Consider the following 117,985-nt stretch of genomic DNA (forward strand, 5'->3'; position numbering starts at 1 on the left):
GCAGAAATCCAAAGCTTTCCCAAAGATTTCTGCAAATTCCCAAGACTTGTATCCTTATGATCACTTCTGCTCAGTTAGTATCATGTCAGTTTGGAAATCAAATTCAGCCTCCTTATTAATTCCCATAGAAAAGTCTCTAATTCACACATGTAGACTTTTCTGAATAGGTATAGAGAGGCAGCATAGCCTTCATGACAGAGCAAACATCTTTAAACTGCATAGCAACCATTCCTTTTCTCCAGAGACTTTTCTGGCCACTCACTACCAGGAATGCTACTGTTGTCCCTTGCTACACTCAGCACCCAACTCCCTGTCTTTCCATAAACCCCCTCTATTCTTACTTTTTTCCCTTTTCTTACCCAGACCCTTAGGATTCACTATCTCCATGTTACTTTTCCAGACATACCCTGTTTCTTTCATAAGAAGGATACTGATGCAAGCTGTTAAACTTAAATTAGAATTCATGTTAATTTCCAGAGATAATTTAATTCTAGTCTTGCTTTCCTTTGTTTTTTTCAAATGAGGAAACTGAGGCTCAGAGATCTCAAGTGTCTTGTTTACTTGTGCTCCTAGAATAGTGTTTACACAGACCTCTTGATTCAGAATCACATGGCTGGTGTGTTTTTTTTTTTGTTGTTGTTGTTTTCAGTACTGGATTAGACTTCACCTTTGATCTACTGGACCAGGATTTACTGAACAAGCTCCCCAACTAATTTTTAGGCACACATAACCCCTACCTTAGACTTATGACTTAAGGATTAAGGACTCAGAAAGAAACAAAACAAAACAAAACAAAAAAACAGAAAACCCTAAAAGCCATTACACATTTAATTTAAATCCAAGCTGTAAGAACGATAGTTTGGATTCATGCAGCACCTGAAAAGACTTTGGACAACTTTGACACCGGACAAAGTAAATATTAGTGTCGTTTGGGTGGAAAGAATGCCAGACTAGCAGTCAAGGCTAATTGTGTGACCTTGAGCAAGTTACTTAACATCTCTGGACCTCAAGTTCCTAGGGGAAAATACTGCTTTCCCTACTTAACTCCAAGGACTATTTGAAGTATAAAATGAGATCATATGTGTGAAAACACTTGTGGGAGGAGGGGAAAATAAATAGCTCTCTACAAGCGCTAGGTATTATTTCAAAGTCCTGCTTAAGCCTGGAAAATATCAATCTTCTGCATGTTACCAGCATGCTAGTAAGGCAGCCCGTGGAGTTTTTCAAGAAGCCCGTAGGATCCAAGTTAGGCAGCTCATTGCTCAGGCTGAGTAGCCAGAGCGGGGAATTCTTGATTCAGAGCAGCATCTGTTAGTGATTAAGGTTTCAGAGGCATGTGCTTGAACTGAAGGCAAAGCTACAGAATTGGTCATAGCAGCAGTCCCAATTGTAAAACAGACTCTGTCCTTAAAGTGGATATGAAAGGTAAACACAAAAGCATTATTCTGTCATGACATGAACAAAACAATGCTTGTTTCACATCCCCCATGAGCACACTCAAGCACACATAAAGGAAAACAACAAGCCGAGTTTTACGTGAAAGCAGCAGATCCCCCAAGCAACAGCTACCACCGTCAGACTCAGGAGAGACCACTTGTTCTCTGTTAATTGCACAATATAGTTGCAAAGTGGGCCTCTTTGGCATCTGCTCCCTAACATGTTCTTCCTTCAAAACTCTGGTCAATTTGGATCCTTAGCCAAAAAAGAAAAAGAAAATTCCCTTATCCCAAAATCAGCATGAACTTTGTCTGTGTCTGAGATCGGATTATAGTTAAAGTAAGCATTTTTATTATAACTCAGAAGACATGATGGACTTTGAACAAAAACTGAGGTCTGGACCTGATGTGGGAAAGAATGGGTCGAGAACATCCAGGTGTCCAGGTAAGTGAGACATTCTGAGAGAGGTTGGGGTAGAAGAAAGTTAGAGACAGAATGACACACCAAGGTTTTGGGGTTTTTTTTTAAAGATTTATTTATACATCCAAGAACCGGGGTACAGGCCAGATGTGTGGGAGGGCGAGAGGATTCACCAGAGACAGAGCAGGGAACAGAACAGGCAGACTGACTGAAATACTCTGCTGAGGGGAGCAGCGGGCAAGACAGGAGAGGTCTGCTGTGCCATGTGGATATCTCCGCAGTCGACAGGGATCAAACCCGCACTGCAGAGGCTGCGGACAGCTTCACAGAGCAGCACTCAACCGCCTGTGCCACCAGGGAGCCCCGATACTCCAAGGTTTTTACTAGAGTTGTTTTCATGAAAGATAAACTTTCTGTCTATGAAAGGGGATGTGTATGCATGCATGTGTGTTCTCAAGTTGAACTAGAAAGGGCACTGTTGAAAAGTTTAAAGTAAAAGACAAGATTAGACATTTAAGGCAGGTCAGAAATAACTGATTAATCTATAGATTTGCATTGGGAATACATGAGCCAAAAACATGATGTCCCGCATCAAGGGAGAGTGCTGGTTCTTATGGGGAACACTGAATAGACACCCAGAATAGTAGCATCTCAAATGGTCTAACTAGTTTGCTCATCATCTTTCTAGGAAAACTTGAAGAGAAAGCAGGGGGAGCTGTGCCTGCGCCCATAGTCAGTGACCCATGTGAGAACAGACTAAGAGGCAGAAGGTGACAACGTGCTGCAGGTACTGACCACCATCTTAGCCCAGGAAAGCTGCTCCCGGAAGCCGAGGGCGAGGCCATGGCCCACAGTCACTGCAGCCAAGGAGTAAAGAGTAGATGAGCGATAGTCATCTCTCTTTGGTTAGAAGTCTGTTGTCTGTTTGCTTGTTTTCTATCAGAAAGCAAATAGTCAGCTGGTGACCTAAATCTAGTCATATACCACTTATATCCATCTCACAGAAACTACTTCGTTAGGACAGGAAACAGATGAAGAAAACATAATTGTGGAATGCCATGGAAAAGTCTTTTATCTAGCAGTGAAGAGACCTGGGTTCTAATCCCTGTTACATCAGTTATGGCCCTAATGGCATTTCAGATAGGACATTTTGTCTGTGTATCTTCTGGAAGTCTGCCATGCAGGGACAGCAAGAGAGGGTGGGAAAAGGTGGAAAGATGATCTGCAAGTTTCCTTCCAGGGAAAATAGTCTATGATTCCAGTTAGCATATAAAATAATTGAAGAAGTCTGTAAGGCTATATATCAAAACATTACTGGAGGCTGTCCTGAGGGGACAGAATTATGGCAGGGGCAGAGAGACAAAAGAAAACAATTGGAGAACACTTTCAGTGGGGAAAAAATGGAAAGGCAGAAGGGATTTTTAAATGAAATATTAAACAAGAAAATTTCCAGTTAGCATATAAAATAATAAAGTTTGGAAGGCCATATATCAAAACATTAGTAGTAGTCAGAGTCTCAGCACAAAGCAGGAGAGAAGGGACTTGGGAGAGCCAACAGTGTGTTATTTTATTTCCCCACCCTTGGAAAAGCCCATGACAAAGACCCTCAAGGCCACTCTGTTCCATCCATCTCCTATTTGTCCTCTGGGGTCCAGTGCTCCAGGCCTAGAGAGGGGAAAAAGAAAAAGGCTGTTGGAAGGTTTTGCTGGAAACCTGTCTGCAGCCTCCTATGAAACATGCCATCTGATTTCCTGCCACAATGTGGAGAAAGCTGAGTTTATCATTTAGCCCACACTGATAGAGCTACCATCCTTGGCAATGTCAGCGTCATCACCATGGCTTCTTATGATACCCCAGCTCTCCTCTTTGTCACTATCTGCTTCAGCATCTACAAGTCCTTCATTCAAACTGTACAGAAGTCAAAAGAAGGCCACATAATCAAATTCTTTTCAGAAGTTTCCACAATTATGAGAGTGACCCTGTCAACTAGGTCCCAAAACTCATCATATGTCTATTTCTGTTGGAAGATCTGACTGTTTTCATGTGGCTGATGACCTATCTTGGTACAGTTCCAATGGAATTGCCCTTCTGGTCTTTGCCAAACTGTATGATTCCAGTGTTCCAATAAAAAGTGCATACCCCAGATTGATTACTACATTGCATCATGGGGATCAGACCAAGTCAGCTGTTAAAGGACCCAAGCAAAACTGTCCAGCATTCCAAAGAAAAAAGCAGAATAAGGACAGAGAAATTAAAAAAAAAAAAAATCCAGGTTACTAAATCCCCATTCTAGAATTATGACACTGTGCTTGCACCATGAAGGAATATGCTCACTGTCTACTTTCAAATATTCTTAGTCACAGGTTTTCTTACTTTTCCCCTCTTTATTCTCAGTATCAAGTTTTGGAACGTGGTAGGTTGACAGGGAATTGCTATCTTTGAAACTAAAAGAATAAGGAAACTGATTAGTAGGTTCTGGTTAGACTCTCTGAAGGGTTTGTCTATACCTTGAAAAGGTAAAGGGTAAAGGTAATGAAATATAATTAATATAAAACACATCTCGCCAATTCTTCCAATACTCAAGTACTGATGTCAGACCAATTTCCCAGCAAAGTTTTGTTCTTATTTAAGAACTTATGATTGTTCTACAAGGCAATTATTTGGGCTTCAGAGTAGGGTAATGGCCATCGAGCTCACTTTTGCACACCCCTTCTGTTTTCATTCTCCTCTGGTCCCATCTCCCTGTCCTATAACACAAACAGTTGCTCCTCTTATCTCTCTTGGTTTCCCTCACTGGTCGAAATAACTCTTAATTCCAGAAATAACTCATAGATGATACTGATAATCCCTGACTCCTAAAATACCATCTAATAAATGAAATTGGAAACAGCATTGGCTGACTGAGGTGACCCCTCTCCCTTCCTGCTTCCTCTTAAGAAATGAAAATCACTGCCATTTGAGAAGGTGGTTTCTGTCTTAGTTCCTCTGGACATGAATTCTCTGTCTACCTTAAGCTTAACAGACATCTGTTTTCTTATGAAATGAAAGGTATAATTTTATGTCAAAATTATACACAAAGTCATATTTGTGCCTGCCTCTGGACAGGCTAATGGTTCACTGAAGGTTATCTGTGTTGGTATATATTAAAAAGTCATTATAGTGAGGTAGTGTGGTGACTCACAACTTCAAAAAAAAAGGCCTACATATTATTAGTAAAGAAGAATTTCTGATGCTTTGTCCCTGATAAAAGAAAAATACCTAATAAGTGAGGTTTATACTCTGCTATGTTTTAAAACCACTTTAAAATTGGTGTGAACAACTATCCTGATGAGCTTCAAAAGTGGGCTTATTACCTTCTGATATCAAAACTCACTTAATAGGGTTAGTGCCTCAGTAATGGAATTGAAGTATCTCTCTAGTAACACAAATCTCCAAAGTTTTTTTCAAAAGAGAGAAAAATACCATTAAAAGATGTAAAAAGATAGTGGAGTGAAATTAATAAAATAAGCAAATACCTCATTCACAGTGTCTTTGAGCTAATGATGCTCGTATGCCTAGTTTGAATTTTGCCTTGGAAGCCCAAAGGTTGAGAATAAATAAAGGAGACAAGGTTAGTTTTCTGATCCACACCAACACTAATTCTGAGTCCAAGATATCATACGTGGTTGATTAAAAGGAGATTGAATATAAGCATATTCATCCTTAAGCTTATCAAGTCCAGAACAACACAATTAAATAAACATTCTGATAAAACTAAAAGGAAAAATATCTTAAGTCCATTGCAGCAGAGCACTGTCCTTATCTAACTTTGTCTTCCTTTTCACAGGGTCACAGAACCCACAGAGGCAAAAACGAATTGGTTTTGTATAACCCTGGCCTTCTCCTAGAGCCTAATTATTTGTTCTCAGAAACTTAAACCACTTTGCTCTACCCGAGCAGGCCAGAAAGTTTTCAGGTAGTACTGAGCCAAAGAGTCTGGTTTGGTTGTATGAGCCAAAACACGAGTCGACCCATTTGAGCTGACTAGACACATAGGCAAAAGAAAATACAGAAATTCATATACTTGTGTGTACGTGTTGGTCTGTGTCATGTTTGTGCAAATGGCCACTGGGGCTGTTAGGGAGTCATGACAGAGTATTTTCTCTGGCTTGTCTTTCCCTTGGCTCATCTTTGCTGTCGAAGGCAGAGCAGCAGTATGAGGTCCTGACTTTAAAGTGCCTACCTCATTTCTTGACAAGGGGAATAGAAATCACCGTGCTCTTTCTTTCTGCAACTGATCACTCTTTCAGAGCTTTCCTATGCCCACTGAAAGCTCCCTGCTTCTAAACCCAAACATGCTTCCAAGATTCTGTGTAAGATTGGAGGTAAAGAGAGAAAGCTAGTTTGCATTTATTAAATAAATGTTTGACTTCCCACTAATGCTGAACTCTCCTAGGCACTATGAAAAATAAAATAAGCAAATAAGAAAGCAAAGCATAACATAAAGTTTTAAAACCTAACTATAAGTTAAGAAACTGTTAATAATTTGATTTTCCCTTCTAAAAGGCACAGTACAAATCTGTCAATATAGACTAAATATGGGTATAATAATAGATATAGACAGATATAGGTGATATATAGATATATGTAACTCTCCCACTATGTAAGAATTTTTTCCACATACCATTTAGAAATTTTTGCACATGTAGGAAAGACCCTGGACAAAATAGTGAAGTGGGTAGCCTTCACCTTAGGGCTTTTTTCCCTATCTCCCGGTAGCTTCTCTGTCCTTTTAGGATCCACCTTGCTCATGATTGCCCTAGATGCCAAGGACTCTCTACTGTGCCCCTGATGTACAGTCCACTTTGGTCCTTGCAAATTCCCTTTCTTTGCAACTCTACTTTCCATCTAGGGTGGATTTTCGGATAGACTAATTTTGCTAGTAGGCAAACGTGGTGTGCTGATTATTTACATTGATTCTGGATTTAGTTAAACTATAGTGTAGAATCCTGACACAAACACATACCAATTGTGTGATCTTGAACACCTTACTTCATCTCATATGTCAGTTTCCTTTCAGGTTAGACTGGATAAGGGGGAATGGAGGCTCATGTCGTAGTTCATCCCATCTACGAAGCCTCCTATTTTCAGTCTCACCATGATCTTAACTGCACCCAGGAAAAAGAGAATACTCTCAATTCTGCTTGTTACCCACCATGGATTGTAAGATATAACTCAATTTTAGAGTGTTAAAATGTGGAGGGAAATTGCATCTTAAAAGTGATCAAATATAATAATACCAACTTCATAAGATTATTCTAAGTTTTAAATATGAAAAGCAATATAGTGCTCAGCATAATGCCAGACACAAATTAAGCACTTGAATGTTAGCTAATATTATTGTGTTACTCCTGCCCAATAATATACTTTAACAATGAATTTATAAACACAATGTCTTAAAATACAATACAAAGAGACAATGGGGGCAGAATATGGGGGCTTAGAGCCAATGGCAACATCACTTGCAGGTGGCTTAGACATTCAATGACCTCATTCAGGTTACACACCCTGAAAGTTATTTGTGGGATAGCTCCTGCTCAAAACCTCGTGACACAAATCTGGGATCAGAACTTTTATCACAGTTTAGACAGATGTACCCCTACATTCAACAATCAAACTTTTCAAGGTTTTTCATAACCCACTGAAGTTTAAAACCAACCTTGTTGCGCCACAAAAAAAGTTACTTTCCTGGTTTGCTAGCTTTGTGACACCCTTTAAAACTGAAAGTTTCTTCAAAGCATCTATGGTTATTTATCCTAGTATTCTGATTTCTGACATTTGATGTGTTAAGTTAAAGAAATGCACAGAGACAAAACAGGGGAGGAAGCACCTTTTCACTACCAGAAAACATAGCTATTTTTCAAATAAGAGACACCATAGTACAAGAATATTTTATCAAGCAATTTGAAGGACATAAATGCCTCATACTTAGAAATCTAATCTTGTCACCTTTATATTAAATTAAACATAGATAATCTCAAGATGATACTTATCCAGAAGTCGGATATGATGCACGTAACAAATGTAATACCCATAGAATGTGCTGTAAAGCATCGTTCCTTCATAGGTCTTCAGTTTAGTCTACAGCTTGATAACTTGTTTATGCCAGCATGCCTGTCTGCTAAGTAGTATACTGACAATGTTGATGTGATTGTCTAATGACTTCACTACTAGTGCAACAGTTGACAATATGTTGCCACAATTGCATAACTTCATAAAAGCTTTCATCTTGATCTTGCCAAAAATGTAGACAGTCTATTTATAACCAATCAACAATTTTCAGTGAGTCAGTCCTCTTTGCATTTCTTGCATGAATAGTATGCTATGATCTAAAGTGGTTGATGAAAAGTCAGTAGCCTTCCTATACACAAACAATAAATCTGAAGAAGAAGAAATTAAAAAAACCATCCCTTTTATTATCGAAACAAAAAAAATCAAATATTTTGGAATAAATCTAACAAAAGAGTTAAAGCACCTATACAAAGAAAACTATAAAACACTGTTAAAAGAAATAGAAGAAGACACAAAGAAATGGAAAGACATCCCCTGCTCATGCATTGGAAGAATAAACATTATTAAAATGGCCATCCTACCAAAAGCAATATACAGATTCAATGCTATTCCAATCAAAATTTCAATGTCATTCTTCAAAGAAATAGAACAATTATTGATGAAATTCATATGGAATCACAAAAAACCCCGAATAGCCAAAGCTCTCCTGAAAAAAAAAAGAAGGGAATGGAGGCATCACACTCCCAGACTTCAAACTATACTACAAAGCCATAATCATCAAAACTGCATGGTATTGGAACAAGAACAGACATACAGACCAATGGAATCGAATAGAAAATCCAGAAATAAACCCACAGATTTATGGTCAACTAATCTTTGACGAGGGAGCAAAGACTACACATTGGAGCAAAGAAAGTTTGTTCAATAAATGGTGCTGGGAAAACTGGGTCGCTACATGCAAAAGAATGAAGCTTGACCACTACCTCACACCATACACAAAAATCAACTCAAAATGAATTAAAGAACTAGACATAAGACCTGAAACCATAAAATACATAGAAGGAAATATAGGCGAAACACTACGTGATATGCACATCAAAGACATCTTTACAGACACATCACCCAAAGCAGTGATAGTGAAGGCAAAGATAAACAGCTGGGACTACATCAAATTAAAGAGCTTCTGCACAGCAAAAGAGACAATAACAAAAACAAAGAGAAACCCCATCAACTGGGAGAACATTTTTGCACCCAACACTAATGATAAAGGACTGATCACAAAAATCTGCAAAGAGCTGATGAGACTCAACAACAACAAAGAAAATAATACAGTCAAAAATGGGCAGAAGAGCTAAAAAGAAACTTCTCTGAAGAGGAAATGCAAATGGCCAACAGACATATGAAAAAATATTCTACATCGCTTGTAATCAGGGAAATGCAAATCAAAACTACCATGAGATACCATCTTACACCAGTGAGAATGGCACATATTAAAAAAACTAGCAACAACAAATGTTGGCGAGGGTGTGGAGAAAAAGGAACTCTACTGCACTGTTGGTGGGAATGCAAACTGGTCCAACCACTATGGAGAGCTGTGTGGAGATTTCTGGACCTACTAAACATAGAGCTTCCATAGGATCCAGCAATTCCACTCCTAGGTATTTACCCAAAGGACACAGAAACATCAATTCCAAAGAACACATGCACCCCTATGTTTATAGCAGCACTATTTACAATAGCTAAGCTTTGGAAACAGCCCAGATGCCCAAAAATAGATGACTGGATCAAGAAGATGTGGTATATATATACCATGGAATATTACTCAGCATTCAAAAAAGATAAACACATGCAATTTGCAGCAACATGGATGGCGCTGGAAGGGATCATGCTCAGTGAAATAAGCCAGAAAGAAAAAGAAAAATACCGGATGGTCTCACTCATAGCAGGAATCTAGAAAACTTAAATAAGGGACCAGGAAAATGAATAACTATAAGTGAAAATCAAAATCAACAAAAAACTATGAACCAGAGACACTTTTTGGGGGGTAGGGGCGGGAGGGGAGGGATTGGGGTCAGAATGGGGGTTGCAATTGTATGGGGAATATAAAAATAAAATTTATTATTTAAAAAAAAGAAAAATAAATAAAAAAGAAAAAAAACAAAGTGGTTGATGAGATTGACTAAACCTCTTCGTGTACATTAGCCACAGGCAGGTTGGCTAATTACTTTAAATAAGGTGGTCCCTAATATCCACCTGCTCAAGCAAAATTTAGGTATAGCACAAATAGTCATTCCAGTTTTCAACCCCAGGCCAGAATTGTACAAATCCTACACTCAGCACTTCCCTCTGCCATATCACCCATTTCATGTATCCATGTGGAGTATTTATTTACATTCCAGCTTCTCCTATTAACAATAGACTTTCTTGAAGACAGAAGTTGTACCTTATTCATCTTGATGCATTCCTTTATGCATTCTTCTACCTCTTTGCAAAACTTCAATCCTGGTGGAAGCTTAAAATTTGTTAAATTATATGTCTCTAATAGTCTGCAACTCAGTTATACTTCAAAAAAAAAACACTTATTAGTCTATATGCATTCCTGAAATCAAAGGTCTAGAAAGACTCAAGAGTGAAACTACTTCTCTGGTAGAAAAGAGAATATACCAAGAAGAACTGTAATTTGCTGATGCCAAACAGCTTTCATTAACCCAAAGGTTTTTTTCTTGATATGAATTATTAGAATATTAGAAATTCTTCTAAAAGGATTACAAATATAAGGCGTTTTCCAGGACAAGGTGATTCTAGGAATACTATTCAGAACACCTTCTAGATCATCTCTCCTCTAAGTAGATAGCTATGTCCTCAAAAAAAAACTATGGAGCAGTCTGCTCCCTGCTGGCAAAACTCAAGTTAATCAGTTGAATTAGAGAAATACCCTACAAGTTGAAACTGGGATCAAGGAACTGGAAGGGACTTCAGGGATCATGTAGCCATTCTAATCAACACACTCATTTTACAAATGAGGAATGCAAGCACAGACTAACTATATGGCTTGACCAAGATCGGGAAATTTATCAGAGGCAGAAACACGGAGAACCCAGGGATCTGAATATAAAAATATTTTAAATGTAGTGAAATTTTAATCTAGATTTCAACATGACACAGAAAGATATTAATTTACCTCCAGGACATAGTAGATATGGAAAAAAAATGATACATACTGCAGAGTTTGTTTGATTCACAGAATAACATGCTAATGTTATTCTGTTACAACATACCAATGTGTTCAAGGAGACACATCCTCAAATATCACACTATTTGTGCTGACCCTTCTCTAAAACATGTCTTGGTTTCCTCTTATCTCCAGTGCCATGGCCTTTGTTCAGGCTTCTATCATCTTCTATCACCTTTCTTGGGTCACTGCAGCAGGGTCTAAATTGCTCTCCCTGCTCTAGCCTCTCAAACATTCCAACCCAATTTTTCTCTGCCATAATGTTAGCCAACAAAAGCCTGACTCTTTACATCATCCCTTACCTTAAAACAGTCATAAAATCCAAATGCAATGGGGCTTTCACACCTGCTGCAAACCATAGCCCGTGACATCTGATAATACCCACCCTGGATTTGCCACCTTTTTCTGCACACCTACCTTCCTACCTTAGCACAGGACATTCCAACCTGGAAAGATCTGTCACCCTCACCCCTCAGTCCATGTTAACACTCTTCTCCACCTGTAAATTCTCCTGGCCAGGTCATAGGCCACCTTCCTAGTGAATTTTCCCCTGATTGTTCCATACAGATTAGTCACTTCATCTTAACAATTGTTTGGTTTAAAGGGAAAAAAAGAGACCACCGGAAGGTGTTAAAAAAGAGGGTAAATCAGATTTACCACTTGGAAAGTTATTAAGGTTGCCCGGGTAGTGACATCAGCTACGGTGAATAATGAATATGGAGAGAAGTATGGACACAAGATCTTGTGATTGATTAGATGAGAGGAATGAAGAGATGGGGGGATATCAGTAATGATGCCAAGGTTTCTAGCATGAGCAATTGGGTAATGTATCATGTTATTTACTGAAATAAAGAACCCTGGATCTGGCAGTTGCGTTTATGTTTAGTATAATTTGTTTTGTGGTTGGTGGGAGGAGGGGACAGATAACAATTTTAGTTTTAACTGCTGAAGTTGATGTGACTGTTGATACCCAAGTAGAGTTACTATTATATGGGAGTTAGTGGCCAAATCTAGATTTGAGATCAGATTCCAGATGGTAATGGCAATTCTAAATGAGAGACATTGAATCTGCCTGGGGAGTAGTCATGAGGTGAGCAAAGGAAAGGGTCTGGGACTTGTCTTCCTACTGCCTTTCTTTTTCTTCTTTCTTCCAAGTCAAACTGTTTAAAGGGGTTAAATATACCTCCTGACTTTACTTTCATACTACTGTTCTGACCTTATTCCTCCTACTATTTGGCTGTTCTTCCTATTCCATGAAAATTATTGTTCAATGGCTACAAAAACTTCTATTTGTCAAAATCAGTCATTTTTTCCATTCCCCACTCTTCATAGCTTCTTTGAAGCATGAGACTGCCAGTCATTACCATTATTAAAACTCTTGTTTTGACTCCTATCATTCTGCCATATTCTGAGTCTCTTCTTTGCTCTCTGCTCTTTTTTCTGTCTCTTTTACTGTCTTCTCTCTACCTTTTGCCACCTTAGTGTGAGCGCATCCTACCAAATGTTCAGAGTCAAAACTTTCATATTCCAAGTTATTAAAGAATCTTACACTCTTATAGTTGCACTGTCAACTGTAATCATTATTGCATCATTATTAGTTCAGAAAATAGTTCTAGGAAATATCCAAATTTTGGAAAATAGACTAGATGGACTTATATTCTAAGAAACAGACTTGCTTTCTAGACATAAGGAAGAGAAAGACTTAGTTAGATATTTATGTTATTAAACATAATATGTAAAACAATGTTTTAACAAAAATACAAAAGACTTCAAGTTACAACAAATACCATTAACAACAGTTCATTGGCCTGTGATTCATATCAGATTTCATGTGAATTAGTTCAAAATTCAGGATAATATGATTCCATGTAATGACAGAAATAATCACTTAAAAGAATGATATAAAGGTTTGATATAAACCAATTGTAATCACTGACTATATTCCCTATCAAGATAACCAGTCAGTTTTATAAGAATAAAGATACTCTGGGGGAATATTTATGCTGTTTGTTAACTGGATTCTTGTCTGTTGAATCACTCCTATTATAGGGCAAATAGAAGTCCCTACGTAAACAAGAAAATGTGTAATTTATTAAATCTCGGTATCTCTGTATGCTCTGAGGCCCCAAATCTTTCTAAAATCCTTTAAGAATGTATGTTTCAGAATTCCTTGTCTCTCCAGGCTGTCTCCCACATCTGCAAAATCTAAGATTTGACCTCATTTATCTCCACAGTATTTGATAAGTGAACAACTGTAAATGATATAAGATACTCTATCAAGTATTGTTTAGAAATCGAAGTTTTCCAAATTATTTCAGAATGAATTTTTGTATTTGTTTTTATTTTAAGATGTTTTAGTCTAAGATGTTGATTACCAAATGGTCCATAAGATCTTTGAGAACAATTTTTTTTGGTCTATATTGTATACCCCATTCTGGAATATATTCTTCTGTGCCAGACATAATGAATCCACTCAAGAAATAGTTATTAAATTGAATTCTTATCCCTGGAATAAATAAATGGTATCCAAGTAGGATAGGGTCTAAATTATTGGGCTCTCTTTGAAGTGGAAAATTTGTTTCAGAAGTCAACTAGGTAAAGAACCACATTTGTTCTCCTGGGATGACTTTTGAAATGAAAGCTGACCACGAGGGAGATCACTATGACAGACCTTAGCCCTGTTGGATTTAATCACCTATGAAAGATCTTTCCCTGTTGTGCATGTCAGGAGGCTTATAAATTGGATGCAGGCGACTCAACTGCTTTCAAAAGTCAGCTCTCTCTGAAGGAATTGGAAAGAATGGTTTCATAATTCCTATAGTAAGAGGAGCTGCCACAGTAAAATAGCAGCAATTGGGGTTAGGTAGGCCCCCTTTTCCATGCTGATTCCCCAGTATTTTTGTTTCTTGGTTTTGTTAAAATAAGATCCAAGTTATGGTTTCATAATTTCCCCATCATTGGTCCTGAAATGAAGTTACTACAGTCCTCAAACTGGAAGGTCTCCACTAGCTGCATAGCAAACCTTTGTCCAAGATTCAAACCAAACTGAATGTTTGAGGGTTTGGGTTGTTTTGAGTTTTCTAAATTTCAAGCTTAAATTTTCATGAACCTTATTGCACTTCCTGATCTTTTCTGGGAGAGAGAGTGGAAAAACTGACTTCTTCAGTGCCAGTGTTAGAAGCAGTCCTCCAACTGCTATAACTAACTGCATGGAGAGAAGATAGGCCTACATAGGAAGAGTAACACGGTCAATTCTGGAACTATTTTCTAAAATTCTTTCTGACAGCTTCTTTTACATTCTATTCTCCTAATACCTACCACTTAATTAAAACATGTAGTGGCACAACTAGAGGCAATATTCCTAAAAACCATAGCATAATAAAAAAGAACAAGCCAGCAATTTTAGTTCAGCAATAAAATAGCTATTACCTATTGTAATAATAACTAAGTATTAAGCATGGCAATCTCCTCAATGCCTTCTTAGGGAAAAAAAAAATTGGATACAAGGAAGAGGAATACCCATATTTAAGTCTTTGGATTTGCAAGATTCTTGAATTCTACATGGGGACATGTAGAATAGAGTGGAATTGAATGAAGAAAAGAAGTTACATGAGAAATAAAAGAAGTAGGAGAAACATGACTTCATTGCAGAGCCATTTGGTGTGATGAAGACAATGCAGGCTTTGAATCAGATAGACAGGCATTCTCAGAATGCCTGAAGTCTATTCCTGGCTTGGGTGAATGCCAATTCAGATCCCAATTCTATCAATGAGATCTTCAGAGGTCCATATTGATGGTCATGTCAAGAGGGAGTTTCAATGAAAACTAACCCACTAAAATCAAGAATGAAAAGGTAAACTATGATCACAGTATCACTAGCACTGTCTCATTTTTCATCACTGTGAAGGGTAAGTTACTTACACAGAAATCCACACTGTGGCTAAACACAAAGTCAAATGTATCGAAAGCTGTTGGTATGAGCTTTTGCTTAAAATAGAAACGCTATACTGACCTAGTTACAGTCTCTCTTATAGGAAATGTAAAGGGAATCATATGCAAGCAAGCCAAATTTTGAATGGGGTGCTCCACAAACTATGCTGAACACTCTTACCTTGGAAGTACTTCTCCCAATAGAATCCCCATAACTAAACATAGCCGGACATTTTTCTAAAGAACTTAACTAAGGCAAGACTGGCACATTAAATTCAAATTCCTATCTCCTTCCCACTACCAATATTTGAAGATGAAATATACCTTTATTCAAATCTCTGTAAATATTTTCTTGAGCAGTACTAACTATAACTACTCTCTGAAAAAGAGCATACTCAAACAACACAGAACATAGGGAAATCATCAGATGTGGGGAGTTCTAGGGTCATGACAAAAGGGAAACTGTTAGTCACAGACAAAACAGGAATGTTGAAAATCAAGGAAGTAGATCAAATTATGGGTGAAGGGGGAGAGCAGTCTCAATTTGGAGCTGTAGAATCAGCGAAAATCAGTAACAGGATAACCAAGGATAAAACATTCTATGTGAGTTTATAAATTGCCTTTTTGAAAGCTATTCCTCCATTAAAGGACATTCCCCATATAAATTCCAATATAATTGAAGCAGTAGAAGTGAATTGTTTTGTTCTTAGCCCATTACTTTTCTATAAAACTGCTCAATATGCAAATTCAGAACACAAACATGAAGTGTTTCTACTTCTTATCATCCTATTTCCCAGAAATAACACTGTTGATACTTTAATGTATAATCTTTGAGATATACACACACACATATATACATATACACACAAATGAAAATGTTTAGTGTTTTTAAAAGGTAACCTAAAATGGCTTTGTAGCTTTCTTTCTCTAAGTATTAAAATTATCTTTCCATATACAGAAATATATACCTACATCATCCTTAGTGACCACATAGTATTTCTATGTCAATTCCTTGTTTATGGTCATTTAAACTTTCTAATTTAAAAAAAATTGTATAAACATTCAGAGACGAATTAGTGCCTATCCTTCACAAACTCTTCCAAAAAATTGAGAAGGAAGGGACAATACCAAACACGTTCTATGAAGCCAATATTACACTAATACCAAAACCGAATAAGGACAACACAAAAAAGGAAAACTATAGGCCAATCTCCCTAATGAACACTGACGCAAAAATCCTCAATAAAATTTTAGCTATCAGAATCCAACAATGTATCCATAAGATAATTCACCACGACCAAGTTGGATTCATTCCAGGGGCACAAGGATGGTTTAACATCCGAAAATCAATCAACGTTATCCAACACATCAACAAAAAGAAATATAAAAACCATATGATAATATCAATAGATGCTGAGAAAGCTTTCGACAAAGTGCAACACCCATTCATGATAAAAGCCCTTGAAATTCTTGGGATACAAGGAACATACCTCAACATCATAAAGGCCATCTGTGACAAGCCAACAGCCAGTATCATTCTCAATGGTGAAAAGCTGAAAGCAATTCCATTAAGATCTGGAACAAGACAAGGATGTCCACTCTCACCACTGCTTTTCAATATAATACTGGAAGTCCTAGCCAGAGCAATAAGACAAGAGAAAGACATCCAAGGAATCCAAATAGGAAAAGAAGAAGTCAAACTATCACTATTTGCAGATGATATGATAATATACATAGAGAACCCCAAAATCTCCACAGAAAAACTAATTCAACTCATCAATCAATTCAGTAAAGTGGCAGGATACAAAATCAACACGCAAAAGTCAGTAGCCTTCCTATACACAAACAATAAATACGAAGAAGAAGAAATCAAAAAAACCATCCCTTTTATTATTGAAACAAAAAAAATCAAATATTTGGGAATAAATCTAACAAAAGAGGTAAAGGACCTATACAAAGAAAACTATAAAACACTGTTAAAAGAAATAGAAGAAGACACAAAGAAATGGAAAGACATCCCCTGCTCATGGATTGGAAGAATAAACATTATTAAATGGCCATCCTACCAAAAGCAATATACAGATTCAATGCTATTCCAATCAAAATCTCAATGGCATTCTTCAAAGAAATAGAACAATTATTGATGAAATTCATATGGAATCACAAAAAACCCCGAATAGCCAAAGCTCTCCTGAAAAAAAAAAAGAAGGAAATGGAGGCATCACACTCCCAGACTTCAAACTATACTACAAAGCCATAATCATCAAAACTGCATGGTATTGGAACAAGAACAGACATACAGACCAATGGAATCGAATAGAAAATCCAGAAATAAACCCACAGATTTATGGTCAACTAATCTTTGACAAAGGAGCAAAGACTATGCATTGGAGCAAAGAAAGTTTGTTCAATAAATGGTGCTGGGAAAACTGGGTCGCTACATGCAAAAGAATGAAGCTTGACCACTACCTCACACCATACACAAAAATCAACTCAAAATGGATTAAAGAACTAGACATAAGACCTGAAACCATAAAATACATAGAAGGAAATATAGGTGAAACACTACAGGATTTGCACATCAAAGACATCTTTACAGACACATCACCCAAAGCAGTGATAGTGAAGGCAAAGATAAACAGCTGGGACTACATCAAATTAAAGAGCTTCTGCACAGCAAAAGAGACAATAACAAAAACAAAGAGAAACCCCACCAACTGGGAGAACATTTTTGCACCCAACACTAATGATAAAGGACTGATCACAAAAATCTGCAAAGAGCTGATGAGACTCAGCAACAACAAAGAAAATAATCCAGTCAAAAAATGGGCAGAAGAGCTAAAAAGAAACTTCTCTGAAGAGGAAATGCAAATGGCCAACAGACATATGAAAAAATGTTCAACATCACTTGTAATCAGGGAAATGCAAATCAAAACTACCATGAGATACCATCTCACACCAGTGAGAATGGCACATATTAAAAAAACTAGCAACAACAAATGTTGGCGAGGGTCTGGAGAAAAAGGAACTCTTCTGCACTGTTGGTGGGAGTGCAAACTGGTCCAACCACTATGGAGAGCTGTGTGGAGATTTCTGGACCTACTAAACATAGAGCTTCCATAGGATCCAGCAATTCCACTCCTAGGTATTTACCCAAAGGACACAGAAACATCAATTCCAAAGAGCACCTGCACCCCTATGTTTATAGCAGCACTGTTTACAATAGCTAAGCTTTGGAAACAACCCAAATGCCCAAAAATAGATGACTGGATCAAGAAGATGTGGTACATATACACCATGGAATATGATTCAGCATTCAAAAAAGATAAACACATGCAATTTGCAGCAACATGGATGGCGCTGGAAGGGATCATGCTCAGCAAAATAAGCCAAAAAGAAAAAGAAAAATACCGGATGGTCTCACTCATATCAGGAATCTAGAAAACTTAAATAAGGGACCAGGAAAATGAATATAAGAAAGTGAAAATCAAAATCAACAAAAAACTATGAACCAGAGACACTTTTTGGGGGGTGGGGGGTGGGAGGGGAAGGATTGGGGTCAGAATGGGGTGTTTGCAATTGTATGTGGGAATATAAAAATAAAAATTATTATTTAAAAAAAATAAAAAAAAATTGTATATATCCCTGGCATATTTTTTTGATTATTGCCTTAGAAAAAATTTCTAGAGGCATAATTACTTGGTAAAAAATACATATTTTGGTAAAGATATTTTAGTACAGATTTTTAAATTACCTCCTAGAAAGGTTATATAAAGATATACTTCCAGTAGCAGCATATGAAAGTCATTATTTACCGATATCTTACAGTTGTATGCTTTTTATTATTATTCAAAATCATTGCCAACCTAATAGGAAAACTATAAGAACTTACTGGTGTTTAACTTGTATTTTTTATTAATGGAATGGCATGGTGTTTTCAGTTTTGCCATACAGAAATCAGACTTGAATACTCACAAGTTACAAATATATTCTTTACAGTATATCTTTGGGGCTATATATATGTCTTTTCTGGCCATAAGAGTACCTAACCACCTTCTTGTGTATTTTCCAGTCCTTATACATTTGGTTTTTCATAATTTAAAATATTTACTTACAGCTGGGCTGCATTTTCCTATAAATACTAACAGATTTCTAACTTTTTCCCCCAAAATGGTTAGTCCATTTTCTCAATACCAGTCGTTGAATAATAAAACAATGTTTCCTCACTGATTCGAATGCATTCTTTGGCTTACAATAAATTCTAATCAAATATTTGGGTATATTTCTGAGTAGTCTATTAAATTTATTTATCCATCTATACCTGGTTCTGTATATACCATACTATTCTATTATAGTTTTCATAAAAAATAATATTTATTATCTGGAGGTAAGGCTGTACTCATAACTCTTTTCCTCAAAGGTATAGGTTTTCTCAGATGATCACACATTTTTTAAAATTATTATTTTTAATTAAATTATTAAATTTAATTAAAATTAATTAAAACTATGTTAAGGTTTTCAATATTCTTGAAATAATATTGTTATATCTTCTCACTTGATTTACTCATTGACTCTTAAACTTCTCAGTAAAATTTTTGTTTCTTGTTTAATTCCTTTTAAAGTTGATTAGTCTTTCAAATCTCTTAAAAGTTTTTTCCCCAAGTATTCTATGGGTACAATATATATTCTATGTGCAACACCACACTGATAAAGAAAAGGTAGTCATGGAGCAGGCTACATAATGCAATGCTGCTGAAGAGCAAGATCTTGGCCCTTTTATTGACACACATAATTGGTTGTAAGCGGGAGGAGCAAAAGGAGATTAAGGGGAAGGAGATTAAAGAAAGGGGAAGGGTGTAGAAGATTAGGGATTACGAGTCTGCCCTCCAGGCACTTCTTGTCTACTTGATGACACACCCCAATCCCCAGCCATGGTTCTAATCTTATCAACAAGGCATTCCACTGATCAGCTTCTGGGGTCCCTTGTCATACATCAGTCCTCGGCCCCCTGGGCGTTCCCAGTCATAACTCGTGATGTATGTATAATGCATTGGGAGTATGTGTTATGCATTGGTCCTCAGCCCCCCGGGCATTCCGGACATACCTTGTGATGCATAACCTTCCCAGTGTGATCCAGCTTTGTGCTCTTGTTTGATTTGAAGGGCTGAAGGGTTGGGCTCCTGTTCCTAACTGGCTGGCCATTTTGACCTTGTTTAGGTGACAAAATGGCAGCTGAATAGGCTGCCTAGGAGTAGTAGACCCACATACTCTCTGACATATGTATACCCACATATGTATACTCTCTGACAAATGGGATCTTGTTTTCTGTGGAGCTATTTCCAGTCTGTAGATGTGTCAGGGGTCCGCAAGACTACTTTAAAAACTCAATAATTCACTAGAAGCTCTCAAGATACTCAGAAGTTGGGTGTCCCCTGGTGGCGCAGGCAGTTGAGCACAGCACTGTGAAGCTGTCCTGGCTGCAGCCTCTGCAGTGTGGGTTCAATCCCCGCCAGCCAAGAGAATCCCACATGGCGGGGCAGACCTCTCCTGCCTCACCAACTGCTCCCGTCAGCAGTGTATTTCAGTCAGTCTGCCTATTCTGTTCCCCGCTCTGTCTCTGGTGAATCCTCTCACCCTCCCATGCATTTGGCCTGTACCCCGGTTCTTGTATGCATAAATAAATAAATAAATCTTCAAAAAAAAAAAGATACTCAGAAGTTGTTTATCCATCTATATCTGAATACAACCTCAGGGGTTGTTGTACCCATGGTTATGATTTATTACAGTGAAAGAACTGAGATTAAAAATAACAAAAGAAAAAAGTGTATGGGACACAGTCCAGAGGAAACCAGACTCACACCTTCAGATGTCCTCTCCGAGGACATATGTCATTCCTCCAGTAACAATGTGTAAATACATAATGCAATGAGTTGTCAATCAGAGGAGTGCTCCCAAGCTAGAAGATCCTGAGGTTTTATTGGGGGCCATTTATGTAGGTATACAGCACTTCCATGACAGATCTCATCACTCAAACTCCAAATCCCAGAAAGAAAACAGCTGTTCACCCTAAATCACGTTGTTAGCATAAACTATCTGCACAAACTGGTACAACATGGCTCAAGGCCTCAGCATGAAAAAACATTCTTATTAGACAGAATATTCCAAGAGCTCAACTCCCAGGAGCCAGCCAAAGGCCAGTCCTGAAAAATGGGCCTTTCTTGGGAACATGCTGGAATTGAGCAACCCAGGCCTGCTGAGTTAACTCTTTCTTGTATAATAGGAAGACTAATGATTTTGTATATTGACGTTGGCCCAGCTATCATGAACTTATTTGTTTCTAATTCATTTTTGTTGACTTTTGTAGTCTTCTAGCTAGATATTCATATTACCTGTGAACAGTGACAATTTGTCTCCTCCATTCTGGTGAATACCAGAATATGTTGTTTCTTGTTATTAATATACTTGCTAGAATTTTCACAAAATAATGAATAATACTGATAACAATATGTTTCCAATCTTGGTTCTTGACAATATTGGAAACATTTGAATGTTAACTATTATAATGGTATTGGTTTCTAAAAAAAAATCTTCTTTTCATGTTTTCCAATTTATTGAGTATATTTTTTCCATGAATAGTTGTAGAATTTAATCAAAATGCTTTTGGGGCATCAGTCAAGATAATAGTACTTAAACAACTCATGGAAATAAATTATGAGGTAAGAATTTTATATCCAACAAAATAGTTCTTCAATGATAAAGGGTATCATAGATTAATAAATAATACATAAAAATTCAGGGAATATTGTTCCTAGAGCACTTACTGAGGAACTTATCTAAGAAACAAGCTTCCTACAATCAAAATAATTAGAGAGACATCAACACAACTATAGTAAAGAACATTAAATATATAATTACTTGAAAAACTAATAGTAAATGAATGCTGAAAGGACAGAAATCAGCAAGCAATAGTTACTTGCTTAGATAATAGTCAACTCTTAGATACCTACAAAACACAGGATGAGCATATACAGGAAAGTAATCACATTAGTAGTAGAAGGACCAGTATAATAATATCATGATTGTTAGATTGTTGTTACTTAAGGTGAAATAAATGAGTAATTATGAGGTAGTCTAATAGCAGGTACTAGGATTTTCATGGTGGGTAGAGAAGATATATTACACAAAAGAGATTAAGTTAAAAATCTAGATAGTTGAATCTGAACTGAAAGGATCAGTATGATTCATCAGATATGTTATTTAATATACTGTTATTTAATATACTGTTCTATGTGCCAAAGAGCTTTAGGCAGAAATGATCAATACTGGAACAATGAGATTCTCTGCTACTCACCTGGGTCACTGACTTACAATTCTTGCTTCAAAACTTCTTGAGGAAACGACAAATTCCAGGTCTGGAAAAAGAAATGCAGGACCTAGAACATCATATCTTGTTAGATAGCAAGAAAACTATCAAAGATTCAAGAACAAATGTAAAGAAAGCTCCCATTGGCCAAAGGTGGAACACTCTGAGATTCAAGTTGGGTAAGAATTGCAATTGAGGGTCTCCCTGGTGGCGCAGCGGTTGAGCGCTGGGTTGTGAAGCTGCCCGCAGCCTCTGCAGCGCTGGTTCAATCCCCGGCCACCGGGTGAGGGTCCCACATGGCGCGCAGACCTCTACTGCTGCCTGCTGCTCCCTCAGCAGTGTGTTTCATCAGTCTGTCTGTTCTGCTCCCTGTTCTGGCTCTGGTGAATTCTCTCACCCTCCCATGCTTCTGACTGTACCCAGTGCTTGTATAAATAAATAAATAAATAAATCTTAAAAAAAAATTGCAATTGACTGTAAAACAGCAAATATGTTTAAATTTATCCTTTCTTACTGATACTTAAAGAAAGTAAATGATCACTTTTGAAGATGAGAGGGAAACAATTCATTATTTTGAATACAGCAAATAGAGGAGAATCCTTTATTCTGCATTCTTATACGCACTGCACAACTGGATTATACAATATTAGATAAGGGAAGTATCACTTATGAAAGTATACTAAATAATAAATGATAAGGGCCACCCCTGGTGGCGCAGTGGTTGAGCGCTGGGCTGCGAAGCTGCCTGCAGCCTCTGCAGCACCGGTTCAATCCCTGGCCACCAGCAAGGGTCCCATATAGCTCAACAGACCTCGCCTATCTCACCTGCTGCTCCCCTCCATAGTGTATTTCAGTTAGTCTGCCTGTTCTGTTCCCTGCTCTGTCTCTGGTGAATTCTCTCATCCACCCACGCTTCTGACCTATATCCCGGTTCTTGTATGCATGAATAAATAAATCTTAAAAAAAAAAGTTTTTAAAAAAAAGCTGTTTCTTTACCTGGGTGTTGATATTTTATTTAAAATAACTCATTAAGCTGTATGTTTTGGGGCTTTTGCCTGTATTGAGATCTTATTTTACAATAAAATGGCAAAAAAACCACTTCACTACATATTTGATATTTGCATCGTATTTTATTGGTCAAATATGAAATGCTTTATTATAAAGTGCTTTATAATAAAGTACTTGGAGAATGCTGCTGTCATGTTTTAAAATGAGGAAACAACTATATAAAGGAGTAACTCTGACTTGCATGATGATGTACTTAATAAAATGGCATAAATTTTTCATGCTGGTGTGACAGTCTGAATTAATAAGCCACATGATGAATTTTTACTAAAGGAGGACAGGACCATATGATTCATTTTAATAAGATTCATTGAGTGCCTACTATGTGCTTGATTTTTCTTTCCTGAATGAATGATATTTTGGACCACAGGAAATAGACGACTAGCGAGGGCCAAATAAAGTTTATCAAAATCATTTATCTTAAGCCATTTTTCCTTTGTAAAAGTACAAAATGTATTTGTATAGTTTTCCTTATACCTACAGTTAAGTCACATTCATGAAAGCTGATTCACGAGCAATTTCACAACTTAAAAGTTTTTCCACCTGTCTACCATTCAATAGTAATAGTTATAGACAAGTGGCAAGACTGTAAACTACCAATACAATATCCATGCAACTAATTTCCTCACTAACAGAATTTCAGTGCTCTTTGAGGGCCCTAGTGAATGTAGTTAAAAATTATTTCCTGGTTTCCCTTGCAATGGGGGTAATTATGTAAGGCAGGTAGGCAGATACACCTTGTGGGGCTTTGAATAGACATGTACCCTTTTGCCACTGCCCCCAACCCCCACCCCCACCTCCTTCCAGCCAGGAGTACAGATGTACTGACCACAGTTGCAGCAACTAGCATGGTGACCCTGGGTATGTTATCCAGTAAACAGTGAGGGCAAGATGAAAGAACCTAGTTCTGGAAACATCATGGAACCACCACACTAGCCCTAATCTGATTATTCTGGAGTCCGGTTTACACAGGAAAACTAAATCTCCCAATTTACTTCAGTGTCTCTATTACATATCTTTGTAACTGAGCTAATTATTAAGCAAAACAATAATCTCTTTGATCATTATCAGCATAATTAATGACAGTCCAGCAATAAAAACCAGACATACATACACCACTTTAGAGAACTCTAAGTTGCAAAAAGCAACAAAAAAGAATATAACTGTCATTGGTAAAAATGACACTTCTTACCCCTTTCCACATTAAAAAAAAAGAGTTGCTAGAACTTAGCCTAATAATCAAGATTTGATGATTTGAAGGGAAAATAAAATTAAAATACACAAAGGTATAGCGTCCATCATCATGGTTTGTCTTCTAGAACTGTCTGTGGAATACCACTGGCAACAGCAGCAGCAGGAGAAAAAACATTTATTAGACATCTGTATAACTGCAAATATTACAGAGGTAAGAACTGTTTGAATAAATGTGACAGCATGATTTCTGTTTCTTCGGAACATTCATATATGCAAGTCACAACATACAAAGAGCTTCAAAGACGTGATGATTGCCATCAACAAGAAAAACATACTTTTGGGCAACTACCCGGACACATCATTTCTTTCCATCATTGGCAAGACCTTGGCTAGAATTCTTTTGGATCAGCTACTGCTCAATGATGGCAACTGTGTACTCCCAGAATAACTGTGGCTTTAAACCACAGGGCAACTGACATAATCTTTGCTCTATGTCAGAAGTAAGAAAAATGCATAAAAACAGCCTGAATATTGCTAAATTCATTGACAGCACTGAAACTTTTTATGTTGTCCATAAACCTCAACTATAAATTACTATGGAGTTTTTGTGCCTGTAGTCTGTAAGGACCTATGAAGCAAGTGGGATTGTACATATTAGCTAATTAATCAACAGCCATTTAAATAGTTACTACATACCCAGCACTATGTAGATTATAGTTATTTGTACAATTGTCTATATAATTACTCTCTCCTATAGAATATAAACTTCAGACAGAAAAGTCTATCTTTACTCACCAGTGCCTCACATAGTATCTGCTACATATTAGTAGAAGTGCAATAACCATTAGTTGAATGAATATACAAGAGAATTACAAGACATAATCCTGATATTTGCCCACTGGGTAGTCAAAACATAAAATAATATTTTACTATCTAGCTTAATTTTCAGTTTCCACTGCCTAGTAGTGCTGGCCTATAAAATTTTGGCAATGATGAAAATGCCCTATGTATGCAATATCCAATATCACAGCCACTAGCCTTATATGGCAACTGAGCACCTGGAATGTGGCTAGTGACCCACACTACATTAGCTTATCCTCCTTTTATCCTACACAGCCTGATTTTATTAAAATTTCCATTAAGGATAAAGGACTGATCACAAAAATCTGCAAAGAGCTGATGAGACTCAGCAACAACAAAGAAAATAATCCAGTCAAAAAATGGGCAGAAGAGCTAAAAAGAAACTTCTCTGAAGAGGAAATGCAAATGGCCAACAGACATATGAAAAAATGTTCAACATCACTTGTAATCAGGGAAATGCAAATCAAAACTACCATGAGATACCATCTCACACCAATGAGAATGGCACATATTAAAAAAACTAGCAACAACAAATGTTGGCGAGGATGTGGAGAAAAAGGAACTCTTGTGCACTGATGGTGGGAGTGCAAACTGGTCCAACCACTATGGAGAGCTGTGTGGAGATTTCTGGACCTACTAAACATAGAGCTTCCATATGATCCAGCAATTCCACTCCTAGGTATTTACCCAAAGGACACAGAAACATCAATTCCAAAGAGCACCTGCACTCCTATGTTTATAGCAGCACTGTTTACAATAGCTAAGCTTTGGAAACAGCCCAAATGCCCAAAAATAGATGACTGGATCAAGAAGATGTGGTGCATATACACCATGGAATATGACTCAGCATTCAAAAAAGATAAACACATGCAATTTGCAGCAACATGGATGGCACTGGAAGGGATCATGCTCAGCGAAATAAGCCAAAAAGAAAAAGAAAAATACCGGATGGTCTCACTCATAGCAGGAATCTAGAAAACTTAAATAAGGGACCAGGAAAATGAATATAAGAAAGTGAAAATCAAAATCAACAAAAAACTATGAACCAAAGACACTTTTTGGGGGGTGGGGGGCGGGAGGGGAAGGATTGGGGTCAGAATGGGGCGTTTGCAATTGTATGGGGGAATATAAAAATAAAATTTAATATTTAAAAAAAAAAAAAAATTTCCATTAAGAATTTCTCAGTTTGAAGTACAGAATGTGGAATCCTAATTTATGCTTTTCCATTAAAATACCACCCCCAACAAACACAACCACTAAATACACAATTTTTTAGAAATCTAGAAACACGGTGCCATGACTTTATTTTTTTTTACCTCTGCTGGCTTATGTAGGTATTGAGACTTGTATTTGCAGTTGCTGAATAAGCAGGATGGGTGAGGGGAGGGACATGGAGGGGTCCAATAACTTGTGCAGATATGTTGGGAATGGAAGTGAAGTGTCTGTGATGTGTCTGTTTTGGCACTGCAAATATCCCTACAATCCAAGACTCCAGATCAGAGACTGCAGTCTGTGCACTGTCAATGCACTTCAGAGGTCAGCACCAGAAGGTCTACAGCACCTTCTTTACTGGGGACCTGGTTTGTGGAGCTGGGGACCAGCTCCTCTGTTTCCTCTCATTCAAGAGTATGTATCTCCACACAGTTTCTGCTGTGCCCTCTAGACTGCCTGACTTTGCCAGTAGTCCTGCCCTCTCTGTTCCTTGCTACCCCATCCTGTTCAATGAAGTGTGACTGCCTCTGAGTCTCCTCTGTGCAGGCTGTTGGGATCTGCAGAGAGGGGTATTTCAGTTTCATCCCAAACCACAGGACTCTTGGCATAGTGTCCCTCTGGCTAATTGTTAGATTTCCTTCTTGGGTGCAATAAACCTCCTCTAGCACCATTTTGTGACACTCTCACTGTGTGATGCTGTTTCAAGCCTCTGCATGTATGATATGTTTTAAGATCCCATTAGTTAAAGCAAGTAACCTACACAAGATCAGAGTTAAGGAGTTAGCAGGTCACCTTGCCCACAATGAGTAGCCAAAGTTACATGGCAAAGATACAGGTAGCAATGGATAATTGTGGCCAGAGTTCAGCAGCTATGCCAGCCCTTGATAAAATTAATGAATGTAAGAAACAAGTATTTTCCAAAAAAGGATGTTAACGTATTACAAATGCTGTAAAAACTCAGAAAAGGGAATTTGGTTATAACAGAAAGAGAAAACTGCAAGAACAGGCCTTGAAGGATATTTTAGATTTAGATGACTCAACAGATACAAAGAGAGAATTTTAAGAGCAGAAAAAAACATGAACAAAATTATGAGAGCAGAAAAGATCACCATCCATACACAGTATGAAAAGGCTGACATGCAATACCAAGATCAAGATGCTTCCATCCAACTCTCTCCCACAAACAGAAGAAAATGAAGTAGAACAAATGAATTTCATATTCATCCTACATAGTGGAAACCACTATATTTCCAAATATTTTGAGTCTAGAGTTCTCAATGTGATAATCAGAAATGTCTGCAAACTGAAGACAGCCTTGAGAGTACAAACAAAATTCCTAACATGTGCAACAATGAAGAGTCAACACAATATTTACCATAAAGGTGAAGAAACCTGAAATTATGAATCAATGTATACAATATAACAATCCCTTTTGGTAACCCAATGTTGAGAGTTATCATCAGATTGTTATTTTGGAAACCAGCTATCAGATGACTTCAAAATTGCTAAGAATCAAAACAATATCCAGAAATCATCTTTGCAAGACAAATGAAAAATCCTACCACAGCTTAGTCTCAACAAGTTCATGTAACTCTTGATATTGCTTAAACCTTTATTTGTGGCATTACGGTTTTAAAGCAATTCTCAAAATATTTGTCTAAACTCTAAAAATTGGTGATAATTCACTTGAATGGGTTCTTCATTGGGCTCTGTAAACAATTTTATTAATCCTGATTATATGACACTAAAAACAACACATCATCCAGTAATGAGGCTCAGAAACAGCCAGATCACTAACTTCCATAGACAGAGATGAATTCAAATATTTACACAGTTAACGGAAAAGAGTGAAAATTTCAAGACAGGCCCATTATTCAAATATACATTATAGAAATATAAATATTTCAATCAACCTGCATTTAGCAGTTGCAACAACGGGACACAAAACTCAAGGGTACCAATATTCCTACCTACCTCGCCTCCTTAGTCACTGGACTAATTCCATTAGCCCATGACTAATTCTCCCTGTATCTTCCACCAACCATACCACAAACCCACTGCCCTGTGCATGGTGAGAAGATATCTTATGCATCTCTATTACTGGAGTAAAACTGAAGAACTGTACCACCTCCTCAACTCTGAACGGGGTCCCACATTCATTAAGAATCTCTAAGCACTCCCTACACTTCTGGGTTATATAACCTTGAATCTCTCCTCTGATCCCACAAAGACAGACTCAACTTGATTTTCCCCAGAAAGACTGGAGTCAACTCAACAACCAGATTCAAACTCTTTCAGAAGGATAATCACCCAATTCCACTGCTGAGTTATGAGTCGCCTAAATGTCCACTAGAAGTTCTATTTCCTTACCAACTAATTATACCCCTTTTAAGGAAGTACTAGGACAAACTCTCAGGCCAGTCAACCCATCATGCCATAAGTCCTGTTGTCCTTCTGGCCTACCCAAATATCATCTCTCTCCCAAACTTCCATTTTCAAACAGCTCTGTGCGCCTTCACACCACTCTCCTATCTTTGTATTGCCTTTTGGGTAATAAAATACCTTTATAGGTTTGATATGTCCCAGGAGTCAGAGAATTTACTTGGATCCAGGAGAAGGTAAAGTAGTTGCATGCAAACTTGACAGCTGTCAACCAGATCAGTCAGCAGATAAGCAACATCAATAATGAGCTACAAAATGGCTGCTGCTTCACTTCCACCCTACAAGTCTCACTTAAGAACATCTCTTATGGCCCATTACAATAGAAACACAGATTTATAAAAGGAATTTTTGGAATACACAGTTCAAAATAAGTAAATTTGATAAATTACATTATAGAAACTCTTTTTTAAATATTTTCTGATAGAGTGGTATTATTGTTTGGAAGAATTTATCAATGAAGCTATTTGAGCCTAAGGTTTTCTTTGTAACAAAGATTTTTAATTTGTGGATTTAATTTAATATAGGACTACTGGATTTACTATTTCTTTATATGCTAGTCACATATATATATATATATATATATTTTTTTTTTCCCCCCCCTATAGCATTTGTCTTTCTCAGGGATCAGCTAATTATGACCTTCCAATATATTTATTTCTAAAAAAAAAAGTTTTATTGGGAAACTGTCATATCTAATTATTATATACTGTGCATGACTGCTTTTGTGCCAGAGTTGAGTTAGATGGAATTGTATGGTCCACAAAACCTAAAATACTTACAATATGGCTTTTCATGTGGACCTGAGATAAAAATCAATAATTAGGTCAAGGAGCAAATTAGATAGTCCCAAAATAAATAATGTACTTTCTGCCATTTAATTCTTGACAAAGGTACCAAAGCAACACAAATGGGAGAAGGGAAATCTTTTCAACAGATGGTGCCTAGACAGTGGCATACCCCTGTGAAAAAAAAGGAACTTAAGGCTGACCTCACACTCACGCCATACACAAAACCCAACTCTGAAGTGGCCCATAGACCTAGAAGTGAAAGTTAAAACCATAGGCTTTTTTTAAAGGAAGCATAGAGGGCTATCTTCATGTCTTAGAGGGACGCAAAGGTTTCTTAAAACATAGAAAACAGTAACAAATAATGAAAGAATGATAAATCCTTAAAGCTTTACCAAAATCAAAAAGTTCTGTTCATCAAAACATTAAGTTAGAAAATGAATAGCTTGGAGGTAACTGAGAAATCATTAAAGTTAGAAAAGGGAATGTCCAAAGCAAAGGACATCTCATTAGGAGAAGAGAACTTATGCGTGTCTCCAATGTCTGACCACTGAGTAACTAGAATTTGCAACTTACATAAATCACCCTGAACATACCAGTATCCTGACCCCCCAGAATTGGGAATTTGGAGAGACTGGTACCAAGTCTTCTCAAAAAGACTGACAAATGCTATCTAAATTTGGTCTCAAAGAGGACAATCTATCAGTGCCTTAATATGCAAACATTCTGGCCTCCCTGGTGGTACAGGTTGTTGAGCACCACACTGTGAAGCTTCCCGCAGCCTCTGCAGTGCCAGTTCCATCCCTGCTGGCCTTGGAGCAACCCACATGGCGAGCAGACCTCTCCTGTCTCGCCCACTATTCCCCTCAGCAGTGTATTTCGTCGGTCTGCCTGTTCTGTTCCCCACTCTGTCTCTGGTGGGTCCTCTCACCCTCCCACGCTTATGGCCTGTACCCCAGTTCTTGTATAAATAAAATAAACCTTTTTTTTTTTTTTTGGCCAGCGGCCGGGGAACGAACCGGTGCTGCAGAGGCTGCGGGCAGCCTCACAGCCCAGCGCTCAACAACTGCGCCACCAGGGGAGGCCCTAAATAAAATAAATCTTAAAAAAAAAAAAAAAAAAAATGCAAACATTCTAGGCCTCCCTGGTGGCACAGGGAGTTAAGAGTCAACCTGTGAGGCTATCCACAGCCACTGCAGCATGAGTTCAGTCCCTGGGCAGGGAGCTACCCACATGGCGCAGCAGACCTCTCCTGGCTCACCTGCTGCTCCCCTCAGCAGTATGTTTCAGTCAGTCTGTAAGTTCTGTTGCATGCTCTGGTGGGTCCTCTCACCCCCCACATCTCTGGCCTGTACCCTAGTTCTTGTACGCATTTTGTTTCCCCTATGAAATAATTCTATTAGTTTAGCCATAGGAGGCAGTTCTGCCTATATAAATTTTGTATTTTTCCCCACATTGGAGCATTTACCCTGTCTTGCTAAGGGGTGCTCTCAATTGCAATCCCCTACAGACCTCAAAAAAATCCTTTTATAGGGCCTCCCTGGTGGCACAGGTGGTAGAGCTCAGCACTGTGAAGCTGTCTACAGGCTCTGCAATGTCTGTTCGGTCCCCGCCGGCCGTGGAGATGCCCACATGGCATGGCAAAACTCTCCTGTCTCACCCGCTGCTCCCCTCAGCAGTGTATTTCGGTTGGTCTGCCTGTTCTGTTCCTCGCTCGCTCTCTCATGAATCCTCTCACCCTCCCATACATCTGGCCTGTACCCCGGTTCTTATATAAAAATAAATAAATCTTCAAAAAAAATCCTTTTATATGTGTAGATTTTAAGTTCTGACTCATTGCTGGGTAGTTCTTTAGCAACAGTCATGAGATAGACTGGTAATATATATACACACACATACACACACACACACACAGTATATCAAAGAATTGGTATTCAGGATATATAAATAACTCTTACAATAATAAAAAAAAAAAATCCCTTCCCTGAAAAAGAACAAAAGATTTAAATAGATACTTCATGAAAGGATATAGATGGATAGGTAATAAGCACATGAAAAAGAGTTCAACTTATCAGGGAAGTGAAAATTAAAATTACAATGAGTTTCATCTACCAATATTGCTAAAATTAAAGGAAACTGACTTCCAAATGTTGGTAAGGAAGATGTGGAGCAACAAGGTTCTAACAGTCTTGGTTGAAGTTTAAAATGGTATAACCACTTTGGAAAACAACCTGGCAACTTCTTTAAAAAGTTAAACATATATCTAGCCTATGACCCAGCAATTCCCAAGATAAATAAAAACACCAGTCCACAAAGACTTGTATAAAATGTTCATAGAAGCTTATTCATAACAAAAAAAACCTGGCTACAACTTAAGAGTCCATCAACAGAAGAATGAGAACTAACTGTGGCATTTTCATACAACAGTAATAAATTGCAAGTAGCTACTTAGTCACACAACATGGATGTCAAATCTTGCTAAGTAAAAGAAGTCTTTCATTTGGTGTACCATTGTATGCAATCGTTTGAAATGCATTAAAAGGGTAAAATGGTTAATGGAGGAACTGGAACATAGATTCTAAAACAAGTATATCAAAATATTAATGGTAGAATCTAGGTATAGGTATTTAGGTTGATCACTGTGTAAATTAGTGTGGTGTATAAATTTAACAAGGAATTCTAAGTTTTCTTCTATCTTTTGATAATATAAATGAACAAACTTGGAATTTAGACTCAAAAACTAGCCATTAAGAAACCCAAGGATTTTAGTAAACCAATGACCATTCCCCATTTGATTTGCAATGGATTTACTGGGATTACAAAAGCAAAGATATGTTAACTGATTTGCAAATATATGGTGTTAGTAGTAGCCCTTTAGAAAATGAAGAAATAAACCTTTTGCCTTTCCAAGGTTTTCTGAACCACCCAAGACCTTCTGGCAATAGTTTTTCTTCTTCAAAGTTTCTTTCTACCACTTGGGGACACTTAATTTTCAGCATCAATGGAAAAGAAATCTACTATGCTCCATTGCACATCAGAGTAACCAATGTTTTTTTAAAAAAAAGTTATCATTAAAAATAAATTGGAAACTATCTCCATAATTAAATGGTTATGGGAAACCCTCATAATGTTCAGAGGCAATGACAACTTAAGGAAAATAAAGGAAAACATTAACTTTTCTTAACTGTCAAATGGTTTGAATTTGGTCCCAGTTTGGGGTGAAGATCAGCCAAACTAATTCATCTAGTGGAAATTTAAAACAAAATACATAATTATTAATATTTATTACACTTCCAGAACAGCAGCTAAGGTTAAAAAAAAAAAAAAAAAGATTACTATTCACAAGAACTTACAGATTAAACAGTCACCTCCAACATAGGTTGAAAGCCTGGGAAACAAACCAGGGCACCAGGGCACATCTAACAACATTAAAAAAGATGAAGAAGCTCTAAGAGAAAAGAAGTCAAAGAATTTCAGAGTCATTTATAAATGCACTCTCAAAAAACATCTGCCTAATAAGATTATTTAAATAGTCCCCAAGAGAATCAACTGATAACTATTCCCATCCTTGACAAGATGTATTTATAGAAATCAGAATATTAAATAGTATAAAGAGCTTGAAATATGGTCCCATAACAAGAGAGTTAAAAAGGAAATAATATGTGATACATATAAATTTTAGGTATTGAAGATTCAAATTCCTGACAGTTTTCCAAAGAAGAATTTCCAACAATATGGCAGACTACTTGTATAAAGAACACCTACCTCTCAATAAAAAGTACCTCAAAATACTAGATGAGGACATCTTTTATAAAGTATGTCTGAAATTGAGCTGGTGGTAAATTAAGGGAAACCTTAGGAGGCTATAAAAGAGAAAGTACAGTAATCCACAGGAGTTAACAAGGATTAGAGGCAGCATTTTCTCTGAAAGAGTCTGTGAATTTCTGGTAGCATAGCTCCTGGTTTTAATGATCTATATGTCCTGGGATAGAAGACAAATATATCTCATATCATACACAAAAAACAGATGAATTAAAAATTTAAATATTAAAGTCAAGAAATTTAAACATTAGGAATATATAGAAATATGTTAATGATATCAGGATTGTTAGAGATTTCTAAATAACAATATTCAAAAAGAGAAATAAAAGAAATTTAAACATTAAAATTAAGCAGTCTGAGTCACCAAAACACATCGTAACAGGGTTGAAAGAAAAGTCACAAAGTGAGGGGGAAAATTACAACACATATAACTAAGAAAGAATTAATATCCAGGATATACAGAGAACGCTCATGAAACAGTAAGAAAAAGTCAAACCACCCAATAAGAACAATAGACAAAGATTTTTTTCAAAGGCATTTATATAGGAAGAAAGATAATGGGCTCCTTAATATATGAAAAGACATCCACCCCCCTTGACAGAGAAATACAAATTAAAAGGGCAGTAAGATACTCAAGTGCTAGCTACAATACAGAGCAATGGGAACTCTTATATACTGCTGCGGGGAGCTCAAATTGGTAAATACTATTCTGGAAACACTGTGGTATCAGAGTATGCAAATAATCCATAACCCAGCAATTCCACACCCAGGAATTCACCTAGAAAACTAACGTACATATGTACCATAAGACAAATATTCAAATGCATTTTCACAAAAATACTAATTCAAAGGGAAAACAAGTACTCCTATGTTCATTGCAGCACTATTTATGGTGCCATGGAAACCACCTAGGTACCTAAGAACAGATGAGTGGATTAGGAAGATGTGTGTGTACACACTGGAATACTGCTCAGTGATCAAAAAGATAAAGTTTTGCTATTTGTGGCAACATTATGCTAAGCAAAACAAGTCAGAGGGAGAAAGACAAATACTGGATGGTATCACTTATATGTGGAATATAGAGAAGTCAAACAAAGAGTCAGATAAAGTCAAAATAAGAACCAGCCCTAGAAAGCTATCTATAAAGCCCCAGAGGCCGAGGGAGAGGGACAAGAACAAAGTAGGAAGAGAGCACAATGGACTATGGGTGTACCACTGATGGTAAAGGTGGCTAACAACACCTGAAGGAGAAGATCCTGTACTTCTAAAACACAAGCAATAGTGTAAACCAAGGTTACCTCAGTTAAAAAAAAAAAAATGTATTCTTTTACTTGGTGATTTCACAATGAGAAATAATGTTTAATTAAAAAAATACAACGTACTCATCCAAAATTAATGTTTATGGAGCATATAAATATTCTCATCATGGCCTACTTATTCATTAATAGCTAAATTCATTAATAAATAATATTCTTTTCTAAATCCAAAGATAAAACACACCTGGGAGGCCAATTTTAGATAAAGCACAGAAGACTTTTTGTTAATATTGATAGACACATACTAGAATCATCAAAGACTATGTCAATCATTTATGAAAGAAAATTGAGTTTAAAGATTACTTCAATGTAATCAGGATTAAAAGTAAACAAAACTTTTCTTCTTAATATCCTTGAGTGAAATAACTTTAGCTTCAGTATCTTACTTAATCACAAAATATACAGAAGGAAACAATAAAGATATGGAGAGCCTGACGTCCTGTGGTCTTCCTTAAAAAGAACCCATTTTCAAGAGGCTATAATCTACTCAACAGAAAGCATTCTACCAAGGATCTTAACTCAGATTCTAAGAAAATTCACACTCAAGATAAACAATACACCACTAAAACCAAAACAATGTAGGTATTAGCCGCATACAAAAGATTAGTCATTTCTAAAATGGTAAGACCTTGAAGTACTTTGTATTCAAACTGGAAAGTATATAAAGGCAGGAATCATTTATGAAGCAGCTTGAGAATTTTTCATTTTACACATCCTCGTTTGATTCTATGCCAACATCAAACTAAGAATGGCAAAAATGAGTTTCCCTTTCTATATATTAATACTAACTTTTTCTCTGCTTTCTCAAGGCATTTTACTTTCAGCATCCAAGTCCATAAGAAATTTAGAAGATGACATGGTATTCAATACATTTAGGCTGGGGAAAGCCTTTCAGAAGGTAGATGCTGCAGAAAAATCAGTCATTGCTCCTTCCCTGGAACAATATAGAAATGATGAGACCAGCTTCATGAATGATGAGGAGAACAAAAACTCAAAGGTAAGTGACATTGTGACTTGTCCTTTATTTCAATGGAAATTTAAATGGTTTTAATGAATGTTTTAAAAGTAAAATTAATACTTCACAGAATATGGGCAAATAGTCACAATATACATTAGGATAATTAAATGATTAAATTTCATATATAACAGGCTATTTTTCCATCCTGGACAACATCTCTTTCTCCAAATGGGTTTGTCTCCCCCCAAAATTGTATTCTAAGGTATATTTAGAATAAAAACAGCGCAGAGCATTTTTGAATTGATCAATGAAAGTATTACACAATTGTATCATAGTTCCATTCCCAATAAGACAGTTAAACACAAATCAACCTTTTCTTTACAGAATGCAGGTGCCAAACATAATTTCTTAAATCATGGTCTACCACTGAATCTGGCTATAAAACCTTACCCTGCACTAAAAGGATCTGTAGTTTTTCCAGCTGAAAATGGAGTTCAGAATATTGAATCAACACAAGAAAAGAGAGAAATTGGGGATGAAGAAAACTCAGCTAAATTTCCCATAGGAAGGAGAGATTTTGACAGTGAGTAGTCTTTTAAAATTTAATTCTTCTATCTTAATACCATAAAACAGAACTCTGAGTTTAACTGAATTTGGATCCAATCATAACAAAATCAAATAAGACCATGGTTCAGTTACATTTAATATTAAGTGACCCCTGCCAAAGATGTGGGATTAAAAAGCATTTAATGAGTTATTGCAACTTTAATCACTCAGAATTATATTAAAGCCATCCTTTTATATCTTGCAAATATGTATGATAATAATATTCCTTTAAACAATTTAAACTCTTTTTTCTTATCAGTGCTCAGGTGCATGCTGGGAAGAGTCTATCGACCATGTTGGCAAGTCTGATACCTGCTGGTCCACTACATCTTTCCAGAAGAAAACAAAATCATTTAATTGTCTGTGGGGGAAAAAGCCCTTAATGTTACTATGACTTGTATTATTTTAAAATGTCTGTTCTCAAAAGAAGTAGTATTAAAATATGCCATTAACTTAAATGATATGCTTTACCTGTGCATTAAACTTTGTGAATATTCTGCATAAATACGACTTACTAGTTTTCTTTTTAAACAAAGCCTAACATGCTAACCTTACACATACTCCAGGCCAAAATGATAAAGTATCATAATTTATACTTTGATCTCTTAAAAACTAAGTCTCTTTGGTGAATGGTTTTATTTATATATACATAATATGTATATAAACCTAAAGCACATAAAATGCCAAATTCATAGTCTAAAAAACTGTGTTAACTTTGTCTGGCCAGTTATCAATTTGTTCTTGGCAGAACACTTGTTGCTTTTTGTCACTTTGGCTACTTTGACATCCAATTTATTCTGCAAATTGTTTGATGTCTTAGGTATCGTAGCATTTTTATGTTGAGGTAGTGATTCACATTCATTATCACCCAGAATATTTTCATCATCCAAATCCACCTGTTTCCTTTTTGAGCTTTTATTTCCTGTATGACTACTTGATTTTCTTGCTACTTTTTTATTTTTACTTCTGTCCAGATGAACATTTCCAGAACTTGTTCCAATTGTTGATCTTTCAACAGAGGAATTTACACCATCTGTTACGCAAGATGAAAAAAAGAAAAGGAATTATATAATATATAGTATTACATGTGAGACTTTTACAATAAACTTTTACAATGACTAAAAAAATTCAAAAATTTATGATTTGCACTGAAATGCTATAAATGACATGATTAACAAATACAGCTATAGGGAACTCCCTGGTGGCGCAAGGGGTTAAGATACAACCTTGCTATCCACAGCCACTGCAGCATGAGTTCGATCCCCGGCCAGGAAGATACCCACATGGCACAGCAGACCTCTCCTGACTCGCCCAATGCTCCCCCAGCAGCGTATTTCAGTCAATCTGCCTGTTCTGTTCCCCGTTCTGTCTCTGGTGAATCTGCTCACCCCCCACAGCTGGCCTGTACCCCAGTTCTTACATGCATAAATAAATAAATCTTTTAAAAAACAACAAAAAAAAGACAAATCCAGCTATATTACTACTTTATCACACATTAATGTGCACTTATCACACATGATTTTATAGCTTCTCATCCCTACAAATACTTGCATTACTTGACTGCCTAACATTTAATATTTAAATGCTACAAATTATTTCTTAAATATATTTAGTTAAATCAAATTTATTTCTATACATAAAATTGCATGAAAATATAACTTAAACCCAGGTGAAAAAATAAAAAACACACCCAAGTCTTTAAAAATATAAGCCTTTACATTTCACATTTCACACTCTGTGGAAAAAATTATTTAAGTTAAAATCAATGAGTAGACTAGAATTAAATTGTTATTTAATTGTTCAAATGAAATCACTTACCAGAAAGGTCATTTTCCATGTGAAGAACACGTACACAGTTTGATGTTGAATCAACATAATCCCATTTATCCTTGTTTATCATGAAGTCATCTTTATAGGTACAAGCAAACTGGGATCTAATTAAGGACTGCTTCATCTGGTGATAGGTAGTAAGAAGAAAATAAGCAATTTATTCTCTATTTTTATTTATTTTTTTCATCTAGATAGCAACATACTCTATAGTAATCATGGTATCATAAAAATGTCCCTTAATTAATTGGGAACATCTAACCCTTCAGAGTTTACAAATTCATGTATTGCTATGACTAGTATTTTTGTTCTTTTCAGTTAAGCTTTATGTATACTTTTGATATTTTTGTAACCATTCAGGAAAATCAATTTTAGACTTGTCAGAGGCCTATGCTATTATACATTCTGTGGCTGAGTTACGTTGGAAAATAAGTTTTACTAGAAGCTTAAAAATAATATACATGATATACGTAGCCATAAAAAAACACAAATTTGTCATTCTATGAGTTACATAGTACTTCTGTTAGGGAAAAACAGCATATAGAATTCAAGAAATTGAAGAAGGGAGAAACGCTAAAACAAAAAAGAGAAATAAGGGGTGAAAGATACGAAAATAGAAAAGTAATAGAGAAATAAGCTGAAAGATAAGGTGGTAACTGAAAGACATTTTGTGATTCAAACCTTGAATATTTAGAAAAATAAACATTGTTCAAAGGTTTCATTTTAGGAAGATCTAACCAAATGATTTAATAGTAAAAAATTCAGAATATACTCTTGTCTTTATCTTTAAACATCATAATTAGGAGAAAATCAGAATGCTTTCAATTCTTAACCACTGAATAGGATGACAAGAAGGTAGCTTTGAATATGGATTCTGTAAGCATAGAATCAGTGGCTGTTTTATGTTTTAGGGACAGATATTAATTTCAGAACAAAGTAATTTATATAGATAATACAAATTCAAAAATTACACCTGGTTAGTAATGTATAACTACTTCCCATTCAAGTATAATGGGAAAATTTTGCTAAGTAATTAGAAATCATCCCAAATCTTTTTTAAGAAATGTAAGTTTAAATTTCAAATACATGATTAAGTAAAAAGGACTTTGAAAATTTTAAAATTTAACACTTTAAAGTATACTACATTATAGTGGACATTATTTACAGAGTATATGATATAGATCATAAAGTCTAAGACAGCACAAAGTTATATATAAAGTAGATATATGTCCTGTTATGTATCCAGAGGGCACTACATTAACACACTCAGATAAACATAATGGCTATGGAATAGTAGTGAATCCACTGACTATGGTGAAAAATTAAAATAGTCTCCACACTATCTGCTTCATGAAAGCAAATTTTCTCAAAATGACAAATTCTGTATTTTTCTGACTAGTAGAATCTATAAGAGCCTCCAGTTTCCAGATCTCTAAAACTTACGTTTAATTTGTTAGAATGAAACATTAGACAACTGGAGTTTGCTAACTTCCATTTTAAGCATAAAAATATTAAAATTGAAAAAAGTGAGAATGCAAACATTAAAAACTATTTTTTAAAAAAAGTGAGTAGGCTTGACAATGTCTAGAATCAGAACATATTATCTTTATGTATCTATATGAACACCACTATTATACAGTGAAGTCTTAAGATTTTTAACTAGCTCTTCCAAGACTTTCAGTAATTCCATAAATAGAGTTAAAGCAAATAATAAAGCTATTTCTATACATTTTGTTAACCAAGTGAACTTTACATTGTAGTACATGACATCATTACTATAACATTATCCATGAATTTTTATTTCCATCTGCAAAACTAGTATTAGCTGTTGACATTATCTTTTCACGTGTTTCTTTCACTTCACCAGCTGTAGTTGATAGAGAATTATAGACACATTGCTTATAAAGAGTTTGGTAGGCAAATGGATGCTAAATAGCTAGTTAAGATCACATTTATTATACCCAGAAAGCACTGGCACTTAGGGGACTTCAGCCTCCGAGCACAATCATCAGCACTACCCATAAAATACTCTACGTAAGAATACCATAAATACATTATTTAGTTCAGACAACTGCTGTTTTCTCAAATTTCCTTGGAAAGTTGTACTATCTTAATTTCTAACATACATACAAGTAAAACTCTTCGTTATATAAAGTCACAAAGTAAGTGCCACAGCCTTCTTTTTGAGGACACTTTCTCTCTCTAGGCCTACAGAGAAATTGTTGAGCCCTTAGTGACAGCAGGGAAATTAGAGAAAATTAGAGTCACAGGCCATGGATACTTAAAAACTAAGAATGGGTTCAAGTGTGAAAGGAAAAGAGTTAAAACCATTTATTTACTATAAAAATATTATTATAAACATATAATACATAAGCAAGAACTACACTGTCCTGTGGAGATACTGGATACTGTGGGATACTTATGTCCAAAAGAAGTAAAACTGAGAGTAATTACACTGAGGGTCTTTCTTTCTTTTTATAAGATGTTATACATGAGCTTTCTTTTCCCTGTGCTTTACAAAAATCTCTTTTTAATCACTTACTAAGTCCCAACTATGTTACAGGCACACACCATACCAAGGAAATCAGTAGTGTGGCTTCTCTACTCACAAAAATATTTTATTTATAAAATTTGCTGTTGACACATAGTTGGGAGAAATATTCAATAAACTGGACAACAGAATCAAGAGTGAAAAAATTTCAGAAGGCTAGCCATTCAGTTGAAAATATTAAGATGAAAATGAATGAAGAGTAACAAAGTCCCACAATCAAGTTCAAAATATCAAATACAGATGTACAGGATGAGGAGACCTTACTTAAAAATAACTTTTCGAAAGACCAAGCAAGTTTCACTGATCATGATCTTGATGGGAGCCTACAATGTGATGTTCAGTAAAGAAATCAGCACAAAAAAGCCAAGATGATGTGATGTGAAAGGGACCAAATCTATTGCCAAAATAGTGGCATCAAATACTGGCTCTCTCCCTTACTAATCAGATGATCCTGGATATAAATCTCTCTCTTATCTATGGAGTAATGTCTTCCTCACAGTACTGTCAAGTTTAAATGAAGCTAAAAATATGAAAGGGCCACATAAGCTCTAGAGATCTGTGTTAATTGCATGCAGTGGTTAATGTAACAACATATAAAGAGAGTATTCCTATAGAGTAAGAAACCTGCTGAATTTGATTTCTAAGGACCAGGCCAATTCTAGAAAGACTCTAGTAATATAACTCAAAAAATGAATTTACAATCAGCTCCTTCATTTTAGTTATTAAAACAATGCAAGCTACACTGGTTTGTATTTATAACTTAAAAGAGATGGCTTTTCCTTTGTTCATAAAAGTTGGGACTTTTTGCACAAGATAAGTGCCTACATAGAATTGAGATTACTTCCTGTTGCAAATCTTCCAAATCTCTCTGTGTATTTGATTTGGAATCACAAATAAGCCAAACAATTCCCTCTTGAAAGTGCTTTTGAAGTACTAAACAACTAAGAATAATGTCCAGATTCATACATGGCTGCTAAAATCATTTTAAAAGTTCAAGTCACATGAGAAAAGGATTGAAAGTTTTCCTTTGTAGAGTGATTTCTCCCCCTTTGGAAAGATTTCTATCCACAGTAAAATTGCAATGAACTTCAAACTTGCCAAGAATTGGAAAAGTCCTTTTGCCACAAGCTCTTTTTAAATTAAAATTATTAGTAGATTCCCAGTTTGAGGAAAATAATACTTCACATAGGAAAGCTTGACTCCAGTTAAATTAAGATGAATGAGTCAAAATATTGAAAAGTCACAGACACCATCAGAGTTAGCTGTACTAAAAAGAAAATTAAAGTTCTATACTGATAAATTTATCAACAGTTTGAAAAAGGAAATTATTCTCAACATACCTATTAAATAGGTAACTAAAAATAAATATTCTAAATGCATCTTTTTTTCTTATACCATCACATTTTCAAAAGAACAGAGACTTGCTATCCTAAAGGGCTTATGAATTTAATTTGTAAATATAGTTAATGATCCATTTCTTCATCAGGGACATTTTGTTTACTTTACTGAATAGCAGAAATAAAATATTTCTGACCAGAGCAGTCACATTATGCTTTCAGAACTCATAATTATAATGATTATACACTTATTTATATTTACTCTTTGGAAAGAGCACAAACCTTGAAGTCTCATACCTGAATACAAACCCTGTTATTGACCACTAGGAGTATGGTCTAAAAAATGATGTCCTCCAAAGCTGAACAAGAATTCATCGGGTCGAGGGATATGAATGTCCTCTATAACACTTAACATTTAGTTGGTACTCAATAAATCCCCACCTCATTATTTCAGCCAAAATAAATTTCATTTTAGTGTAGTCTAATACAAGTATCCCATTTTCATTCTAATGAAAAATGCTGCTCACTTCTTTAAAGTCTTTGTTCAATGTCACCTTCTCAAAGATCTCAAAGATCACCTCTACAGATCATCTGATTAAAAAACAAATATGCACAGGCCCTCCCCTGGTGGCGCAAGCGGTTGAGCACCACGCTGTGAAGCTGTCCGCAGCCTCTGCAGCACAGGTTCGATCCCGGCTGGCCAATGAAGGTCCCACATGGTGTGGCAGACCTCTCCTGGCTCGCCCGCTGCTCCCCTCAGCAGTGTATTTTGTCAGTCTGCCTGTTCTGTTCCCCGCTCTGTCTCTGGTGAATCCTCTCACCCTCCCGCGCATCTGGCCTGTACCCCATTCTTGTATAAATAAATAAATCTTTAAAAAAAATATGCAGAGAAAGTTTCCTTATTCCCCTCCCCAACTTTGTTTCACTTGGTAACGCTGATAACCTCCTAACATATCATATAATTTCCCTTTCCTGTTTTGTTTATTGTCTGCCTCTCCAAAAACAAGCTAAGTCCTACAACCAAACTCTTAGTTTGCAAGTGGGTGTGGTCTGGCCCTTCTGTATCCCTCTAGAGGAGCACAGAGTCAATAGGCGATCATGACCTTCCTTTTATATCCTGTTTCAAGTAGCTGGGGCTCCAGCATTCCCTGATCAAACTGCCCTAGGCATTGGGCTATACTGACCTCTTCCTCTAGACTGAAGGCTGTTAATGGCAAAGGTGATGGGAAATAGGCTGTGGGTACCTCTTGGTAGAGTGTCCCTAAAAGTATGGTACAGAACCAAGGCTGCAGAGGGCCTGGGGGTACACCAGGGGCTTCCATTTATATTCTTGCAGCCAGTCCACCAATATTTGAGGAAAACTTGTCCATGAGTAAGGGAGTTTTTGTCTGTGGAAGGTTTGAAGGCATGGAAATTATAAGTAAGCAAAAGCATAGAGACAGGAAAAAATCTACAGAATAGAGCCTATTCTTAATAGAAAGTAAGGAAACCATATGATACAGAAATGAGAGAAGTAGGCTGGGACAGTTCTTTCAAGTTCTTAAATATTCTGCCTTTGTCAGGGTCTCATACACATATTTTTATAATAAGCCTTACTTAAAACCAGAAAAGCCACACTTCCCTTGACCCACATTATTATTTTGCCTAACTACCCCAATACACAGTATCTTTTTACTACTATGACAATCTAATACTTTCAGCAGCTTTTTTCCTCAGCCTGAAATGTTCCCTTCCATTCTCTCTGCTTACTTAAATCCTATTTATTCTAATTTCTCAGTGGTCAGAGGGCCATTTTCTCTATTTATCATGGGTCTTTAGGTATTCCATTTCAGTGTATCTTTAACCCCATAAAACTGCAAATGTTTAATAATCTGCTAGCCATGTGCAGTTAGTTAAAACTAAACAAAATTTAAAATTTCACTGCAGTAGACACATCAATTGTTCAATAGCCACCAGTGGCTAGCACCTATAATACTGGACAGCACAGACACAGGACATTTCCAGAGAAACTTCTGTTGTAGAACACTGCTCTAGAACAAAAGTTTACAATTAAGTCTTGTGGTTGTTTCATATGCTACAGATGGGTTCTCAAAGGACTCTAGGACAGTTTTGTTTCCTGGGTCCATAATATTGGAATCCAAGGCACCTTTATGTAAGTAAAGGAAACTGCATCTGTTCCCCATGTCTTGCAACTACTAATGATGTGAAAGAACAAGTTAAGCTTTCGGGAATAATGACAATTATCTTGTCTCAGCTTTTTAATTCTTTTATTCTCTTTGCTTTAGTTTGGAGGTTTGTTTTTTTTTTTTTTTAATCCATTGATAGTTTACTATTGATCCCATCTAGGAGTTCTTAAAATTTTAGGTGGTTTTCTAGTTCTGGAATGTCTAATTAGTTGTTTCATAGGTTTTAATCACTTTTCTATTGGAATTCCCCAATTTTTCATCTAATTTTCCCATCCTTTCTTCTGATACTTCACATGTTAAAATTTCTTTTAATTCCTTGTCAGCTAGTTCTAATATCTGGATAAATTGTGAGTCTGCCTCTAATGTTATTTTTTTCTCTTGACTTGATTAAAGGACAAATCTTCCTCTCTCTTCTCATGTTCAGTATATTTTATTTCATGCAGGATAATGTGTACAGGGGAACTAGAGGCTCCGGAAGTTTTCTATCAAGAAGAGTTTCTCCTGTCTCTGTTGGGCAGACACAGTGATGGAAAGAGAACCTCAAAGCATTCAGGGGCTGACCTGGATGAGAGCTGAATTATAGTTGTCATTACTCATATATGAATCCTGACTCTTACCTCATTGTCAGGAAATACCCTCCCCAGAACTTGAACTGAGAATCTTATGAATCTCTATAGTCTTTGATCTAAAAATCATGGAGATTTAGTTTATCTTTCACAGATTTTTATAGACCACTCTTTGGTACCCCTACCCCACTGCATTTTGCACTGTAGCAGATATCTTGGAGACAGTCATGTATTTGAAGCAGTTCCCACTCCTCAAGCAGAGCCTTGTTTTCTAAATAATGTGAAACCACAGGGGATCTAAGTCTTCTGGACTGAGGATCCTCAGGCTTCTACTCAGCTCCAAAATGTAGCATGTGTCCTGGGTGAAAAATAGCTATGCAATCACAGCTCCTGAAATTTCCAAATCGTTTTCAGCTCCTCAAGATACACAGAACCTTTGCTGGTTCCTCTTTCCATGAGCAGAGTTTCTTTAAATGGGCCAACACCAGGAGCACTGGTATCTCTACTATTGACTTCTGATGCTTATGAAGATACCAGAGTTACAGCTGGGCTATTTTTTCATGCTTAAGTCCTAATTGTCCAAATACTTCATGTTTTAAAGATCCAGTGTTTTCTTGATCAGTTCACTTAAGTTATTAAATCAATGAATGCTGATGATTATTTTGACATACATAGCTCAGAATGAGGTGCAAAATACTGCTAACCAAGCTAGAAGGAATAAAGCTGAACAATTTACAGGTAGAGGAGGTAAGTATCTTCTTGAAAAATCTTCTAATGAAAAGGTATAAGGGTGCTTATATAAACTGATAACTGGGGCTAAGAAATAGGTAAGAATTTTCTAAAAGTTCCTATCAAAACAATGAAGATTGAGGAAGAATCTTCTGATTTCCTTTGCAGGAGAAATAAATTGACCATCATAGACAAGTTTCCTAAAAAGCTACAGCAGGAAATAAAATTTGAGGACGTAAAATGAATGTTAATGAGCAGTTTCCAAAGTAGCTTCATAGGATTTTTGTGCTCAGAGGATTGTCTATATCTAATTATGAATTAGGAAAAGTTAATTAGTCCCCTAAATAAGGACATGGATACTTCACAATCAACATCATTTACAACATCAAAATTCTAAGTTCCCTAATATTTTCTACCACTGAAGTGCTCTTGCCAAGAGAGTATTTTAAGTGTAGATCATGTACTATTTCCATAACTCAAAAAAAGAATCCTATGCCAAAAGAGTGAAAGTAACAGGAAAATAAGTTAAAAGACTTTTCCATAGTTACTTAGTAGCAAATATTAGTAATAATTTTTCTTATTCCAACAAGTATTCTACTTGGCAGTGATTTAACTATATACCTGGCTAAACTAATTATTTTCACACTTTGTTTTTATAAAGAGCAATGTACTGTAAAATATAAACATCAAATCCTTTCTCTGTTGCCATTTAGTTTTAGAACTATGTAGACTAATGCAGCTCCACTATTAAGTAACGGAAGCAATGTAATTATAATCTCATTAGTACCAAACTAAGACTTTGCACATTGGCATAAGATATTTCATGGTAGTCATGAGATCTCAAATAGTAGCTTTCTCAGGAATTTGACATCCTCCTCTGCAAATAAGATTGATTAGATGCTCTCTCTTCTACTACCCAAAACTTTCTAAACTTGTCTATACATTTTAAGAACCTCCTCCTGCTTCAGACAATTTTTTTCATTATGATATACTTGGACCTAACAAAATACCCCAGTGATCTTTAAATAAAAAAGTTTGTGAGTATGCCTAGCAGGGTAAAAATTACAGAGTTTGTATGTTATAGTAGTGCTTCTAATCAATATCTTTGAGACAGATTCTGGGAAGGCAGACAGGATAGTGGCCCCATGTCAAGTGAGAAAGTTACCAGAGAATGGTAACTGCAAGTAGGAGACAGCCTACAATCTCAATAAGAAGAGAGCAGGAGGCAGAGAAGGTGATGACCCTGTTTTGAGCTGCGTGTATTAATCCCTCATTTCTGGCTGCATGTGTGCTAATCTTCAGGAAGCTACCTCCCTATGTGTGCATTCGACTGATAGAGGCATCTTAGAAAGCTATATTTGGTATAAAAGACCCTGGACCTGAGTATTTTGGGGGTAACCTGCTTCAGGTGCCCCCTCCCTGTCATCACAGGGAGCTTCTGTGCTTTCCTATGGCTGAATAAACTTTGTAAAATTCACTCCTCGCAGTCGGTGTCCTTAATTTTCATGGCGCGAGACAAGAACTCAGCTGACATCATGCTACATCTTGACTATAATTATGTTAATACAAGAGTGACAAAATTTTATTCACAGAAAAACTCAAGGATGCATTAATTACTAACAACTAATAGTAACCAACAGAAAGACAAGGCTTATAAATAAACTCAATGGGTCTGAGCTAATTAGATGAAACAGATAACTAAAAGCTCTTTGCAAATCAAGACTTTCCAAATGGTAGTATAAAACGCATACAAACTAGAACTTTCAGAGTAGTATAAGTATGAATAATTGATAATTTAAGGATAATTATAAATCTTACACAAGAATTTTGTTAAACAGTGAATAAATTACCAATTATAGAAGAATACTCAGTAAGTGAATATTTAATAAGTGAACGAGTTAAGGTCGAGTTTCCTTTTTAAATTAATGCTAAAAAATTTTAAGCACTGTAAAACAAGTTATTGACTACTTATGAGCACAAATATTTCAAATGAGAACAGGAAAACAGTTCAAACCAAATAAAAATATAAAGAACCGCTCAAGCCAATGACAATGTGAAATGTTCTCCTTATCTACACCTATTATTCTATCTCATCACTATGACTCCAGACAAAAACAAGTTCCACAGTCTCTCAAGATTGAGTTCAAGATATCAGAATGTAAATAAGAATGCCATGTCTCATTTATTTTCCCCTTCAATCATTGAACAGACATTTATTAAACTCTTACCATAGCAGGTACTTAATTCTTTCCTTCTTTAAGGTATAGTTTATTGAATAGACCAGAGACTGATAGTCAAGATTGTATAAAAGGAAGTTCTGTATGTCAACCATCATAACTCATTTTCCATTTAATTCTTATTGTTCCATATAAAATGTATACTTACAATATTCAGTTCAGTTTTATATTTTTCTTCTAAAAACAAATAATTTTATCATTTTCATGCCAGTACATTAAATTGTACCTGAATTTTATTCTCCAACAGTGATTTATTGATGCGTTCTCTTAGGGGTTTCACTGGTGAATTTTTCACTTGAATGGGAGATCTAGATATGTCCAAAAAGGCAGAAGTTTATAATTAAAGTAGTTCTTAATTAGTATTCACCCTTCGTCTACCAAATTTTAAATTAGTATTTACCCTTCCTAATGAACCTGGCAAAGATTAAAAAGGGAGAGCTGGATTAAAAAAACCAACAGGTCTATGAAAAAATGTTCAACATCACTTGTAATCAGGGAAATGCAAATCAAAACTACCATGAGATACCATCTTACACCAGTGAGAATGGCACATATTAAAAAAACTAGCAACAAATGTTGGCGAGGATGTGGAGAAAAAGGAACTCTCCTGCACTGCTGGTGGGAGTGCAAACTGCTCCAACCACTATGGAGAGCTGTGTGGAGATTTCTGGACCTACTAAACATAGAGCTTCCATAGGATCCAGCAATTCCACTCCTAGGTATTTACCCAAAGGACACAGAAACATCAATTCCAAAGAGCACCTGCACCCCTATGTTTATAGCAGCACCGTTTACAATAGCTAAGCTTTGGAAACAACCCAAATGCCCAAAAATAGATGACTGGATCAAAAAGATGTGGTACATATACACCATGGAATATTACTCAGCATTCAAAAAAGATAAACACATGCAATTTACAGCAACATGGATGGCGCTGGAAGGGATCATGCTCAGCGAAATAAGCCAGAAAGAAAAAGAAAAATACCGGATGGCCTCACTCATAGCAGGAATCTAGAAAACTTAAATAAGGGACCAGGAAAATGAATAACTATAAGAAAGTGAAAATCAAAATCAACAAAAAACTATGAACCAGGGGGGTGGGGACGGGGAGGGAAGGGATTGGGGTCAAAATAAGGGGGTTGCAATTGTATGGGGAATATAAAAATAAAATTTATTTAAAAAAAAAACCCAACATCATCTAGTTGTTCATGATACTGTATAAAAGTGTCAGTATTCCTACTGTGAGAATGCTGAATATTAACAACGTACTCAGTTAATTAAACACTAAGTATTCAATTTTCTACTGTATGTAAGATACTTTATAAGATACTGTGAAGGACAGAAACTTGATTAGTTCTTAGGCTCTAGATTCAGGCATCCTGAAGTCTAAGTAAGGAAATAAGATATCCACATAACTAAAATTCAAAATAAAAAAGACAAGTGTTATCATAAGGGAATTCGAGAGGAAAATATAGTTTAGAAGTTAGAGGGTCAGAGAAGGCACAAAAAAGAAAGAGACACTGGAATTTGGGAGCCTGAGAAACCTGGACCCCTCAATAAGTCCTTTTTGGCTTAATAGAGCCAAGATCATGACTTCTTTGACTGAAAAGACCATTATTAAGATTAAAGGACAGTCTATTCTAAGAAGGAATAGTTGATGACTATCAACTATCAACTAATAGTTATATTAACTTATATTCATTCATCACATTGTTCTTCATTTTATCTTTCCAATGCAGACAGTTAAAATTTTACTTTACTGTAGACTGGTTAATTGTCTGTATAATGACAACTGGAAAAGCTATGGTAACTGTGAACAACTGAAATGTGTTTGGCCATATGATTAAAGACAGAAAAATATCTTTTTAAAATGAATGTAGGGATTAACTTTCCTTTAAAAAATTCTGTAAACTGAAAATAATATTTCTCTATTCACATGAAGAGAAAATTACAATAAATTTATATTTCTACCTAAAAGCAAACTTTATTAAAGCAGAAGCCAGGCAAAAGGAATTAAACAAAGATTCATTTTCTTTACACTGTTTTTTTTTTGGATTCAAGTAAATCACTGATAAAATAAGTATTAGATTTCTGGAAGTAACTCAAGCAGGAAAAAATAAAGAATCAAACAGTAGGATGATTTAGTAAAAATTTCTACAATGTACTATATATACAATCTTAAAAGGTTGTTATAGTTTTTAAAGGTGTCTATAAATGTTCATTTAATTAAAAATATCATTGACCAATTCAATGCTTAAACTAAGTGCTGTTAAAACTGTAGAGTCTTGCACATAATACCAACATTAATTTAGTAAGCACTTTTCTTCATAATGTGGGGAAGAAGCAATAAATACAAAATTCCAGTGTAAGTCTGGTGTATATGCTCTCTCCTGTTCTCACACAAACATGTGTTACACAATCCTTGGAGAAGAAAGATGTCAGGTTTTGGAGAAAGACACTTTTGCTCCTTGCTAACTAGTTCTCTTAGGAAAATTACTTAAATATTTCTCTCAAGTCTCTAATTCTTCACTGAGAAATGGAGATGCTATTACAAGAGGTTGTTGTTAATAAAACAGTTGAGATAATATAAGCAAAAGTTTTAGCAAGGTTCTTGACATACAAAGCCAAACAAGAAAATATTTCCAAAGCAAAAAATGAAAGGAAACCAAAAAAATCTCTACTTGGCTCATTGTCATATGCTCACAAAATGTTTCCTTTTTATATATAACCTCTTCACATTCTTTTGTCTTCTCTCTTCATACTCTTTGATAGGCTCCAAGTTTCCTACCACAGCATGTATTTCTTTCCCCCAGTCAATGAAGTGATTTTCCAAAAGTTCCCCTATAGACTGGAATTAACATTTACACATCTAACCTACACATTACTTACCTAAAAAGTGTAAGGATAGAAATTCCATGATGATGAATAGTGTTTTCATCACCATATAAAAGCTCTGCTTTGTTACTGGTAGGAGCACTGGCTGCTTCTTCATCCAAAAGAACTAGTAACATTTTCACAGTATCTCTGCCACAGTATGCGGTGCCGTGATTTATGGCATAAGATTTTGGCTAGAACAAAAATAATTTTAAGTAAATATAATGATCACTCCAGCTGGGTCAATCAGCCACTCTTCCATTTAATGTGCCACTGCTTCCCTTCATCCTCTATTGTTTAAGTAATTAAAAAGCAGCCACAAAAAGTGGCTTTAAGCCATACTAAGCCATTTTTCTCCCTTAAGCCATACTGAAAATCAATCTAATCAACTTCCCTAAGCACAAAAGAATACAGAATATTCTCAAAGGAAGACAATAGGTTCTGATAATAACATTAGACTTTACTTTTTTTAACTTTTTTTTAAAGATTTACTTATTTATGCATACAAGAGCTGGGGTACAGGCCAGAGGTGAGAGGGGTATGAGAGGATTCACCAGAGACAGAGTGGGGAACAGAACAGGCCGATTGATCGAAGTACACTGCTGAGGGGAGCAGCGGTCCAGTCAGGAGAGGTCTGCTGCACCATGTGGGTTGCTCCCTGGCCGGCCGGAAATCAAACTCGTGCGGCAGTGGCTGAGGATAGCTTCATAGCTTGAGTCTTAACCCCTTGCACCACCAGGGAGGCCCCAACATTAGACTTTAAATCAGAAAATTTAGCCACTATCTCTCTTTGACCTCAGTATCATGATTTGATTTCTCTGTGTATTTTTTCTCTCTTATCCCAAAGAGAGATGACGTTATGGCAATCTGAATACCAACTCCACAGAAAGCTGAAAATATCTGATCAAATGCAAAAATGAAAAACCATTTGACATTTATTGATCCAATAATCATCATAGTACATACTATGTCCCAAGCACTCTGCTTATTCTTAAGGCTACAAAGGCCAAAACCACCTCCTCAAAGAACCTGGTCACCCAAGATAAAGGAAATAATGTTTTGTAGAAGGATAATGAAACTAACCAATAATTCCATGACAGAGTGCTAAGTGCTGTTTCTAACAGAACTTACACAAAGGGCAGTGGGAGCACACAAAAGGGTATGATCAATTACTTTGCAGTCAAGGATGGCTTCCTGGAGGAAACACATGAAAATAAGAGCGAGCACTAAGAGAGCACATGACACTCTCAGGTACCAGGTAGCATAAAATGGATAAAGAATGGAGTAACCAGGGAGAGAGTTATATGAGATGAACCTGGGAAAGATTAAAAAGGGAGGGTTGGAATAACTTTGCGATTAGAGAAAAGGATACAGAAAAATGTAAAATAATAATACATAGAGATATAAGCTAGTACAAACTCTAGTTGGGTTTGATGCTAACTTACCATGGTGTGTGCTGTATAGTTGGTAAAACTGCATTACTTCACTGTGCTTCACTTACACTCACTGGTGAAATAGGGAGTGATGACAGTGCCTAACCCACAGAGTTGCTGAACATTGTGCCTAAATATCAGAGTTGCCTGCTGTGACATGCGTTCGAGCTGAGTCACTTTCTTCAGCTTTCATCAACACAGTGTTGGCCTCCTTTCTCTACTTGGCTCACTCACGCTACAGGGTGAAGTATAATATATAGCTACTCTGGAATGATAACAAATTACCCATCACGATATGGTGCTGAACATATATATTTCTTCAGTGCCAGAGAAGTCCATGTTGCTTAATATTAACTTCATGGAGAATCATGACAATATTCTGCAGAGTTCTGATTTCGGTTGAAAACGTAAAATTAAGAACTAGGTTCTTTATTTCTTATAACAGGAAATGGGAGAGATTGGAGCTTCTAATTTCCTGAGTAGAGACAGCTCCTGATTTATACTTCTAGTAATAACCTGGTTTTCATTAGCACCGCGTTGGCTACAGGAAGTGTTAACACACATGGGACAAAAACCCAGAATCCCCACCCACTTTCCACCTTCAAATTAATGTAAAAACTTGCATTATTATAGAAAAATAGCAAAAAAGTAGTCTCAGAAGGTTGCAAATAAATAAATGAGTAATAAAAAAAAAAGTAAAGTCTTTCTTCATACATTGGCTCTTACAATCACACCTAATGAAAAGGGGCTTTTGTTACTGGATTAAACTGCAACAAATGGATTATAACACATACTTCCAGATTCTGTTCTAGACCTAAAAGCAAGGTAGTCAAGCTCTCGTGTAATGCTGTAATAGTTGTAACATTTCATTCTCTATGTAAAAGAAAAAAGCCAAATGTTACAGAAATGTATAGCTAAAAGATCTCTGCATATAGGAGAAATTCCTAATAGTTGCAATAGGCTAGCAATGGAGAAAGAAAATAAGATCTTAGAGATAGAAAAGAAATCTACATTTCTGTCACTGTTCTATACAATCCCTTGGTACTGAGGCAGAATCAGAGTAACCAGGCTTTTAAAAATCTGAGTGAATGGTTGTTTATTATAAAAATTAACTATACTGAAAAATATGGCAAAATTCCTTTCTATCCATCAAGAATTATAAATCTCTAGTGCTGCAAGAGATACTGAAGACGATCCAATCCCCTACTTGAATAAATACAAATACTTTGGCCCAAAGATATTATGTTTTATCCAACTCAAACATAATCCTACACAATCCTATTGAGAAATAAATTTTCAACAACATCTTACAACACAGGAAACACATTTGTCTGACTCAGGAGCAATAGTAAACTATTTCTACAAGTAGAAGAAAAATGTTTTGTGGAAGGATAATGATAAATAAAAAGCTCATTACCCGTGCAGGACTGATGTCAGTGGTGTTCACAGCTACATCTTCTTGTTGAGAATTGACAATATTTTTAATCCTCAAATCCAAATCCTGAGCAACTTCCTCTACTGCTTTATAAAAAGGATCCCTGCTGTTCTGGCCTTTAATCAATTGCATTTTTATCACTGAGAGTAGCTGGCCCCCTGCAATGCTGAAAATAGAAATAAGATCGCTTTTATAATAGTATTAAAAGTGACAATATGCTTTTAAACTTGAAAATATAATTCTCAGAGTTAATCAACACTTTTCAAAGAATATGGCTTTGATCTTATAAATCAAACAGTAATACTTTAAAGAATGAGAATCATTAGCAACAAACTTTAAAGTTTTTCTAAAAGCAAGTCATTTCAACAAGGTAAATTACTTCTTCCTTGATTTGAAAGCTGACAGAAAATGATATAGTTATATATGACATATGGTAACAGATTAAGATGTACATAGACACACTATATACTTTAAATATGTACCTTTAGATACACTAAGATACCTCTTTCAATTGAATACCTAGAATTTTACCTTTAACTTACTCTTAAAACCAAGTCAGTAAGTATCATTACTCTTAAATCACAGGTGAGAAAATTGAGTTTCTAAAAGGTCAAAAAACATGTCCAAAAACAGAGTGTTCTGGGTTAGGAAGGATGTGTTAAAAACACATTACTGCAGCCTAATATGAGAAGGGTTAATAAAAGAAAGAGAAAATTAAGCCAGTTAATACTCACTGAAAGCAGAGCAGAGACTGGAACAATTGTGGTCAACAGGCAAGTAGTTTTTTAAAAAAGATTTATTTATGCATATAAGAGCTGGGGTGCAGGCCAGAGATGTGGGGGGTGAGAGGATTCACCAGAGACAGAGTGGGGAACAGAACAGGCAGATTGACCAAAGTACACTGCTGAGGGGAGCAGCGGGCAAGCAAGGAGAGGTCTGCCTCGCCATGTGGGTAGCTCCCTGGCCAGCCAGGGATCAAACTCGTGCTGCAGAGGCTCCAGACTGCTTCATAGCGCGGTGCTTAACCCCTTGCGCCACCAGGGAGGCCCCAACAGTTAAGTGTTTTGACAAACCTGAAATCAATTGTTTCTTTATACGAAGCCAGAACCTGAATGAATTTAGTTTGCAGTTTCTGCTCTAGAAAGCTGACCTAAAACCAGTGCAAGAAAGAAGGTAGGAGGAAGGATTTGGGTCCATTTGAAGAAGAAACTAGCAGTGCCCAAGAATGGAAGAGGGCTCTTTTTGGAAGTCAGAGGATCTCCATCACTGGGGTATGGCTGGAAAGGCTACACAGGTACCAAACGTGAAGGTGGCGTGTTCTGACCATGGAGTCGCCCATTTTCAACCTTCATTCTGCTAGCTACACTGTGATTTTTATAGTGACATAAAATTAAATTAGGACATTTCACCTTCACCCTTTCATTGCCATGGTTTATGTTTTAAGGAATAAGCCAACTTCCCTAACAAACATTAGAAATACAATTATTCACATTTAGAAAGCTGGTCCAAATAGAGAAGGAAAGTTAGACGAAACCTGCAGAGGTTTCAGGTTTCACTGTCAAATTTGATCTTCCAAATTTGCCTGATCAGAATCATATCCAGCATTTTTAATTTATTAATTTGTCTGCTTATCAGGGCATTTGGGAATCATTTAAAAGATATGTTATCCAGCATTATTAATGATTTTCAATGAAAGGGACAATCAGAAGGCCTAGTTTGCCATACACCTATAGTATAAGTACACAGGCATTTTCTGTTTCAGCTGCTTTTTTTTTTAAATTTTCAATTAAAAACACAGGAAGTAATTGGATAAAGTGCAGTCAAAAATGAAAACACAATGAAGACTATTTGCTTTTTCTGAGAATTAATCTCTAATGAAAAATTTGTAGAGCCGATTCAAAGGATAATAAAGGATAATAAGAGAATGTCTTAGTGTCAACTGCAGTTGTAAAAAAGTGTTTTGAATGTTATCAAAGTCACCTTGCCCCCTTTTCTTTTTTTCAACAGGAATAAATATGCTAAATTTAAAAAATTATATAATTCACTGAATCAATTGTATTTAGGTTAAATGTAATAAGGTGCTATGTAAAATTTATCAAAAATCCCTCTCATATTTTCAAATGAGAAAAATTTAACAGAATTTTGGACTGGACAATTCCAACATGAGTATCCCATTAATGCATATTTAGGCCAATATATATATATATATATATATATATATATATATATATAAAACACTGCAGGTGTGAATTAAGAAGTCACTGAGTAATGAAAATGAAATACAAACTTTAAACATTTAAACAATGGGGAACTAATTTATGTGACCTGAAACCTCTAACTTAAGACATTTTTCAGATGAGAGCATAGTATGCATTTTGTAGTGGCACCTACTGGCAAAGTATAGAAATACAGCCGAACTATAGTTAAAGATGGCCTGATGAGAAGCCAGCAGCGACGGGGTAAATGTGAGAATCAATTCTTGGATTTCTGTCCTGTCTACCTATTTCCATCCTTTCCCAAATTCAAAGACTATTGTGATTCCCGACTGTCCCCAATTTATTTTAAAACAAGTAGTATAAACTCACCCTCAGTTACAAGAGTTAAAAACATTTTTATCTCTAAGCTTTCAGGTTGAGAGACCTCAGAAATTGAAGATCATCCTGAAGTTATGGTAAAGGCAGGGTTGCAAACAAGACTGTGAATGACATTCCAGTCAGGAGCATCTGGACCCGTGAATTTCTTCCCTGAGCAGTCAGTCTTGTGCACTTTTTTAGCGCAGCATGGAAAGAAGGATTACTCTAAAGAAAATGAAGCAAGAGACTCTCCAGATGAGAGGCACTAGGACTAAAAATAGGGAGTGAGTATAAGTCTCCACACTGAGACTCAGCATCATTCTAGCCGACCTCAAATTCCAGAATATCGCTAGCCCGACTTACTGCTTTCAGAAAGAAACTAGAGGATGCCTCTGTAGAAATTTTTTAGGAAGTACCAAGGAAAAGCCAAAAGTTACTAGCATCTGGAGAATTCCCACCACAAGAGTCAATAGGCTACTGTGCTGTAACCAAGTTGACTGTCTAGGCCTCATTCTCAAATATGAAAGGACAGTCCAGAATCACCACCCATTTCAGGAGTAACTCTAATATGAATGAGGGCAAAACAAATGAAAACATTCAACTTAGACAAATCAAAGATCATTCCAGAGGCAAGTAAAAATAATCTTAAAATTAAATATAATTTTAGAGAAATGGATGGGATATAAGATCACACATAATCAAATGTGAGAATGAAGACATTTATCTCTCATTTACTTTTTCTCAAAAAGCTACTTGAGCAAAATAAAAGGTTTACCAATTGTAAATAAAGTCATGCAATCCAGGAAGGTAGAGACAAAGAAACCTCACAAAGTATTGATGAAACTTCAAGGTTGCAATCTGAAACAGGCCTATCAAGCAAAAGCACAGATTGAATAAAGATAGAAAAATCTCCAAAAATAGTATCTTCAAGGGCAAAAACCAGGACCAATAGATGACCGGATATCAAGAAGAAATTGTAGTTTTGTTGACAAGCTTGATAGAGTATTGATAAATATATAGGAAATAAAAAATAAAAAGTAGATAATCATTACCTCTAGAAAAACAAAAATCTGTACAGAAAAAATATATAATCACAGTGTAGCATATAGTTTAGCAGTAGGTGATATTTACAGAAGTAATAATATAATCTTTTAAATATGATTTAACCTGAAATTGCAATATAACTATATTAGAAGGATGAAAGAAGAGAAGCATATGTATTGTCTGTCTGTGTATAGAGGGAGAATGTTGGGAGGTTAGTGAGTGGGTTTCAAATCCTCATATTTCTTGGTTAAAAAAGCCAACTGATGAAGTTAAAAGCTGAAAAAGCAAAATTAGCCATATTAAAATTTCATTTAAGTAAGGTAAATATAAAAACAAAACAAAAGATAATTATCATTTCCTCTGAGGAGTACTTTTCCATTTGATTTTGACAACAGGTACTATATTGCTTTGTTTTGCTAAAAATATTTTAAAAAATTAATTATCTGTTATCTTAGAATAAAAAGCCAGTCAACATACTATCTAGAAGTTCAGGAGATATCACTAATATGGACTAGAAGTGATATTCAAAAACATCTTCCAAATTTACTTCTTTGTAATGGATAACCCTATAAGAAGATAGAAAGATGCAATTCAGGATAAAAACCTAAAACCTGAGTAAAAATTATTTTGGAATCTTAAAATGAAAAGAAGTGGAATAAGACCAGTGATTAAGAAATGGGTTCCAGGATCAGAACCAAGCTCAGATCCCAGCTATATTATTAATAACAACATGAGATAGTAAGTTACTTACTCCCAGTGCTTCAGTTTCTTCCACTCTGATATGAGTGGCACATAGTACCTATTACATAAAGTTGTTGTAATGATCAAATGATAATCCCCTTAAAGAACCGAGTAAAACTTATGACACATAATAAAAGTGTTCAAAAAAGACCAACTGTTTTGATTAGTACTATGCTATGGCCTACCAACCAACCAGACAGTGATCTACCATGATTGCTAATATATGCAGCCTAATTCTGTGCCCTACCAATATTAATTTAAAAATCACTCACTAGGGCCTCCCCGGTGGCGCAGCGGTTGAGCACTGGGTTGCGAAGCTGCCCGCAGCCTCTGCAGTGCCGTTTCGATCCCCAGTTGCTCCCCAGCCATGGGAGGAGGGTCCCACATGGCACGCAGACCCCTCCTGCCACCTGCTGCTCCCCTCAGCAGTGTACTTCGGTCCTTCTGCCTGCTCTGCTCCCTGCTCTGGCTCTGGTGAATTCTCTCACCCTCCCGTGCTTCTGACTGTACCCAGTGCTTGTATAAATAAATAAATAAATCTTTAAAAAATAAAAATAAAAAAATAAAATAAAAATCACTCACTATAGACTGATACCATAAATGGAAATCCATCAGATTAAAAAACTTTTCTTCCATATCACATAAAAGGGAATTCCAGATGAATCAAAGATTAACATACATTGAAAAACAAAAACAAAAACCCTAAGCAGAAAATAGAATAAAGAATTCATCCTATCTTTGTTTACTCATTTTTGGTACAGGTTTCCTTTATTGCTAAATATTTTAAAGAAATTATCAATTTGGTTATTTCCAGTCCTCAAAAAAATGTATTTCTTTCAGATTAAAAAATAAAATGGGGGCCTCCCCGGTGGTACAGCGGTTGAGCGCTGGATTGCGAAGCTGCCAGCAGCCTCTGCAGCACCAGTTCGATCCTCGGCTGCTCCCCGGCCACCAGAGGAGGGTCCCACATGGCACACAGACCTCTCCTGCTGCCCGCTGCTCCCCTCAGCAGTGTAACTCATTCCTTCTGCCTGCTCTGCTCCCGGCTCTGGCTCTGGTGAATTCTCTCACCCTCCCGCGCTTCTCACTGTACCCAGTGCTTGTATAAATAAATCTTTAAAAAAATATAAATAAATAAATAAATAAATAAATAAATAAATAAAGTAAAATAAAATGGTAAGTCCTATTCTCTAATCAAATTTAATTTTAGTATGTCTCTTGAGTTTGGTAAAAATTTTGGAATCCCTGGTAGGAAGAAATTTAGGGAGAACGGTCATGTGATTACAATTTATTTATGTAGTTATCCTGTTTCTTCTCCCTACTGTTTGATCTCACACACGGTCATTTCAATAGCTCTTATATTTCTACCTCTCATTCTACAAAGTGTTAAAGCTAGATTAATAATAATTTGCAAAATAATAATAATAATAACTTGCATTTGTAATTTATGAAAAGTTATTACCTTGGATTTGGTATTTCTCCAAGAATTTCATCTAATTTGTCAATGAAGTTAATAAAATTAGACAATCCTTTTACATGTGTCATTAAAGGATCAGATGGTGATGGTGCGTATCCTTTCCCTCCAAGTTCTATTGTTCTAATAAATGATGTGGCCACCTATGTGTCAAAACAAATGATTTAGTTACATCTAATGATTTAATAAGTTAAAAGTACCATTTATAGTTATACTTACATAATTATTGGAATATTGGGAAAGTGAAACATTTTTTATGACTCATGCCACACTTTGACTGAGAAACAAGTAATCAAGTAAACAGGTGCCATGCAGATTCATGCCAGCAAGGATGATGGCAATAGAAACAGAGATGAGAAACTGGGTTAGGGGACAAATCAAGGGCACAAGAACATATGATAAGAATCATATCATTGACTATAAAGAATTAGTTTATGAATATATACATTGAATACTGGCTACTAGAATTGTTAAATAGAACAAAGAGGTTTTAAGTGCCTACTGTGTTGATAAATTAAGGTTGGGCAATTAATGCAGTTCTTCTAAGTCTTGGCTTTTTTATTTATAAAATGAAGATTTCAACTAATCATTAAGTCTTTTCTAGTTTTCATATCCTAGGATTATTCAATCATGTATAATTCAAAAGATCTTGCCTTACAATGATGAAAATATGTATGTGATGACAATACATAAGAGCATCTCCATCAAAGATGAAATATTTTGAAGCAGCATTTTCCAAAGTCTATCCTAAGAAGGAAAAATTCTATGACATTTTTACACTTGGGAGAAAATCCCTTGGCCAAGTAGCATAGGAAACAACAGATTAAATAACAAGGTTAACTTCAGCAGCTTTCTTTATAACAGGACTTTACAGACTTCTTGATACATAAACATATATTATATATATCCAATAAAGGTATATAAAATTTCTAAACATGTTGTCCTTGGAAACATTTGTTCAAGGAACATATAACATGGACTTTTTTTTATTATTACTAATGATGTGGGGCTCCCCTGGGGGCGCAGGCAGTTGAGCACAGTGCTGTGAAGCTGTCTGCAGCCTCTGCAGTGCGGGTTTGATCCCAGCCAGCCAGCAAGAAACCCACATGGCATGGCAGACCTCTCCTCTCACCCACTGCTCCCCTCAGCAGTGTATTTCAATCAGTCTGCCTGTTCTGTTCCCCGCTCTGTCTCTGATGAATCCTCTCACCCTCCCGCATCTCTGACCTGTACCCTGGTTCTTGTACGTGTGAATAAATAAATCTTAAAAAAAAAAAAAAAAAAAAAACTCATGACGTGCTATTATTTTACATACTTATTTGTCTTTTCACAATTCTCCCTTATCAAATTTAAAGGTTATAGTAAAAAATTAAAATACCATGGATTTTCAAATACAGAGTTAGAACATAAACAACTTAAAAATTGCTTTATGATATGATAGGTACAAGAATTCTTCATTATGGTACATAGAATCTTGAAAAATCTTGAAATGCAAGATGGTCATACCAAAAAGATAGACATTTGTTTCTCTCGAGCCGCATGTTTCAAATCGGTGAAGGCTTCTATTCCAAGTCCTCTATCAGGAATATTGAGAATATGTGCCAGAGCCAGGTCATTTTTTGAATTCACAAGTAGGTTTAAGTATGAGTAGATAATCTTCTTTGCTAGTAACTGTACCTATAGAATAAAATATTGATATTTTCTTTAATGAAATTGTCCTGAATCCATAAATAATCTCTGTGTTACAGGCAGCAAAAATATATATGATGACTCAATGACAGTATCTCACTTAACTATCTGGGAAAAGATAAATATCTTATAAACCAAAACTCTGTTGGACAGTCAACATATTCTTGCTCATGAAACCAACTTAATGCCAGTGAGAACATATGAATAAGTCTTCAGAAAGTGGACAATATAAAGAAAGTAAATTCCAGAGATGAAAAACACAATAACTGAAACAAATTTGTTGAAGAAGGAGCTCAACAGAAAATTGGAGAAAGTATCAGGGAACTTAAAGATGTAGAAATGGAAATCACCAAATCTGAAAAACAACGGGAAAAAAATGAAATAACTAAAGTGACCTGTGAGACAATTTAAAGAGGTCCAACATACATGCAATTGGAATCTCTGCACAGAAGTGAAAGGAGCAGGGAAAAATATTTGACAAAATTATGGTGAAAAAATCCTAAATGTGGTAGAAAACATTAATTAATAGACCCAAGGAGTCACTCAAGTAGCAAAAACACAAAGAAAACCACTCCTATAGTGATGCATTGCTTATCAACAAGGATGCATTCTGAGAAAAGTGTCATGGGGTGATTTTATCATTGTGCAAATGTCACAGAATAATTACAAAAATATGGACAGTATAGGACTACTACACACCTAGGCTATATGATATAGCCTATTGGGGCCACCATTATGTGTCTGTGTGTGTGCACTCTATAGTTGACTATAACATTGTTAAACAATACATAACTGTACACATTATAATGAAACTCTGCAGCCACAGATGTGAGAAAAATTTGAAAGTAGCTACAGCAAACAGATATATTACATGCTGGAAAACAATGATAAGGATAAAGTATCTAAGCTAGAAGTCAGGAAAACATATTAAATATGCTAAGAAATGACCTTAAAAATTACTATACAATTTTACAAATCCAGATAGCACAGTATTTGCAAAGGAAATACAAGACTCACAGATCATGGAACAGAGTAGAATCCAGAAATAGACCCACATAGATATTACCTTTGCAGAGAGGTGTCCTGATTTTGCAATAAGTAGTCATTCACATTCTCACTTTCTTATCACCTTATTTAACTCTCTGCAGAGATTTTAACACTTCCTGAGATTTTATTTTCTTAATCTTTCCACTACTTTATGAGTCCCATGAGAGGAAATGACTTAGGCTTAGGACCTAGGAGAATGACCAGCACAACAGTTGGTAATTAATCCATTTTTGTTAAAGGTTTCAATATTTTTTAATGGTAAATAAAAGAAAACTTAATACATGTATCTATTATAATAGGGCACTTATTAATAAAAATTAATAAAAATTTACTGGGACCAAATAAGCACTCATGTTTTCATTATATTATCTTAAGGAAAAAAACTATTGTACAGCTAAACTAAAATCATTTTTAAGACTGGTCCTAAAATTTTATAAAATAAGGTATAACAGTTTTCTGCTTACATTTCAAATGTTATCTTATCTTCACTTCTACAGTAAATTATAATACTTCATATGAATCTATAATACAAAAGTTTCCATTTTAACTTTAAGGGCAAGGGTCTCTAAAATGCATGAATCTCTTCTTTAGTCCTTTGACATTTGGGAACAGTAAGAAATTTTCAAAAAATCAAAGCAGAGGAAAAGTGACAGACACATCAGAAAGTTTTAAACTTTTTCTACATCTAATTTAATGCAATCACTCTCTCACTGTGCTGCTAGTATCCACAAATAATGGTGTTTTACCAGTACCTATGATCCTTATTGCATACAAAACCAGCGCTTCAACTCCTACATCTAAACTTGCTCCTTCAGGCTAGGAAATTCTGTCCTGACCTGTGATGCAAGGCAAAGATTAAGGGAAAACATCTTGGAGTCCTCACAACTAAGAGTGTTTCTTTTAGCTATGACTGTTATTGGAAATCTCTCCCTATCATTATGGTCAGATAACACGGCAGTTATGGTTTCCCTGCTCTTGTATTTGTAAGTGGGTTTTAAGGAGGCTCTCTGGAAAAGCAGTCCACATAAATACAGTCATGAGGTCCAGAAACAAGGGCCTAAATTGAAAAATCCACAAGATTGAAGCTTTCACCAAGATACCAAAACTAAAGATACTGTTCTGTTTATTTGTTTAACAAACTGATTCTCTCCATGCCACAAAATATTTGCAATGTTTGTTTAGAAATTAAACAATTTTATTTAAGCTTTCTGACAACTCCAAGTTTGTTTTCCTACCCCTTAATTACTGAAGTGCAGATATTCTATCAGTTTGAAAAAAATCAGTTTTCTGATTTTTAACAGATATTAAATATCTGTTAATAATATATACAGGTATATTTTTACTTTCTTTGCCAACACATCATTTCTTACATATAATGACAAAAAAAAAAAATGGGACTACAACTAATAGTAGAAATTTTTATTTAACTGATGATTTTCTTTTGGGAACTTTATTTCTTCCCTTTACAACTTCAGAATCTCTAAAGCATTAGTTTAGTATCTCAGGCAAAGTAAAATAAAGTGAGAAAACAATATTGTTTCTCAATTCATTCCATTCATCTGCTTGAGGATTAGAGTCGAACATCAGTAAGCACAACTGGTGATCACAATGTGTCTTTGCGGGACTTCAGTCCAAAAACTCACTTCAGAATTTTAACAGAAATACATTTCCTTCAAAAAATAGTTTGTAAAAAGAAAAATTAAAGCCTACAAGAAACAGAAAATGATTGAAGATGGCTGCTACTTTAATAATCCTCATGAAATCAAATTCATTACTTAAGTAGTAGATTAAAATTATTTTAGCAAATACAATCTAAGCAGGCAAAAGAGAAAAAAGAAAAAGATTAATACAAGGGAACTATCAATTTTTACATGAGAAAACTATGATTACAATGAAGATGCATCAGTTTCTACATATACACTATAATCCTTTGTCATGAGTATTCCTTTAAGATAATCTTTCAGCTCTTTAAGCAAAATTCTAAAAGGTTATATCAAATTTTTTTTTTTTATAAGTTTTTTTTTTTTTTTTTTAAGATTTATTTATTTATTTATACAAGCACTGGGTACAGTCAGAAGCGCGGGAGGGTGAGAGAATTCACCAGAGCCAGAGCGGGGAGCAGAGCAGGCAGAAGGACCGAAGTACACTGCTGAGGGGAGCAGTGGGCGGCAGGAGAGGTCTGTGCGCCATGTGGGACCCTCTCTGGTGGCCGGGGAGCAGCCGGGGAACGAACCGGCGCTGCAGAGGCTGCGGGCAGCCTCGCAACCCAGTGCTCAACCGCTGCGCCACCGGGGAGGCCCTATATCAAATTTTTATATCAAATTAGCTTTTATAAATATAATTAGTTCATTCCTCTTAATTAAAGTCACGCTACAGTTGTTTCCTCCCAGAAGAGCCTGTAAGATACGATCAAAGCTAGAAAAGATCTGTAACTTATCTCCATGTATGGATGTACTCCTTAAACCACTGAGAAAAGATTAGGTTTTTGTCAAGGTGGAGCAGGAGGCAAAACTGGAGACTGTTTAAGCAGAAAAGTAGTATAAAGCGAGAGAAAATAGTTACAATTCACTAAAAGGAACCAGATCTGGGCAGGAAACAAAATATAAAATACAAAATGAAATATTCAGCATCAGTTATAAAGTATTTGCTACAATTTTTTCAATTGTACATATCCTCTCAGGAACCAAGCATTTAAAACAGTAATTTGTGATGTTCACCAAACACACATAGACTCAACAGCTCTGGCAATCTGGACATTCATTTCCTTTTCCGATACTTAGAATGATACCTACTTTTATACAGATCTCACTATCTTGGCCCAAAACAATGAAGGAACTGATTATCAAGTTTTTGCCAATATTTAATATATTACTTTTTGCAAATACAGCTTTACGTAAATTTAAAAAAATTAAATAACTATAATGTACAATCAAATATATAATGATTTGAAGACGACCAAATCCTGCTTTAATTTACTCACAACTTATCAGTACCTTTTTGTTATCTTGACTGTGTCCACTCACTGGTGATGCTGGCATATAAACATCAGTTTTATCATCTACTGTATACTGCTTACCAGTCAGAAAATCCAGTAGCTGACTCTGCAGAAAATACAGAATATTACTAATAAAATGACATGGCACTTATGAAAAGTACTTCACATCTTGCAGTAGTATCACTGACATTCCTGTGTACCCAACATTTTGTTTTCTGACAAAAGCATATATGAAATTAAACTTCCTAATAAAACACTTCAATCTGTTTCAACAGACTCATAGGGTTTTACAAGTTTAGAGTTTAAAAATAACATTAGAATGTACTGAGTCTTTAATTTCTATGGAAGATGAAAATCAAAGACAAAGAAAAGTCTTACTTAAAGCCCTCAATAAATGCCTTATTTTAGTATATCTAGTATCTAAATACAATTCAAACAAAATAGATTCCAAGAAGAAAATAACACATAAAGAGATAGTTGCTTTCATCCTGCCACATTACTCAACTTCTCCACATTATTTTATTTTTTCTAAAGGATACACACACATACATACACACCTTGATGAGCAAACCTAAAGAGGTACAAACTGAATTAGCAAAATTCAACAAGATTGCCATCCACTTTTCTTCTCAGCTATTGCCACATTATAACTAAAATAACTTACCAATATACACTTCTTCAACAGCAACAGAGCTTATCACAGCTTAGCTTCTACCCATATGAGCTACTGCTCATGAAGACAAAATGAAAATAACTAAAAAGCCTTTCCATAATACATACAATCTTTTAATCTCAAAATTTAAGATTACCGAAAAAGTAATTTATTACTTTCTATACTAATTTATTAAAATCTAAATAGAAGTAATTCTCAGTAATTCTTATATTTTCAAAAGAGGTATTGAAAACAAAGATTGTCTTTTCTAAAAACACCTTATCATACAAAATGGAAGAATATTAGCTCTGATTAAACTATTTTCATATTTAACTACATGTAAAGTATATTACTTTAAATCAGTGCATCTTAGGGTATGGTCTAAGGAATCCTAACGTTCCTAATGCACACTCAGGGGTTCCAGGAAGCCTACCTTTTTCCAACTATGTATCAACATGAAGTCATATTTTCTTTAGATACTTTAATCAAAGCAACATATCCAACAGAAGCAGATAATACTCTCATTAGCTTATCAGGAGATCATCTTTGTTGTTCCTACAATCCAATTGATGCTTACGTTTGATTATCCTCTCTAAATCAACTATGTGAAAAGTAGCCAAAATAATCGCCACAAACAAGCAACGGAAAAAAAACTCAGCCCCTATAAGCATCCTTAACCGAGTGTGGATGAGGATATGTGGGTGTGTACGTGTTTTGAGAAAGTTACAATAAATCAAAGGTTTTCATGATAGCCAGGTGAGGTAAAGACAGCAAACTGCCTGCCATTCTCCCCTTTAGTTTTCATTTTGGTATGTTACTACTCAAAATAAGGACTATCTTTTCCAAGCTCCCTAGCACCTTGGTAAGGGCATATGACTAAGCTTTGGGTAACGGGTAGGAAGCAAAAAGACTGATAACTCTTTAAAAAAGAAAAGAGCTATTCTTGCATACTCCTTCCTGCTCAGAGGAATGTTAATATAATGTCTGGGGCTCCAGCAGTTATCTTAGACCACAGATGAGTGGTGGAGGTCAAGAAGAAACATAAGAGATCAGAATGACAAAAAATAAAACAAAAACAACACCTATGTCTCTGATAACCATGGAGCTGTAACCACAGGCCCAGGTGCTTACCTGCAGGGTGAGATAAACATTCATCTTCTTAAAAAAAAACTGTTGTTATAGTTTAATACTACTGTACATAGCCAAAAAAAAAAAAAAAAAAAAAAAACTACTTATATTTCAACCAAATAAAAATAACACAAGTTGAACAAAATTTACCACCAAAAAAATTCTTTCAAATAATGACTAGCTAAATTTTCTATTCTTAAAGATTTATTTTTTATTTATTTATACATACAAGAACTGGGGTGTAGGCCAAAGGTACAGGGAGATAAGAGGATTTACCAGAGACAGAGTGGGGAGCAGAACAGGTGGATCTACTAAAATACACTGCTGAGGCGAGCAGCAGGCAAGACAGAGAGGTCTACTGCGTCATGTGGGTTAGCTCCCTGACCAGGAATTGAACTCATGCCACAGTGGCTGGCAATAGCTTGATAATGCTGAGACTCAACCCCTTGCGCCACCAGGGAGGCCCCTAAATTTTCTATTCTTAACAGGATCCAGGAAGCAAAAAACATTATCAAGATACTATAAATGCTGAAACTGTAGCTTAAAATAAAAACGAATCTGGCTGAATTTTAATTTAAGACAGAATTATTTTTAAAAATACTTACTGGGGATATGTTGGTACTATTTTCACAACTAGAAGTCAAAACACTACATTTGTTGTAGATATCAATGAGATCTATCATGTTGCTATTCTTTAAGAAATCATCGTAAGTCCTCCTAATGTCCTCATAATGGTCCATCACTTCCACATTTTCAGTTGTTATATTCAATTTCTCATGTAGTAAATACTTCCACGTCAATAAGACATCACTGAGAGAAACTGTAAACTCTCCAATGAGCTGAAAGAGACAATGCCAGAAATAAACAAAGTAGGGTACCAGAATATTCATTTACTTATAATTGAGGAGATAAGTACAAATTGATTGTTATAGTAGAATATATTGACACATTGGATTCTTGTGATTTTGGAGAGAACATCCAAGCTGAGCTATAGAATAATTTTAAGGTGAGATATAAAAGAAAAAGATTTGATGAATTCATAAAATATGAACAACTACGTTGTTTTGCACATGACAAAGCCGGCAAATATAGACATCGTCCTATTTCACAAAGTAGGGGGGCGGTGAGTGCTCAGCGAGCTACACTTAAGTACTATTGATTGGGGAAACATTTGACCCTGTTAATATTTAATTCCTTTTAGTTCTTTTAGCGAATGTATTTTTAATCTCTTGTTTAAAAATGGTCAGTGCCATAGTAATTTCCACATGCTACCATATTTCAAGTTAGTCTGAAAGATAATAAAGATGATAAACTTTAAATTTTTAAAAATGTTTCATTTCATTACTGTACCAGGGAAAGCAACAATACTAGTGCCAAAACTTTGAGTAACAGAAGAATTTTGATTCTTCCCTTTTCCCGGACACACAAAACAACAATAAATAAGTCCTAAAAATACCAAGGTCAAGTTTCTCTCTGGAAGTTGTCATATATTACTATAGTACTAATTAGGCAAAATTGTTCTTTTTTCCTCTTCTTCAATATCCACATGATAAACTATTTCACTGGATAATGTTGAACACTCTTTTTTTAAAATTGATTGCATTGTGTTCTCACTTTAGTATCCCAGATATTAATAATGGCATCCTCTAAAAAATAACAATTGGAATTCACTGAAAAAATTCTAAATACTTCTGTCCGATGCAGCATGTGTAACGGATATGCTTTTAATTTTTTTATATCATTGTACATTTTTAAACAAAATTTGCTTCTTCCCCCCCTCTAGGAGTAGTCCCCATAGAATTTCCTTCACCAATGCACTGGTGCACCATCACCACAGTCCCCTGTGTTCCTTCCTCCTTCTGATCCCTCTCTCTCCTCCTCCCCTGCAGGATGTCTCTGATTTATAATTGTTTGTTCTGTTTTGTGTAACAGATATTCTTAGGGATCAATATATGGTATTGTGAAATGTAGTATGCTGTTCTTATCCACGGTTAAATTCTATCACTATATTAGCAGTTTCTATAACACCAAGATCTGTCCATTAGTTGCATTTTAACAGAACTCTATAGTTCACTGGAACTAGATTTAACATCATCTTTAATTAATGAAGAACAACAGAAAGAAGTCAGAGCCAAATAATATATTACTTTCTATCTATCTGACTCCTTTAATTAATATATTTCTATCTTTTATAATAATCAGATACATTTTCTAGTTACATCCAAACGTAAGGCAAGATGTCCAAAGTATCTTAAAATAATGAACTCTTTAGTCATCTTAGTCAAGCAATTAAGAAAATTATCCTTATTGTCCTTAGAGAAGGGATGTATGATATAATCATGAAAATTATATTTCATGGAACTAGCTCAATAAACAACCAAACAAACCCAGTAACTTTGAAATCTTGAATCCATAATCCAAGCATAAGGCAAATTTGTAATTTCTTATATTGTTTCAAAATGTTTAAACTTTACTTCCCAATCCCACAAAGATTACACACCATGAAATTTCCAAATGGTATATAAATTAAATAAATCCCATTATTTAGAGTTTCAAAACTAAATTGCTTTATCTCAAAAATTCCTAAAACTATTTTGGTATACCATCCTTCATGTTAAAAATAAATCAAGATTTTGACTTATCTAAATGTACAATTTAGTCTCATTCTGTTGACTATAACTAGTTAAAGTAAAACTTTGCAAGCTCTTGATCTTGTGAAGAAAGGTTTTGACTAGATTAACAGTGTTTATACTGAGATTGTAAAAACATTCTAAATCCAAATAAAAATGCACTCCAGATATCAGTTTTCATGATCAGGTGCCCACCATGACAGCATATTCTATTATTCAAACCAGTAACAACTGATTGAGAGAGTCTGTGGTCAAATCCGAAAATGTTTTGCTAGGAAAACATGCCAGCTGGCTAATATTTGAAGGAAGTTCAAAATGTTCAATGCTTTAATTCTCTGATGGACATAAGAAGGATTGTATTTCATAAGAATAGAATGAGAAAAAGTGAGTTATACTTCTTCAGTGCACTTGTACTTTACATATTTTACCAAAGCTATTTTTTATAATTCGAAATTTTACATTACATTTTTAATTAACTGGAATTTTGATATAAAAAAAGACAGTTGGTCTACTTAATAGCATTCACTGGCTGTGTGACTTTGGGTAAAATACAGAAATCCCTATAAGTCAGTTTCCTGAGTTATAAAACGAGAATGTACAAATTGAATAACACCTGACATGTGGTGCATGAACAAAACTATCAGTTTTCTTTCTCTTTTTATTCAAAGTAATATACTTGTTAGTTTGTTTACTGGGAGGGGATAGTAGATAAATGTCATGTAATGTTAAAAATTACCTCTTCTTACTTGTTATGTCATTGATAGGTCACTTTCAAACCTGAAGGTCAACCACAGGGGCTGTGATTTCTGTCCATGGAGTTATGAAATATCCTTGTTTTACCCAATGGAACATTTGCAACCTTTTAAGGCTGCTTAAGGTGAAAAATAGCTTTATAACTTGATGCCAGACAGAGTCAAAACATGAAGCCAATTTCAAAGAAAAGAAAAGCTAAAAAAACTGTTTGTATCCTAATGAAATCATATATATTTGCCATATAATGAAGTCAGTAGTTCTCAATGAATCTCCCATAGGTTAAATCTTTAGCAGTATAAAACTATTAGAGCAGTGTCAAACAATTCAAACTAAAAAAGTCCCCCTCAGAACACCTGCCAAAAACCTAAAACTCAAAGATTATTTATCTAACACCATGCCCACCCCCAAGCAGTTAAGAAAAAAAGCATGACATTAGATAGACTAACAACTCTACCAGGGACTCAAAAGGTATTTCTTATAGTCAAATTCAGTTATAAGGACTACACTTTAGGGAACTTCTGCAAATTGAAAACCTAAATAGAGCTCAAATACAAGATGAAAAAAACAAGTGAAAGGAAAACGACAAACTAGGTCAATTTGCCCCAGAGAAACTCCTCCTGCTATAAAATATCTACAGGGGAAAGCAGATCATTTTTTTTAAAGCATGACTGAGTGGTCAATAAGAGAAAGGAAACTACAAAAGGTCAAGACCAGTGAGAAAGTGCCAATATAGAAGGGTAAGCAAATAGTGGGGCCTGTGTTTGCCTGGTATCAACCATGCCCAAGCACACAAGAACCTGGTTTTTATAAACCCTGAGTAGAGTTTAGCAGACATGGCTGAGCCCAATAACAGTGGGAAGCTAGATCAAACGTCCTCCATTCCCACCCTACCATAAATCAAGCCAAAGTCCCTAAGGGCCAATGCTCCTAGTTTGCACAGTAGAAAAAAAACTGCCCAGCAGAAAGTAATGAGATTTTTGAGGAAACCACAGTATTATACTTTACCTCTCTGGGTAATCTTCACTTAGATTTTTGCCTAATAATTAAATTCTGCCAAGATAGAGTAGAGCAGTCATCTAACTTGGCAGAAAATTGGAGGTTTATTCCCTGAATGAGTTGAAGACAAAAGTAGCCTAATGAAAACCATAGGAATCACATGACAGTTTAGATTCTAAATTTCGACACTCCATTCAGGGACTCAACACATTGGCAGCTCCACTTTACACCATTCATGAGGGAGGAAAGAAGACTCTTTTCTGAGGAAGGGATATCCGAAAAATAGGGATTATCATCAGAGGTTCCCTAGCCAACTGAGATCAAGTTGACAAGCCCTAACCCTGGACACAGAGCTTCCAAAAAGCATTTTAGTGCTCCATTTAAATCCAAATGAGTGGTCAAGAATCAACATGAACAAAGTCTCTAAAAGAAAAATCCTTCCCCAAAAAAACGAACAAAAACAAGAACTTGGAGGAAACATTACACAGAGAGGAAAACTTCATCAAAATATTATTAATATTGTCAGAAAGTAGTATATCCTTGAAGCAAGAACAGGATAAATTTTTAAAGAGGAAGAACCAAACACAGATCTTGGAAATAAAGAAGATATTACAAAATCCAGTAAAACTATTAAACTCAAAAACTATTAAATAATGAATACCTTATTGAATATTGTTTGGAAGAAAAGTAAAAAAGGTGAACAGATATATAAAGTGATACACTAAGACAAGGGAATATTATTTACTGCTAAAAATAAGCTATACTGCTAACTTAGCTATAAGGTCATGAAAAGACAGAGAAGAACCTTAAGTGCATATTACTAAGCGAATGAAGCCAATCAGGACGGTTACATACTATGTGATTCCAACTCCATGACGTCTTGAAAAAGGCAAAACTAGAGCAACAGTACAATAATCTGTGGTTGCCAAAGGTTAAGGAGAAAGAAGGATGAACAGGTGGGGTTCAGAGAATTTTTAGGGTAATGAAATTATTCTGTATAAACTGTAACGCTATATTCGTGCCATTATACATTTGTCAAAACCCACAGAACGTGCAACACTGAAAGTATTTAAGGATAAAAACCCAGGATATTCTGCTAGTTACTATCAAATGGTTCGTAATGAATAACATTAATACGCATGTGCATGTACAGATGATAATTTGTGCATGTGCATATTTTCATACATATATAAATATAAAAGAATAATGATGTAAATGTGGCAAATGTAACAACTGGATTCTAGGTGAAGGGCACGGAGGAATTTAATGTACTATTCTTGTCACTTTTCTTGAAATTTAGTATTTTTTCAAAATAAATAGTGCTACTTTCACATTTTTCAACATGCCTATGTAAAACTGATTTAGAACAATGGCTACGATTAAAAATAGGAACAGACAAATTGGATCTAAACCACACCACACTCCTGCTACACCGGTCCTTTTGCATTTCCTCAAACTCTTATCTGCATCATATACCTCTTTTTATAGCTATAATTTTTATTGATGTATGGGTCTCTACTCAATGACTGCCTCACCTACCAGGCAACAAGAATTCCAACCTACCACAAAATCTGGCACTTAGTTGTAAGGGTGGAGAGAAAGGAGCAGGTGGGAAGGGGGGGCAAGTCTATGGAAGGGAGCAAGAGAAGAAAGTAACATTTATATAAACAGCTATATTGGCCTCCTTGTTCCTTGAATTTGTCAGACATATTCCCACCTCATAGCTCTTGAATCTTTATTCCCTTTGCCTGGTAGTCCCTATCTACAAAGAACCTGATAAATAGCTCCTTCTTCCCTTCTCCCAATTCTGTGCTCAAGTGGTAACTTGTAGATGAGGTCTTCCTTGACCAGCCTATCTAAAATGCGAAGAAATGCAGGCCAACCTTTACACACTCCTTAGCTGTAACTGCTTTATTTTTCTCTGTAGCACTTACTATGGCCTACAGAACTAAATAACTTATTTATTGGAGTATGATCTGTCTCCCTACAAGATTAACAACATTAAGAGCAGGGATTTCCTTCAATGCTATAGTTCTAATATTTAGAGTAATGTCTAGCATATAGTAAGAACTCAATAATAGATATTTGTTGAAATGTAGTATGACGGACTACATACAATAGGACAGAATTTTGTCAAAATCTTGTGTCCAAAAATCTTAATATACATTGTTTTAAATATGCAAAGCTGCCATTATCCTCACATACAAGGACAATCACTTATTTTAAAAGCATACAATTCCTACTTTTTAGGTGTTAAAATAGTCTTCCTTTTTCAAAATGATGCTTCTACATAACTATTTTTCCCCAATGATCTCATTTGCCAAAATGAGAAATGGTCAGATCTGTCAGTCTTTTATTTTTAATAAATTGTACCAGCATATGGGAGTGCAAACTGGTCCAACCACTATGGAGAGCTGTGTGGAGATTCCTCAACCTACTAAAGATAGAGTTTCCATATGATCCAGCAATTCTACTTCTAGGTATTTACCCAAAGGACACAGAAACATTAATTCAGAAGGGCACCTGCACCCCTATGTTTATAGCAGCACTAATTACAATAGTTAAGCTTTGGAAACAACCTAAATGCCCAAAAACAGATGACTGGATCAAGAAGATGTGGTACATATACACCATGGAATATTACTCAGCAATCAAAAAAGATAAACTCATGCAATTTGCAGCAACATGGATGGAGCTGGAAGGGATCATGTTCAGCAAAATAAGCCAGAAAGAAAAAGAAAAATACCGGATGGTCTCAATCATAGCAGGAATCTAGAAAACTTAAATAAGGGACCAGGAAAAAGACTAATTATAATAAAGTAAAAATCAAAATCAACAAGCAACAATAAACCAGAGACACACTATGGGGTGGGGGGGGGCAGGGCAGGAAAAGGCGGGATTGGGGTCAAAATAAGGGGGGTGCAATTGTATGGGGAATATAAAAATAAAAAAATGTAAAAAATAAAAAAAAAAGCCTAGAATAATAAATAAATAAATTGTACCACCATATAAAACCTAGAAGTATTGGGACTATTGATAAGAAGGATTAAAAAATCTCCTCAGAATGTCATTTCCCTATCTAGTTCAACAAACCCATTTCAAAAACCAGCCCCAATCTTCAAACATCTTCTACTCTAGTCAAGTCTCTTCAGACCATCATAATTTTGATTCCTCTGTGCTTCTCGTGTACTGACATTCCTCTTCCTTAATTCCCTGTTTAAATTCTTCCTATTTAAAGACTTCTCTTCCTTTGTGTCCCAAGAAGCCATTCCTTACCCCTCCATCCTCTCATCTGAACATCGCTAGTCCTTTAGGCAGAGCTCCTTCGAAACACTACTTTGGCCCAAACTAACTCTATAAGAATCACTGTGGGAAGATTAAGAAAAAGGCAATGTCTAGGGTCAAAATACAGATTAGGAGAATCAGAATTTCCAAGATTGGGGAAAAGGAGTCAATGTCTTAGAAGTCTTCCCAAATGATGCTGATCCAAGGCCTGATTTAGGAATAATTAGTCTATATAAGAGTCTGAAATTAATCATAAAATTAACTCATTACATTTAAATAAACACCTTCTTAAACATCATTTAAAAGAGAAAGGAAGTTTTATAAAATAAAATGTCTTAATCACAATCACAATAGCGGCATGATCATCTTAAGACTTCAAATTAATCATTAATATGTATATCCTATGTTAAATAATTCATAGGAAGGCCTTAATTAGAAATAAATCATTTCAAACACAATCATAATATTTTGACATACAGATACAGAGGCATTTATAAAAAGTGTGTTGATACTATCATAGGAGGGCATCTATTGCAAAGAAACTAGTATAATTAAGTTAACTCAAAAGGGTCAGCAACCAAAATTTAACTTTAAAAAGTTAACCTAAATATAGTCTACAAACCTGTTTGTTGTTCTCTGCCATAGCAAGCTGCAATGCCAAGAGCATGGAGTCTGCACCACATACAGTAGTTCTCTCAGAGTTACAAAGAGTGTGCCAATTCCTTCTGAACTTTTTAATCATGTCCAACACAGACTTCTGATTAAGTACAGACATCCTATTAAAGTAGGACAGAATGCAATGTTAAAAGCCTTATTTTAATTGGAAATTAATATTTAACATGTGTAAGCAAGCAGAGTTACAGAAAAATAAGTAGTGAACAAGAGGTCATTTCATATTTACCAAGATTGCTTTTAATTAAACTTAGAAAAACAGAATAATACAATTTTTGCCCAATCATATTTTCCTATCCTTTAGTTTTCTTAAGCCAAATTTTTGAAATAATAAAATTCGACCTTGAATCTAAAAATTCATATAAAAGATGCAAGTTCTACAAATTGATAATTATAGACACAGTATAGCTTATTGAAGCTATATTTGCAAAATATTATTTTGAGATAAAAGTGAGTATCTGTGGTAGATTAAAAAAAATAAGCAATTTTCTTTCATCACTATATTTTCCCAAAAGAGGTATACTGTTTCCACCCCTTTGAATCTATGTCAGCCTTGTGACTCAATTTGACTAACAGAATATGACAAGAACGACATAATAGGAGTTCTGAACTTGAACCTCAAAAGGCTGGCACAGAAAGAGTTAATATGGCATGCCTGGTTGCTATCCTTTCAAAGTTCTGTTCATATGGTTGGCCCTTGAGTGGTATCTGGGAACTTGATTTCAGGGGTAAAAGTGGCTCACTGTGCAAATACCACAGCTTATGCCAAACACATGATGCCTCTGTGTTCACCCCCAAGTAATAACTCTGGGCACTGAGTCCCTAAGGACCTTCCCTGATAGAGGTCATGTCATGTGTTATCCCAACTTGCTGCTGAAGAATAAAGCATGTTCAGTGTGACTCCACTAAGAGAAGGCTCTTAGAACCGAGTGTCTGTTTATCCCTGGGTTTCACCCTATGCACCTTCTCCCTTTATTGGATTTTTTTTAAATTTATTTTATTTTTTTTAAGATTTATTTATTTATTTATGCAAGTACTGGGTACAGTCAGAAGCGCGGGAGGGTGAGAGAATTCACCAGAGCCAGAGCGGGGAGCAGAGCAGGCAGAAGGACCGAAAAAGTACACTGCTGAGGGGAGCAGCAGGCGGCAGGAGAGGTCTGTGCACCATGTGGGACCCTCCTCCGGTGGCCGGGGAGCAGCCGGGGATCGAACCAGCGCTGCAGAGGCTGCGGGCAGCTTCGCAACCCAGCGCTCAACCGCTGCGCCACTGGGGATTTTGGATTATTGGATTATTTGGATTATTGGATTTTGCTTAGGCTATTTTTTCTGTAATAAATTATAGCTATGAGTATATATTATGAATATCGGCTGAGTTCCCTTAGAAAATCATCCAACGCTGGGTAGTCTTGGCCTTGCAGTATTAGCTCTTACCCTCTTGAGGTTCTCCAACTGCCACCTAAAAAAGGCCAAGCTTGCCTGCTGAAGGGGAATATGATCTGAGCCACTCCTGTTGACAATATGAACTCACAGATGTGTGAGTGAAGCTATATTAGACTACCTAGTCCCAACCAACCTTTCATATGAACTACAGCCATGTGATGAGCCAAGGCAAGACCAGCAGAACTACCTAGCTGAGTCCAGCCCAAACTGCTGATACTCAGAATCATAAGCAAATAAATAGCTGTTTTAAAGTTACTATATTTTGGGGATGGTCTGTTATACACCAATAGATAACTAATGCACTACTTAATATTTAGGAGTTTCCTTGATACCAGGTGCTTTTCAAAAGCTTAATATTTAATACCTCATTCAACCTTCCCAATAGCCTGCATAGAGGGTCTATTATCATCCTTACTTTCCATCTGAAGAAAGAGGCACTGCATGTCACAATGCTAGTAACCTAACAGGCCTAAACCCATGGTGCCTCATTTCATCAGTTGTGTTCTTCAATAACTACATCTCCTGGTGCAAAGGACTTTCAAAATAATTTAACGTAGTTCCAATGTTTGACATACCCAGGATTACACAAGGCTCTCAAGTTCTTTTTCTGAATTTACAGACATGACTGCTATAAGTTTTTCTTCTTACTTTCTTTTAAGTATCCCAGTCTCCAACATATGCAAAGGTCATTATTTTATTTTCGCTATTTTATTATACATGTTACATTTGCTTATTCTGTTATCTGTTGTTCTATTTTCATGTGCCACAAACAGAATCCCAGAGGTTTACTACATACTTGGTGTGTAGTAATGTTAATTTATAGATACAATTAATGATACAATTTAAAGATACAGGTAGAAGATTATAAATTAAAATATCTGCAAAAATGTAAATCCTTATAAGCAGCTAAGTCATAGTTCTTTCCAAAACATTACCTTGATCTCTTCGGAGAAAAAAAGTGAGGAAGTAAAGCTTCAGTGATATGATCCATCTACCTGAAATAACTCTTTAGTAGTAAATTATTTACTGGTACTATTTAAATCTATAATGACTTCAAATTGCTGAAAATAAAGACTAATCTGGAATTAGACTGTTCAGAATCCTGGCTCCACCAGTTACTAGCTGTGAGATCTAGGCCAAGTTATTTCACCTCTCCCTGTCTCAGCTCCCTTGAACTGAAAATGAAAATAATAATAGTTTCTATCTTACAGTTTTGTAAAAAGTAAATGACATAAATACATGTTACATTTTTAGAACAGTGTTTGACACATATAAAAGCCAACAGTCTCACCTAGGGCTCAACACACTTTTTGGAAACAGCCAAAAAGAAAATAGTTGAGGACTGCGGGGCCCTGAGGCTTATCACAACTTCTCAACTAGACACTGCGGTGTGAAAATGACCACAGACAATACACAGACACCTAGCATAGCCAGGCTCCAACAAACCTTTATGAAAACTGAAATTTGAATGTCATGCAATTATCACATATCCCCAAATACTATTCTTCCTTTCCTTTAAACCATTTAAACATGTAAAGTCCATGCTGCACTAAAACAGGCAGCAGCTTTGCCAACCCTGGTCCAGTCTCAGTTCTTCCTGTAGCTAGCTGACTGCTAGAGCCTAGGCAATGAACTTCACACCTCACTGCCTAAGGAAGAGGCATGGTCACCAAGCAATCAGGAATACCTTCCAGGAGTCCTGAGGAGTCTGTGAAACAAAGCATCTGCAAGCACTCTGAATACCAGGCTGCACCACAGAAAAACAGTCGGGGAAAGCTGCAACGCAGCGATAATAAACACTTGTTTGCAAAAACTGAATTTCAAAAGGCACTGGAGTAAAAACAGCGAAGTGAAAAACTGTCACTGGGGAGACAGCATGAGTTAATTAAAAATATTACATTTTTTAATCAGACAGGCCAGGGCTCACGACTGTCTGTCATTCAGTATTTAAAACTTCGGGTGAGCAAAATGTCTTTATTTGCAAAACGGGGAGATGATGTCCAGCCTCAAAACATCATGAGACATTAGTAAGACACGAAAATAACCCACCCAGTGCCAGGCACTTCGTAAGAGCCCAATAAAAACACAGCCCTCCTTGCTGTTATCATGTCAGGTCGCAGGTCCTAGGTATTCCTTGCAAAGACCTAACAGGGAGAGGGCGAACACTGCGGGCTTGGGATTGCATGTTGGGGACTAGAACCCTGGTTTCCTGCCAAACTGCTGACTCTAAGTAGGCCTCTGTGGGTCTCAGCCTCCCCGTCTGCAGGTTCCTCGGGCCCTTCCAGCTCCAACCATCACCAGCTCCAGGGCACCCAGTTCGACACCCACCGGCTCCAGCGCGAAGCCCCTGCACAAGTAACATCCCAGAGGGCCCCATGGGGCTTGGCTTTCGCCAAATAATCCTCCCGGGCCGCGACCTGTGAAAGGCGAGCGAGGAAGAGGCAAGACTGACCTGGCCGGGGACGGAGGCCGCGAGCGCGCCCTCGACTGCACAAGGGACCTGCCCGCCGTAGAGGCGCCTCGGCGGTCATTGTGACCAATTCCAGTTCAAATATCGCGGGAGAGCCCGGGAGCCAATGGCCGCGGCCGCCCTCTGACCCGGAAGCAGAAGCGCCGGCGCCGCGGCGGCCCCCGCGGACGTCTGCTCACTTCCGGCTGCTTCCTGGCGCCCTCCGGTGCGTACTGCGCGGGAGCCCGGGGCTGGAGCAGCTCCACTGCCGGCTGCCCTGCGCTCCCAGCCACTCCCCGGGGGTGCCTCCCTTTCCAGGACCGAACCCCCACCCCCTCGTCCCTCTGATCTTGGGCTGGGGAGGGGGAGAAGGGTCTGGCGGGACTTGGCAGCCCGGGGTGCAGGCGTCGGGGCTCTTGGCTGGGACTTGTCTTGCTCTCACCCTCCTCTGCTGTCCAGTTTAAGAGGGGCGCGCCCAGCCAGCCGCTGTGCAGTGGGACCCCGAGGATGTGATCTCGAGACTGGCTGCCACTTGGCTGAGCAGTAGGGCGCCTGATGTTCTGACCTTGAATCTTTGGTACTTCTTACACCAATCTGCCTCCGAGGGCATCTCACCTGCTGTCCACCCTGAAATGGCCACTCCCGATGTCCACTCCTGTTACTAGTTTATAAACGCCCTGAGCTGGCCCTCCTCTGGTTCTCAGTAAATACTTATCAAGTACTTGAGGTGTTTGTTACCAAGCCCAAATGTTTGCAGGACAACTCCCGCATCCAATTTAGGGGAGGGGAAACAACCCTCTTTAGAATCCTTAAATCTTACCTGGGAATGCTGCTTCCACAGTTCACTCCAGGCCAACACAGGTTAGTCGAAGTTTTGTGCTTGGTCTTATAATTTTCATGTCATATACAGCACTCCTTCTGACTTGTAACATTCTTCTCTAACTCTACGGTCTCCAACACAGTATAGTCTTTAAAATTCTGGCTTGTCTTAGGAACTGGGCACACTAGTTAACCTCCTAAACTCTCAATTTCTTCTTCTATAGAATGAGCATCATAGGAAGTACCTCCCTCTTACGTTTATGCAAGTATGAAGTGTAATAATGTTAGTAAATAATGTTTAACATGACACCTACAAATAGTGCTCTGTAAATGTTAGCTATCACTAATTTTTTATGAATACACTTGTTATTAAAGTCATTACATCTTCAAGTACTATATCTTTTAGATAATCTGATGGAATTTTATGATGATTTATTCTACAGGTATCATTCACAAGATATTTAAATAACTAAATTTTATTTTGAACTGTCTGCCAGCTGCAATACCATGACCTTATTTTGATTCATTTACTGAAAGTGACTAACACTGATATTTTCTGTGTCTGTGCTGTAATCCACAGTTTCGTGATCTTGTCCAGTAGAAGGCTGCTTTATTTTTACAACTGCTCAAGTTCTGACATACAAGATGAAGCACAATGCTGCAGGAAATGCTGCCTACACTGTGGATTGTGAAGATTATGTGCATGTGGTAGAATTTAATCCCTTTGAGAGTGGGGATTCAGGAAACCTAATTGCGTATGGTGGCAATAACTACGTGGTCGTTGGCATGTGTACATTTCAGGTCAGTGTACAAAACTGCAGTGAAGGACTGAAAGACAAAGTGTTTCACTAATAAGAAAGCTTACATAGTAGGTTGAGTTGGAATGTAAAATAAATTTTATAAAGAACTACAGGGAAAGATATTTCCCTGTTGAAATTTGTGCAAACATTAAATAGGTAGTGAAAAGGAATAAAATAAGACATCTCTTTTGTCTCATGATTCGTAATGAAATATTCTGGTAATTGAAGGTTATAATTAACTGACTACTGGTCTGTACAAGGAAAACCCCATTTAACTGACATCTAATTAATAACTTAATCCAATTTCTCTACCTTCCTCCTCCAGATTTAATAGCTGTCACAATATTGTGCTTTCCTAGTAGTATGTTTTTTATATATATAAAGCATATATTAGAGAATATGAAGTATGGGATCATACTAATTGAGCAAGAAGGTTAGCATACTCATTAAGATAAACTGGAGCCAAAATGTCTAGTTTTTTTACACCTGGCCAGCTTTGCTTCTTTACAAATGACCTAAAGCAAGTACTTACCCTCTCTTCTCTAAAATGAGGAAAATAATACTTCATAGGTTTTTGTGAAAATATAATGAGTTAGTACATGTAAAATTTCTGGAAAGCCTTTGACACGTCATAATACATATACATGTTTTAACTGTCAATGATTTGGTCAGTGGTGACACTCAGGCATAGCCCCACATTTATTCACCATAATAGATTGCTTTGTGGTGAACATACACCATGTTTTCTTACAGGAAAGCTGGTTCTACTTGTTAGGCAGATTTTGAACAATGACAGTTCAACCCTAAAAAAATCTCTGGTGAATTTCTTGTTTACCAGAATGTTATTCTTTCTCAAATTAAGGTTAATCTTTGTGGTAATAGGGCAATGACCAGTTTTCAATGATTTAAATTATCACTAGAGTGATAGAAGCATAATATTATTTCCACTTTTATTCAACAAGCAGTATAGTATATCTTAGTGTTTTAACATAAATGCAACTTAGCATTTTACAAGGCAATAGTATATAAAATTATTACAAAATTAGATTGCATTCATATTTATCGTAAGGGGAAGGTATGAATTAAAGGCTTCACTTTGCTGGTGTAAGAGCACTTACATTATTCCATATTGTCTCTTAGGATTGAGGCAGAATTTCTAGCTTTTACGCCAAATATGACCCTCAGACTGACTTCAGCTAGAATACCAGGTTAGGATCATATTAAAAAAAAAATCATATGATTGAAAGAAATAACATGAAACACTTGAAAAAGATTGATGGTAAACCTTTCTTCTACTGTAGGCTACTAAGCTACAAAAGAATAAAGCAGCCCCCTACAGATAAAACTAACTTTTTACATCATTATTTTTAAAATTAATAGCTGTGAAAATGGAATTGCATTAAAAATAAAATACACTTTAGGTCTAGCTTATGGTCAGCTAAAAAACGCTGAGGGAAAAATCAGCAAGGGAGAAAAAATAGGGGAAAAGGCAGAAATGGTTGATGGCAGAGAAAAAAAGAAAAAAAAAATACCAAAAGCATATGTATTGCTCCATTATAATTTGTGGTCATGCACTGTCCTGCTGATGCCCAGACATATGAGACTCATGGGTAGCTCTTATGCCTAAATTATCTAAGGCAAGAATTGGACTTTTATTAATTTGCCAAGTAATAAGCACAAATTTTACTCTGTGCCAAATATTGGCGATACACTTAGCCTACACTGGCCCTGTCCTCATGGATTTTCTGTTCTCCTTTAAAGAAGTTCATGGATTTGTATGACTAGTATATGTAAAAACGAGAGCTAGATCCCATTCTTTTAATATTTTACATTGAAGCTAAAATCTTTTACAACGCTGTATATGATTTAGAGGCATAGGATTATACTCTTCAGGTGTGTTACCACATACATCCTCCACCCAGGTATCTAAAGTCCTCCACCGTAGTCCATTATGCCCCTACCCACTTTGCTAATCCTTCCCCCCCAATTCTATAGTCACATTTCTAGGGTTTGTTACTGGTTTGGTTTTATGTCACCTTTTGTTTTATTTCTCTATATTCCATATATGAGTGATACCACCCAGTGTTTATCGTTCTCCTTCTGACTTACTCTGCTTAGCATTTATTCTCTCCAGTCCCATCCATGTTGTCACAGATGGCAAGAGTTCATCTTTTCTTATAGCTGAGTATTATTCCATCATTTATATACATCCTACATCTTCCTAATCCATTTGTCTGTCTTTGGACACTTAGTTAGTTTCCATAATTTGACGATTGTAAATAGTGGTGCGATGAACAGAGGAGTGCATATATCCCTTCAAATTTGTGTTTTTGTGTTCTGTAGGTACATACCTAGCAGTGGAGGTGCTGGGTCATATGGTAGATCTATTTTTAATATTTTGAGAAACTCCATACTGTCTTCCTTAGAGACTGTACCAGTCTACATTCCCACCACAGTCCAAGGGTTCCTTTAAATCCTTGTGTCTGGTCTTTTGCTATGGGCCATTCCCACAAATGTGAGATGGTGTCTCATGGTGGTTTTGATTTGCATTTCCCCAATGATAAGTGGTATGGCACTTTATCATGTGCCTTTGCCCACCTGTATGTATGTCTTCTTTGGAGTGGTACCTATTCAATCCTTTTGCCCATTTTTTGATTGGGTTGTTTCTTTTCTTTTTGTTGAGTTGTATGAGCTCTTAGTAGATTTTTTTATATCAGCCCCTTGTAGATGTATGTTGTGCAAATATTTTCTCCCATTCAGCAGAGTTTCTTTTCATTATAGTGATGGTTCCTTTTATTTTGCAGAAGCTTTGTAGTTTGATATAGTCCGAATTGTTTATATCCTCTTTTGTTTCTTTTGCTGTGGAAGACAAATACACAGAGACATCACTGAAGCCCATGTTATGAAGTATTTTGCCTATGTTTTCTTCTATGTGTTTTATGGTTTCTGGTCTTACATCCAAATCTTATCTAATTAAACACTGTTTAACATTGTTCAGATTCTATCATGTTAGAATCTTCAAGGTCCATAGCGCCCAATTTTGTGCTTCTCTCTTCGCTTGAAAGGAACCTAAATAAAGGTAACTTAAATGGAAAGATTTCCACATTACTATGAGAAAGGCAATCCTTATTCTAAGATTGTTAGTAAAATGCTGTCAATAAAGTGAATTTGAATTTCAACAAAGCATTTTTCAGAATTTCATGGTTTTTAATATGATAGAAATAGGAGTTAAATACTATTATTAATTGGTGTCCTGTATCTGACAAATATTAGGTGCAGACCACTTAATATTTAACCTTTCTATTATTATATATTATATATATAGAGGACAAAGGGAGTATGAAAGTTTCTAAATCAATTCGAAAGGCCATCAATAATTAATTGAGGTCTCTGCTGAGACTTGGATGAGAGCACTTAATTTGGGTAAGCACATTCTTATATAGAATGTGAAACCAAGGATATTTAATGCTTTAGGTGAGAGGCTTCATTTAACAAACATTTATTGAGTGCTTGTACGCCAGACTGCTGAGCCAAATATCATTTAATAGATTGGATTAACGGGCCAGGTTGAACAAGCTAAAATTTAATAGGATTAATGGGTCGGGTTGAACAAGCTAAAATTGAATAAAGAATAAAGATGTGTGTAAAGTCATAAAATGACGGACTGCTAGAGCTAGAAAGGAAAATTTTGACTTAGGGTTTTTAGTCACCTGGATGTTCACCATAAACAGTGATTAAAGTGCCAAAGGAAACTAATTCAATGTTGTCCAGTAGAATTACGATGTGAACCATAAATATAAATTTAAATAGTATAGTAACCACATTATGAAAAATAAAATGCAGATAAAATAAATTTTCATAATACATTTTACCTAGCATATCCAAAATATTTTATATACTAACATTTTGAAATCTATATAGTCTACAATTATAAAATGTATATCTCATGTTAAATCAGCCACATTTCAAGTGCTTAATAGCCCCATGTGGCTAGTTGCTACAATATTGGATAGCATAGCCCTATAGCCTCCTCTGTAAATTGACAGTAACATTTACTTTAGTTCTTAATGGTATATTGTGATTCAAAAGAGAATGTTTTGGAAGACAGATTTCACAGTGGTATTAAAATATTTAAATCTGTCATGGTGAAGAGGGTTTTAGACTTAAAATGTTAAATGGATTTTATGTTATTTGTATTTCTCTTTGATTAGAGCTGTTGACTTATGGTATTTTAAGACTGATGCTGAATCTGCTTCTTTGAGTGTGTTCACCTAAGGAAATCAGCTATGGGCAGATATTTGCCATTACTACTCTATTCACTCTGTGTACTTTCAGAGAGCACAGTTTTGAGCAATTAATAAAATTTACATGGAAACAGATGTTGGTTTAATGTTGAGGAGAGCTCTTCTAATAATTAGAGCTACCCCAAAATTGAATGCACTCCCCCAGTAAATAGCTAGTTCCCTCACACTGAAAGTGTTTAGAGAAAGAGTTGTGCAAAATAGCCTAGTAGAGATTTAAGCATTAGTTGAAAGAAGTGGACTAGGTAAAGTTTATAGTCTCATCTAAGTGAAATTCTGTATTTGTTCTTGGCGGGTGTAGCGGGAGGGCCTGCCAGTTTCAAACACTTAGAATAGCCCTTTCATCAACCTGGTTTTGTCCCAACCTCAAATATGCTGGAACCTTGGATAATCACTTGTGTTAGAGCAAGTTTTCCAAAGTATCTTAATTTCCTGCCTATACAATATTGCCTACACCTCAAAATAAACCCAAAATAGCATTCATCTCTGCCTATACCACACACACCCTGGCCTTTTAGTTGGCTCAATAACAGACATTGGTGCCAGGGAAAAATAGGTTTCACTGGTAATACATAAAGCTCAGGCGATATAGTACCTGGGATTTCTTTAACTCCACAACCACCCAATACATACTTTGGATCACAGATTGTCCAAGACTTAATTGTCAATGCTATTGTTAAGTAGCAAAATAACATATTTTGATGATAAAAACTTTATAATTAGAAGGTTGATTTGTCAAGTGTGGAAAATAGATGAAATCAGCTGTGATTAGGCTCCTAAACTTAATTTTAAATTGCCTAGTGATTGCTTCCTTGGCATATCTGACTGCTAGCTATATAGGTATATGCACAAATTAGGAAGTAATAAAAATTCACAGATTTTTTTTCCTTTATAATGCATTTTTATTTCTTTTTTTTTTCATTTGTGGAAAACCATTTTACTGTTACTTCTTAAATTCACCTAAAATTTAAAAAGTATTTTCAAGGGGTATCTGAATTATATAGGGAAAGATAAGTGTAATATGTCTGAAATGACTGCTAGGATCCCAAAGGCTAACCTAGAAAAATCAACATATGTGCTGGAATTCAACTTAAGTACACGTTATAAACCTTTGCATTTATTGTCCAAGTGACTAGAATTCTTAAAACAGCCTTCCAATCATTCCTACTTATATAGACACATATATTCTATTAAATATCAAGTTTCATCTTCTCTGGACTATATCCCTCACAATATTTTGTAGTCCTACAGATTTTTATTAAAAAAACTACTCAATAAAGAAGATTCCTTGAGCAAATTTGTCATGAAAAATTTTGCTTTATTCTCTGGACCCAGCTATAGTATTGATTTAAATAACAAAATGATGGTTTATTGTAAAAAAATCACCGTATTTCAAGCTTATAAAATATATTTTAAAATAAGTATTTTGACTACATAATAAATAGTAATAATAAAATAATTCCTTGTATACCTATTACCTATCTTCAGAAATGGAACTTTAACAATCTCTTTGAAGCCCTCCTTTACCACTGTCTCTTCAAATGTTGGCTCTTTCCCCATTCTCTGTTTGTTCCTTGCCAACCCAAATTAGACATATGGTGGAATCTGTCACTGAAGACCTCTTAACATTTCCTTTTGTCTTCTCTCTGTTACTTTCTGGGTCATTTTTTTGAATCTGCCTTCCAGCTGCTCTAAGTACTAGTTGTTTTTTCCTGTTAATGCTATCCTCACCTAAAAGTTTTGTTCTTTTTTCAAAATCTGCCTCGTGATTAATTTTGGTACTCACTTGTTGTTTACTCATATTTTTCTATTTGTTACTTCTCAAAAATATACCTTTTGTATATAGTTTTGTTTATCTGATGTCATTGCAGGTTTGATTCTTCTGTTTGATACTTTTTTTCATATGTAGGAGTGAATGCAAGATCATACTTGATTAAACAATATCTGTGGGAACTTTTTGAGACCTGGATAGTAGTTGTTCATCTAAACAGAATTTGCCTTTGTCAAGTGCATATAGCCACTACCAGTGTACAACCATTTTGAAATAAGTTGTCTTTTTCTGGAAGATAAAGTCAAAGTGTATTCAAGCCCCAAACTTATATTAGGACCAACTAAAGGTTGAAGTTTTCCAAAAGTGACTTCTGTTTTGTGGTCTTCACCCATGAAGGTGTTTTGCCAGGAAGTTTTAGTTTGGGGGTATTGGTTTTTTTTTTCTGCCCCTTTATGATCCTGGTTCTATACAGAGGTTTCTGACATCCTTCCTTATACAGGCACTAAGTTTTACCTTCTGTCTCTTGCCAACTTAAACTGTTAGTTATTGGGTATGCACAAATGCCCTTCCGATAGCTGCTTGCCTCAGTGCTGAGTTGCTTATCTGGGTTTAAATTTTTTGCTTTATTTTTGTAGTGAAAGAACTTTTTAGGCTATTATTCATATTGCCAGACATAGATGACCTTTTCATTTGTTTTTCTCATCTTCCCACAAGGATAAAATGAAATCATTTTAGTGATAGTGGACTAGGTAAATAAGCTCACTTTATTAAGCATCTTACCCAGAATCAAATATCAAAAAAACTAAATTAACCGGATTGTTACTTCCATATTCATTATTCATAAGCTGTAATGGTATCAATGAACAATTTATAACATCTTATACATGTGTTATGCTGTATTTAATACTATGTGAAAATCATCAGTACTCATAACTGAGGTCTCAAGTGTCTTGTACAAAATCAAAACTTCAAGTTCAGTTTATTTTTTTATATTGTCAGTTGATAAACTGTGTTTGTTGATTCATTAAAATATTCTGATTCTTAGAATATTCATTTTCATTGGTTTTGTTGTGAAATATGTTTCTATTTGAAATAAAGTGTCTCCTAAGATAACATAGAGCATGTTTACTGTTGGCTTTTAGTTTCCTTAAAGAATTATTTTTTGAGGGCCTCCCCTGGTGGCACAGCAGTAGAGCTCTGGGTTGCAAAGATGCCTGCAGCCTCTGCAGCACCGGTTCAATCCCTGCCCGCCAGCGAGGGTCCCACACTGCGCAACAGACCTCTCCTGCCGCGCCCGCTGCTCCCCTCAGCAGTGCATTTCGTCAGTCTGCCTGTTCCATTCCCTACTCTGGCTCTGGTGAATTCTCTCACCCTCCCGCGCTTCTGACTGTACCCAGTGCTTATATAAATGAATAAATAAATAAATCTTTAAAAAAAAAAAAGATTTTTTGAGACTTGGACAGCTTTTGAATATTTTTGTTTTTGTTCTGCTTTTGGCCTTCTTGAAAGAATACACATGGCTTACAGAATATTACATTGTTTGTTCTAATAAGTTACTAAAACATCATCTTTCTATGCTTAGGAGGAAGAAGCAGACATTGATGGAATTCAGTATAAAACACTACGAACGTTTCATCATGGAGTCAGGGTCGATGGTATAGCTTGGAGCCCAGAGACTAGACTGGATTCATTGCCTCCAGTAATCAAGTAAGCTTAAAATTGTTAAATGCTGGATTTGCTTATGTGTTTTATATTAATCTGAAGCCTTTGATCATAGTGATGTTTTTCCTCCATTTCCATTTTTACCCCCAAATCCAGAGAGTAGATATTTTAACATTGGTTACTATTTTATAATTTAGGTTTATTGTCTGGATTTGTCAGTTAAATATGCAACTATAGCAGATACCTTAACTGTGTGTTTGAGCCTAACTACAAAGTTCTTTACCTGAGATTTGCCTGAATCATTTGAAGTCCTCATAGATTCATTGAATTTACCACTTTTTGAAAGTATCATTCTATTAAAATGTATTTGCTTGAGTCGTTAATATACCTTACTGTCCCATGGATAGGCCAATTTCATTTCTTCATGTTTAACAGTACATAAAATTGTAGTTCTGCTCCTTGGACTTCAACTTTTATGAAATCATTTGAAAGAATGTTTGCTTTTTCTTTTTTTTTACTTAAGGGATAATTTTTCATACTATGAAATTCTTATCTCTTAAGAAAACAGTTTGATTTGTGTTGACAAATGCGTACATTCGTATAACCTGCACACCGGTACTGCATAACATTTCTGCCACCCTAAGCAATTCTTTGTGCATCTTCCCAGTCAGCCACTGTGCTTCATCCCCTATAGAAGCAGTCATTAGTTCAATTTCTATTACCAGAAATTAGTTTTGCCTATTGTAGAACTTTAGGTACATGGAATTATACAGCATGTAATTTTTGTTTTACTTAATGTACTCTCTTAAAATGAGAGTACAAATTTCCATGGTGGTTCTACCATTTTGTATACCCACCAAAATTTAATAAATAACCTATTCTCCATTTTTTTATTATCAGGCTCTAACTTTAGCTGTTCCAATGATACTACGATGACATTTCTGTTTCCTAAGGAATCTTTGCCTACGATATTGTTATGAATTCTGTGTTTGCTTTTAGATGCTTTTACAAATATTAGCTAACTGAATTTCGAATGATCTACACAACTCTTGTCAACAGACATATGTCATTTTCAATATCTAGTTTGTTGTTAATATCCTCTTATATTAAAATGAAGTGTTCAAAGAATCTGGAGCTAAACAAAGTCAGACTCTCTGTAGTTGCCAGCAGATTTTGAAAGCTGTAGAAGTTGTTTTCTTCCTCTGGTTTTGCTTGGCATCTTTTTTCCTGTCCTCTAATGAAAATGCTGTATTATTTTATATTTTTTGTTGTTGCATTTTGATAAGTTACCTCAGTCATTTCTGGAACTATATAAATATAAATAATAAATTCAAAACATTAACCTGCCATTAGTTTTAAACGCAGTATTTTTACAGTAAGCTGACAGTACAATTTTGTTACTTTCAGATAAATTATATATTTTTATTTTAGGTTAAAAATAATGTATTGCTTAGATTTTTTTAATACAAACATTGAACTACTTTTCAATAGTTACATAAAATTACATCAAGGTGTCTTAAATGTTAATACAAACAATGCCCCAGCTTCTAGTAGATGTATTCCAGCTTTTATAGGTGTAACAAGATTATCTTCTTTCTTCTAACTTTATTTACAGGAATAGAAAAAAAATAAAAAGGCCTATAGATGACTAGAGAAGGTAAAGACTCAAGTAGATGTATAAAATATTGATAATATCTATTATTAACCTCACTAAACTGAACATGCTTTTTAGAATCCATCGTTTTCTACTTTCAAGAAAAAGTTGAAAATTAAATTTATGTTGTGACTTGTAATAAAATTTTACCCTTTTATTGTTGAAAAGACAAATGTAAAATATACTAGTTCTTGTGTCTTTTGGGGAAAAAAAAAAAAAGATGACCATACAATATTTTTTACAACAGAACACATTTCCTTTCCCATCCCCAAAAGAATATTACAGCTTTTTGACTGAGGGGAGGGAGAACTTTTATTTACAGAATCTAAAAATGAGTAGTATTTTTTTGTTTGCTTTTTGCTTCTAGATTTTGTACTTCAGCAGCTGATATGAAAATTAGATTATTTACTTCAGATCTTCAGGATAAAAATGAATACAAGGTATGTTTGACAAGTTTACTTACAAATTTTTATTTTAAAATATTTTTTGCTTGTGTAATTGAATTTATCCTGATTTGCTATGACTTTTCACTGTCATCTTCATGTGATTTAGAGCCTCAATTGCACCATTTTGGGCTATAGTGACCAGGTTCTTTGTAAGAATTGCAGATTTTAAATCTGGTATCATTTGTTAAAACAGTAGGTAAACACAGCAAGTGAAGGGCATTAGAAATTCACAGTTGGGTATATTAGAACTATAAGAGACATGAACACATACAGGGAAAGAGTTAAACTTCAGAGCACATGATCAGTACAGCGAAGTGAAAGGCATGATTACAAAGTGGCTAAGAACACAGACACAGCACCAGACCACTGGGTCTAGTCACATTGAGCAAGTGAATAAAAACTTTAGAAGGTGAAGTCCATACTCAGTATTCATTACATACTGGCGAGTGTGCAGGTATGAGTTAAAAAGTTGAGGGTTTTTCTAAATTCCTGCTACGAGTGAGACCATCCAGTATTTTTCTTTTTCTTTCTGGCTTATTTCACTGAGCATAATCCCTTTAGAAAACCTAAATAAGGAACCAGGAAAAAGACTAATTATAATAAAGTAAAAATCAAAATCAACAAGCAACTATAACCAGAGACTCAATACTGGGGTGGGGGGGGGCGGGGAATAGGATGAAAACAAGGGGGTGGGAATTGTATGGGGACTATAACCATGACGAAAATGCATACATTGTGCAAAAATGAAAAATGATGTAAAAAATATATAAAATAAAAAAATTTTTTTTTAAAAAGTTGAGGGATACCTGTGTTTCAGTGCCCCTAGACAGTTCTTCTAGGTTTAATTTTTATTTAAGCTTTTTGTAACAAGTGAGGAAGGAGGTGATATAAGGACAGGTACAGTAAAAAAGCATGTGTTTTTATAAGAAATAAATACTAGAAAAGAAAGATCAAGCTAATAGCAGTGTGTTGAATGATCAGCTTCTATCCAAGATAAACCTTCCAGAAAAGTAGGTGTATAAATCACGCATTAAAAATAGCAGATTGCTTTAGACATTTATAGAAAAGTGTGCAGTAAAAGCTTTTAAGGCAGTGAAGTAAAAATATTAGATAGGGATATTGTAGATTTTTTCCTTGGGTTCTTACTAACTTTTCCTTTTATGTCAGGTTTTAGAAGGCCATTCAGATTTCATTAATGGTTTGGTGTTTGAGCCCAAAGAAGGCCAAGAAATTGCAAGTGTTAGTGATGATCATACCTGCAGGTATGTTGGTTATGTTACAAACACATGTTTGAATTTTCATCTAATTTTAATCAGTATTGCATTCTAAAAATTGGAGAAAATATAACTACTATATAAACACCACAAAATGTTGTAAAAGATGCATACTACTTTCTGTAAGTGTTTCTCAAAGCAGGTGAATTGAGTTCTCATCCCATTTAATGTAAGCTTCCCTTGCTGACACATGGGTCCCTCTCTGCCTCTTTTTTTTTAATATATTTTTTTAAAGATTTATTTATTTGTTTATGTAAGCACAGGGTACAGTCAGAAGCGCAGGAGGGTGAGAGAATTCACCAGAGCCAGAGCAGGGAGCAGAGCAGGCAGAAGGACCGAAGTACACTGCTGAGGGAAGCAGCTGGTGGCAGGAGAAGTCTGCGCGCCATGTGGGACCCTCCCCAGTGGCCGGGGAGCAGCTGGGAATTGAACCCGCACTGCAGAGGCTGCGGGCAGCTTCGCAACCCAGTGCTCAACCGCTGCGCTCCAGGGAGGCCCCGCCTCTCTGCCTCTTATTTTAGATTTGTACATTAATGAGATCTAAATATGTCTTAATTCAAATCCTCCAATATTGGGCACAATTAATAGGACAGTAAAAGGTGATTGCTATATTTCAAAGTCATTTCACACTTCCTGTCTGATAAGTTAGTGTTCAATAATGAACTACAAGTCTCATTTCCTAAAGGGAAATACAGTGTTTTGACAAATTCAGGTCTCTAATTTTTTTTTTTAGATATAAACATTTCAATATTATAGTCTCCCACCCTAGCCCCTAGTTTGAAATGGAGAAGGTATCTGTAACATTTTAATAGTGTATAAAGCTGGCAGTAACACAAAGAACAAGATGAAGAGCAAGAGTAGAAGATGGAAATAAGCTAAGACGTAAGGAGTATGACAAGGGAACTGGTCGTTAGAGCAGTGCCAACTGCTTCATTTCCTTTAACACTTCTGCTATTTAGTTATAATGTTTGATAAGGTTATGTCAAAATCATTAATATTTATAAACATTTGTATACACTTAAAATTTTTAAATGTATTATTATTCTTTATGTACTACCTTTTAAAATTTTAATGAAACTTTTGTATGACATACCAATTCCAAGGACCCCAGATGTTACAAAGCCAAGTTCATATAAAGACCTAAAGAGCAAGCTGTTTTTTAAGGTGAAAGTTAGATTCGATCACTAGAAATAATGACATTTTAGTTATCTAATACGTGGGCTTTCCTAATCATAAAGGTTTCAAATAATGAAACTTGATAGTGATGATAGCCAAGGATTAGCCTCTGATTAGTACTTAACTAGAGACCTCTGGGATGATGTTTAGTGCTCTATGATTTTTTTTCCTTGTGGTAGACTTTGGGATTTGTGTAGATGAGTAAAATTGTCCTACAATTTTGGGGATTGACAGGGGGGGTGCCAGTTTTTAATTTTGTCAAGTAATAAGAATTTTAAGTCTACTGCTTTCTGTTAGTTATTACCATCATTTTATAAAAAGAAAGAACATTGTTATTCTTAAAAGGAGAAAGTAAGCCCTTTCATTTAAATAAATTTAACTCTTAAAAAAACTCACCATGTTGCCTTTAGTTGTCTTACTTTGCTAGACTGTGGTTGATGGTGTTATCATTTGGCAAATACTCTTCCTTCTCCACTCCTTGGAAGGAGGACATTTTCCCACTCTGTTGATCTTAGCCATCTCACTTGTTTAGGCCAATCTAATGCTAATTGGTATGATACAGGTATCATATCATACAGGTGACACAATTTTTTACTTAGTTTACTTTGACTTACTGACTTTACTTTGACTTACAGTTTATAACTGTAGGAGCCAGAAAAAAAACAAAGGAAACACAAAGCTAACAGAATGAAGGAAATAATAAAGATTAGTGCAGAGGTAATCCAAATAGAGAATGGAAAACAGTAGAATAAATGATACCAATAATTGATTCTTTGAAACACTATAGCAAAATTGACAAACCTATAGCTAAACAAGCAAAAAGAAAGGATGCTTCAATTAGTAAAATCAGAAAATGTTGGGACATTACTACCAACCATACAGAAATGAAAAAGGATTATAGAAAATACTATAAACAATTATATACCAGCAAATTAGGTAACCTAGATGAAATGAATAAATTCCCAGAAACACAAAAAATGGTCAAAACCCAAGAAAAAATAGGACATCCAAATCATCACATTGTATGTCTTAAATTTAAAAAGTAGGAAATCTAAATAAACAAAGAGGTTGAACCAGTAATCTAAAACTTACCAACAAAAACTCCAGAACAAGATGCTTCACTAGTAAATCTGCCAAACCTTTAAAGAATTGACACCAATCTGTCAACTGCATCCAAAAAGTAGAAAAGAAGGGAACACTTTGTAACTCATTCTAAGAGGTCAACGTTACCCTGATACCAAAGCCAGGCAAAGACTTCACAGGAAACCACAGACCAACAGCCCTTACAAACAAACATAGAAGCAAAAATTCTCAGAACATCTACTTAAACTAGAAAACTCTTAGAAGAAAACATGGGGGCCTTCATGACCTTGAATTTGCCAGTGGTTTCTTAGATGTGATGCCAAAGGTACATATAACAAATACATAAATTAGAAAACTTTATCAAAATTTAAAACTTTTGGGCTCCAGAGGACACTGTCAAGAGAGTGAAAAGATACTAACAGAATGACACAAAGTATTTATAAACCATAAGTCTGACAAAGGTCTCCTATCCATATATATATTTTAAAAACTTATAATACAACAGTAAAAAGACAAACTAGTATAAAATGGACAAAGAATTTCAATATTTCTTCAAAGATGTGCAAAAAAATAGCAAGCACATGAAAAGATGTTGAATATCATTAGTCATTAGGAAATATAAATCAATACCACAATGAAATTCCACTTCACACTCACTGGGGTAGCTATAAACAAAAACAGAAAATAGTAAGTGGTGACAAGAATGTGGAAAATTGAAACCCTTATACTTGAGTAGGGGGAATGTAAAATCCTGTAGCCTCTAAAAAAAATTGACATCTCCTTTAAAGTTAAACATGTGACCCAGCAATTTCACTCCTAGCGATATACCCAAAAGAATTAAAAACAGGTTTTACTGTATGCTAATCACTATTTTGAGTATCTTATCTATATAAATTCATTTCATTTTACAACTCTGAGATAGGTATTATTTTTAGCCTCACTTTATTGGATGGGAATATTAGGCATGGAAAGGCTAAGTAATTGCAGTCTACAATGTAACTATGAATTCAAACTATAAACCCAGGAGCAAGTGTCTCATAATATGAAATGTAAAAAGATAGTAGATTAAATTTTATCAGTATTCCATCTAAGTTCTCGTTTTAGTCAGCTGTTCTTTACCAGTCCCAGTAACTCCTTTCTAAAACATTTTATAATGCCTTCTATAAATCTTAAGTGAAACTCATATGAATTAACCCATCAAAATATGTAATTACAAAAAATTATAGTACATTAAGTTTATCACACATTTCTATAAAAAGAAAACAAGTCTTTAAAGAATAATAGTGCAGTGAATATATGTTCAGACACAACATAAGAGAAATAGTGAGGTAGTCCTTGTCCCTCTTGACAGTGAATAGAGTATCAGAAAAGTAAGTAAGAGTAAGTGTAAGGCATAGGCAAGGCTGCCAAGTCTCACATTTTCAGGGTTATGGTTTTCATAGAGGACAATGTAAATAGTGCCATCTGGAGTTCTGCAGTGTCATAGCCCTGAGCAAAACTATAGTTATTAGATTAAAAGCTCATGTCAGTAATAACAGGAAAAAATTAAATTTGTTTAGGGAAATAATGTTAGCCAAAGTAGAAATAACATGACAAAATAAATTATAGAATGCCAGGTTGAAAAAATTAGGAAAAATAATATTCTTGAAAAATGAGACAATTTTTATATACATAGTATCAAAATAATTCACTCTTATGCCATGGGATGGAGTACTAACAAAGACTGTTAACCTTCACTCTGACATTCAAAAGTCATATAGCATGTCTGCTGGCATCCTGGTTCTCATCCACTAAACGCCAGTAATGCCCCATCATTGGAACAACCAAAAACACCACCTAAGTGTTAGAATCTTTAAGACATTTTAGTCTTTTCATATTAATGAGAAAACAAATATTCATATTATCTTTGTATTCTGATCAAAATCAAGCATATGTAGAGTTAATAAATTTATAGAATTAGAATCATATTTACAGATGTGTTGTCATTGCTTGTAAAAAATTTATAATTTTTGAAAGATTCTTTGCTAGAACATTACCAGTTCTTGAAATGAAAATATCAAGTACCTTCTTCATATTTCATTAGCTCAGTTTGCAGATGAGGAAGAAAAGTTCTAGAGGCCAAGGAAGATTATTCTAGAATGACTGTTCTAGCCTTTCCACTAATAAGGTATTAGAGGGTTGACCTTGCTTTTCTACCTTATAATCACCAGAGTACCTAGAAGAGTGCCCCTTTGGTCAGTACTCAGTGAGTGAGTGGTGAAGGACTTAATTACATCTGTCACCACATCTTTATAAAAGAGGTGCTGTGACTCAAAAAAGCATCCAACAAGAAATGTGTTTAAGAAAAGAAATTCCTAAGTAAATAACCTAACCGTCAATCTCATGTTCTACATTTTTACCTTTATGGTCCTTTATCTTATCTATCCTATTCAAATACATATATATATTATATATATATATATATATATATATACACACACACACACACACACACACACACACACATATAACTGTGTACGTGTGTATATGCATATGCACAGGACAAAGCAAATATTAGTGTTCATAATTGTGACCCTGCATCATCAAATGTATGTTAAAATTTATTATATTTGAGAGGTCAATAAGTATATACTCATTTAGAAAGATTTATTATCCCCTACCTCCAAAAGAAGGTAAAAATGGTATTTGAGTATTTAATGGGTTAAATTTATTATTTTAAAAACTCACTAATACAGAACATCTCATTCCCAGTCAGTGCCAAATAACAGATGTTCTTGTATATTAGAAACAGTACTGTTCTGTAAGAACAAGTCAGATCAACAAGTATTTATTAAACACGTTTAGTATAGCCAACATTTAGTACTTTGGGGGATACAAAGAAATAGAAGACCTAGTACTCACTGTAACTACAAAGGATGTCAGATATAAATCCCTTTCCTCTTCCTCCCAGCAATAACCTTTAAAATATTAGATAAAAATTTATGGTGAAGGAAAATTGGCATGCAGATACCAAGGAATTCTTAGTTTAAGACTAAAATAATGAGGCATGTAATGTGCCATTCACTCTGTCTATAAAACATGGGATATTAGTAGCTGTCATGTTCTAGTTGTCATCATTTTTAAAAGAATGGGAGAAGGAATGGAATATAGTACATAATTTTTTTTAGAAATGTAACTAAATCACTGAATAAGGGAACACTAAATTACCTACAGCTATTCTCTAAGCCAACAGTATGGATTTTGAGAAATATCACAAGAGCAAAAAGAATGTTTATCAAATATTTTCTGTGTACCGAGTGCTAAGTTCTTTCCATATTAGCTTTGTTCATGTACATTTGAAAGTCTTTAAGAACCATAATTAAGATGATTTGTTCTCCTACTATCCTCTCCCAACTGCAATAACAAAATAGGTGACTTATTTAAAAAGAGTACTTATGGAAAACAGAGGAAGAGGGGGAATAAGAACATTATGAAAGTAGGCCAATGAAGCATTCCTCTGGAGGTTAATCCCCACTTAGGAGCAAATAAACCATGCCTAAATAATTCCAGGTACAAAGTGAAATCAGGGATTTGTATTATTCATTACAAATGATTAAATAATTCCAGGAAGTTCACTACTTGTCTTCTGAAATCCCTACCAATTTCTTGTAACATTTTGAATCAAGATGAGTTATTGCCTAGTTCTAACGAGGGCTTTCAGAATAAAATAGAGTTCAGTTTGGCTAACATACCTGCAGCAAATGGAACAGAAGGATTCTGTGTCTTATAAGAACTATTCAAAAATTACACCAAAACTTGCTGATCACACTAGGAGACCTTTTTTAATTTTGTGTAATGAAAATAGTATGTTAATGAAAGATTTTAACAGAGTAAAAGTTATGAAGTGATGAAAGAAATTCCTGAAATTTTATAAGATTGTGTACTGGTACCAGCACTCCAGTATTCAATTCTTTGTTCTCTCTTCTGTGCCCTTGTAGATGAAATACAAAACCAGTGCTCCTTGTTGTGTATTACCATGTCGGTAACTCTAATCACTTAAGCTTGCTTCATGACACCCTCATGTGGTTACAGTAAGCGAATTTCATGAGAATCATACCCATAAACATTTTTCAGATTTATTTTGAAAGTCCATTTCTGTAACCAAAAAAGAGTAATTTCCCTCACTTATAGCATATTGTCAAATTTTAAGTTGCAAATTATAATAAATTTTTTCTTGGAAATAGCAAATGCTAATATTTCCTGGGTAGTATTACTGGTATATGTGTTAACTTATATGTGTTAACATTTGTGTGTTAACGTATAACATAAAGGATTGTTATAATCCTTTCACTCTGCTTCCTTGAAGATGAAATTATTGCATCTGATCTGTTTGAAAACTACCATATGGTATTTTTTTTTTTTTTTTGCAGTTGAGAGTTTAATTTTGAGGTTCATTTTTAAATATGACAAAAATTCCCACAACTACTATCCTTCAAAAATCTCCTTGTCTGTTAATTTCAGTGTGATGTTAATTCTCTAGGGTGGCCTCAAGTTGTTTCTCACTTCTGAATGATAAACTTGTGTAGTAGGTCCTCACATAATGTCATGGATAGATTCTTGGAAAGTACAAATTTAAGCAAAATGACAAGTAAGAAAACGAACTTTATCACAAGCCTATTTGGTCACAAAAACATCACCAAACATCTAAATAAATAAAACACTTGTAGTAATAAACATTAATTTGTTTTCATTAATTCATTTTCTAACCTGCTTATTCCAGTTCAGGGTCACAGTTGCCACAGCCTAACCAGGCCTCTCGGGGAACAAGACAGGAACAAACCTTGGATAGGGCATCCTTCTACCGCCCAGCAGAGTCTCTCTCTCTCTCTCTCTCTCCCCCCCCCTCATTTTTTGGTATGGTATAGTTGGTTTATAAGCATTGTGTTTGAAACAGATACTTCCTTTCCCCCCACTCCATGCACACAACCTTTCATTGTTTACTCAACTTTTGACTCGTTAATTATTGAAGTGTAAAGTAGTAAGCATATGCAGTTTTTCTCATTTTCACTCATCTTACTCTCAAGTCAGTGAAACTTCTAGTAATCCACTTATATTATCATTAATACAATCGTACATTAATACTGACAGCCTCAAGTATTAAAAACAAAAGCAGAATTAGTCAAATAATGTTTTGACTATATTTCAAACAATAACATATACTGAAAGTACCCTTTAAAAAATTCTTAATTTATGCTATCATGCCAAATTTATGCCTCTACTCTGTAGAATTTTTGTGTAACTTTCTCCATGTTTAAGCCACAAATTGATAGGGTGTATTTATTCACCACTTTACCATATCCACTCTCAAGCTTTGTCCTTAAAATTCCTACATTGTGCTTTCATTCTTCTCATTTAAAACCAGATATTTTGGCACTCAATTATTTTGTAATTTTTTCTTTTCTACCTAACCATATGTCCACTTCCTAAGCAAATGTATCATGTTTTTCCCTTGAATCATCCATACCAACATGAGTAAGTTGGTGATTGATTATTTAGAAATGAGAAGGGAAAGTCTTCATTTTGCTGTCACAGACTGAGTGAAAGATATGTTTCTTATCAAAAAATATTGCAGGTCCCTTTCTTGCATCTGACAACATTGTGAAGTGTGTTCTTTTTACAATTACATCTTGGAATACTTTTGTTCTTGTTTTCATCTTTAATCAATCAATGCAGTGAATCATGTGATCCAGCCATGTCTTTTAGAGAGATGGTGATTTGTGTTTTTTACTTTAGCAGTTAGAGAGGGTGAAATGGATACAGATGTGTCATTTAATGTCATCCATTCCTTCTTTTGTCTGTGTTGTCAAAAACATTTGGTAGCAGAAATTTCCTTCTACAATGAACTCCCTAACAGACAATGAGTTGCCAATTAGAAGTAGAGAACAAACAAACAAAAAGAACAGAATATTACCCAGGAAAATTCATGTTCACATTCATGTTCTGTCAGCTTATATAATATTAATTGTGTAATTGCACTAATATGCATCTTTCTCTCCTAATGGTCAATTTTAAAGACCCTTGAGAATATCCAGGATATCCCCAACATGCCAATACCCAAATTTATGGTACCTTCTAATTAATTAAGTGGGACAATTACATTTAAATACCATATGGTAGGGATACTTAATATTCTAAAAAGCACTCTAACTGAAATGAGGCAATAAATTTAGCAACAAACTACCAAAAATAAAGTAAGTATAATTCATAATCTCATATCTGGCTAGTTCTACACCCATAATCTAAGAATTATACTTAGGACCACAGAGTTGGGAAGAAGAGACATTTGTTATAATTATAGTCAAATTGTGTCAAAGTTGTCATTTTGCTATTCTTGAAGTGACGCTATCTACTCTTCAGTGCTTTTTGATTCAGTCTGTATTATTAGTTTCATAATGTATGCATTAGTGTGGAACCTCCATTTTACACAAACTATATATAAGTTTTCTACAATGAAAACATTTACTAAGCAGTATTAATTGAATACATCTAGAATTTTACAGGTTTATGGCTTAGTGTTATTTAACTGTCACATGCCTAATTTAAGTGTTATTTTTTGTTTAGAAACTTACCTTTAGTTATTGCTATGAGCAATAACAGCTCTTCACATTCATGTTCTGTCAGCTTATATAATATTAATTGTGTAATTGCACTAATATGCATGGGTTTATATCACTTACAAATAGTGATTTGCTAAGCAAAGAACCAGTACCCATCCTGTTAACTACAACAAATGTACATGTGAGCCTATCAGAAAATACTATTCTTAAGCTTGTCTGTTCTACAGAGAGAATAAGAAGAGTCTGTCAGAAGGTTAGTTAGGAAAACTTTACTAATTATTGTGTTCATCACATTTTAAAACATGCATATTCATCCATACATAGATATATGAAAGTAACAAGATTATAAAATGCAAGATGAAAAGGGATGATGTAAGACCAACTAAAAAGTTGTACCTTTTGCCATTCAGACAAATAATTATTCTAAGATTCTTATTGACAGTAAACTTGTCAGAGAAACTTTATACTTTTTCAGTTGGTAATTAAAATATGTGAAAGAGAAAAAAATGAGGTAGGCCCAATCTATTTGGTAACACCTGCTAGTATTGAACACATTTGTAAACTATGGCCCACCAATTCTGTACTGAGATATGTACCCAGTGTATGTGTGGGGAGGGGGGGGAGCGGCTAAAGGAGAGTGGGAGTGTGGCAATATGTATTCACTGAAAGACACATGTAAGGTTTACAATGGCATTATTGATAATGAACCAAAATTTAAAACAACCTAAATATCATTGCAGTGTAATTGATTAAGAAATACTACATTTGGGTAAATACCTAGGAGTGGAATTGCTGGATCATATGGAAGCTCTATCTTTAGTAGGTCAAGAAATCTCCACACAGCTCTACATAGTGGTTGGCCTGTTTGCACTCCCACCAGCAATGCAGGAGAGTCAACATGGATGGAGCTAGAAGGGATCGTGCTCAGCAAAATAAGTCAGAAAGAAAAAGGAAAATACCGGATGGTCTCACTCATAGCAGGAATTTAGAAAACCTAAATAAGGGACCAGGAAAAAGACTAATTAATACAAAGTAAAAATCAAAATCAACAATCAACTATAAACCAGAGACACACTACTGGTGGGGAGGGGAGAGGAAGGATTAGGGTCAAAATAAGGGAGGGTGCAATTGTATGGGGAATATAACCAAGATGAAAATGTATACATTGTGTAAAAATGAAAAAATGATGTAAGAATTATATAAAATAAAATATTAAAAAAAGAAAATACTACATACAGTGATGAAAATGAACCAAGTACACACACGTGCCACAATATTGGTAAATCTGAGAAATATAATGGTAAATGAAAAATACCAGACCAAGAAAATACATACCATATGTTTCCACCTTTACAGTATTCAAATAGGCAAAATAAGCTCTGGTGTTAAAAGTCAGGATGATGGTTACTTTTTGTTGGAAGACAAGGAAGCAGGATTAGAAAGAATTACAAGACAAGTTTTGGAGCTCTGGAAATATTGTTTCTTAATTTGAGTGCTATTCCATTTGAATGTTTTCTCTTTGAACTGTATGCTTATATGAACTGTATCTTTACAGTGTATGGGGCAAAAAAAGTGTCAAAAAAATAAATGTGACTATCCAACAAAACTAAAATTAACAAGATGAACTTAGTAGTCAAGATACAGAAAAATAAGTTGAACACCGCAAAAGATTTTGAGATTCATTGTGGAATCTAGCATAAAGGGAAATAAGACTTAACAACTTAAAGTCTACCATCTGTAGCTAATTTAGTTAAGAGAATTCATTTTAGCCAATTTGTACTTTGTATACTTAGTACTTGTATTATGCAACCACTGAGAACTATTTAATAAGCATATAATTATAAACCATGAATCATTTTATCCTATTCCTATAAAGTAATCTGGATCACCCTCCACGTGTATTTAAACCATTTTTTAAAGTGTCAGGTTCAGTTCAAAATAAAATACTGTTTAAAAATTAGACTAAAATTGGGTTCACTGGACAGGAATACATTTCATTAATTGATCTATTTTTATATAATAACCATATTTTCTACCTCCTAAGTTTCCTTCATTTAAAATATGAAAATATTCTGATATGTATTCAATTCATCTAACAACAAACAAAAATCAAGTATACATTAGAATAAGATCAAAATACTGGAGCCTTTTAACTTTTCTCTCATGAAACTGCTGAATCTGCAAGACAAATTCAATAGTGGTAATAAGTATATGCTAGTCCAGCACTTTATTGTGTAAAAGGCAATAGAGAAGAATGAAATACTCAGTTGCCATAATTAATAATCTTTTTCATTGTGGAAAGGGAAACACAATTGCATAAACCATTGATAAATATGATTCCCCTCTTCAATTCAGTTATAATTATCTCCCTTACTTGGTACAGAGAGTTGATTTGGCAAGAGAACAAGTATGCCTCTAAAGTATTTCGTCAAATAGATAATCATTTTGAAAAACATTTATGTTAATGTCTGAGCAACTATGATACTTTAAAATTAGAGAGCCTGTAATTTCTGCAAGGAAGACAATATTTGGTTTGGTGCAGAATTGTAGCATTGTCAATAAACATGTCTACTTTCTTTGAAATAAATTTTGTATAGATTTTAAAGATATATTCCTTAAGTTTGTTGAAATTATTATATGGTCCCTAATGAGATACTATAAATCCTAGAAGAAAAAATACAAGGCATTCTAATGTATGAATTCAGTTCTTAGGTACTAGAACTTTCTGAGCATTTTGCCAGCCACTCACCAACTTCTCTTTGCTATGATGCCAACACTGTGCTACACTGTAGCTGTGAAATATAATAGTGGCTGAGCTGGAAAAGGAACACTCTGGATGGAAGATAACATTTTTCACAGCAAAGTACCATTACTGAGATCCTGAGTCTTAATTTCCACCCTAATGGGAAGGGAAGGAAACCAAGATGGTAAACCAAGTCAATAAATAATTTGGTCCCTGTTACTATGGATTTGTAAGTATTGAGGAGAATTAGCTTGGGATGAACCAAGTTCCTGTTCCATCAACACTCCTTCATTTGGTAGCTATCAATCTTGGCAATCTTTGAAAAATAGAATTGGAGGAGTGTGCCAGAACAGAAAAGGGATAAGGTCAGAAATAGCCTTGGGACGGAAACCCAAAAGCAGAATAAGTGTGGAATATTACTTTCTTCCAAAATTCACATCACCTCATTCTAAATTTTTCATGTTATTTGAAAATGGAAGCACTGCTGTTTGAATGTGTGTGTACATGTGTGTTTAAATAACCCCTGGTAGAAATTATTAATTGAAATGATTACTGATGTAGGCATGTAACCTGATTAGTGACCTAGAAACAAAAAGATTTTGCCCACAAAATAGAGTATATAAACTGATTATTGTGTTACGGTGTTGTCATGTTAAATTAGAGAGAAAATATAACTTTTTCTACCACTGAGTATGGTAAAGTTTCAATTCTTCCTCTTGTACACTTCCTAAAATAATTGTTTTCTTTAAATGATAGTCTTAAGTAACGATATAACCTCTGGTTAATAGCTGTGAATAAATTCATGAAAATCTCATTTTTTAGTAGTGTTATATTAAAAATATTTAACATTGTACTCCTTTTATTAGGATTTGGAACCTGGAAGGAATGCAGACAGCTCATTTTGTTCTTCATTCCCCTGGAATGAGTGTGTGCTGGCATCCTGAGGAAACATTCAAGGTGGTTATTTATAATTTAGCTTTTTTTTAATCAAGCTGAAAAGACATGTATATAATACATACACAAATAGAGGAGAAAATCAATCACTTTTTGTACCTCAGAGACTCTTAATTGACACAAATGCATTTGGAATAGTCTAGAATCTGTACCTTAAATGTTTTCTATAGTTCAAGTTTTTTATTTGACAACCATCATCCACAAATGACATTTATTTTGAGTATACTTTTCCTGCCCTTCTATAGATAACATTCTAAAACCTCATGCCTAGACCACATATAACAATATTTGTTATTTTCAGAAAAGATGTTGAGTCCATTCTTAGAAACCATGGCATGAGCCAGAGTACCAGTGGCATGAGACATATTTATCCTAGCTGCAGTAGTTTTCAATTCCTGTTCAGAGTAGAGCTTTCTAAAAGTACACTACGCGTTTCCAATTCACCCTAATTCTTACTTCATTGAGAAGATGTTTTTGGCCAGTCTCCACTTTTGACTTGTCTTCCTCACTCAGCTTAATCACTTGTAGCTTTTGATTTAAAGTGAGAGACATGCGTCTTCTTTTCAGTTAAATGTGCTGTGCTATTCAGAAAATGGTGCCAATAGACTCTGCACAGTGTTGCCACAGACCTTCAGTTTTTAAAAAGTGTGATTAGATGAGGTTTGCCTGTACCTGTTAACTTGAACTCATGTTCTCCCATCCCTTGATCTAACTCTTCAGTGTCCTTCAATTTCCACGACTCTGTCAATAGTAGTCATCAGTGGTATTTTTAATCATCCAATAGGTTCTTCTTCCATTCTTACTCCCAAGGCAGTTTTTCATGCTGTTGATCACTGCTCTGTTGAAGCCCTGCTCATTTCAAACCCTAATCTTCAAAGCTGCATTATTCTGGTCCTCTCCTCTTCCAGCTTTTTTTTTTTTTTACTATGTATTTGTCAATTACTGTAGTCAATTGTTCTTCTTCCACTGTACCCTTTATTGTAATGGAGGGTAAAAGAATGAATAAAGTCCATGTCTGTAAGTTACACACTTTAAAAGAAAGAAAACAGCACAGAATGCTAGAATCATTTTTTTTCTTAAGTAGAATGATGACATAAACAAGGATTAATAGATCTTCTAACAGCTTTCATAGAAGAGGTAATCCTGAGCCATGATGCCTTTATATATGTATCCTCTGAGCCCTGGGATTCCATGAAAACTTGTTTCAGGACTGTTGGATCTTTATTTTATGCCTGGATATCTCCCTCATAGAAGTAAATCCAAGTATAATCAGGTATTCTGTCAACATGTTAATATTGTCATGTGTAAATACGTTAAGCTACCTTTTTTAAAACTGTGACCTCAATGAGAAATGAAAATTATTACCACCTCTATCCTGAATAATTTATAGCTATTTCAGATCCCTTTCTTCCATATGCTTAACTTAAAACTTCTATTTTTCCTATATATATCATTAAAATTTCACCCCCATCTCCCCTTTTTTAGTTGTTTGTTTCCATTACTGGCTGTTTGGAAGTCCTGCTCTTAATCACATAAACTCAGAATCTGAAAATCATCTTTGATATCTTCCTTCCCTGTAGACAAACTTTTCCAGATCTTCTGATTTTTCCTTCACTTTCACTTGAGTGCATTCTTCTCTGTCATTAAGATGCATTGTCACCTTTCTCTTCTCACACGTAACTTCCCAAGCCATGGCATGTTTCTCAAGACTGGCATGTTTCTGAAACCTTTGCTCCTTCTTGTCTACTTTAATTAGAATAATCTTAAAATGGCAGTTTTATCATGTCATTACTGAACTCAAAAACCTAAAATAAAAAAGGTGACACAGATGTGTTTGTTATCTGTCTGGAGTTAAATCCCAGTTCCACCACTCACTGGCTATGTGATCTCTGACAAATTTCTTAAGCCCTCTCAACCATTGCCTTCACTTCCCCCTCTTGCAAAATGGATACTTATGAAGATTAAATGAGAAAATGCTTGTAATGTCCTTTAAAAAGGACCTGACACATAATAAGCTCTCAATTTTAGCTACTTGTCATTTTTGACACTATTATTACTACTTTAACATTCTAGTGATTCTTATTGGTCAGCCATACCAGATCAAACTTGGAATTTTTGTTTTGTTATACAAACATAGTCTTCATAAAAATGAGGTCACCAAAGAAAAGAGAGGCAGATCCATGATTACTCTTTTATAGAATTCTTATGAAAATAACAAGAGATACAAACAATGTAAAAGGTCATAATCTAGAAAGCACAAAACAAATACTAGCCTTTAATGGTTAGTAAAGGTACAAAATCAGAAGACCTCCAGAGACTAAGCTCATAAATCAGATAAACCACAGTTGGAGCTGAGATCTCAACAAGTAGCAATAACAGAAGCAAGAGTTTAAGATGTCATAGGCCCAGAGTTTGGGATTGAGGACATCTCAGTCTCTGACCCTAAGAGAAAAGAGTTTAAAAGGCCACTGAATGAAATGAGGTGTAACAGCAAGCGTTTGTTGAATGATTCCTCAGTGCCCACAATGTGCTGAGTGTTTTACATGTATTTTCTCATTCTCATAAAACACACTGAGCTTGATAGCATTCTATTCATTTTATAAATGAGAAAACTGAAATACAAAAACATTAAGTAATTATTTGCCCAAGGTCACACAGTCACAGATTTGAACTCAATCTGATTCGAGTACTCTATGTTCTCTGCTACTTAAGATATTTCCCCAGTGGAATTTAGTACATAGTACTGTTTATGCTTCAGAGACGCCCGAAAGGAAAAAAATCTCCCATAACGTTTTTAGATCTAGCAGTTCCAATTTAGTTAACTTTTTTTAGCCTCTACCTGCTCTTTCAATAACAACAAAAATCTGTTATCACAATTGAGAATAGTTCTAGAAACAGTAAATACCAACAAGAAAAAATTTTGCTAGAATTGAGTTTCAATGTGACTTCAACCTGTGATAAGAACCAGTTGTACTAAAGCAATTCTAAGCACTTTATTTGTATTGACTCATATCATCCCCCCCAACAGTTCTATGAGATAGGATCAGTCCCAGTTTTACTGATGAATTCCCAGTCACCAAGTAGTCATTTGTTCAAGATCATATAGTAGTAGCTCCTGAAGGCAGAACCGGACCCTACCTAGGCAGTCTCAGTATAGATGCTGTACCCTTAACCCAGCATGCTTTCCTGTTCCTGCTTATTTCGGACTGGGTCCCGGATAGACCTGGCCCTTCATATTCCATAGTCCATAAGTTACAGCTAAGATCCCCAGGAATTCTACAGTCAGGTTCAAAATCTCAGATATTTTTGCTAGGTCCTAGTAAGTCTTCCTTTGTCTTCTCCTTTTTCCAATCTTTTCCTACCCCAGCTACATGCAGCACACCAGACCACTCTCCAGTCTTCACATTCTAACCCTGTAGGAACACCTGCTCTGACAGACCTGTATTCAAGACCTGAAGTCAAGACCTGAAGACAGAGGCTAGCTGGGAAACCTTGAACAATTTACTTTAATTCCTCTGTGCTTCAGTCTCCTTTCAAAAATGGGATTGACAGCAGTTTCCTCATAGAGTGATAAAATAAGATAGAGCATGTAAAGCTCAGTACTGTGCTTATTTTTGTTGTATATTTGTCATTGACCTCATGTTGTTATTTGTAGTATTAAAATTTCTACTTGTTCTGAAAGAATAGTTTGAAATTCCAACTTTTCTACTAAGAATCCTGTAATTCCAAAGACTGCCCATATTCTAAATAATTCCTCCTTATTTAGCATCCTTCCATTCTGGAAACAAACTTATATTGTATAAGGATGTGTAACATATAAATTTATTATTTATCATTTTTGGAAAAATAAATACTTAGCTATCCTTTCTAGACAGCATAACTTAATGGTACCTCTTTCCAGAAAGAAACTTTAGGTTGGTCTCTTCCTAGTGACCATATATCACCTCTTAAAATTGTACCAAATAATTCTTTTTTTCCCCCCAGTTTTCTGTAAGGTTTTTTATATTTGATAGATTTTTACATAGGGTGCTCTTATTTTCTTTGCATCACATCTCCCGTTTGTAATATCTGCAAGTGTTTTCATTTTATCTTACAACCTTGAGTCTCTGTCTACTTCTCAGATTTGACTAGTGAATTCAGTGGTTAAATTTTCCCTTTTTTGTTTTACAGCTTATGGTTGCAGAGAAGAATGGAACAATCCGGTTTTATGATCTTTTGGCCCAACAGGCTATTTTATCTCTTGAATCAGAGCAGATGCCATTAATGTCAGCACACTGGTGCTTAAAAAACACCTTCAAGGTTGGAGCTGTCGCAGGGAATGATTGGTTAATTTGGGATATTACTCGATCCAGGTACTTCGTTAGTATATTTATCTATTACTTACCAAATATCAATCACTGTTCTTAAATGACTCATTGAACCATCCTGGTACATCTGAGCTTCACTAGAGCAAAAACAAATCTTTCCTGTGGGAGGACTAGAGTATAGGATTTTATATAACAACATAGATGGGTACCCTTGCATTGAAGGTTTATTTTGAGAGTAACCCAAAAAGAACACTGCAGAGGAGGATGTGATCTGAACAATGTCTACTTATGTTAAAAAAAAAAAAAGAAGAAAGACACTGACCCTACTGAAAGATGGTATTCTGTCATGTTTCTAAATCATGTTTATGTCATTACCATATTTCATCTATTTTATTAAGGTTTAAGTATAAGGGATATTTTGTTCTTTAAGGAGAAAATTCTCTTTTAGTTCCTTTACTTGAGTCTAGCACTTAATCAATAAAATGCAAAATATTATCTTTTAGTTACCCTCAAGATAAGAGGCCCGTCCACACAGACCGAGCCTACTTATTCAGGTAAGATACCATCTTTGTTGCAGTCTCAATTTGTTGTTTTGAGTTTGATTACTTTGCTCAGGATGTGCCAACACCTAAAATACTTTCCCTGTCTTTTCCTTTGCACTGGGTTTATTTTTGTGATTGTTTGGCTGTCTTCAATAAGTCTTTGCTTTCGTCTTTTGTTTTCAACAAGGCAGTGATTTGTTTTCCAATATTTCTTTGAAATAATGTATGAAACACAAAACATGTTACTACTACACCAATCCCATCCCAACAATTTGGAACATACGATTCCTTATGTTTCCCTGCTGATAAAGATGTTAATGTCGGTAGACCTGTGTTTATGCATGTAAGCTTCATTGTTGTGAGAACATAGTACATGATATATATATATATGCAACTTACTTTTTTTCCCACTTCACTTAACATACTTGTCTGCATTGTTCTTTTTCATTCAGAAACTTAAGCCAGTAGAACATTTATTATGTGTTGTATTTCATCAAATCTAATATACCTTCAGTAAAACTATAGTAGAACATGGGGACATCGTTAATCTATGTACTATTGAGAAAAAAATATATTCAATTGAATGTATGAGCTCCATAGATTGCATCCTGTAAAATGCATCCTGATTTCAGAAATGTGAGCAAATACACATTTAAAGTCCATCAACTATGATATTTTACAAGAACTTTGAGAGAGTAATTCAACCATGTCATCAAGAATTCAGACCTTGGGGCCTCCCTGGTGGCCCAGGTGGTTGAGCGCCGCTCTGTGAAGCTGTCCGCAGCCTCTGCAGCGTGGGTTCAATCCTTGCCAGCCGGCGAGAATCCCACATGGTGCAGCAGACCTCACCTGTCTCACCCACAGCTCCCCTCAGCAATGTATTTCGTCAGTCTGCCTGTTCTATTCCCCGCTGTGTCTCTGTTGAATCCTCTCACCCTCCCACACATCTGGCCTGTACCCCGGTTCTTGTATAAATAAATAAATCTTTAAAAAAAAAAGAATTCAGACCTTGGGGCCTCCCTGGTGGTGCAGGCGGTTGAGCGCCGCACTGTGAAGCTGTCAGCAGCCTCTGCAGCGCGGGTTCTTCTATCCCGGTCGGCCAGTGAGAATCCCACATGGCACGGCAGGCCTCTTCTTTCTCGCCCAGGGGTGTATTTCGTCAGTCTGCCTGTTCTGTTACCTGCTCTGTCTCTGGTGAATCCTCTCACCCTCCCGCGTATCTAGCCTGTACCCCAGCTCTTGTATAAATAAAATAAATATTTAAAAAAGAATTAAAAAAAAAGAATTCAGAACCTTGCCCTCTGCCATCCTCAGTGGCAAAACTTTGGACTTGCTGCTTCAAAGTCACAAAGTAACCTCCAGAGTTCTGGGCATCATGGCCTCATACCATAATGTTCAAAGTAAGAGGAAAGGAATTGGCAATTGCTGTCATTGTCTTAAACCAATTTTGTGTTATTCCCTAGTCAGACACATTGTACCAGAATATAGCGCGAAAAGGGGCAGAATGGTTGTTGGACAAGCAGTTGTATCTGCTACACATAAAAATATTAATTAGAATTTAGCCATTATATTTGCCAAAGATTTTTTTCTTTTGTTTTTTTATCTCCCCACTGCACTTTTTAAATTCTGGGTATGTCCCTGTAGCTTCATTAGCACTTGGATTCATTAATGCATAGTTTTCCAATGTTGAGGATGCCTTGAAGCTTAAACATTTAAATATCTAAATATTCTAGTGTTTGTATCATCCCAAAGAACTTAAAAGTGAATTTATCACTAATTTTATAACAAATGTCAATAAGAACATTCAGTATGTTTTCTAAATGTATTATTAAGTATTTTGTATCTTTCTGATACCAGGTTTGTGTCTACTACCACTTTGTCCTACCACTTTCTTTGTAAAAAAGGACTATGCTAACTAACCTTGTTTAACTTTGGAGCTTAATAAATGGACATGATAAGCACTTAAGAAATACAGAGTGAGAAATTATTTACAGCCAACTTTCCTAGAATTCCCAGAACCATATTAACAAATTTGGGTTTATAAAATTATTGTTTTCATGCAAAAAGAAATAATGTTTTAGAAAACCAATAGTTATCTGTAGGATAATATTAATTTATTTCTTGTCTTTTCTTAGGTGGTCCTCCATTAATGAAAACTTGTTTGCAACTACTGGCTATCCTGGTAAAATGGCAAGCCAGTTTCAGATTCATCACTTAGGACATCCTCAGGTAATATGGAGTTGTTTGTGGCATATTTTTTTTTAATTTGTGTTTTCTGCTTTTCTAGTCATAGCCCCCAAATTTGTAATGTCTATTACCTGCTTAAATTGGAAAGAGAAGGCATTTCTTTATGTGTAAAATCATCAGTGATGTAACACTTTTGCCAGGGTTCATGTAAGAAATATTTCATTTCTTTTTTACATATTTCCTCCACCATTTAAATATATCAATTTTGTTTGCTTGGTTAGTTTACACTGCAGAAATATTTGTGTCTGGTCTGTTCCAGTTATTCATAGATTATTGTATCCTTCATTCTAGCCAGCTGCAAACAATAATGTGCATTTCACCTGTGAGGGAGCTTATTTATAACGAAGCTATATAAACAAAGATTATTTATCAAAGCATCTCTTATTTTAGAAAGTACTTTTTATTCATTAACTGAATTAGAAAGTACTTTTTATTCATTAACTGAAGATTTATTGAGCTTCTTTAACTCTTCATATATTTTGTAGCCCATCCTCACTGGTTCCGTAGCGGTTGGATCCGGTCTTTCCTGGCATAGGACCCTCCCACTGTGTGTAATTGGAGGAGATCACAAGCTCTTGTTTTGGGTGACTGAAATGTAAAGTAAATTCACTCTTACCTTGGATCCATAAGCATATTTTTAGTACATATTTTGGACAATTTCTTATTTTTATATCAAATATACTGTAAGTTCTACAAATGTCTGGATTGTTTTGTGAAATAAAATATTGATGGTTTGAAAAATTATTTTCTGACTCTTTTCTGCACATGTATATATTATATACGTGTGTGTGTTTTGTATTTTTAGTCATCTTTTAAGGCTATCCTTGAGATTGCACCTCAGCTCCAGAGGAGAGATGACTAGGGACATATTTTATCACAGCATATCCAATGTGCATCCTACCTTCTGTACTTTAAAAATGATGTTTTCCTAATTCTCAACAAACATTTACAAAAGAAGAAAAAGCGCTCTCCTTTCAGTTACTCTGGAAGTGGTTGAATATATATGTGTGGGTGTACATATACACTTTTGTTAGCAATCTGTATGTATGGAACATTATTACTTCCTCCAGAATTATAAAGGATTATCATTCAATTCAATATAAAAACTGATTTGCAATTTTTTCAAAATGTGACTGATTATTCTACTCAACCCCATTTACTTTATGCATACTTTATGCATTCCTTTTGACAGTGCGTCTCAACACTCTTAGAACATCTGCTGTATGGAATAAAGGTTATCTTAAAAAATGTTTCTGAGATGTTAACTAGTAGCAGTAGTTTTCATCCTTTTAAATATTGAAATCAGCATTGTGTAAAGCAGTCATATCATGTTTTTGTGATATATGTGATGTAAATAGAAGAGTATAAGATTATGGTTCTGCTTGTCAGTAAGGTATAAATAAATCTCTACAGATTCTCTGTTCCCACAAGTTAATGCCCTGTCTGAAAGATGGTAATAGGAATCACTAGCATGGAGTTACTATGAGGATTAAATGAAGATGAATGAAAACACCTAGTTTTTGTCTACACACAATTCAAGGATTTGTAGGTATTAACTTATTTAGATAGAACTCTAACCTTTTCTGTCTTTAGATCTTATATATAGACTACGGGACCATTTTCCACCTTCTACTTTGCTGTGAAACTTTAGTATGTTCAATTACTTTATTGTAATTTTATATCCTTCGTAAACTGTTATGTTTAAATTAGACTGAGATAATAGGGAATGTTTAAACTAGAATACATTGTTCATCCTTCTAATTCTTGATAAATAACATGAGATCTGATTGTGTGTGTGTGTGTGTGTGTGTGTGTGTGTGTCCCAGTTAAGTTAGTTTTTCCATGTTTGTTTATAACTATGTTTAAGAGGGTTTTTCTTCTGTTGAAATTAAGTTTTCCTCAGGATTGCTTCACTTACAAACATTGTGGAAAGACCAAAAAAAAAAAATTGTATTTATGTTCTAAAACTTGTATTATTTAGGACTGTTGAAGCAAAAATCAGGGTATCACAAATCTGCAAGATGTCAGAAGTAAATCCTACTCTTTCAAAATGATGGAATCGTAAGTCCCATTTTATTTTTATGATCTGGCTTGTACGTTGTGAATATTCAGTGCCTTTCCCTGCCAAAACACAAAATCGCACACCCATGTAAGCCAATTTGTTTGTTTCTTTGGTAATTTGTTTCTACATATTGACACTGACCTAGAAATGTTCTTGTTGCTGTTTTAAATCTCATGTCAGTGGAGAAGAAATTGAAATCTGGTTTACACATTTGTGTCTGGTTTTTTGTAATTGTCCAAAATCTGACATTATCCCAGAAATGCTGATTGGGAAGTTATGAGACAGTGTTGTGGCCAAGACTTAACTTCTGAAGAGAAAAAATTAGTTGCTCCAGATTAGCCTTTATGTTTTTCTGTAGCTCAAATTAAACTCAGTTTAACCCAGGCTTCTATTATACCTTAGTTCTGAGTCCAAATAAAATCTGCAAATTAAAAAAATGGCCATTTGATAGTCCTTTACTGCATTTTCCTCATAAGAACTTGGTCATGTCTTCAAAAGTAGCAATCTGTTCCACTATATCTTCATCAAGCTGTTGGTAGGCTCAGTAAAAGGAACAGGAGAGAACACTGTTTCTTTAACACCTTGCTGATTCAAAAACATTTTAGCAGGCATTGGAAAAGAATTTCAAAACAGCTAACATTTGTTTCTAATTATACATTTAAAGAAATAGGCCCTTCAAACATAGGTAGAATTTCTCTGATTATTAACATGACTTTAATTTATTGAAGCCATATATTTACTAAGCACAACAGAGTAATTAGGCTATCAGCTTTGAGGATTTCATTTCACAAAAGAAAAAACATACACATTTGATAACATATCCCTTACTCCAAACTCAGCCATTTCTTTTGCATGCATGGACACAGTCTTCATGGGAAATCAAAAGTATTAAGTCTACTTTCTGACCTTTTCAACTGTTCTTTGAACTACCTTAGTAAAAACAAGCATTGCCCTTATGTAGGATCAAGTTACATTGTCTGGAAATTTCTTTGCAATCAGCTTATTGCGATTTAACTTAATGTCTTTGTTATGTAGTTGTTTGCCTTCTCAACTAATTTTTAACAGAATATTCTACCTTGGGACTTGTAACACTTACATAAGCTTATAAAATCAAAATGAACAATAGTAAGTAAAAGGGGAGGGCACCAGGTTTCTCAGCCTTTGCAATTTGAGTAACCCAATATAGATTTACAGATGTATGAAATAAGCATTTTTACCAACTGCATTTGTAGTGCTATATTGAGTTAACAAGTGCCTTTCTCTTTCCTTTGTGGTAAAAGACAATAAATGCTGCTGATCTCTTTGCTTCTAATGGTGGTTAAACACAAAACTTTGATCCTGCTTATAAACACAGCTGTTGACCCATCAATGAGCCAAATTCAGACAAGATTAGACTTTGGCCAAAATTAAGGTTAATCTTCGAAACCATCTCAAGTTAGAGCTTTCTTAATACTGTTTTAGGAAATCGCTATTGTTGAGACAATGTATAAAATTAAAAAACCCCAGACAACTAACTCTTAAGATAAGCCACAGGCAATTAGTGACAAGTTATACCACCATTTTAAAGAAGGTGGAGGTTATAAACAAGTTAGTTCATTTAGGCTCATTTTTACTAAATTATCAATGTAAGAAAAGACTTTCTTAGTTGACAATAAACTTAAATCATACCAAATGTAAGTTAACTTTTTAGAGAACATTTTACATTAATGTTTCTTTAGTTAATTACTAATTCTTCCACTAATACTAATTAAAATAAGGTGTTTCTTACAGAAAGTGACATTTTATTGTAATTATTATATAACTCACTGGTTTCCAGCCTACAAAAAAAAATTTTTTCATTAAGATTCAGACTCTGAAATTTTAAATACTTTGCCAAATGTTCTGTACAGCTGATTCTCTGAGTTGGACACTAGTTCCTCAAGCTATGTTATGAACAGCTAATGGTGTATTTCTCCCCAAATTGCCCTTACCAAGGAAAATATCTGTGGGAATATCCCTTGGTTGAAATCTATAAAGCTCCAGTAAGTTCTCCCTGGCACTTGATTTTGAGCAATTACAGGACCTAGTCATATATGTGACTGATACATATCTCACCCCATCCTGGATTTAACCCACAGATACATTAAACCCCTGGCCATGGAAAAGTTATGGAATTCTGTCAGTGTTTTTGACCTATTTGTTCTCCCCATAATTCTACCCTCCTGCCACAATAACTAAAATGTGTTCACATGTGTATAAAATCTTTACAAAACCCTGGTCATTGCTTCAAAACCTATTAATGACAAATAACAAAAATAAGGAGTTACTGCAAGCACTTCTTGATTATTCATATTATCAAAATCCTTTTTCCTTTGAAGCTGTGATCTCTCAGGTCCTAAGATAATACAGACAGTCCCAAAATCAGTTCTAGCAGATGTTGACTTCAGGTGGCCAGTTATCTGCCTCTTCCGCCTAAAACACCACTAATAGTAAAAGGAATAAGCCAGCAAATGAACCTTTACCTCCAATTCAAAGAGAGTGACTTTTGAAGATCTCATTCAGAAGTCTTGGGAGGATTAAAAGTTCCCAGATATATCAAGGTAAGCCTGTCATCTTGATAGCTATTATGTGACCCAAAGTTCAGCTATGGAAGTCAGATAAAAAGCAGAATCCTTTAACTATTCCTTTCTTTGTGATATATAAGAGGCAAGACTTTTTAAGGCAAGATGTTTAATAGGTAGACTAATAGCCTGGAGAAAAAAAGAGAGCAAAATACTCTCTTTGAATGAAAATTTCGGCATTTATAAGATGGACTTTCCAATATAATTCACCCATTTCTATTTAACATTCTTATTTTTAAATTCTCAACAATTTTCAATATATATGAACTATCCAGCCACAGTCATCTGGGGTTCCTAAAAATTTTTTTTTTTAATTGAAAAATATCAGAAAATATTGTAGGCCACTTTCCTAGGATTTATGGCTCACACTTTCTGGCCCAGTCATTTTTAAGGGGCAATATGGAAAGTCCTAATATGACCATTTTGGACTTTAGAAAAAGGCTACAGGAAGAAATGTTGACATTGCACTTCCAGAGTAGCGTTAAAGGTTTTATGTGGTGGTGTTTCAAAATAACATGTTCGCTTTAGGAGATCCAGGTACTGAGTCACTGAAACAGCCAGGGAGAGTTAATTAGAGGCAGCTGATAGTGGCATCATTCACTGCTTTTTTTTTTTTTTTTTTTAATTAACGGAAAGGCACATTCTACAAAGAGAAATCTTAGTGGATTCAAGATAAAATACCTTCACTCTATAAAAATGATAATGGCTTCATCCCTAAATCTGTGCCTGGCTAACTCCATTATAGTTTCTGTTTAAAAGCTAACTTCTCTGATTTTCCCGGAAGATTTAAAGGCACCTTTTATCTATGGCACCATAGCCCTTTGCAGCTTGCGTGAGTGTGCGCACCTAAGGTTCAATGCTTGCACCTCTAGAGCATGGCACGTCTGGATTCTCCATGTCTGCCCTAAATTATAACCTCCTTGAAGGCGGAGATTGTTCTCTGCTTCACTACTGAACATTTTGTTGAGCACTTAACAGAGGGGCCTTAACTTTTGATGAGATGATTTGGCCTAGATAAACTCAAAGCTGCAGCCACAACCTGAACCAAGAGCTTCAAATCCCAGATGCATAGTTATCCCGGATTTCTGTCGTGCCTTTTTCTTGATCTAAGTGGACATCATCTCCAGTGTTTTTTGCCTCCCCTGTAGCACTTGACATTTTATTTCATGGTTTAAAGTCATTTGGAAACAAATTCTATCACCCTATTCCAGGTATAAACCTCTCAGAAGGCAAATGGCTCAGTCTAATTCAATCATTATATTCCTCAAAGGGTCTAGCAGACTATCTGGAATTTAGGATTAAAAATGGACTTTTCTTTTTTTACACTGATGTCTTATTTGGTTCCCCTATTATTCTTGCTATAGGTAAAACCAACTGATATTTTTCTTTTTCCTTCCGGCTTATTTCACTGAGCATAATTCCTTCTAGTTCCATCCACATTGCTGCGAATGGCATGACTTTATTTTTTTTGATTGCTGAATAATATGCCATTGTGTATATATGCCACACCT

General features: G+C 35.5%; 3 protein-coding genes across 7 annotated transcripts; 2 read left to right on the top strand and 1 right to left on the bottom strand.

Moving 5' to 3' along the window:
• Positions 1 to 1,808: 1,808 nt before the first annotated feature.
• On the top strand, positions 1,809 to 36,679 carry PMCH (pro-melanin concentrating hormone). The gene is made up of 3 exons (XM_037515179.1): positions 1,809 to 1,881; positions 35,940 to 36,127; positions 36,473 to 36,679. The coding sequence occupies exons 1-3, from the start codon at positions 1,809 to 1,811 to the stop codon at positions 36,677 to 36,679; spliced, it is 468 nt and encodes a 155-aa protein (XP_037371076.1).
• Positions 35,898 to 79,538, bottom strand: PARPBP (PARP1 binding protein). Of its 4 annotated transcripts, none has more exons than XM_037513768.1 (11): positions 79,441 to 79,538; positions 75,499 to 75,652; positions 67,818 to 68,051; positions 65,431 to 65,538; positions 61,208 to 61,378; positions 59,690 to 59,844; positions 53,852 to 54,035; positions 51,017 to 51,195; positions 48,354 to 48,435; positions 38,513 to 38,648; positions 35,898 to 37,727 (listed from the first exon to the last, which is right to left on the bottom strand). In XM_037513768.1, exons 2-11 carry the CDS (start codon positions 75,649 to 75,651, stop codon positions 37,384 to 37,386), a joined length of 1,746 nt encoding a protein of 581 aa, XP_037369665.1. In that variant the 5' UTR covers position 75,652; positions 79,441 to 79,538; the 3' UTR covers positions 35,898 to 37,383. The 4 variants fall into 4 exon arrangements, with proteins under 4 accessions (XP_037369665.1, XP_037369664.1, XP_037369666.1 ...); XM_037513767.2 differs by lacking the exon at positions 79,441 to 79,538 and adding an exon at positions 77,924 to 77,976; XM_037513769.2 differs by lacking the exons at positions 35,898 to 37,727; positions 48,354 to 48,435; positions 79,441 to 79,538 and adding an exon at positions 77,924 to 77,978 and having other exon boundaries at positions 38,622 to 38,648.
• Positions 79,539 to 79,626: 88 nt separating this feature from the next.
• Positions 79,627 to 112,568, top strand: NUP37 (nucleoporin 37). Of its 2 annotated transcripts, XM_037513772.2 has the most exons (11): positions 79,627 to 79,663; positions 80,279 to 80,298; positions 80,837 to 81,057; positions 88,711 to 88,835; positions 90,812 to 90,884; positions 92,058 to 92,152; positions 104,629 to 104,719; positions 108,887 to 109,068; positions 109,527 to 109,577; positions 111,701 to 111,794; positions 112,298 to 112,568. In XM_037513772.2, the coding sequence occupies exons 3-11, from the start codon at positions 80,902 to 80,904 to the stop codon at positions 112,409 to 112,411; spliced, it is 981 nt and encodes a 326-aa protein (XP_037369669.1). In that variant the 5' UTR covers positions 79,627 to 79,663; positions 80,279 to 80,298; positions 80,837 to 80,901; the 3' UTR covers positions 112,412 to 112,568. The 2 variants fall into 2 exon arrangements, with proteins under 2 accessions (XP_037369669.1, XP_037369670.1); XM_037513773.2 differs by lacking the exon at positions 80,279 to 80,298.
• The last annotated feature ends 5,417 nt before the right edge of the window (positions 112,569 to 117,985 follow it).

The sequence above is a fragment of the Talpa occidentalis genome, unplaced genomic scaffold (assembly GCF_014898055.3).
Source record: "Talpa occidentalis isolate TD23 unplaced genomic scaffold, MPIMG_talOcc4v2.1 talOcc4.16, whole genome shotgun sequence".
NCBI classification, from domain to species: Eukaryota; Metazoa; Chordata; class Mammalia; order Eulipotyphla; family Talpidae; genus Talpa; species Talpa occidentalis.

Coding starts and splice junctions, on each gene's coding strand:
- PMCH (XM_037515179.1), top strand. CDS start 1,809: ATGGACTTTGAACAAAAACTGAGGTCTGGACCTGATGTGGGAAAGAAT. Junction 1,882..35,939: donor GAGAACATCCAGGTGTCCAG/GTAAGTGAGACA, acceptor TGCTTTCTCAAG/GCATTTTACTTTCAGCATCC. Junction 36,128..36,472: donor AGGAGAACAAAAACTCAAAG/GTAAGTGACATT, acceptor TTTTCTTTACAG/AATGCAGGTGCCAAACATAA.
- PARPBP (XM_037513768.1), bottom strand. CDS start 75,651: ATGTCTGTACTTAATCAGAAGTCTGTGTTGGACATGATTAAAAAGTTC. Junction 61,379..65,430: donor ACAGTCAAGATAACAAAAAG/GTACTGATAAGT, acceptor TTTATTCTATAG/GTACAGTTACTAGCAAAGAA. Junction 59,845..61,207: donor AACAAATGTCTATCTTTTTG/GTATGACCATCT, acceptor TTTGACACATAG/GTGGCCACATCATTTATTAG.
- NUP37 (XM_037513772.2), top strand. CDS start 80,902: ATGAAGCACAATGCTGCAGGAAATGCTGCCTACACTGTGGATTGTGAA. Junction 109,069..109,526: donor TGGGATATTACTCGATCCAG/GTACTTCGTTAG, acceptor ATTATCTTTTAG/TTACCCTCAAGATAAGAGGC. Junction 109,578..111,700: donor GACCGAGCCTACTTATTCAG/GTAAGATACCAT, acceptor GTCTTTTCTTAG/GTGGTCCTCCATTAATGAAA.